Raw genomic sequence first — 144179 nt, 5'->3', positions numbered from 1 at the left:
TGTTTTAGTGTGCTCCAATTAACAGCCCCCATTACCCCAAAAAGGAATGGAGTCATTAGCACTTATGGTTTTTAAATGGCACCCAGAATTATGTTGCACGAAGCACACTTTCACATCATTCTGGGTTCATTTGTGTGAAAACAAGGTCCAATCAGGCTGAAACGTTACAGGAAGTTAGAATCTATTGAGTTGTAAGTGATCTGAACGTTTCATGATGATAGCACTTTCCTAAGGGGGTCAAACCATGTCCCAAAGGTCACCGGATCTGGTGTCAATTTAAAGAAGTAGTCCAGTTACACATTTGTGGGCTTATAACGTGGCTTCTGAATGTCCTAGAGAGATCAGGTTTGTTTTAGTATACTCCAATCAACAGCCCCTACAACCACAAAAAGGAATGGAGTCATTAGCACTTATGGTTTTTAAATGGCACCCAGAATTATGTTGCACGAAGCACAATTTCACATGATTCTGGGTCCATTTGTGTGAAAACAAGGTCCAATCAGGCTGAAACGTTACAGGAAGGTAGAATCTATTGAGTTGTAAGTGATCTAAAACATTTCATGATGATAGCACTTTCCTAAGGGGTCAAACCATGTCCCAAAGGTCACCGGATCTGGTGTCAATTTAAAGAAGTAGTCCAGTTACACATTTGTGGGCTTATAACTTGGCTTCTGAATGTCCTAGAGAGATCAGGTTTATTTTAGTGTACTCCAATCAACAGCCCCTACAACCACAAAAAGGAATGGAGTCATTAGCACTTATGGTTTTTAAATGGCACCCAGAATTATGTTGCACGAAGCACACTTTCACATCATTCTGGGTTCATTTGTGTGAAAACAAGGTCCAATCAGGCTGAAACGTTACAGGAAGTTAGAATCTATTGAGTTGTAAGTGATCTGAACGTTTCATGATGATAGCACTTTCCTAAGGGGGTCAAACCATGTCCCAAAGGTCACCGGATCTGGTGTCAATTTAAAGAAGTAGTCCAGTTACACATTTGTGGGCTTATAACGTGGCTTCTGAATGTCCTAGAAAGATCAGATTTGTTTTAGTATACTCCAATCAACAGCCCCTATAACCACAAAAAGGAATGGAGTCATTAGCACTTATGGTTTTTAAATGGCAGCCAGATTTATGTTGCACGAAGCACAATTTCACATGATTCTGGGTCCATTTGTGTGAAAACAAGGTCCAATCAGGCTGAAACGTTACAGGAAGGTATAATCTATTGAGTTGTAAGTGATCTAAAACATTTCATGATGATAGCACTTTCCTAAGGGGGTCAAACCATGTCCCAAAGGTCACCGGATCTGGTGTCAATTTAAAGAAGTAGTCCAGTTACACATTTGTGGGCTTATAACTTGGCTTCTGAATGTCCTAGAGAGATCAGGTTTATTTTAGTGTACTCCAATCTACAGCCCCTACAACCACAGAAAGGAATGGAGTCATTAGCACTTATGGTTTGTAAATGGCACCCAGAATTATGTTGCACGAAGCACAATTTCACATCATTCTGGGTTCATTTGTGTGAAAACAAGGTCCAATCAGGCTGAAACGTTACAGGAAGGTAGAATCTATTGAGATGTAAGTGATCTGAACGTTTAATGATGATAGCACTTTCCTAAGGGGGTCAAACCATGTCCCAAAGGTCACCGGATCTGGTGTCAATTTAAAGAAGTAGTCCAGTTACACATTTGTGGGCTTATAACTTGGCTTCTGAATGTCCTAGAGCGATCAGGTTTGTTTTAGTGTACTCCAATCAACAGCCCCTACAACCACAAAAAGGAATGGAGTCATTAGCACTTATGGCTTTTAAATGGCACCCAGAATTATGTTGCACGAAGCACTATTTCACATCATTCTGGGTCCATTTGTGTGAAAACAAGGTCCAATCAGGCTGAAACGTTACAGGAAGGTAGAATCTATTGAGTTGTAAGTTATCTGAATGTTTCATGATGATAGCACTTTCCTAAGGGGGTCAAACCATGTCCCAAAGGTCACCGGATCTGGTGTCAATTTAAAGAAGTTGTCCAGTTACACATTTGTGGGCTTATAACTTGGCTTCTGAATGTCCTAGAGCGATCAGGTTTGTTTTAGTGTACTCCAATCAACAGCCCCTACAACCACAAAAAGGAATGGAGTCATTAGCACTTATGGCTTTTAAATGGCACCCAGAATTATGTTGCACGAAGCACAATTTCACATCATTCTGGGTTCATTTGTGTGAAAACAAGGTCCAATCCGGCTGAAACGTTACATGAAGGTAGAATCTATTGAGTTGTAAGTGATCTGAAGGTTTCATGATGATAGCACTTTCCTAAGGGGGTCAAACCATGTCCCAAAGGTCACCGGATCTGGTGTCAATTTAAAGAAGTAGTCCAGTTACACATTTGTGGGCTTATAACTTGGCTTCTGAATGTCCTAGAGAGATCAGGTTTATTTTAGTGTACTCCAATCAACAGCCCCTACAACCACAAAAAGGAATGGAGTCATTAGCACTTATGGTTTGTAAATGGCACCCATAATTATGTTGCACGAAGCACTATTTCACATCATTCTGGGTCCATTTGTGTGAAAACAAGGTCCAATCAGGCTGAAACGTTACAAGAAGGTAGAATCTATTGAGTTGTAAGTGATCTGAACATTTCATGATGATAGCACTTTCCTAAGGGGGTCAAACCATGTCCCAAAGGTCACCGGATCTGGTGTCAATTTAAAGTAGTCCAGTTACACCTTTGTGGGCTTATAACTTGGCTTCTGAAAGTCCAAGAGAGGTTAGGTTTGTTTTAGTGTACTCCAATCTACAGCCCCTACAACCACTAAAAGGAATGGAGTCATTAGCACTTATGGTTTGTAAATGGCACCCAGAATTATGTTGCACGAAGCACAATTTCACATCATTCTGGGTTCATTTGTGTGAAAACAAGGTCCAATCAGGCTGAAACGTTACAGGAAGGTAGAATCTATTGAGTTGTAAGTGATCTGAACGTTTAATGATGATAGCACTTTCCTAAGGGGGTCAAACCATGTCCCAAAGGTTACCGGATCTAGTGTCAATTTAAAGAAGTAGTCCAGTTACACATTTGTGGGCTTATAACTTGGCTTCTGAATGTCCTAGAGAGATCAGGTTTATTGTAGTGTACTCCAATCTACAGCCCCTACAACCACAAAAAGGAATTGAGTCATTAGCACTTATGGTATGTAAATAGCACCCAGAATTATGTTGCACGAAGCACTATTTCACATCATTCTGGGTCCATTTGTGTGAAAACAAGGTCCAATCAGGCTGAAACGTTACAGGAAGGTAGAATCTATTGAGTTGTAAGTGATCTGAATGTTTCATGATGATAGCACTTTCCTAAGGGGGTCAAACCATGTCCCAAAGGTCACCGGATCTGGTGTCAATTTAAAGAAGTTGTCCAGTTACACATTTGTGGGCTTATAACTTGGCTTCTGAATGTCCTAGAGCGATCAGGTTTGTTTTAGTGTACTCAAATCAACAGCCCCTACAACCACAAAAAGGAATGGAGTCATTAGCACTTATGGCTTTTAAATGGCACCCAGAATTATGTTGCACGAAGCACAATTTCACATCAATCTGGGTCCATTTGTGTGAAAACAAGGTCCAATCAGGCTGAACCGCTATAAGAAGGTAGAATCTATTGAGTTGTAAGTGATCTGAACGTTTCAAGATGATCGCACATTCCTATACGGGGTAAAACCATGTCCCAAAGGTCACCGGGCCTGGTGTCACTTTAAAGAAGTAGTCCAGTTACATCTTTGTGGGCTTATAACTTGGCTTCTGAATGTCCTAGAGAGGTTAGGTTTGTTTTAGTGTGCTCCAATTAACAGCCCCCATTACCCCAAAAAGGAATCGAGTCATTAGCACTTATGGTTTTTAAATGGCACCCAGAATTATGTTGCACGAAGCACACTTTCACATCATTCTGGGTTCATTTGTGTGAAAACAAGGTCCAATCAGGCTGAAACGTTACAGGAAGTTAGAATCTATTGAGTTGTAAGTGATCTGAACGTTTCATGATGATAGCACTTTCCTAAGGGGGTCAAACCATGTCCCAAAGGTCACCGGATCTGGTGTCAATTTAAAGAAGTAGTCCAGTTACACATTTGTGGGCTTATAACGTGGCTTCTGAATGTCCTAGAGAGATCAGGTTTGTTTTAGTATACTCCAATCAACAGCCCCTACAACCACAAAAAGGAATGGAGTCATTAGCACTTATGGTTTTTAAATGGCACCCAGAATTATGTTGCACGAAGCACAATTTCACATGATTCTGGGTCCATTTGTGTGAAAACAAGGTCCAATCAGGCTGAAACGTTACAGGAAGGTAGAATCTATTGAGTTGTAAGTGATCTAAAACATTTCATGATGATAGCACTTTCCTAAGGGGGTCAAACCATGTCCCAAAGGTCACCGGATCTGGTGTCAATTTAAAGAAGTAGTCCAGTTACACATTTGTGGGCTTATAACTTGGCTTCTGAATGTCCTAGAGAGATCAGGTTTATTTTAGTGTACTCCAATCAACAGCCCCTACAACCACAAAAAGGAATGGAGTCATTAGCACTTATGGTTTTTAAATGGCACCCAGAATTATGTTGCACGAAGCACACTTTCACATCATTCTGGGTTCATTTGTGTGAAAACAAGGTCCAATCAGGCTGAAACGTTACAGGAAGTTAGAATCTATTGAGTTGTAAGTGATCTGAACGTTTCATGATGATAGCACTTTCCTAAGGGGGTCAAACCATGTCCCAAAGGTCACCGGATCTGGTGTCAATTTAAAGAAGTAGTCCAGTTACACATTTGTGGGCTTATAACGTGGCTTCTGAATGTCCTAGAGAGATCAGATTTGTTTTAGTATACTCCAATCAACAGCCCCTATAACCACAAAAAGGAATGGAGTCATTAGCACTTATGGTTTTTAAATGGCACCCAGATTTATGTTGCACGAAGCACAATTTCACATGATTCTGGGTCCATTTGTGTGAAAACAAGGTCCAATCAGGCTGAAACGTTACAGGAAGGTATAATCTATTGAGTTGTAAGTGATCTAAAACATTTCATGATGATAGCACTTTCCTAAGGGGGTCAAACCATGTCCCAAAGGTCACCGGATCTGGTGTCAATTTAAAGAAGTAGTCCAGTTACACATTTGTGGGCTTATAACTTGGCTTCTGAATGTCCTAGAGAGATCAGGTTTATTTTAGTGTACTCCAATCAACAGCCCCTACAACCACAAAAAGGAATGGAGTCATTAGCCCTCATGGTTTGTAAATGGCACCCAGAATTATGTTGCATGAAGAACTATTTCACATCATTCTGGGTCCATTTGTGTGAAAGCAAGGTCCAATCAGGCTGAAACGTTACAAGAAGGTAGAATCTATTGAGTTGTAAGTGATCTGAACATTTCATGATGATAGCACTTTCCTAAGGGGGTCAAACCATGTCCCAAAGGTCACCGGATCTGGTGTCAATTTAAAGAAGTAGTCCAGTTACACCTTTGTGGGCTTATAACTTGGCTTCTGAATGTCCAAGAGAGGTTAGGTTTGTTTTAGTGTACTCCAATCTACAGCCCCTACAACCACAAAAAGGAATGGAGTCATTAGCACTTATGGTTTGTAAATGGCACCCAGAATTATGTTGCACGAAGCACAATTTCACATCATTCTGGGTTCATTTGTGTGAAAACAAGGTCCAATCAGGCTGAAACGTTACAGGAAGGTAGAATCTATTGAGATGTAAGTGATCTGAACGTTTAATGATGATAGCACTTTCCTAAGGGGGTCAAACCATGTCCCAAAGGTCACCGGATCTGGTGTCAATTTAAAGAAGTAGTCCAGTTACACATTTGTGGGCTTATAACTTGGCTTCTGAATGTCCTAGAGAGATCAGGTTTATTGTAGTGTACTCCAATCTACAGCCCCTACAACCACAAAAAGGAATGGAGTCATTAGCACTTATGGTATGTAAATGGCACCCAGAATTATGTTGCACGAAGCACTATTTCACATCATTCTGGGTCCATTTGTGTGAAAACAAGGTCCAATCAGGCTGAAACGTTACAGGAAGGTAGAATCTATTGAGTTGTAAGTTATCTGAATGTTTCATGATGATAGCACTTTCCTAAGGGGGTCAAACCATGTCCCAAAGGTCACCGGATCTGGTGTCAATTTAAAGAAGTAGTCCAGTTACACATTTGTGGGCTTATAACTTGGCTTCTGAATGTCCTAGAGCGATCAGGTTTGTTTTAGTGTACTCCAATCAACAGCCCCTACAACCACAAAAAGGAATGGAGTCATTAGCACTTATGGCTTTTAAATGGCACCCAGAATTATGTTGCACGAAGCACAATTTCACATCATTCTGGGTTCATTTGTGTGAAAACAAGGTCCAATCCGGCTGAAACGTTACATGAAGGTAGAATCTATTGAGTTGTAAGTGATCTGAAGGTTTCATGATGATAGCACTTTCCTAAGGGGGTCAAACCATGTCCCAAAGGTCACTGGATCTGGTGTCAATTTAAAGAAGTAGTCCAGTTACACATTTGTGGGCTTATAACTTGGCTTCTGAATGTCCTAGAGAGATCAGGTTTATTTTAGTGTACTCCAATCAACAGCCCCTACAACCACAAAAAGGAATGGAGTCATTAGCACTTATGGTTTGTAAATGGCACCCATAATTATGTTGCACGAAGCACTATTTCACATCATTCTGGGTCCATTTGTGTGAAAACAAGGTCCAATCAGGCTGAAACGTTACAAGAAGGTAGAATCTATTGAGTTGTAAGTGATCTGAACATTTCATGATGATAGCACTTTCCTAAGGGGGTCAAACCATGTCCCAAAGGTCACCGGATCTGGTGTCAATTTAAAGAAGTAGTCCAGTTACACCTTTGTGGGCTTATAACTTGGCTTCTGAAAGTCCAAGAGAGGTTAGGTTTGTTTTAGTGTACTCCAATCTACAGCCCCTACAACCACTAAAAGGAATGGAGTCATTAGCACTTATGGTTTGTAAATGGCACCCAGAATTATGTTGCACGAAGCACAATATCACATCATTCTGGGTTCATTTGTGTGAAAACAAGGTCCAATCAGGCTGAAACGTTACAGGAAGGTAGAATCTATTGAGTTGTAAGTGATCTGAACGTTTAATGATGATAGCACTTTCCTAAGGGGGTCAAACCATGTCCCAAAGGTTACCGGATCTAGTGTCAATTTAAAGAAGTAGTCCAGTTACACATTTGTGGGCTTATAACTTGGCTTCTGAATGTCCTAGAGAGATCAGGTTTATTGTAGTGTACTCCAATCTACAGCCCCTACAACCACAAAAAGGAATTGAGTCATTAGCACTTATGGTATGTAAATAGCACCCAGAATTATGTTGCACGAAGCACTATTTCACATCATTCTGGGTCCATTTGTGTGAAAACAAGGTCCAATCAGGCTGAAACGTTACAGGAAGGTAGAATCTATTGAGTTGTAAGTGATCTGAATGTTTCATGATGATAGCACTTTCCTAAGGGGGTCAAACCATGTCCCAAAGGTCACCGGATCTGGTGTCAATTTAAAGAAGTTGTCCAGTTACACATTTGTGGGCTTATAACTTGGCTTCTGAATGTCCTAGAGCGATCAGGTTTGTTTTAGTGTACTCAAATCAACAGCCCCTACAACCACAAAAAGGAATGGAGTCATTAGCACTTATGGCTTTTAAATGGCACCCAGAATTATGTTGCACGAAGCACAATTTCACATCATTCTGGGTTCATTTGTGTGAAAACAAGGTCCAATCAGGCTGAAACGTTACATGAAGGTAGAATCTATTGAGTTGTAAGTGATCTGAAGGTTTCATGATGATAGCACTTTCCTAAGGGGGTCAAACCATGTCTCAAAGGTCACCGGATCTGGTGTCAATTTAAAGAAGTAGTCCAGTTACACATTTGTGGGCTTATAACTTGGCTTCTGAATGTCCTAGAGCGATCAGGTTTGTTTTAGTGTACTCCAATCAACAGCCCCTAGAACCACAAAAAGGAATGGAGACATTAGCACTTATGGTTTTTAAATGGCACCCAGAATTATGTTGCACGAATCACAATTTCACATCCTTCTGGGTTCATTTGTGTGAAAACAAGGTCCAATCAGGCTGAAACGTTACAGGAAGGTAGAATCTATTGAGTTGTAAGTGATCTGAACGTTTCATGATGATAGCACTTTCCTAAGGGGGTCAAACCATGTCCCAAAGATCACCGGATCTGGTGTCTAAAGAAGTAGTCCAGTTACAAATTTGTGGGCTTATAACTTGGCTTCTGAATGTCCTAGAGAGATCAGGTTTGTTTTAGTGTACTCCAATCAAAAGCCCCTACAACCACAAAAAGGAATGGAGTCATTAGCACTTATGGTTTGTAAATGGCACCCAGAATTACGTTGCACGAAGCACAATTTCACATCATTCTGGGTTCATTTGTATGAAAACAAGGTCGAATCAGGCTGAAATGTTACAGGAAGGTAGAATCTATTGAGTTGTAAGTGATCTGTACGTTTCATGATGATAGCACTTTCCTAAGGGGGTCAAACCATGTCCCAAAGGTCACCGGATCTGGTGTCAATTTAAAGAAGTAGTCCAGTTACACATTTGTGGGCTTATAACTTGGCTTCTGAATGTCCTAGAGCGATCAGGTTTGTTTTAGTGTACTCCAATCAACAGCCCCTACAACCACAAAAAGGAATGGAGTCATTAGCACTTATGGTTTTTAAATGGCACCCAGAATTATGTTGCACGAAGCACAATTTCACATCATTCTGGGTTCATTTGTGTGAAAACAAGGTCCAATCAGGCTGAAACGTTACAGGAAGGTAGAATCTATTGATTTGTAAGTGATCTGATTGTTTCATGATGATAGCACTTTCCTAAGGGGGTCAAACCATGTCCCAAAGGTCACCGGATCTGGTGTCAATTTAAAGAAGTAGTCCAGTTACACATTTGTGGGCTTATAACTTGGCTTCTGAATGTCCTAGAGAGATCAGGTTTGTTTTAGTGTACTCCAATCAACAGCCCCTACAACCACAAAAAGGAATGGAGTCATTAGCACTTATGGTTTGTAAATGGCACCTAGAATTATGTTGCACGAAGCACAATTTCACATCATTCTGGGTCCATTTGTGTGAAAACAAGGTCCAATCAGGCTGAAACATTACAGGAAGGTAGAATCTATTAAGTTGTAAGTGATCTGAACGTTTCATGATGATAGCACTTCCCTAAGGGGGTCAAACCATGTCCCAAAGGTCACCGGATCTGGTGTCTAAAGAAGTAGTCCAGTTACACATTTGTGGGCTTATAACTTGGCTTCTGAATGTCCTAGAGAGATCAGGTTTGTTTTAGTATACTCCAATCAACAGCCCCTACAACCACAAAAAGGAATGGAGTCATTAGCACTTATGGTTTTTAAATAGCACCCAGATTTATGTTGCACGAAGCACAATTTCACATCATTCTGGGTTCATTTGTGTGAAAACAAGGTCCAATCAGGCTGAAACGTTACAGGAAGGTAGAATCTATTGAGTTGTAAGTGATCTGAACGTTTCATGATGATAGCACTTTCCTAAGGGGGTCAAACCATGTCCCAAATGTCACCGGATCTGGTGTCAATTTAAAGTAGTAGTCCAGTTACACATTTGTGGGCTTATAACTTGGCTTCTGAATGTCCTAGAGAGGTCAGGTTTGTTTTAATGTACTCCAATCAACAGCCCCTACAACCACAAAAAGGAATGGAGTCATTAGCACTTATGGTTTGTAAATGGCACCCAGAATTATGTTGCACGAAGCAAAATTTCACATCATTCTGGGTTCATTTGTGTGAAAACAAGGTCCAATCAGGCAGAAACGTTACAGGAAGGTAGAATCTATTGAGTTGTAAGTGATCTGAACGTTTCATGATGATAGCACTTTCTCATAGGGGGCAAAACCATGTCCCAAAGGTCACCGGGCCTGGTGTCACTTTAAAGGAGTCCAGTTACATCTTTGTAGGCTTATAAATTGGCTTCTGAATGTCCTAGAGAGATCAGGTTTGTTTTAATGTACTCCAATCAACAGCCCCTACAACCACAAAAAGGAATGGAGTCATTAGCACTTATGGTTTGTAAATGGCACCCAGAATTATGTTGCACGAAGCACAATTTCACATCATTCTGGGTTCATTTGTGTGAAAACAAGGTCCAATCAGGCTGAAACGTTACAGGAAGGTAGAATCTATTGAGTTGTAAGTGATCTGAACGTTTCATGATGATAGCACTTTCCTAAGGGGGTCAAACCATGTCGCAAAGGTCACCGGATCTGGTGTCACTTTAAAGAATTAGTCCAGTTACACATTTGTGGGCTTATAACTTGGCTTCTGAATGTCCTAGAGAGATCAGGTTTGTTTTAGTGTACTCCAATCAACAGCCCCTACAACCACAAAAAGGAATGGAGTCATTGGCACTTATTGTTTGTAAATGGCACCCAGAATTATGTTGCACGAAGCACAATTTCACATCATTCTGGGTCCATTTGTGTGAAAACAAGGTCCAATCAGGCTGAAACGTTACAAGAAGGTAGAATCTATTGAGTTGTAAGTGATCTGAACGTTTCATGATGATAGCACTTTCCTAAGGGGGTCAAACCATGTCCCAAAGATCACCGGATCTGGTGTCTAAAGAAGTAGTCCAGTTACAAATTTGTGGGCTTATAACTTGGCTTCTGAATGTCCTAGAGAGATCAGGTTTGTTTTAGTGTACTCCAATCAAAAGCCCCTACAACCACAAAAAGGAATGGAGTCATTAGCACTTATGGTTTGTAAATGGCACCCAGAATTACGTTGCACGAAGCACAATTTCACATCATTCTGGGTTCATTTGTATGAAAACAAGGTCGAATCAGGCTGAAATGTTACAGGAAGGTAGAATCTATTGAGTTGTAAGTGATCTGTACGTTTCATGATGATAGCACTTTCCTAAGGGGGTCAAACCATGTCCCAAAGGTCACCGGATCTGGTGTCAATTTAAAGAAGTAGTCCAGTTACACATTTGTGGGCTTATAACTTGGCTTCTGAATGTCCTAGAGCGATCAGGTTTGTTTTAGTGTACTCCAATCAACAGCCCCTACAACCACAAAAAGGAATGGAGTCATTAGCACTTATGGTTTTTAAATGGCACCCAGAATTATGTTGCACGAAGCACAATTTCACATCATTCTGGGTTCATTTGTGTGAAAACAAGGTCCAATCAGGCTGAAACGTTACAGGAAGGTAGAATCTATTGATTTGTAAGTGATCTGATTGTTTCATGATGATAGCACTTTCCTAAGGGGGTCAAACCATGTCCCAAAGGTCACCGGATCTGGTGTCAATTTAAAGAAGTAGTCCAGTTACACATTTGTGGGCTTATAACTTGGCTTCTGAATGTCCTAGAGAGATCAGGTTTGTTTTAGTGTACTCCAATCAACAGCCCCTACAACCACAAAAAGGAATGGAGTCATTAGCACTTATGGTTTGTAAATGGCACCTAGAATTATGTTGCACGAAGCACAATTTCACATCATTCTGGGTCCATTTGTGTGAAAACAAGGTCCAATCAGGCTGAAACATTACAGGAAGGTAGAATCTATTAAGTTGTAAGTGATCTGAACGTTTCATGATGATAGCACTTCCCTAAGGGGGTCAAACCATGTCCCAAAGGTCACCGGATCTGGTGTCTAAAGAAGTAGTCCAGTTACACATTTGTGGGCTTATAACTTGGCTTCTGAATGTCCTAGAGAGATCAGGTTTGTTTTAGTATACTCCAATCAACAGCCCCTACAACCACAAAAAGGAATGGAGTCATTAGCACTTATGGTTTTTAAATAGCACCCAGAATTATGTTGCACGAAGCACAATTTCACATCATTCTGGGTTCATTTGTGTGAAAACAAGGTCCAATCAGGCTGAAACGTTACAGGAAGGTAGAATCTATTGAGTTGTAAGTGATCTGAACGTTTCATGATGATAGCACTTTCCTAAGGGGGTCAAACCATGTCCCAAATGTCACCGGATCTGGTGTCAATTTAAAGTAGTAGTCCAGTTACACATTTGTGGGCTTATAACTTGGCTTCTGAATGTCCTAGAGAGGTCAGGTTTGTTTTAATGTACTCCAATCAACAGCCCCTACAACCACAAAAAGGAATGGAGTCATTAGCACTTATGGTTTGTAAATGGCACCCAGAATTATGTTGCACGAAGCAAAATTTCACATCATTCTGGGTTCATTTGTGTGAAAACAAGGTCCAATCAGGCAGAAACGTTACAGGAAGGTAGAATCTATTGAGTTGTAAGTGATCTGAACGTTTCATGATGATAGCACTTTCTCATAGGGGGCAAAACCATGTCCCAAAGGTCACCGGGCCTGGTGTCACTTTAAAGAAGGAGTCCAGTTACATCTTTGTAGGCTTATAAATTGGCTTCTGAATGTCCTAGAGAGATCAGGTTTGTTTTAATGTACTCCAATCAACAGCCCCTACAACCACAAAAAGGAATGGAGTCATTAGCACTTATGGTTTGTAAATGGCACCCAGAATTATGTTGCACGAAGCACAATTTCACATCATTCTGGGTTCATTTGTGTGAAAACAAGGTCCAATCAGGCTGAAACGTTACAGGAAGGTAGAATCTATTGAGTTGTAAGTGATCTGAACGTTTCATGATGATAGCACTTTCCTAAGGGGGTCAAACCATGTCGCAAAGGTCACCGGATCTGGTGTCACTTTAAAGAATTAGTCCAGTTACACATTTGTGGGCTTATAACTTGGCTTCTGAATGTCCTAGAGAGATCAGGTTTGTTTTAGTGTACTCCAATCAACAGCCCCTACAACCACAAAAAGGAATGGAGTCATTGGCACTTATTGTTTGTAAATGGCACCCAGAATTATGTTGCACGAAGCACAATTTCACATCATTCTGGGTCCATTTGTGTGAAAACAAGGTCCAATCAGGCTGAAACGTTACAAGAAGGTAGAATCTATTGAGTTGTAAGTGATCTGAACGTTTCATGATGATAGCACTTTCCTAAGGGGGTCAAACCATGTCCCAAAGGTCACCGGATCTGGTGTCAATTTAAAGAAGTAGTCCAGTTACACATTTGTGGGCTTATAACTTGGCTTCTGAATGTCCTAGAGAGATCAGGTTTGTTTTAGTGTACTCCAATCAACAGCCCCTACAACCACAAAAAGGAATGGAGTCATTAGCACTTATGGTTTGTAAATGGCACCCAGAATTATGTTGCACAAAGCACAATTTCACTTCATTCTGGGTCCATTTGTGTGAAAACAAGGTCCAATCAGGCTGAAACGTTACAAGAAGGTAGAATCTATTGAGTTGTAAGTGATCTGAACGTTTCATGATGATCGCACATTCCCATAGGGGGTCAAACCATGTCCCAAAGGTCACCGGGCCTGGTGTCACTTAAAGAAGTAGTCCAGTTACACATTTGTGGGCTTATAACTTGGCTTCTGAATATCCTAGAGAGGTCAGGTTTGTTTTAGAGTACTCCAGTTAACAGCCCCCATTACCCCAAAGAGGAATGGAGTCATTAGCACTTATGGTTTTTAAATGGCACCCAGAATTATGTTGCACGAAGCACACTTTCACATCATTCTGGGTTCATTTGTGTGAAAACAAGGTCTAATCAGGCTGAAACGTTACAGGAAGTTAGAATCTATTGAGTTGTAAGTGATCTGAACGTTTCATGATGATAGCACTTTCCTAAGGGGGTCAAACCATGTCCCAAAGGTCAACCGGATCTGGTGTCAATTTAAAGAAGAAGTCCAGTTACACATTTGTGGGCTTATAACGTGGCTTCTGAATGTCCTAGAGAGAGCAGGTTTGTTTTAGTAAACTCCAATCAACAGCCCCTACAACCACAAAAAGGAATGGAGTCATTAGCACTTATGGTTTTTAAATGGCACCCAGAATTATGTTGCACGAAGCACAATTTCACATGATTCTGGGTCCATTTGTGTGAAAACAAGGTCCAATCAGGCTGAAACGTTACAGGAAAGTAGAATCTATTGAGTTGTAAGTGATCTGAACGTTTCATGATAATAGCACTTTCCTAAGGGGGTCAAACCATGTCCCAAAGGTCACCGGATCTGGTGTCAATTTAAAGAAGTAGTCCAGTTACACATTTGTGGGCTTATAACTTGGCTTCTGAATGTCCTAGAGAGATCAGGTTTAGTTTAGTGTACTCCAATCAACAGCCCCTACAACCACAAAAAGGAATGGAGTCATTAGCACTTATGGTTTGTAAATGGCACCCAGAATTATGTTGCACGAAGCACTATTTCACATCATTATGGGTCCATTTGTGTGAAAACAAGGTCCAATCAGGCTGAAACGTTACAGGAAGGTAGAATCTATTGAGTTGTAAGTGATCTGAACGTTTCATGATGATAGCACTTTCCTAAGGGGGTCAAACCATGTCCCAAAGGTCACCGGATCTGGTGTCAATTTAAAGAAGTAGTCCAGTTACACATGTGTGGGCTTATAACTTGGCTTCTAAATGTCCTAGAGAGATCAAGTTTATTTTAGTGTACTCCAATCAACAGCCCCTACAACCACAAAAAGGAATGGAGTCATTAGCACTTATGGTTTGTAAATGGCACCCAGAATTATGTTGCACGAAGCACTATTTCACATCATTCTGGGTCCATTTGTGTGAAAACAAGGTCCAATCAGGCTGAAACGTTACAGGAAGGTAGAATCTATTGAGGTGTAAGTGATCTGAACGTTTAATGATGATAGCACTTTCCTAAGGGGGTCAAACCATGTCCCAAAGGTCACCGGATCTGGTGTCAATTTAAAGAAGTAGTCCAGTTACACATTTGTGGGCTTATAACTTGGCTTCTGAATGTCCTAGAGCAATCAGGTTTGTTTTAGTGTACTCCAATCAAAAGCCCCTACAACCACAAAAAGGAATGAAGTCATTAGCACTTATGGCTTTTAAATGGCACCCAGAATTATGTTGCACGAAGCACAATTTCACATCATTCTGGGTTCATTTGTGTGAAAACAAGGTCCAATCAGGCTGCAACGTTACAGGAAGGTAGAATCTATTGAGTTGTAAGTGATCTGAACGTTTCATGATGATAGCACTTTCCTAAGGGGGTCAAACCATGTCCCAAAGGTCACCGGATCTGGTGTCAATTTAAAGAAGTAGTCCAGTTACACATTTGTGGGCTTATAACTTGGCTTCTGAATTTCCTAGAGAGATCAGGTTTATTGTAGTGTACTCCAATCAACAGCCCCTACAACCACTAAAAGGAATGGAGTCATTAGCACTTATGGTTTGTAAAGGCACCCAGAATTATGTTGCATGAAGCACTATTTCACATCATTCTGGGTCCATTTGTGTGAAAACAAGGTCCAATCAGGCTGAAACGTTACAGGAAGGTAGAATCTATTGAGTTGTAAGTGATCTGAACGTTTAATGATGATAGCACTTTCCTAAGGGGGTCAAACCATGTCCCAAAGGTCACCGGATCTGGTGTCAATTTAAAGAAGTAGTCCAGTTACACATTTGTGGGCTTATAACTTGGCTTCTGAATGTCCTAGAGCGATCAGGTTTGTTTTAGTGTACTCCAATCAAAAGCCCCTACAACCACAAAAAGGAATGAAGTCATTAGCACTTATGGCTTTTAAATGGCACCCAGAATTATGTTGCACGAAGCACAATTTCACATCATTCTGGGTTCATTTGTGTGAAAACAAGGTCCAATCAGGCTGAAACGTTACAGGAAGGTAGAATCTATTGAGTTGTAAGTGATCTGAACGTTTCATGATGATAGCACTTTCCTAAGGGGGTCAAACCATGTCCCAAAGGTCACCGGATCTGGTGTCAATTTAAAGAAGTAGTCCAGTTACACATTTGTGGGCTTATAACTTGGCTTCTGAATTTCCTAGAGAGATCAGGTTTATTGTAGTGTACTCCAATAAACAGCCCCTACAGCCACAAAAAGGAATGGAGTCATTAGCACTTATGGTTTGTAAATGGCACCCAGAATTATGTTGCACGAAGCACAATTTCACATCATTCTGGGTCCATTTGTGTGAAAACAAGGTCCAATCAGGCTGAAACGTTACAGGAAGGTAGAATCTATTGAGTTGTAAGTGATCTGAACGTTTAATGATGATAGCACTTTCCTAAGGGGGTCAAACCATGTCCCAAAGGTCACCGGATCTGGTGTCAATTTAAAGAAGTAGTCCAGTTACACATTTGTGGGCTTATAACTTGGCTTCTGAATGTCCTAGAGCGATCAGGTTTGTTTTAGTGTACTCCAATCAACAGCCCCTACAACCACAAAAAGGAATGGAGTCATTAGCACTTATGGCTTTTAAATGGCACCCAGAATTATGTTGCACGAAGCACAATTTCACATCATTCTGGGTTCATTTGTGTGAAAACAAGGTCCAATCAGGCTGAAACGTTACATGAAGGAAGAATCTATTGAGTTGTAAGTGATCTGAAGGTTTCATGATGATAGCACTTTCCTAAGGGGGTCAAACCATGTCTCAAAGGTCACCGGATCTGGTGTCAATTTAAAGAAGTAGTCCAGTTACACATTTGTGGGCTTATAACTTGGCTTCTGAATGTCCTAGAGCGATCAGGTTTGTTTTAGTGTACTCCAATCAACAGCCCCTAGAACCACAAAAAGGAATGGAGAAATTAGCACTTATGGTTTTTAAATGGCACCCAGAATTATGTTGCACAAAGCACAATTTCACTTCATTCTGGGTCCATTTGTGTGAAAACAAGGTCCAATCAGGCTGAAACGTTACAAGAAGGTAGAATCTATTGAGTTGTAAGTGATCTGAATGTTTCATGATGATCGCACATTCCTATATGGGGTCAAACCATGTCCCAAAGGTCACCGGGCCTGGTGTCACTTAAAGAAGTAGTCAAGTTACACATTTGTGGGCTTATAACTTGGCTTCTGAATATCCTAGAGAGGTCAGCTTTGTTTTAGAGTACTCCAGTTAACAGCCCCCATTACCCCAAAGAGGAATGGAGTCATTAGCACTTATGGTTTTTAAATGGCACCCAGAATTATGTTGCACGAAGCACACTTTCACATCATTCTGGGTTCATTTGTGTGAAAACAAGGTCTAATCAGGCTGAAACGTTACAGGAAGTTAGAAGCTATTGAGTTGTAAGTGATCTGAACGTTTCATGATGATAGCACTTTCCTAAGGGGGTCAAACCATGTCCCAAAGGTCACCAGATCTGGTGTTAATTTAAAGAAGAAGTCCAGTTACACATTTGTGGGCTTATAACGTGGCTTCTGAATGTCCTAGAGAGATCAGGTTTGTTTTAGTATACTCCAATCAACAGCCCCTACAACCACAAAAAGGAATGGAGTCATTAGCACTTATGGTTTTTAAATGGCACCCAGAATTATGTTGCACGAAGCACAATTTCACATGATTCTGGGTCCATTTGTGTGAAAACAAGGTCCAATCAGGCTGAAACGTTAGAGGAAAGTAGAATCTATTGAGTTGTAAGTGATCTGAACGTTTCATGATGATAGCACTTTCCTAAGGGGGTCAAACCATGTCCCAAAGGTCGCCGGATCTGGTGTCAATTTAAAGAAGTAGTCCAGTTACACATTTGTGGGCTTATAACTTGGCTTCTGAATGTCCTAGAGAGATCAGGTTTAGTTTAGTGTACTCCAATCAACAGCCCCTACAACCACAAAAAGGAATGGAGTCATTAGCACTTATGGTTTGTAAATGGCACCCAGAATTATGTTGCACGAAGCACTATTTCACATCATTCTGGGTCCATTTGTGTGAAAACAAGGTCCAATCAGGCTGAAACGTTACAGGAAGGTAGAATCTATTGAGTTGTAAGTGATCTGAACGTTTCATGATGATAGCACTTTCCTAAGGGGGTCAAACCATGTCCCAAAGGTCACCGGATCTGGTGTCAATTTAAAGAAGTAGTCCAGTTACACATATGTGGGCTTATAACTTGGCTTCTGAATGTCCTAGAGAGATCAAGTTTATTTTAGTGTACTCCAATCAACAGCCCCTACAACCACAAAAAGGAATGGAGTCATTAGCACTTATGGTTTGTAAATGGCACCCAGAATTATGTTGCACGAAGCACTATTTCACATCATTCTGGGTCCATTTGTGTGAAAACAAGGTCCAATCAGGCTGAAACGTTACAAGAAGGTAGAATCTATTGAGTTGTAAGTGATCTGAAATTTCATGATGATAGCACTTTCCTAAGGGGGTCAAACCATGTCCCAAAGGTCACCGGATCTGGTGTCAATTTAAAGAAGTAGTCCAGTTACACCTTTGTGGGCTTATAACTTGGCTTCTGAATGTCCTGGAGAGGTTAGGTTTGTTTTAGTGTACTCCAATCTACAGCCCCTACAACCACAAAAAGGAATGGAGTCATTAGCACTTATGGTTTGTAAATGGCACCCAGAATTATGTTGCACGAAGCACAATTTCACATTTTTCTGGGTTCATTTGTGTGAAAACAAGGTCCAATCAGGCTGAAACGTTACAGGAAGGTAGAATCTATTGAGTTGTAAGTGATCTGAACGTTTAATGATGATAGCACTTTCCTAAGGGGGTCAAACCATGTCCCAAAGGTCACCGGATCTGGTGTCAATTTAAAGAAGTAGTCCAGTTACACATTTGTGGGCCTATAACTTGGCTTCTGAATGTCCTAGAGAGATTAGGTTTATTGTAGTGTACTCCAATCAACAGCCCCTACAACCACAAAAAGGAATGGAGTCATTAGCACTTATGGTTTGTAAATGGCACCCAGAATTATGTTGCACGAAGCACTATTTCACATCATTATGGGTCCATTTGTGTGAAAACAAGGTCCAATCAGGCTGAAACGTTACAGGAAGGTAGAATCTATTGAGTTGTAAGTGATCTGAACGTTTAATGATGATAGCACTTTCCTAAGGGGGTCAAACCATGTCCCAAAGGTCACCGGATCTGGTGTCAATTTAAAGAAGTAGTCCAGTTACACATTTGTGGGCTTATAACTTGGCTTCTGAATGTCCTAGAGCGATCAGGTTTGTTTTAGTGTACTCCAATCAAAAGCCCCTACAACCACAAAAAGGAATGAAGTCATTAGCACTTATGGCTTTTAAATGGCACCCAGAATTATGTTGCACGAAGCACAATTTCACATCATTCTGGGTTCATTTGTGTGAAAACAAGGTCCAATCAGGCTGAAACGTTACAGGAAGGTAGAATCTATTGAGTTGTAAGTGATCTGAACGTTTCATGATGATAGCACTTTCCTAAGGGGGTCAAACCATGTCCCAAAGGTCACCGGATCTGGTGTCAATTTAAAGAAGTAGTCCAGTTACACATTTGTGGGCTTATAACTTGGCTTCTGAATGTCCTAGAGAGATCAGGTTTATTGTAGTGTACTCCAATCAACAGCCCCTACAACCACAAAAAGGAATGGAGTCATTAGCACTTATGGTTTGTAAATGGCACCCAGAATTATGTTGCACGAAGCACTATTTCACATCATTCTGGGTCCATTTGTGTGAAAACAAGGTCCAATCAGGCTGAAACGTTACAGGAAGGTAGAATCTATTGAGTTGTAAGTGATCTGAACGTTTAATGATGATAGCACTTTCCTAAGGGGGTCAAACCATGTCCCAAAGGTCACCGGATCTGGTGTCAATTTAAAGAAGTAGTCAAGTTACACATTTGTGGGCTTATAACTTGGCTTCTGAATGTCCTAGAGCGATCAGGTTTGTTTTAGTGTACTCCAATCAACAGCCCCTACAACAACAAAAAGGAATGGAGTCATTAGCACTTATGGCTTTTAAATGGCACCCAGAATTATGTTGCACGAAGCACAATTTCACATCATTCTGGATTCATTTGTGTGAAAACAAGGTCCAATCAGGCTGAAACGTTACAGGAAGGTAGAATCTATTGAGTTGTAAGTGATCTGAACGTTTCATGATGATAGCACTTTCCTAAGGGGGTCAAACCATGTCCCAAAGGTCACCGGATCTGGTGTCTAAAGAAGTAGTCCAGTTACACATTTGTGGGCGTATAACTTGGCTTTTGAATGTCCTAGAGAGATCAGGTTTGTTTTAGTATGCTCCAATCAACAGCCCCTACAACCACAAAAAGGAATGGAGTCATTAGCACTTATGGTTTTTAAATGGCACCCAGAATTATGTTGCACGAAGAACAATTTCACATCATTCTGGGTTCATTTGTGTGAAAACAAGGTCCAATCAGGCTGAAACAATACAGGAAGGTAGAATCTATTGAGTTGTAAGTGATCTGAACGTTTCATGATGATCACAGTTTCCTAAGGGGGTCAAACCATGTCCCAAAGGTCACCGGATCTGGTGTCAATTTAAAGAAGTAGTCCAGTTACACATTTGTGGGCTTATAACTTGGCTTCTGAATGTCCTAGAGAGATCAGGTTTATTGTAGTGTACTCCAATCAACAGCCCCTACAACCACAAAAAGGAATGGAGTCATTAGCACTTATGGTTTGTAAATGGCACCCAGAATTATGTTGCACGAAGCACTATTTCACATCATTCTGGGTCCATTTGTGTGAAAACAAGGTCCAATCAGGCTGAAACGTTACAGGAAGGTAGAATCTATTGAGTTGTAAGTGATCTGAACGTTTAATGATGATAGCACTTTCCTAAGGGGGTCAAACCATGTCCCAAAGGTCACCGGATCTGGTGTCAATTTAAAGAAGTAGTCCAGTTACACATTTGTGGGCTTATAACTTGGCTTCTGAATGTCCTAGAGCGATCAGGTTTGTTTTAGTGTACTCCAATCAACAGCCCCTACAACCACAAAAAGGAATGGAGTCATTAGCACTTATGGCTTTTAAATGGCACCCAGAATTATGTTGCACGAAGCACAATTTCACATCATTCTGGGTTCATTTGTGTGAAAACAAGGTCCAATCAGGCTGAAACGTTACAGGAAGGTAGAATCTATTGAGTTGTAAGTGATCTGAACGTTTCATGATGATAGCACTTTCCTAAGGGGGTCACACCATGTCCCAAAGGTCACCGGATCTGGTGTCAATTTAAAGAAGTAGTCCAGTTACACATGTGCGGGCTTATAACTTGGCTTCTGAATGTCGTAGAGAGATCAGGTTTGTTTTAGTGTACTCCAATCAACAGCCCCTACAACCACAAAAAGGAATGGAGTCATTAGCACTTATGGTTTTTAAATGGCACCCAGAATTATGTTGCACGAAGCACAATTTCACATCATTCTGGGTTCATTTATGTGAAAACAAGGTCCAATCAGGCTGAAACGTTACAGGAAGGTAGAATCTATTGAGTTGTAAGTGATCTGAAGGTTTCATGATGATAGCACTTTCCTAAGGGGGTCAAACCATGTCTCAAAGGTCACCGGATCTGGTGTCAATTTAAAGAAGTAGTCCAGTTACACATTTGTGGGCTTATAACTTGGCTTCTGAATGTCCTAGAGCGATCAGGTTTGTTTTAGTGTACTCCAATCAACAGCCCCTAGAACCACAAAAAGGAATGGAGAAATTAGCACTTATGGTTTTTAAATGGCACCCAGAATTATGTTGCACGAAGCACAATTTCACATCATTCTGGGTCCATTTGTGTGAAAACAAGGTCCAATCAGGCTGAAACGCTACAAGAAGGTAGAATCTATGGAGTTGTAAGTATCTGAACGTTTCAAGATGATCACACATTCCTATAGGGGGTAAAACCATCTCCCAAAGGTCACCGGGCCTGGTGTCACTTTAAAGAAGTAGTCCAGTTACACCTTTGTGGGCTTATAACTTGGCTTCTGAATGTCCTATAGAGGTTAGGTTTGTTTTAGTGTACTCCAATCAACAGCCCCTACAACCACAAAAAGGAATGGAGTCATTAGCACTTATGGTTTGTAAATGGCACCCAGAATTATGTTGCACGAAGCACAATTTCACATCATTCTGGGTCCATTTGTGTGAAAACAAGGTCCAATCAGGCTGAAACGTTACAGGAAGGTAGAATCTATTGAGTTGTAAGTGATCTGAACGTTTCATGATGATAGCACTTTCCTAAGGGGGTCAAACCATGTCCCAAAGGTCACCGGATCTGGTGTCAATTTAAAGAAGTAGTCCAGTTACACATTTGTGGGCTTATAACTTGGCTTCTGAATGTCCTAGAGAGATCAGGTTTGTTTTAATGTACTCCAATCAACAGCCCCTACAACCACAAAAAGGAATGGAGTCATTAGCACTTATAGTTTGTAAGTGGCACCCAGAATTATGTTGCACGAAGCACAATTTCACATCATTCTGGGTCAATTTGTGTGAAAACAAGGTCCAATCCGGCTGAAACGCTACAAGAAGGTAGAATCTATTGAGTTGTAAGTGATCTGAACGTTTCATGATGATAGCACTTTCCTAAGGGGGTCAAACCATGTCCCAAAGGTCGCCGGATCTGGTGTCAATTTAAAGAAGTAGTCCAGTTACACATTTGTGGGCTTATAACTTGGCTTCTGAATGTCCTAGAGAGATCAGGTTTAGTTTAGTGTACTCCAATCAACAGCCCCTACAACCACAAAAAGGAATGGAGTCATTAGCACTTATGGTTTGTAAATGGCACCCAGAATTATGTTGCACGAAGCACTATTTCACATCATTCTGGGTCCATTTGTGTGAAAACAAGGTCCAATCAGGCTGAAACGTTACAGGAAGGTAGAATCTATTGAGTTGTAAGTGATCTGAACGTTTCATGATGATAGCACTTTCCTAAGGGGGTCAAACCATGTCCCAAAGGTCACCGGATCTGGTGTCAATTTAAAGAAGTAGTCCAGTTACACATATGTGGGCTTATAACTTGGCTTCTGAATGTCCTAGAGAGATCAAGTTTATTTTAGTGTACTCCAATCAACAGCCCCTACAACCACAAAAAGGAATGGAGTCATTAGCACTTATGGTTTGTAAATGGCACCCAGAATTATGTTGCACGAAGCACTATTTCACATCATTCTGGGTCCATTTGTGTGAAAACAAGGTCCAATCAGGCTGAAACGTTACAAGAAGGTAGAATCTATTGAGTTGTAAGTGATCTGAAATTTCATGATGATAGCACTTTCCTAAGGGGGTCAAACCATGTCCCAAAGGTCACCGGATCTGGTGTCAATTTAAAGAAGTAGTCCAGTTACACCTTTGTGGGCTTATAACTTGGCTTCTGAATGTCCTAGAGAGGTTAGGTTTGTTTTAGTGTACTCCAATCTACAGCCCCTACAACCACAAAAAGGAATGGAGTCATTAGCACTTATGGTTTGTAAATGGCACCCAGAATTATGTTGCACGAAGCACAATTTCACATCATTCTGGGTTCATTTGTGTGAAAACAAGGTCCAATCAGGCTGAAACGTTACAGGAAGGTAGAATCTATTGAGTTGTAAGTGATCTGAACGTTTAATGATGATAGCACTTTCCTAAGGGGGTCAAACCATGTCCCAAAGGTCACCGGATCTGGTGTCAATTTAAAGAAGTAGTCCAGTTACACATTTGTGGGCCTATAACTTGGCTTCTGAATGTCCTAGAGAGATCAGGTTTATTGTAGTGTACTCCAATCAACAGCCCCTACAACCACAAAAAGGAATGGAGTCATTAGCACTTATGGTTTGTAAATGGCACCCAGAATTATGTTGCACGAAGCACTATTTCACATCATTATGGGTCCATTTGTGTGAAAACAAGGTCCAATCAGGCTGAAACGTTACAGGAAGGTAGAATCTATTGAGTTGTAAGTGATCTGAACGTTTAATGATGATAGCACTTTCCTAAGGGGGTCAAACCATGTCCCAAAGGTCACCGGATCTGGTGTCAATTTAAAGAAGTAGTCCAGTTACACATTTGTGGGCTTATAACTTGGCTTCTGAATGTCCTAGAGCGATCAGGTTTGTTTTAGTGTACTCCAATCAAAAGCCCCTACAACCACAAAAAGGAATGAAGTCATTAGCACTTATGGCTTTTAAATGGCACCCAGAATTATGTTGCACGAAGCACAATTTCACATCATTCTGGGTTCATTTGTGTGAAAACAAGGTCCAATCAGGCTGAAACGTTACAGGAAGGTAGAATCTATTGAGTTGTAAGTGATCTGAACGTTTCATGATGATAGCACTTTCCTAAGGGGGTCAAACCATGTCCCAAAGGTCACCGGATCTGGTGTCAATTTAAAGAAGTAGTCCAGTTACACCTTTGTGGGCTTATAACTTGGCTTCTGAATGTCCTAGAGAGGTTAGGTTTGTTTTAGTGTACTCCAATCTACAGCCCCTACAACCACAAAAAGGAATGGAGTCATTAGCACTTATGGTTTGTAAATGGCACCCAGAATTATGTTGCACGAAGCACAATTTCACATCATTCTGGGTTCATTTGTGTGAAAACAAGGTCCAATCAGGCTGAAACGTTACAGGAAGGTAGAATCTATTGAGTTGTAAGTGATCTGAACGTTTAATGATGATAGCACTTTCCTAAGGGGGTCAAACCATGTCCCAAAGGTCACCGGATCTGGTGTCAATTTAAAGAAGTAGTCCAGTTACACATTTGTGGGCCTATAACTTGGCTTCTGAATGTCCTAGAGAGATCAGGTTTATTGTAGTGTACTCCAATCAACAGCCCCTACAACCACAAAAAGGAATGGAGTCATTAGCACTTATGGTTTGTAAATGGCACCCAGAATTATGTTGCACGAAGCACTATTTCACATCATTATGGGTCCATTTGTGTGAAAACAAGGTCCAATCAGGCTGAAACGTTACAGGAAGGTAGAATCTATTGAGTTGTAAGTGATCTGAACGTTTAATGATGATAGCACTTTCCTAAGGGGGTCAAACCATGTCCCAAAGGTCACCGGATCTGGTGTCAATTTAAAGAAGTAGTCCAGTTACACATTTGTGGGCTTATAACTTGGCTTCTGAATGTCCTAGAGCGATCAGGTTTGTTTTAGTGTACTCCAATCAAAAGCCCCTACAACCACAAAAAGGAATGAAGTCATTAGCACTTATGGCTTTTAAATGGCACCCAGAATTATGTTGCACGAAGCACAATTTCACATCATTCTGGGTTCATTTGTGTGAAAACAAGGTCCAATCAGGCTGAAACGTTACAGGAAGGTAGAATCTATTGAGTTGTAAGTGATCTGAACGTTTCATGATGATAGCACTTTCCTAAGGGGGTCAAACCATGTCCCAAAGGTCACCGGATCTGGTGTCAATTTAAAGAAGTAGTCCAGTTACACATTTGTGGGCTTATAACTTGGCTTCTGAATGTCCTAGAGAGATCAGGTTTATTGTAGTGTACTCCAATCAACAGCCCCTACAACCACAAAAAGGAATGGAGTCATTAGCACTTATGGTTTGTAAATGGCACCCAGAATTATGTTGCACGAAGCACTATTTCACATCATTCTGGGTCCATTTGTGTGAAAACAAGGTCCAATCAGGCTGAAACGTTACAGGAAGGTAGAATCTATTGAGTTGTAAGTGATCTGAACGTTTAATGATGATAGCACTTTCCTAAGGGGGTCAAACCATGTCCCAAAGGTCACCGGATCTGGTGTCAATTTAAAGAAGTAGTCCAGTTACACATTTGTGGGCTTATAACTTGGCTTCTGAATGTCCTAGAGCGATCAGGTTTGTTTTAGTGTACTCCAATCAACAGCCCCTACAACAACAAAAAGGAATGGAGTCATTAGCACTTATGGCTTTTAAATGGCACCCAGAATTATGTTGCACGAAGCACAATTTCACATCATTCTGGATTCATTTGTGTGAAAACAAGGTCCAATCAGGCTGAAACGTTACAGGAAGGTAGAATCTATTGAGTTGTAAGTGATCTGAACGTTTCATGATGATAGCACTTTCCTAAGGGGGTCAAACCATGTCCCAAAGGTCACCGGATCTGGTGTCTAAAGAAGTAGTCCAGTTACACATTTGTGGGCGTATAACTTGGCTTTTGAATGTCCTAGAGAGATCAGGTTTGTTTTAGTATGCTCCAATCAACAGCCCCTACAACCACAAAAAGGAATGGAGTCATTAGCACTTATGGTTTTTAAATGGCACCCAGAATTATGTTGCACGAAGAACAATTTCACATCATTCTGGGTTCATTTGTGTGAAAACAAGGTCCAGTCAGGCTGAAACAATACAGGAAGGTAGAATCTATTGAGTTGTAAGTGATCTGAACGTTTCATGATGATCACAGTTTCCTAAGGGGGTCAAACCATGTCCCAAAGGTCACCGGATCTGGTGTCAATTTAAAGAAGTAGTCCAGTTACACATTTGTGGGCTTATAACTTGGCTTCTGAATGTCCTAGAGAGATCAGGTTTATTGTAGTGTACTCCAATCAACAGCCCCTACAACCACAAAAAGGAATGGAGTCATTAGCACTTATGGTTTGTAAATGGCACCCAGAATTATGTTGCACGAAGCACTATTTCACATCATTCTGGGTCCATTTGTGTGAAAACAAGGTCCAATCAGGCTGAAACGTTACAGGAAGGTAGAATCTATTGAGTTGTAAGTGATCTGAACGTTTAATGATGATAGCACTTTCCTAAGGGGGTCAAACCATGTCCCAAAGGTCACCGGATCTGGTGTCAATTTAAAGAAGTAGTCCAGTTACACATTTGTGGGCTTATAACTTGGCTTCTGAATGTCCTAGAGCGATCAGGTTTGTTTTAGTGTACTCCAATCAACAGCCCCTACAACCACAAAAAGGAATGGAGTCATTAGCACTTATGGCTTTTAAATGGCACCCAGAATTATGTTGCACGAAGCACAATTTCACATCATTCTGGGTTCATTTGTGTGAAAACAAGGTCCAATCAGGCTGAAACGTTACAGGAAGGTAGAATCTATTGAGTTGTAAGTGATCTGAACGTTTCATGATGATAGCACTTTCCTAAGGGGGTCAAACCATGTCCCAAAGGTCACCGGATCTGGTGTCTAAAGAAGTAGTCCAGTTACACATTTGTGGGCGTATAACTTGGCTTTTGAATGTCCTAGAGAGATCAGGTTTGTTTTAGTATGCTCCAATCAACAGCCCCTACAACCACAAAAAGAAATGGAGTCATTAGCACTTATGGTTTTTAAATGGCACCCAGAATTATGTTGCACGAAGAACAATTTCACATCATTCTGGGTTCATTTGTGTGAAAACAAGGTCCAATCAGGCTGAAACAATACAGGAAGGTAGAATATATTGAGTTGTAAGTGATCTGAATGTTTCATGATGATCACAGTTTCCTAAGGGGGTCAAACCATGTCCCAAAGGTCACCGGATCTGGTGTCACTTTAAAGAAGTAGTCCAGTTACACATTTGTGGGCTTATAACTTGGCTTCTGAATGTCCTAGAGACGTCAGGGTTGTTTTAGTGTACTCCAGTCAACAGCCCCTACAACCACAAAAAGGAATGGAGTCATTAGCACTTATGGTTTGTAAATGGCACCCAGAATTATGTTGCACGAAGCACAATTTCACATCATTCTGGGTCCATTTGTGTGAAAACAAGGTCCAATAAGGCTGAAACGTTACAGGACGGTAGAATCTATTGAGTTGTAAGTGATCTGAACGTTTCATGATGATAGCACTTTCCTAAGGGGGTCACACCATGTCCCAAAGGTCACCGGATCTGGTGTCAATTTAAAGAAGTAGTCCAGTTACACATGTGCGGGCTTATAACTTGGCTTCTGAATGTCGTAGAGAGATCAGGTTTGTTTTAGTGTACTCCAATCAACAGCCCCTACAACCACAAAAAGGAATGGAGTCATTAGCACTTATGGTTTTTAAATGGCACCCAGAATTATGTTGCACGAAGCACAATTTCACATCATTCTGGGTTCATTTGTGTGAAAACAAGGTCCAATCAGGCTGAAACGTTACAGGAAGCTAGAATCTATTGAGTTGTAAGTGATCTGAACGTTTCATGATGATAGCACTTTCCTAAGGGGGTCAAACCATGTCCCAAAGATCACCGGATCTGGTGTCAATTTAAAGAAGTAGTCCAGTTATACATTTGTGGGCTTATAACTTGGCTTCTGAATGTCCTAGAGCGATCAGGTTTGTTTTAGTGTACTCCAATCAACAGCCCCTACAACCACAAAAAGGAATGGAGTCATTAGCACTTATGGCTTTTAAATGGCACCCAGAATTATGTTGCACGAAGCACAATTTCACATCATTCTGGGTTCATTTGTGTGAAAACAAGGTCCAATCAGGCTGAAACGTTACAGGAAGGTAGAATGTATTGAGTTGTAAGTGATCTGAACGTTTCATGATGATAGCACTTTCCTAAGGGGGTCAAACCATGTCCCAAAGGTCACCGGATCTGGTGTCTAAAGAAGTAGTCCAGTTACACATTTGTGGGCGTATAACTTGGCTTTTGAATGTCCTAGAGAGATCAGGTTTGTTTTAGTATGCTCCAATCAACAGCCCCTACAACCACAAAAAGGAATGGAGTCATTAGCACTTATGGTTTTTAAATGGCACCCAGAATTATGTTGCACGAAGAACAATTTCACATCATTCTGGGTTCATTTGTGTGAAAACAAGGTCCAATCAGGCTGAAACAATACAGGAAGGTAGAATCTATTGAGTTGTAAGTGATCTGAACGTTTCATGATGATCACAGTTTCCTAAGGGGGTCAAACCATGTCCCAAAGGTCACCGGATCTGGTGTCACTTTAAAGAAGTAGTCCAGTTACACATTTGTGGGCTTATAACTTGGCTTCTGAATGTCCTAGAGAGGTCAGGGTATTTTTAGTGTACTCCAGTCAACAGCCCCTACAACCACAAAAAGGAATGGAGTCATTAGCACTTATGGTTTGTAAATGGCACCCAGAATTATGTTGCACGAAGCACAATTTCACATCATTCTGGGTCCATTTGTGTGAAAACAAGGTCCAATAAGGCTGAAACGTTACAGGACGGTAGAATCTATTGAGTTGTAAGTGATCTGAACGTTTCATGATGATAGCACTTTCCTAAGGGGGTCACACCATGTCCCAAAGGTCACCGGATCTGGTGTCAATTTAAAGAAGTAGTCCAGTTACACATGTGTGGGCTTATAACTTGGCTTCTGAATGTCGTAGAGAGATCAGGTTTGTTTTAGTGTACTCCAATCAACAGCCCCTACAACTACAAAAAGGAATGGAGTCATTAGCACTTATGGTTTTTAAATGGCACCCAGAATTATGTTGCACGAAGCACAATTTCACATCATTCTGGGTTCATTTGTGTGAAAACAAGGTCCAATCAGTCTGAAACGTTACAGGAAGCTAGAATCTATTGAGTTGTAAGTGATCTGAACGTTTCATGATGATAGCACTTTCCTAAGGGGGTCAAACCATGTCCCAAAGATCACCGGATCTGGTGTCAATTTAAAGAAGTAGTCCAGTTACACATTTGTGGGCTTATAACTTGGCTTCTGAATGTCCTAGAGAGATCAGGTTTGTTTTAGTGTACTCCAATCAACAGCCCCTACAACCACAAAAAGGAATGGAGTCATTAGCACTTATGGTTTGTAAATGGCACCCAGAATTATGTTGCACGAAGCACAATTTCACATCATTCTGGGTCCATTTGTGTGAAAACAAGGTCCAATCAGGCTGAAACGCTACAAGAAGGTAGAATCTATTGAGTTGTAAGTGATCTGAACGTTTCAAGATGATCGCACATTCCTATAGGGGGTAAAACCATGTCCCAAAGGTCACCGGGCCTGGTGTCACTTTAAAGAAGTAGTCCAGTTACACATTTGTGGGCTTATAACTTGGCTTCTGAATGTCCTAGAGAGGTTAGGTTTGTTTTAGTGTACTCCAATCAACAGCCCCTACAACCACAAAAAGGAATGGAGTCATTAGCACTTATGGTTTGTAAATGGCACCCAGAATTATGTTGCACGAAGCACAATTTCACATCATTCTGGGTTCAATTGTGTGAAAACAAGGTCCAATCAGGCTGAAACGTTACAGGAAGTTAGAATCTATTGAGTTGTAAGTGATCTGAACGTTTCATGATGATAGCACTTTCCTAAGGGGGTCAAACCATGTCCCAAAGGTCACCGGATCTGGTGTCAATTTAAAGTAGTCCAGTTACACATTTGTGGGCTTATAACGTGGCTTCTGAATGTCCTAGAGAGATCAGGTTTGTTTTAGTATACTCCAATCAACAGCCCCTACAACCACAAAAAGGAATGGAGTCATTAGCACTTATGGTTTTTAAATGGCACCCAGAATTATGTTGCACGAAGCACAATTTCACATGATTCTGGGTCCATTTGTGTGAAAACAAGGTCCAATCAGGCTGAAACGTTACAGGAAGGTAGAATCTATTGAGTTGTAAGTGATCTAAAACATTTCATGATGATAGCACTTTCCTAAGGGGGTCAAACCATGTCCCAAAGGTCACCGGATCTGGTGTCAATTTAAAGAAGTAGTCCAGTTACACATTTGTGGGCTTATAACTTGGCTTCTGAATGTCCTAGAGAGATCAGGTTTATTTTAGTGTACTCCAATCAACAGCCCCTACAACCACAAAAAGGAATGGAGTCATTAGCACTTATGGTTTGTAAATGGCACCCAGAATTATGTTGCACGAAGCACAATTTCACATCATTCTGGGTCCATTTGTGTGAAAACAAGGTCCAATCAGGCTGAAACGCTACAAGAAGGTAGAATCTATTGAGTTGTAAGTGATCTGAACGTTTCAAGATGATCGCACATTCCTATAGGGGGTAAAACCATGTCCCAAAGGTCACCAGGCCTGGTGTCACTTTAAAGAAGTAGTCCAGTTACACATTTGTGGGCTTATAACTTGGCTTCTGAATGTCCTAGAGAGGTTAGGTTTGTTTTAGTGTACTCCAATCAACAGCCCCTACAACCACAAAAAGGAATGGAGTCATTAGCACTTATGGTTTGTAAATGGCACCCAGAATTATGTTGCACGAAGCACAATTTCACATCATTCTGGGTTCATTTGTGTGAAAACAAGGTCCAATCAGGCTGAAACGTTACAGGAAGTTAGAATCTATTGAGTTGTAAGTGATCTGAACGTTTCATGATGATAGCACTTTCCTAAGGGGGTCAAACCATGTCCCAAAGGTCACCGGATCTGGTGTCAATTTAAAGAAGTAGTCCAGTTACACATTTGTGGGCTTATAACGTGGCTTCTGAATGTCCTAGAGAGATCAGGTTTGTTTTAGTATACTCCAATCAGCAGCCCCTACAACCACAAAAAGGAATGGAGTCATTAGCACTTATGGTTTTTAAATGGCACCCAGAATTATGTTGCACGAAGCACAATTTCACATGATTCTGGGTCCATTTGTGTGAAAACAAGGTCCAATCAGGCTGAAAAGTTACAGGAAGGTAGAATCTATTGAGTTGTAAGTGATCTAAAACATTTCATGATGATAGCACTTTCCTAAGGGGGTCAAACCATGTCCCAAAGGTCACCGGATCTGGTGTCAATTTAAAGAAGTAGTCCAGTTACACATTTGTGGGCTTATAACTTGGCTTCTGAATGTCCTAGAGAGATCAGGTTTATTTTAGTGTACTCCAATCAACAGTCCCTACAACCACAAAAAGGAATGGAGTCATTAGCACTTATGGTTTGTAAATGGCACCCAGAATTATGTTGCACAAAGCACTATTTCACATCATTCTGGGTCCATTTGTGTGAAAACAATGTCCAATCAGGCTGAAACGTTACAAGAAGGTAGAATCTATTGAGTTGTATGTGATCTGAACATTTCATGATGATAGCACTTTCCTAAGGGGGTCAAACCATGTCCCAAAGGTCACCGGATCTGGTGTCAATTTAAAGAAGTAGTCCAGTTACACCTTTGTGGGCTTATAACTTGGCTTCTGAATGTCCTAGAGAGGTTAGGTTTGTTTTAGTGTACTACAATCTACAGCCCCTACAACCACAAAAAGGAATGGAGTCATTAGCACTTATGGTTTGTAAATGGCACCCAGAATTATGTTGAACGAAGCACAATTTCACATCATTCTGGGTTCATTTGTGTGAAAACAAGGTCCAATCAGGCTGAAACGTTACAGGAAGGTAGAATCTATTGAGTTGTAAGTGATCTGAACGTTTAATGATGATAGCAGTTTCCTAAGGGGGTCAAACCATGTCCCAAAGGTCACCGGATCTGGTGTCAATTTAAAGAAGTAGTCCAGTTACACATTTGTGGGCTTATAACTTGGCTTCTGAATGTCCTAGAGAGATCAGGTTTATTGTAGTGTACTCCAATCTACCGCCCCTACAACCACAAAAAGGAATGGAGTCATTAGCAGTTATGGTATGTAAATGGCACCCAGAATTATGTTGCACGAAGCACTATTTCACATCATTCTGGGTCCATTTGTGTGAAAACAAGGTCCAATCAGGCTGAAACGTTACAGGAAGGTAGAATCTATTGAGTTGTAAGTGATCTGAATGTTTCATGATGATAGCACTTTCCTAAGGGGGTCAAACCATGTCCCAAATTGTCACCGGATCTGGTGTCAATTTAAAGAAGTTGTCCAGTTACACATTTGTGGGCTTATAACTTGGCTTCTGAATGTCCTAGAGCGATCAGGTTTGTTTTAGTGTACTCCAATCAACAGCCCCTACAACCACAAAAAGGAATGGAGTCATTAGCACTTATGGCTTTTAAATGGCACCCAGAATTATGTTGCACAAAGCACAATTTCACATCATTCTGGGTTCATTTGTGTGAAAACAAGGTCCAATCAGGCTGAAACGTTACATGAAGGTAGAATCTATTGAGTTGTAAGTGATCTGAAGGTTTCATGATGATAGCACTTTCCTAAGGGGGTCAAACCATGTCTCAAAGGTCACCGGATCTGGTGTCAATTTAAAGAAGTAGTCCAGTTACACATTTGTGGGCTTATAACTTGGCTTCTGAATGTCCTAGAGCGATCAGGTTTGTTTTAGTGTACTCCAATCAACAGCCCCTAGAACCACAAAAAGGAATGGAGACATTAGCACTTATGGTTTTTAAATGGCACCCAGAATTATGTTGCACGAATCACAATTTCACATCATTCTGGGTTCATTTGTGTGAAAACAAGGTCCAATCAGGCTGAAACGTTACAGGAAGGTAGAATCTATTGAGTTGTAAGTGATCTGAACGTTTCATGATGATAGCACTTTCCTAAGGGGGTCAAACCATGTCCCAAAGATCACCGGATCTGGTGTCTAAAGAAGTAGTCCAGTTACAAATTTGTGGGCTTATAACTTGGCTTCTGAATGTCCTAGAGAGATCAGGTTTGTTTTAGTATACTCCAATCAACAGCCCCTACAACCACAAAAAGGAATGGAGTCATTAGACTTATGGTTTTTAAAAGGCACCCAGAATTATGTTGCACGAAGCACAATTTCACATCATTCTGGGTTCATTTGTGTGAAAACAAGGTCCAATCAGGCTGAAACGTTACAGGAAGGTAGAATCTATTGAGTTGTAAGTGATCTGAACGTTTCATGATAATAGCACTTTCCTAAGGGGGTCAAACCATGTCCCAAATGTCACCGGATCTGGTGTCAATTTAAAGTAGTAGTCCAGTTACACATTTGTGGGCTTATAACTTGGCTTCTGAATGTCCTAGAGAGGTCAGGTTTGTTTTAATGTACTCCAATCAACAGCCCCTACAACCACAAAAAGGAATGGAGTCATTAGCACTTATGGTTTGTAAATTGCACCCAGAATTATGTTGCACGAAGCAAAATTTCACATCATTCTGGGTTCATTTGTGTGAAAACAAGGTCCAATCAGGCTGAAACGTTACAGGAAGGTAGAATCTATTGAGTTGTAAGTGATCTGAACGTTTCATGATGATAGCACTTTCCTAAGGGGGTCAAACCATGTCCCAAAGATCACCGGATCTGGTGTCTAAAGAAGTAGTCCAGTTACAAATTTGTGGGCTTATAACTTGGCTTCTGAATGTCCTAGAGAGATCAGGTTTGTTTTAGTATACTCCAATCAACAGCCCCTACAACCACAAAAAGGAATGGAGTCATTAGACTTATGGTTTTTAAAAGGCACCCAGAATTATGTTGCACGAAGCACAATTTCACATCATTCTGGGTTCATTTGTGTGAAAACAAGGTCCAATCAGGCTGAAACGTTACAGGAAGGTAGAATCTATTGCGTTGTAAGTGATCTGAACGTTTCATGATGATAGCACTTTCCTAAGGGGGTCAAACCATGTCCCAAAGGTCACCGGATCTGGTGTCAATTTAAAGAAGTAGTCCAGTTACACATTTGTGGGCTTAAACCTTGGCTTCTGAATGTCCTAGAGAGATCAGGTTTGTTTTAGTATACTCCAATCAACAGCCCCTACAACCACAAAAAGGAATGGAGTCATTAGCACTTATGGTTTTTAAATAGCACCCAGAATTATGTTGCACGAAGCACAATTTCACATCATTCTGGGTTCATTTGTGTGAAAACAAGGTCCAATCAGGCTGAAACGTTACAGGAAGGTAGAATCTATTGAGTTGTAAGTGATCTGAACGTTTCATGATAATAGCACTTTCCTAAGGGGGTCAAACCATGTCCCAAATGTCACCGGATCTGGTGTCAATTTAAAGTAGTAGTCCAGTTACACATTTGTGGGCTTATAACTTGGCTTCTGAATGTCCTAGAGAGGTCAGGTTTGTTTTAATGTACTCCAATCAACAGCCCCTACAACCACAAAAAGGAATGGAGTCATTAGCACTTATGGTTTGTAAATTGCACCCAGAATTATGTTGCACGAAGCAAAATTTCACATCATTCTGGGTTCATTTGTGTGAAAACAAGGTCCAATCAGGCAGAAACGTTACAGGAAGGTAGAATCTATTGAGTTGTAAGTGATCTGAACGTTTCATGATGATAGCACTTTCCTATAGGGGGCAAAACCATGTCCCAAAGGTCACCGGGCCTGGTGTCACTTTAAAGAAGTAGTCCAGTTACATCTTTGTACGCTTATAAATTGGCTTCTGAATGTCCTAGAGAGATCAGGTTTGTTTTAATGTACTCCAATCAACAGCCCCTACAACCACAAAAAGGAATGGAGTCATTAGCACTTATGGTTTGTAAATGGCACCCAGAATTATGTTGCACGAAGCACAATTTCACATCTTTCTGGGTTCATTTGTGTGAAAACAAGGTCCAATCAGGCTGAAACGTTACAAGAAGGTAGAATCTATTGAGTTGTAAGTGATCTGAACGTTTCATGATGATAGCACTTTCCTAAGGGGGTCAAACCATGTCCCAAAGGTCACCGGATCTGGTGTCAATTTAAAATAGTAGTCCAGTTACACATTTGTGGGCTTATAACTTGGCTTCTGAATGTCCTAGAGAGATCAGGTTTGTTTTAGTGTACTCCAATCAACAGCCCCTACAACCACAAAAAGGAATGGAGTCATTAGCACTTATGGTTTGTAAATGGCACCCAGAATTATGTTGCACAAAGCACAATTTCACTTCATTCTGGGTCCGTTTGTGTGAAAACAAGGTCCAATCAGGCTGAAACGTTACAAGAAGGTAGAATCTATTGAGTTGTAAGTGATCTGAACGTTTCATGATGATCGCACATTCCTATAGGGGGTCAAACCATGTCCCAAAGGTCACCGGGCCTGGTGTCACTTTAAAGAAGTAGTCCAGTTACACATTTGTGGGCTTATAACTTGGCTTCTGAATATCCTAGAGAGGTCAGGTTTGTTTTAGAGTACTCCAGTTAACAGCCCCCATTACCCCAAAGAGGAATGGAGTCATTAGCACTTATGGTTTTTAAATTGCACCCAGAATTATGTTGCACGAAGCACACTTTCACATCATTCTGGGTTCATTTGTGTGAAAACAAGGTCCAATCAGGCTGAAACGTTACAGGAAGTTAGAATCTATTGAGTTGTAAGTGATCTGAACGTTTCATGATGATAGCACTTTCCTAAGGGGGTCAAACCATGTCCCAAAGGTCACCGAATCTATTGTCAATTTAAAGAAGTAGTCCAGTTACACATTTGTGGGCTTATAACGTGGATTCTGAATGTCCTAGAGAGATCAGGCTTGTTTTAGTATACTCCAATCAACAGCCCCTACAACCACAAAAAGGAATGGAGTCATTAGCACTTATGGTTTTTAAATGGCACCCAGAATTATGTTGCACGAAGCACAATTTCACATGATTCTGGGTCCATTTGTGTGAAAACAAGGTCCAATCAGGCTGAAACGTTACAGGAACGTAGAATCTATTGAGTTGTAAGTGATCTGAACGTTTCATGATGATAGCACTTTCCTAAGGGGGTCAAACCATGTCCCAAAGGTCACCGGATCTGGTGTCAATTTAAAGAAGTAGTCCAGTTACACATTTGTGGGCTTATAACTTGGCTTCTGAATGTCCTAGAGAGATCAGGTTTATTTTAGTGTACTCCAATCAACAGCCCCTACAACTACAAAAAGGAATGGAGTCATTAGCACTTATGGTTTGTAAATGGCACCCAGAATTATGTTGCACGAAGCACTATTTCACATCATTCTGGGTCCATTTGTGTGAAAACAAGGTCCAATCAGGCTGAAACATTACAGGAAGGTAGAATCTATTGAGTTGTAAGTGATCTGAACGTTTCATGATGATAGCACTTTCCTAAGGGGGTCAAACCATGTCCCAAAGGTCACCGGATCTGGTGTATATTTAAAGAAGTAGTCCAGTTACACATGTGTGGGCTTATAACTTGGCTTCTGAATGTCCTAGAGAGATCAAGTTTATTTTAGTGTACTCCAATCAACAGCCCCTACAACCACAAAAAGGAATGGAGTCATTAACACTTATGGTTTGTAAATGGCACCCAGAATTATGTTGCACGAAGCACTATTTCACATCATTCTGGGTCCATTTGTGTGAAAACAAGGTCCAATCAGGCTGAAACGTTACAAGAAGGTAGAATCTATTGAGTTGTAAGTGATCTGAACATTTCATGATGATAGCACTTTCCTAAGGGGGTCAAACCATGTCCCAAAGGTCACCGGATCTGGTGTCAATTTAAAGAAGTAGTCCAGTTACACCTTTGTGGGCTTATAACTTGGCTTCTGAATGTCCTAGAGAGGTTAGGTTTGTTTTAGTGTACTCCAATCTACAGCCCCTACAACCACAAAAAGGAATGGAGTAATTAGCACTTATGGTTTGTAAATGGCACCCAGAATTATGTTGCACGAAGCACAATTTCACATCATTCTGGGTTCATTTGTGTGAAAACAAGGTCCAATCAGGCTGAAACGTTACAGGAAGGTAGAATCTATTGAGTTGTAAGTGATCTGAACGTTTAATGATGATAGCACTTTCCTAAGGGGGTCAAACCATGTCCCAAAGGTCACCAGATCTGGTGTCAATTTAAAGAAGTAGTCCAGTTACACATTTGTGGGCTTATAACTTGGCTTCTGAATGTCCTAGAGAGATCAGGTTTATTGTAGTGTACTCCAATCAACAGCCCCTACAACCACAAAAAGGAATGGAGTCATTAGCACTTATGGTTTGTAAATGGCACCCAGAATTATGTTGCACGAAGCACTATTTCACATCATTCTGGGTCCATTTGTGTGAAAACAAGGTCCAATCAGGCTGAAACGTTACAGGAAGGTAGAATCTATTGAGTTGTAAGTGATCTGAACGTTTAATGATGATAGCACTTTCCTAAGGGGGTCAAACCATGTCCCAAAGGTCACCGGATCTGGTGTCAATTTAAAAAAGTAGTCCAGTTACACATTTGTGGGCTTATAACTTGGCTTCTGAATGTCCTAGAGAGATCAGGTTTATTGTAGTGTACTCCAATCAACAGCCCCTACAACCACAAAAAGGAATGGAGTCATTAGCACTTATGGTTTGTAAATGGCACCCAGAATTATGTTGCACGAAGCACAATTTCACATCATTCTGGGTCCATTTGTGTGAAAACAAGGTCCAATCAGGCTGAAACGCTACAAGAAGGTAGAATCTATTGAGTTGTAAGTGATCTGAACGTTTCAAGATGATCGCACATTCCTATAGGGGGTAAAACCATGTCCCAAAGGTCACCAGGCCTGGTGTCACTTTAAAGAAGTAGTCCAGTTACACATTTGTGGGCTTATAACTTGGCTTCTGAATGTCCTAGAGAGGTTAGGTTTGTTTTAGTGTACTCCAATCAACAGCCCCTACAACCACAAAAAGGAATGGAGTCATTAGCACTTATGGTTTGTAAATGGCACCCAGAATTATGTGACACGAAGCACAATTTCACATCATTCTGGGTTCATTTGTGTGAAAACAAGGTCCAATCAGGCTGAAACGTTACAGGAAGTTAGAATCTATTGAGTTGTAAGTGATCTGAACGTTTCATGATGATAGCACTTTCCTAAGGGGGTCAAACCATGTCCCAAAGGTCACCGGATCTGGTGTCAATTTAAAGAAGTAGTCCAGTTACACATTTGTGGGCTTATAACGTGGCTTCTGAATGTCCTAGAGAGATCAGGTTTGTTTTAGTATACTCCAATCAGCAGCCCCTACAACCACAAAAAGGAATGGAGTCATTAGCACTTATGGTTTTTAAATGGCACCCAGAATTATGTTGCACGAAGCACAATTTCACATGATTCTGGGTCCATTTGTGTGAAAACAAGGTCCAATCAGGCTAAAACGTTACAGGAAGGTAGAATCTATTGAGTTGTAAGTGATCTAAAACATTTCATGATGATAGCACTTTCCTAAGGGGGTCAAACCATGTCCCAAAGGTCACCGGATCTGGTGTCAATTTAAAGAAGTAGTCCAGTTACACATTTGTGGGCTTATAACTTGGCTTCTGAATGTCCTAGAGAGATCAGGTTTATTTTAGTGTACTCCAATCAACAGTCCCTACAACCACAAAAAGGAATGGAGTCATTAGCACTTATGGTTTGTAAATGGCACCCAGAATTATGTTGCACAAAGCACTATTTCACATCATTCTGGGTCCATTTGTGTGAAAACAATGTCCAATCAGGCTGAAACGTTACAAGAAGGTAGAATCTATTGAGTTGTATGTGATCTGAACATTTCATGATGATAGCACTTTCCTAAGGGGGTCAAACCATGTCCCAAAGGTCACCGGATCTGGTGTCAATTTAAAGAAGTAGTCCAGTTACACCTTTGTGGGCTTATAACTTGGCTTCTGAATGTCCTAGAGAGGTTAGGTTTGTTTTAGTGTACTACAATCTACAGCCCCTACAACCACAAAAAGGAATGGAGTCATTAGCACTTATGGTTTGTAAATGGCACCCAGAATTATGTTGAACGAAGCACAATTTCACATCATTCTGGGTTCATTTGTGTGAAAACAAGGTCCAATCAGGCTGAAACGTTACAGGAAGGTAGAATCTATTGAGTTGTAAGTGATCTGAACGTTTAATGATGATAGCAGTTTCCTAAGGGGGTCAAACCATGTCCCAAAGGTCACCGGATCTGGTGTCAATTTAAAGAAGTAGTCCAGTTACACATTTGTGGGCTTATAACTTGGCTTCTGAATGTCCTAGAGAGATCAGGTTTATTGTAGTGTACTCCAATCTACCGCCCCTACAACCACAAAAAGGAATGGAGTCATTAGCAGTTATGGTATGTAAATGGCACCCAGAATTATGTTGCACGAAGCACTATTTCACATCATTCTGGGTCCATTTGTGTGAAAACAAGGTCCAATCAGGCTGAAACGTTACAGGAAGGTAGAATCTATTGAGTTGTAAGTGATCTGAATGTTTCATGATGATAGCACTTTCCTAAGGGGGTCAAACCATGTCCCAAATTGTCACCGGATCTGGTGTCAATTTAAAGAAGTTGTCCAGTTACACATTTGTGGGCTTATAACTTGGCTTCTGAATGTCCTAGAGCGATCAGGTTTGTTTTAGTGTACTCCAATCAACAGCCCCTACAACCACAAAAAGGAATGGAGTCATTAGCACTTATGGCTTTTAAATGGCACCCAGAATTATGTTGCACAAAGCACAATTTCACATCATTCTGGGTTCATTTGTGTGAAAACAAGGTCCAATCAGGCTGAAACGTTACATGAAGGTAGAATCTATTGAGTTGTAAGTGATCTGAATGTTTCATGATGATAGCACTTTCCTAAGGGGGTCAAACCATGTCTCAAAGGTCACCGGATCTGGTGTCAATTTAAAGAAGTAGTCCAGTTACACATTTGTGGGCTTATAACTTGGCTTCTGAATGTCCTAGAGCGATCAGGTTTGTTTTAGTTCACTCCAATCAACAGCCCCTAGAACCACAAAAAGGAATGGAGACATTAGCACTTATGGTTTTTAAATGGCACCCAGAATTATGTTGCACGAATCACAATTTCACATCATTCTGGGTTCATTTGTGTGAAAACAAGGTCCAATCAGGCTGAAACGTTACAGGAAGGTAGAATCTATTGAGTTGTAAGTGATCTGAACGTTTCATGATGATAGCACTTTCCTAAGGGGGTCAAACCATGTCCCAAAGATCACCGGATCTGGTGTCTAAAGAAGTAGTCCAGTTACAAATTTGTGGGCTTATAACTTGGCTTCTGAATGTCCTAGAGAGATCAGGTTTGTTTTAGTATACTCCAATCAACAGCCCCTACAACCACAAAAAGGAATGGAGTCATTAGACTTATGGTTTTTAAATGGCACCCAGAATTATGTTGCACGAAGCACAATTTCACATCATTCTGGGTTCATTTGTGTGAAAACAAGGTCCAATCAGGCTGAAACGTTACAGGAAGGTAGAATCTATTGCGTTGTAAGTGATCTGAACGTTTCATGATGATAGCACTTTCCTAAGGGGGTCAAACCATGTCCCAAAGGTCACCGGATCTGGTGTCAATTTAAAGAAGTAGTCCAGTTACACATTTGTGGGCTTAAACCTTGGCTTCTGAATGTCCTAGAGAGATCAGGTTTGTTTTAGTATACTCCAATCAACAGCCCCTACAACCACAAAAAGGAATGGAGTCATTAGCACTTATGGTTTTTAAATAGCACCCAGAATTATGTTGCACGAAGCACAATTTCACATCATTCTGGGTTCATTTGTGTGAAAACAAGGTCCAATCAGGCTGAAACGTTACAGGAAGGTAGAATCTATTGAGTTGTAAGTGATCTGAACGTTTCATGATAATAGCACTTTCCTAAGGGGGTCAAACCATGTCCCAAATGTCACCGGATCTGGTGTCAATTTAAAGTAGTAGTCCAGTTACACATTTGTGGGCTTATAACTTGGCTTCTGAATGTCCTAGAGAGGTCAGGTTTGTTTTAATGTACTCCAATCAACAGCCCCTACAACCACAAAAAGGAATGGAGTCATTAGCACTTATGGTTTGTAAATTGCACCCAGAATTATGTTGCACGAAGCAAAATTTCACATCATTCTGGGTTCATTTGTGTGAAAACAAGGTCCAATCAGGCAGAAACGTTACAGGAAGGTAGAATCTATTGAGTTGTAAGTGATCTGAACGTTTCATGATGATAGCACTTTCCTATAGGGGGCAAAACCATGTCCCAAAGGTCACCGGGCCTGGTGTCACTTTAAAGAAGTAGTCCAGTTACATCTTTGTACGCTTATAAATTGGCTTCTGAATGTCCTAGAGAGATCAGGTTTGTTTTAGTGTACTCCAATCAACAGCCCCTACAACCACAAAAAGGAATGGAGTCATTAGCACTTATGGTTTGTAAATGGCACCCAGAATTATGTTGCACAAAGCACAATTTCACTTCATTCTGGGTCCGTTTGTGTGAAAACAAGGTCCAATCAGGCTGAAACGTTACAAGAAGGTAGAATCTATTGAGTTGTAAGTGATCTGAACGTTTCATGATGATCGCACATTCCTATAGGGGGTCAAACCATGTCCCAAAGGTCACCGGGCCTGGTGTCACTTTAAAGAAGTAGTCCAGTTACACATTTGTGGGCTTATAACTTGGCTTCTGAATATCCTAGAGAGGTCAGGTTTGTTTTAGAGTACTCCAGTTAACAGCCCCCATTACCCCAAAGAGGAATGGAGTCATTAGCACTTATGGTTTTTAAATGGCACCCAGAATTATGTTGCACGAAGCACACTTTCACATCATTCTGGGTTCATTTGTGTGAAAACAAGGTCCAATCAGGCTGAAACGTTACAGGAAGTTAGAATCTATTGAGTTGTAAGTGATCTGAACGTTTCATGATGATAGCATTTTCCTAAGGGGGTCAAACCATGTCCCAAAGGTCACCGGATCTATTGTCAATTTAAAGAAGTAGTCCAGTTACACATTTGTGGGCTTATAACGTGGCTTCTGAATGTCCTAGAGAGATCAGGCTTGTTTTAGTATACTCCAATCAACAGCCCCTACAACCACAAAAAGGAATGGAGTCATTAGCACTTATGGTTTTTAAATGGCACCCAGAATTATGTTGCACGAAGCACAATTTCACATGATTCTGGGTCCATTTGTGTGAAAACAAGGTCCAATCAGGCTGAAACGTTACAGGAACGTAGAATCTATTGAGTTGTAAGTGATCTGAACGTTTCATGATGATAGCACTTTCCTAAGGGGGTCAAACCATGTCCCAAAGGTCACCGGATCTGGTGTCAATTTAAAGAAGTAGTCCAGTTACACATTTGTGGGCTTATAACTTGGCTTCTGAATGTCCTAGAGAGATCAGGTTTATTTTAGTGTACTCCAATCAACAGCCCCTACAACTACAAAAAGGAATGGAGTCATTAGCACTTATGGTTTGTAAATGGCACCCAGAATTATGTTGCACGAAGCACTATTTCACATCATTCTGGGTCCATTTGTGTGAAAACAAGGTCCAATCAGGCTGAAACATTACAGGAAGGTAGAATCTATTGAGTTGTAAGTGATCTGAACGTTTCATGATGATAGCACTTTCCTAAGGGGGTCAAACCATGTCCCAAAGGTCACCGGATCTGGTGTATATTTAAAGAAGTAGTCCAGTTACACATGTGTGGGCTTATAACTTGGCTTCTGAATGTCCTAGAGAGATCAAGTTTATTTTAGTGTACTCCAATCAACAGCCCCTACAACCACAAAAAGGAATGGAGTCATTAACACTTATGGTTTGTAAATGGCACCCAGAATTATGTTGCACGAAGCACTATTTCACATCATTCTGGGTCCATTTGTGTGAAAACAAGGTCCAATCAGGCTGAAACGTTACAAGAAGGTAGAATCTATTGAGTTGTAAGTGATCTGAACATTTCATGATGATAGCACTTTCCTAAGGGGGTCAAACCATGTCCCAAAGGTCACCGGATCTGGTGTCAATTTAAAGAAGTAGTCCAGTTACACCTTTGTGGGCTTATAACTTGGCTTCTGAATGTCCTAGAGAGGTTAGGTTTGTTTTAGTGTACTCCAATCTACAGCCCCTACAACCACAAAAAGGAATGGAGTCATTAGCACTTATGGTTTGTAAATGGCACCCAGAATTATGTTGCACGAAGCACAATTTCACATCATTCTGGGTTCATTTGTGTGAAAACAAGGTCCAATCAGGCTGAAACGTTACAGGAAGGTAGAATCTATTGAGTTGTAAGTGATCTGAACGTTTAATGATGATAGCACTTTCCTAAGGGGGTCAAACCATGTCCCAAAGGTCACCAGATCTGGTGTAAGTAGTCCAGTTACACATTTGTGGGCTTATAACTTGGCTTCTGAATGTCCTAGAGAGATCAGGTTTATTGTAGTGTACTCCAATCAACAGCCCCTACAACCACAAAAAGGAATGGAGTCATTAGCACTTATGGTTTGTAAATGGCACCCAGAATTATGTTGCACGAAGCACTATTTCACATCATTCTGGGTCCATTTGTGTGAAAACAAGGTCCAATCAGGCTGAAACGTTACAGGAAGGTAGAATCTATTGAGTTGTAAGTGATCTGAACGTTTAATGATGATAGCACTTTCCTAAGGGGGTCAAACCATGTCCCAAAGGTCACCGGATCTGGTGTCAATTTAAAGAAGTAGTCCAGTTACACATTTGTGGGCTTATAACTTGGCTTCTGAATGTCCTAGAGAGATCAGGTTTATTGTAGTGTACTCCAATCAACAGCCCCTACAACCACAAAAAGGAATGGAGTCATTAGCACTTATGGTTTGTAAATGGCACCCAGAATTATGTTGCACGAAGCACTATTTCACATCATTCTGGGTCCATTTGTGTGAAAACAAGGTCCAATCAGGCTGAAACATTACAGGAAGGTAGAATCTATTGAGTTGTAAGTGATCTGAACGTTTAATGATGATAGCACTTTCCTAAGGGGGTCAAACCATGTCCCAAAGGTCACCGGATCTGGTGTCAATTTAAAGAAGTAGTCCAGTTACACATTTGTGGGCTTATAACTTGGCTTCTGAATGTCCTAGAGCGATCAGGTTTGTTTTAGTGTACTCCAATCAACAGCCCCTACAACCACAAAAAGGAATGGAGTCATTAGCACTTATAGCTTTTAAATGGCACCCAGAATTATGTTGCACGAAGCACAATTTCAAATCATTCTGGGTTCATTTGTGTGAAAACAAGGTCCAATCAGGCTGAAACGTTACATGAAGGTAGAATCTATTGAGTTGTAAGTGATCTGAACGTTTCATGATGATAGCACTTTCCTAAGGGGGTCAAACCATGTCTCAAAGGTCACCGGATCTGGTGTCAATTTAAAGAAGTAGTCCAGTTACACATTTGTGGGCTTATAACTTGGCTTCTGAATGTCCTAGAGCGATCAGGTTTGCTTTAGTGTACTCCAATCAACAGCCCCTACAACCACAAACAGGAATGGAGACATTAGCACTTATGGTTTTTAAATGGCACCCAGAATTATGTTGCACGAAGCACAATTTCACATCATTATGGGTTCATTTGTGTGAAAACAAGGTCCAATCAGGCTGAAACAATACAGGAAGGTAGAATCTATTGAGTTGTAAGTGATCTGAACGTTTCATGATGATCGCAGTTTCCTAAGGGGGTCAAACCATGTCCCAAAGGTCACCGGATCTGGTGTCACTTTAAAGAAGTAGTCCAGTTACACATTTGTGGGCTTATAACTTGGCTTCTGAATGTCCTAGAGAGGTCAGGGTTGTTTTAGTGTACTCCAGTCAACAGCCCCTACAACCACAAAAAGGAATGGAGTCATTAGCACTTATGGTTTGTAAATGGCACCCAGAATTATGTTGCACGAAGCACAATTTCACATCATTCTGGGTCCATTTGTGTGAAAACAAGTTCCGATAAGACTGAAACGTTACAGGACGGTAGAATCTATTGAGTTGTAAGTGATCTGAACGTTTCATGATGATAGCACTTTCCTAAGGGGGTCACACCATGTCCCAAAGGTCACCGGATCTGGTGTCAATTTAAAGAAGTAGTCCAGTTACACATGTGTGGGCTTATAACTTGGCTTCCTAATGTCCTAGAGAGATCAGGTTTGTTTTAGTGTACTCCAATCAACAGCCCCTACAACCACAAAAAGGAATGGAGTCATTAGCACTTATGGTTTTTAAATGGCACCCAGAATTACGTTGCACAAAGCACAATTTCACATCATTCTGGGTTCATTTGTGTGAAAACAAGGTCCAATCAGGATGAATCGTTACAGGAAGCTAGAATCTATTGAGTTGTAAGTGATCTGAACGTTTCATGATGATAGCACTTTCCTAAGGGGGTCAAACCATGTCCCAAAGATCACCGGATCTGGTGTCAATTTAAAGAAGTAGTCCAGTTACACATTTGTGGGCTTATAACTTGGCTTCTGAATGTCCTAGAGAGATCAGGTTTGTTTTAGTGTACTCCAATCAACAGCCCCTACAACCACAAAAAGGAATGGAGTCATTAGCACTTATGGTTTGTAAATGGCACCCAGAATTATGTTGCACGAAGCACAATTTCACATCATTCTGGGTCCATTTGTGTGAAAACAAGGTCCAGTCAGGCTGAAACGCTACAAGAAGGTAGAATCTATTGAGTTGTAAGTGATCTGAACGTTTCAAGATGATCGCACATTCCTATAGGGGGTAAAACCATGTCCCAAAGGTCACCGGGCCTGGTGTCACTTTAAAGAAGTAGTCCAGTTACACATTTGTGGGCTTATAACTTGGCTTCTGAATGTCCTAGAGAGGTTAGGTTTGTTTTAGTGTACTCCAATCAACAGCCCCTACAACCACAAAAAGGAATGGAGTCATTAGCACTTATGGTTTGTAAATGGCACCCAGAATTATGTTGCACGAAGCACAATTTCACATCATTCTGGGTCCATTCGTGTGAAAACAAGGTCCAATCCGGCTGAAATGTTACAGGAAGGTAGAATCTATTGAGTTGTAAGTGATCTGAACGTTTCATGATGATAGCACTTTCCTAAGGGGGTCAAACCATGTCCCAAAGGTCACCGGATCTGGTGTCAATTTAAAGAAGTAGTCCAGTTACACATTTGTGGGCTTATCACTTGGCTTCTGAATATTCTAGAGAGATCAGGTTTATTTTAGTGTACTCCAATCAACAGCCCCTACAACCACAAAAAGGAATGGAGTCATTAGCACTTATGGTTTTTAAATGGCACCCAGAATTATGTTGCACGAAGCACAATTTCACATCATTCTGGGTCCATTTGTGTGAAAACAAGGTCCAATCAGGCTGAAACGTTAGAGGAAGGTAGAATCTATTGAGTTGTAAGTGATCTGAACGTTTCATGATGATAGCACTTTCCTAAGGGGGTCAAACCATGTCCCAAATGTCACCTGATCTGGTGTCACTTTAAAGAAGTAGTCCAGTTACACCTTTGTGGGCTTATAACTTGGCTTCTGAATGTCCTAGAGAGGTTAGGTTTGTTTTAGTGTACTCCAATCAACAGCCCCTACAACCACAAAAAGGAATGGAGTCATTAGCACTTATGGTTTTTAAATGGCACCCAGAATTATGTTGCACGAAGCACAATTTCACATCATTCTGGGTTCATTTGTGTGAAAACAAGGTCCAATCAGGCTGAAACGTTACAGGAAGGTAGAATCTATTGAGTTGTAAGTGATCTGAACATTTCATGATGATAGCACTTTCCTAAGGGGGTCAAACCATGTCCCAAATGTCACCTGATCTGGTGTCACTTTAAAGAAGTAGTCCAGTTACACATTTGTGGGCTTATAACTTGGCTTCTGAATGTCCTAGAGAGGTTAGGTTTGTTTTAGTGTACTCCAATCTACAGCCCCTACAACCACAAAAAGGAATGGAGTCATTAGCACTTATGGTTTGTAAATGGCACCCAGAATTATGTTGCACAAAGAACAATTTCACATCATTCTGGGTTCATTTGTGTGAAAACAAGGTCCAATCAGGCTGAAACGTTACAGGAAGGTAGAATCTATTGAGTTGTAAGTGATCTGAACGTTTAATGATGATAGCACTTTCCTAAGGGGGTCAAACCATGTCCCAAAGGTCACCGGATCTGGTGTCAATTTAAAGAAGTAGTCCAGTTACACATTTGTGGGCTTATAACTTGGCTTCTGAATGTCCTAGAGAGATCAGGTTTATTGTAGTGTACTCCAATCAACAGCCCCTACAACCACAAAAAGGAATGGAGTCATTAGCACTTATGGTTTGTAAATGGCACCCAGAATTATGTTGCACGAAGCACTATTTCACATCATTCTGGGTCCATTTGTGTGAAAACAAGGTCCAGTCAGGCTGAAACGTTACAGGAAGGTATAATCTATTGAGTTGTAAGTGATCTGAACGTTTAATGATGATAGCACTTTCCTAAGGGGGTCAAACCATGTCCCAAAGGTCACCGGATCTGGTGTCAATTTAAAGAAGTTGTCCAGTTACACATTTGTGGGCTTATAACTTGGCTTCTGAATGTCCTTGAGCGATCAGGTTTGTTTTAGTGTACTCCAATCAACAGCCCCTACAACCACAAAAAGGAATGAAGTCATTAGCAATTATGGCTTTTAAATGGCACCCAGAATTATGTTGCACGAAGCACAATTTCACATCATTCTGGGTTCATTTGTGTGAAAACAAGGTCCAATCAGGCTGAAACGTTACAAGAAGGTAGAATCTATTGAGTTGTGAGTGATCTGAAGGTTTCATGATGATAGCACTTCCCTAAGGGGGTCAAACCATGTCTCAAAGGTCACCGGATCTGGTGTCAATTTAAAGAAGTAGTCCAGTTACACCTTTGTGGGCTTATAACTTGGCTTCTGAATGTCATAGAGAGGTTAGGTTTGTTTTAGTGTACTCCAATCAACAGCCCCTACAACCACAAAAAGGAATGGAGTCATTAGCACTCATGGTTTTTAAATGGCACCCAGAATTATGTTGCACGAAGCACAATTTCACATCATTCTGGGTTCATTTGTGTGAAAACAAGGTCCAATCAGGCTGAAACGTTACAGGAAGGTAGAATCTATTGAGTTGTAAGTGATCTGAACGTTTCATGATGATAGCACTTTCCTAAGGGGGTCAAACCATGTCCCAAAGGTCACCGGATCTGGTGTCAATTTAAAGAAGTAGTCCAGTTACACATTTGTGGGCTTATAACTTGGCTTCTGAATGTCCTAGAGAGATCAGGTTTATTGTAGTGTACTCCAATCAACAGCCCCTACAACCACAAAAAGGAATGGAGTCATTAGCACTTATGGTTTGTAAATGGCACCCAGAATTATGTTGCACGAAGCACTATTTCACATCATTCTGGGTCCATTTGTGTGAAAACAAGGTCCAGTCAGGCTGAAACGTTACAGGAAGGTATAATCTATTGAGTTGTAAGTGATCTGAACGTTTAATGATGATAGCACTTTCCTAAGGGGGTCAAACCATGTCCCAAAGGTCACCGGATCTGGTGTCAATTTAAAGAAGTTGTCCAGTTACACATTTGTGGGCTTATAACTTGGCTTCTGAATGTCCTTGAGCGATCAGGTTTGTTTTAGTGTACTCCAATCAACAGCCCCTACAACCACAAAAAGGAATGAAGTCATTAGCAATTATGGCTTTTAAATGGCACCCAGAATTATGTTGCACGAAGCACAATTTCACATCATTCTGGGTTCATTTGTGTGAAAACAAGGTCCAATCAGGCTGAAACGTTACAAGAAGGTAGAATCTATTGAGTTGTGAGTGATCTGAAGGTTTCATGATGATAGCACTTCCCTAAGGGGGTCAAACCATGTCTCAAAGGTCACCGGATCTGGTGTCAATTTAAAGAAGTAGTCCAGTTACACCTTTGTGGGCTTATAACTTGGCTTCTGAATGTCATAGAGAGGTTAGGTTTGTTTTAGTGTACTCCAATCAACAGCCCCTACAACCACAAAAAGGAATGGAGTCATTAGCACTTATGGTTTTTAAATGGCACCCAGAATTATGTTGCACGAAGCACAATTTCACATCATTCTGGGTTCATTTGTGTGAAAACAAGGTCCAATCAGGCTGAAACGTTACAGGAAGGTAGAATCTATTGAGTTGTAAGTGATCTGAACGTTTCATGATGATAGCACTTTCCTAAGGGGGTCAAACCATGTCCCAAAGGTCACCGGATCTGGTGTCACTTTAAAGAAGTAGTCCAGTTACACATTTGTGGGCTTATAACTTGGCTTCTGAATGTCCTAGAGAGGTCAGGTTTGATTTAGTGTACTCCAATCAACAGCCCCTACAACCACAAAAAGGAATGGAGTCATTAGCACTTATGGTTTGTAAATGGCACCCAGAATTATGTTGCACGAAGCACAATTTCACATCATTCTGGGTCCATTTGTGTGAAAACAAGGTCCAATCAGGCTGAAACAATACAGGAAGGTAGAATCTATTAAGTTGTAAGTGATCTGAACGTTTCATGATGATAGCACTTCCCTAAGGGGGTCAAACCATGTCCCAAAGGTCACCGGATCTGGTGTCTAAAGAAGTAGTCCAGTTACAAATTTGTGGGCTTATAACTTGGCTTCTGAATGTCCTAGAGAGATCAGGTTTGTTTTAGTATACTCCAATCAACAGCCCCTACAACCACAAAAAGTAATGGAGTCATTAGCACTTATGGTTTGTAAATGGCACCCAGAATTATGTTGCACGAAGCACAATTTCACATCATTCTGGGTCCATTTGTGTGAAAACAAGGTCCAATCAGGCTGAAACGCTACAAGAAGGTAGAATCTATTGAGTTGTAAGTGATCTGAACGTTTCAAGATGATCGCACATTCCTATAGGGGTAAAACCATGTCCCAAAGGTCACCGGATCTGGTGTCAATTTAAAGAAGTAGTCCAGTTACATATTTGTGGGCTTATCACTTGGCTTCTGAATGTTCTAGAGAGATCAGGTTTATTTTAGTGTACTCCAATCAACAGCCCCTACAACCACAAAAAGGAATGGAGTCATTAGCACTTATGGTTTTTAAATGGCACCCAGAATTATGTTGCACGAAGCACAATTTCACATCATTCTGGGTCCATTTGTGTGAAAACAAGGTCCAATCAGGCTGAAACGTTAGAGGAAGGTAGAATCTATTGAGTTGTAAGTGATCTGAATGTTTCATGATGATAGCACTTTCCTAAGGGGGTCAAACCATGTCCCAAAGGTCACCGGATCTGGTGTCACTTTAAAGAAGTAGTCCAGTTACACCTTTGTGGGCTTATAACTTGGCTTCTGAACGTCCTAGAGAGGTTAGGTTTGTTTTAGTGTACTCCAATCAACAGCCCCTACAACCACAAAAAGGAATGGAGTCATTAGCACTTATGGTTTGTAAATGGCACCCAGAATTATGTTGCACGAAGCACACTTTCACATCATTCTGGGTCCATTTGTGTGAAAACAAGGTCCAATAGGGCTGAAACGTTACAGGAAGGTAGAATCTATTGAGTTGTAAGTGATCTGAACGTTTCATGATGATAGCAATTTCCTAAGGGGGTCAGACCATGTCCCAAAGGTCACCGGATCTGGTGTCAATTTAAAGAAGTAGTCCAGTTACACATGTGTGGGCTTATAACTTGGCTTCTGAATGTCCTAGAGAGATCAGGTTTGTTTTAGTGTACTCCAATCAACAGCCCCTACAACCACAAAAAGGAATGGAGTCATTAGCACTTATGGTTTTTAAATGGCACCCAGAATTATGTTGCACGAAGAACAATTTCACATCATTCTGGGTTCATTTGTGTAAAAACAAGGTCCAATCAGGCTGAAACGTTACAAGAAGCTAGAATCTATTGAGTTGTAAGTGATCTGAACGTTTCATGATGATAGCACTTTCCTAAGGGGGTCAAACCATGTCCCAAAGGTCACCGGATCTGGTGTCACTTTAAAGAAGTAGTCCAGTTACACCTTTGTGGGCTTATAACTTGGCTTCTGAATGTCCTAGAGAGGTTAGGTTTGTTTTAGTGTACTCCAATCAACAGCCCCTACAACCACAAAAAGGAATGGAGTCATTAGCACTTATGGTTTTTAAATGGCACCCAGAATTATGTAGCAAGAAGCACAATTTCACATCATTCTGGGTTCATTTGTGTGAAAACAAGGTCCAATCAGGCTGAAACGTTACAGGAAGGTAGAATCTATTGAGTTGTAAGTGATCTGAACGTTTCATGATGATAGCACTTTCCTAAGGGGGTCAAACCATGTCCCAAAGGTCACCAGATCTGGTGTCACTTTAAAGAAGTAGTCCAGTTACACATTTGTGGGTTTATAACTTGGCTTCTGAATGTCCTAGAGAGGTCAGGTTTGATTTAGTGTACTCCAATCAACAGCCCCTACAACCACAAAAAGGAATGGAGTCATTAGCACTTATGGTTTGTAAATGGCACCCAGAATTATGTTGCACGAAGCACAATTTCACATCATTCTGGGTCCATTTGTGTGAAAACAAGGTCCAATCAGGCTGAAACAATACAGGAAGGTAGAATCTATTAAGTTGTAAGTGATCTGAACGTTTCATGATGATAGCACTTCCCTAAGGGGGTCAAACCATGTCCCAAAGGTCACCGGATCTGGTGTCTAAAGAAGTAGTCCAGTTACAAATTTGTGGGCTTATAACTTGGCTTCTGAATGTCCTAGAGAGATCAGGTTTGTTTTAGTATACTCCAATCAACAGCCCCTACAACCACAAAAAGGAATGGAGTCTTTAGACTTATGGTTTTTAAATGGCACCCAGAATTATGTTGCACGAAGCACAATTTCACATCATTCTGGGTTCATTTGTGTGAAAACAAGGTCCAATCAGGCTGAAACGTTACAGGAAGGTAGAATCTATTGCGTTGTAAGTGATCTGAACGTTTCATGATGATAGCACTTTCCTAAGGGGGTCAAACCATGTACCAAAGGTCACCGGATCTGGTGTCAATTTAAAGAAGTAGTCCAGTTACACATTTGTGGGCTTAAACCTTGGCTTCTGAATGTCCTAGAGCGATCAGGTTTGTTTTAGTGTACTCCAATCAACAGCCCCTACAACCACAAAAAGGAATGGAGTCATTAGCACTTATGGTTTTTAAATGGCACCCAGAATTATGTTGCACGAAGCACAATTTCACATCATTCTGGGTTCATTTGTGTGAAAACAAGGTCCAATCAGGCTGAAACGTTACAGGAAGCTAGAATCTATTGAGTTGTAAGTGATCTGAACGTTTTATGATGATAGCACTTTCCTAAGGTGGTCAAACCATGTCCCAAAGATCACCGGATCTGGTGTCAATTTAAAGAAGTAGTCCAGTTACACATTTGTGGGCTTATAACTTGGCTTCTGAATGTCCTAGAGAGATCAGGTTTGTTTTAGTGTACTCCAATCAACAGCCCCTACAACCACAAAAAGTAATGGAGTCATTAGCACTTATGGTTTGTAAATGGCACCCAGAATTATGTTGCACGAAGCACACTTTCACATCATTCTGGGTCCATTTGTGTGAAAACAAGGTCCAATCAGGCTGAAACGCTTCAAGAAGGTAGAATCTATTGAGTTGTAAGTGATCTGAACGTTTCAAGATGATCGCACATTCCTATAGGGGGTAAAACCATGTCCCAAAGGTCACCGGGCCTGGTGTCACTTTAAAGAAGTAGTCCAGTTACACATTTGCGGGCTTATAACTTGGCTTCTGAATGTCCTAGAGAGGTTAGGTTTGTTTTAGTGTACTCCAATCAACAGCCCCTACAACCACAAAAAGGAATGGAGTCATTAGCACTTATGGTTTTTAAATGGCACCCAGAATTATGTTGCACGAAGCACAATTTCACATCATTCTGGGTCCATTTGTGTGAAAACAAGGTCCAATCAGGCTGAAACGTTAGAGGAAGGTAGAATCTATTGAGTTGTAAGTGATCTGAACGTTTCATGATGATAGCACTTTCCTATGGGGGTCAAACCATGTCCCAAAGGTCACCGGATCTGGTGTCACTTTAAAGAAGTAGTCCAGTTACACCTTTGTGGGCTTATAACTTGGCTTCTGAATGTCCTAGAGAGGTTAGGTTTGTTTTAGTGTACTCCAATCAACAGCCCCTACAACCACAAAAAGGAATGGAGTCATTAGCACTTATGGTTTTTAAATGGCACCCAGAATTATGTTGCACGAAGCACAATTTCACATCATTCTGGGTTCATTTGTGTGAAACCAAGGTCCAATCAGGCTGAAACGTTACAGGACGGTAGAATCTATTGAGTTGTAAGGGATCTGAACGTTTCATGATGATAGCACTTTCCTAAGGGGGTCAAACCATGTCCCAAAGGTCACCGGATCTGGTGTCACTTTAAAGAAGTATTCCAGTTACACATTTGTGGGCTTATAACTTGGCTTCTGAATGTCCTAGAGAGGTCAGGTTTGTTTTAGTGTACTCCAATCAACAGCCCCTACAACCACAAAAAGGAATGGAGTCATTAGCACTTATGGTTTGTAAATGGCACCCAGAATTATGTTGCACGAAGCACTATTTCACATCATTCTGGGTCCATTTGTGTGAAAACAAGGTCCAATCAGGCTGAAACGTTACAAGAAGGTAGAATCTATTGAGTTGTAAGTGATCTGAACATTTCATGATTATAGCACTTTCCTAAGGGGGTCAAACCATGTCCCAAAGGTCACCGGATCTGGTGTCAATTTAAAGAAGTAGTCCAGTTACACCTTTGTGGGCTTATAACTTGGCTTCTGAATGTCCTAGAGAGGTTAGGTTTGTTTTAGTGTACTCCAATCTACAGGCCCTACAACCACAAAAAGGAATGGAGTCATTAGCACTTATGGTTTGTAAATGGCACCCAGAATTATGTTGCACGAAGCACAATTTCACATCATTCTGGGTTCATTTGTGTGAAAACAAGGTCCAATCAGGCTGAAACGTTACAGGAAGGTAGAATCTATTGAGTTGTAAGTGATCTGAACGTTTAATGATGATAGCACTTTCCTAAGGGGGGTCAAACCATGTCCCAAAGGTCACCGGATCTGGTGTCAATTTAAAGAAGTAGTCCAGTTACACATTTGTGGGCTTATAACTTGGCTTCTGAATGTCCTAGAGAGATCAGGTTTATTGTAGTGTACTCCAATCAACAGCCCCTACAACCACAAAAAGGAATGGAGTCATTAGCACTTATGGTTTGTAAATGGCACCCAGAATTATGTTGCACGAAGCACTATTTCACATCATTCTGGGTCCATTTGTGTGAAAACAAGGTCCAGTCAGGCTGAAACGTTACAGCAAGGTAGAATCTATTGAGTTGTAAGTGATCCGAACGTTTAATGATGATAGCACTTTCCTAAGGGGGTCAAACCATGTCCCAAAGTTCACCGGATCTGGTGTCAATTTAAAGAAGTTGTCCAGTTAAACATTTGTGGGCTTATAACTTGGCTTCTGAATGTCCTAGAGCGATCAGGTTTGTTTTAGTGTACTCCAATCAACAGCCCCTACAACCACAAAAAGGAATGGAGTCATTAGCACTTATGGCTTTTAAATGGCACCCAGAATTATGTTGCACGAAGCACAATTTCACATCATTCTGGGTTCATTTGTGTGAAAACAAGGTCCAATCAGGCTGAAACGTTACATGAAGGTAGAATCTATTGAGTTGTAAGTGATCTTAAGGTTTCATGATGATAGCACTTTCCTAAGGGGGTCAAACCATGTCTCAAAGGTCAACGGATCTGGTGTCAATTTAAAGAAGTAGTCCAGTTACACATTTGTGGGCTTATAACTTGGCTTCTGAATGTCCTAGAGAGGTCAGGGTTGTTTTAGTGTACTCCAATCAACAGCCCCTAGAACCACAAAAAGGAATGGAGACATTAGCACTTATGGTTTTTAAATGGCCCCCAGAATTATGTTGCACGAAGCACAATTTCACATCATTCTGGGTTCATTTGTGTGAAAACAAGGTCCAATCAGGCTGAAACGTTACAGGAAGGTAGAATCTATTGCGTTGTAAGTGATCTGAACGTTTCATGATGATAGCACTTTCCTAAGGGGGTCAAACAATGTCCCAAAGGTCACCGGATCTGGTGTCAATTTAAAGAAGTAGTCCAGTTACACATTTGTGGGCTTATAACTTGGCTTCTGAATGTCCTAGAGCGATCAGGTTTGCTTTAGTGTACTCCAATCAACAGCCCCTACAACCACAAACAGGAATGGAGACATTAGCACTTATGGTTTTTAAATGGCACCCAGAATTATGTTGCACGAAGCACAATTTCACATCATTCTGGGTTCATTTGTGTGAAAACAAGGTCCAATCAGGCTGAAACAATACAGGAAGGTAGAATCTATTGAGTTGTAAGTGATCTGAACGTTTCATGATGATCACACTTTCCTAAGGGGGTCAAACAATGTCCCAAAGGTCACCGGATATGGTGTCACTTTAAAGAAGTAGTCCAGTTACACATTTGTGGGCTTATAACTTGGCTTCTGAATGTCCTAGAGAGGTCAGGGTTGTTTTAGTGTACTCCAATCAACAGCCCCTACAACCACAAAAAGGAATGGAGTCATTAGCACTTATGGTTTGTAAATGGCACCCAGAATTATGTTGCACGAAGCACAATTTCACATCATTCTGGGTCCATTTGTGTGAAAACAAGGTCCAATCAGGCTGAAACGTTACAGGAAGGTAGAATCTATTGAGTTGTAAGTGATCTGAACGTTTCATGATGATAGCACTTTCCTAAGGGGGTCACACCATGTCCCAAAGGTCACCGGATCTGGTGTCAATTTAAAGAAGTAGTCCAGTTACACATGTGTGGGCTTATAACTTGGCTTCTGAATGTCCTAGAGCGATCAGGTTTGCTTTAGTGTACTCCAATCAAAAGCCCCTACAACCACAAAGAGGAATGGAGACATTAGCACTTATGGTTTTTAAATGGCACCCAGAATTATGTTGCACGAAGCACAATTTCACATCATTCTGGGTTCATTTGTGTGAAAACAAGGTCCAATCAGGCTGAAACAATACAGGAAGGTAGAATCTATTGAGTTGTAAGTGATCTGAACGTTTCATGATGATAGCACTTTCCTAAGGGGGTCAAACCATGTCCCAAAGGTCACCAGATCTGGTGTCACTTTAAAGAAGTAGTCCAGTTACACATTTGTGGGCTTATAACTTGGCTTCTGAATGTCCTAGAGAGGTCAGGTTTGATTTAGTGTACTCCAATCAACAGCCCCTACAACCACAAAAAGGAATGGAGTCATTAGCACTTATGGTTTGTAAATGGCACCCAGAATTATGTTGCACGAAGCACAATTTCACATCATTCTGGGTCCATTTGTGTGAAAACAAGGTCCAATCAGGCTGAAACAATACAGGAAGGTAGAATCTATTAAGTTGTAAGTGATCTGAACGTTTCATGATGATAGCACTTCCCTAAGGGGGTCAAACCATGTCCCAAAGGTCACCGGATCTGGTGTCTAAAGAAGTAGTCCAGTTACAAATTTGTGGGCTTATAACTTGGCTTCTGAATGTCCTAGAGAGATCAGGTTTGTTTTAGTATATTCCAATCAACAGCCCCTACAACCACAAAAAGGAATGGAGTCTTTAGACTTATGGTTTTTAAATGGCACCCAGAATTATGTTGCACGAAGCACAATTTCACATCATTCTGGGTTCATTTGTGTGAAAACAAGGTCCAATCAGGCTGAAACGTTACAGGAAGGTAGAATCTATTGCGTTGTAAGTGATCTGAACGTTTCATGATGATAGCACTTTCCTAAGGGGGTCAAACCATGTACCAAAGGTCACCGGATCTGGTGTCAATTTAAAGAAGTAGTCCAGTTACACATTTGTGGGCTTAAACCTTGGCTTCTGAATGTCCTAGAGCGATCAGGTTTGTTTTAGTGTACTCCAATCAACAGCCCCTACAACCACAAAAAGGAATGGAGTCATTAGCACTTATGGTTTTTAAATGGCACCCAGAATTATGTTGCACGAAGCACAATTTCACATCATTCTGGGTTCATTTGTGTGAAAACAAGGTCCAATCAGGCTGAAACGTTACAGGAAGCTAGAATCTATTGAGTTGTAAGTGATCTGAACGTTTTATGATGATAGCACTTTCCTAAGGTGGTCAAACCATGTCCCAAAGATCACCGGATCTGGTGTCAATTTAAAGAAGTAGTCCAGTTACACATTTGTGGGCTTATAACTTGGCTTCTGAATGTCCTAGAGAGATCAGGTTTGTTTTAGTGTACTCCAATCAACAGCCCCTACAACCACAAAAAGTAATGGAGTCATTAGCACTTATGGTTTGTAAATGGCACCCAGAATTATGTTGCACGAAGCACACTTTCACATCATTCTGGGTCCATTTGTGTGAAAACAAGGTCCAATCAGGCTGAAACGCTACAAGAAGGTAGAATCTATTGAGTTGTAAGTGATCTGAACGTTTCAAGATGATCGCACATTCCTATAGGGGGTAAAACCATGTCCCAAAGGTCACCGGGCCTGGTGTCACTTTAAAGAAGTAGTCCAGTTACACATTTGCGGGCTTATAACTTGGCTTCTGAATGTCCTAGAGAGGTTAGGTTTGTTTTAGTGTACTCCAATCAACAGCCCCTACAACCACAAAAAGGAATGGAGTCATTAGCACTTATGGTTTTTAAATGGCACCCAGAATTATGTTGCACGAAGCACAATTTCACATCATTCTGGGTCCATTTGTGTGAAAACAAGGTCCAATCAGGCTGAAACGTTAGAGGAAGGTAGAATCTATTGAGTTGTAAGTGATCTGAACGTTTCATGATGATAGCACTTTCCTAAGGGGGTCAAACCATGTTCCAAAGGTCACCGGATCTGGTGTCACTTTAAAGAAGTAGTCCAGTTACACCTTTGTGGGCTTATAACTTGGCTTCTGAATGTCCTAGAGAGGTTAGGTTTGTTTTAGTGTACTCCAATCAACAGCCCCTACAACCACAAAAAGGAATGGAGTCATTAGCACTTATGGTTTTTAAATGGCACCCAGAATTATGTTGCACGAAGCACAATTTCACATCATTCTGGGTTCATTTGTGTGAAACCAAGGTCCAATCAGGCTGAAACGTTACAGGAAGGTAGAATCTATTGAGTTGTAAGGGATCTGAACGTTTCATGATGATAGCACTTTCCTAAGGGGGTCAAACAATGTCCCAAAGGTCACCGGATATGGTGTCACTTTAAAGAAGTATTCCAGTTACACATTTGTGGGCTTATAACTTGGCTTCTGAATGTCCTAGAGAGGTCAGGTTTGTTTTAGTGTACTCCAATCAACAGCCCCTACAACCACAAAAAGGAATGGAGTCATTAGCACTTATGGTTTGTAAATGGCACCCAGAATTATGTTGCACGAAGCACTATTTCACATCATTCTGGGTCCATTTGTGTGAAAACAAGGTCCAATCAGGCTGAAACGTTACAAGAAGGTAGAATCTATTGAGTTGTAAGTGATCTGAACATTTCATGATTATAGCACTTTCCTAAGGGGGTCAAACCATGTCCCAAAGGTCACCGGATCTGGTGTCAATTTAAAGAAGTAGTCCAGTTACACCTTTGTGGGCTTATAACTTGGCTTCTGAATGTCCTAGAGCGATCAGGTTTGCTTTAGTGTACTCCAATCTACAGGCCCTACAACCACAAAAAGGAATGGAGTCATTAGCACTTATGGTTTGTAAATGGCATCCAGAATTATGTTGCACGAAGCACAATTTCACATCATTCTGGGTTCATTTGTGTGAAAACAAGGTCCAATCAGGCTGAAACAATACAGGAAGGTAGAATCTATTGAGTTGTAAGTGATCTTAACGTTTCATGATGATCGCACTTTCCTAAGGGGGGTCAAACCATGTCCCAAAGGTCACCGGATCTGGTGTCACTTTAAAGAAGTAGTCCAGTTACACATTTGTGGGCTTATAACTTGGCTTCTGAATGTCCTAGAGAGATCAGGTTTATTGTAGTGTACTCCAATCAACAGCCCCTACAACCACAAAAAGGAATGGAGTCATTAGCACTTATGGTTTGTAAATGGCACCCAGAATTATGTTGCACGAAGCACAATTTCACATCATTCTGGGTCCATTTGTGTGAAAACAAGGTCCAATCAGGCTGAAACGTTACAGGAAGGTAGAATCTATTGAGTTGTAAGTGATCTGAACGTTTCATGATGATAGCACTTTCCTAAGGGGGTCAAACCATGTCCCAAAGGTCACCGGATCTGGTGTCACTTTAAAGAAGTAGTCCAGTTACACATGTGTGGGCTTATAACTTGGCTTCTGAATGTCCTAGAGAGATCAGGTTTGTTTTAGTGTACTCCAATCAACAGCCCCTACAACCACAAAAAGGAATGGAGTCATTAGCACTTATGGTTTTTAAATGGCACCCATAATTATGTTGCACGAAGCACAATTTCACATCATTCTGGGTTCATTTGTGTGAAAACAAGGTCCAATCAGGCTGAAACGTTACAAGAAGCTAGAATCTATTGAGTTGTAAGTGATCTGAACGTTTCATGATGATAGCACTTTCCTAAGGGGGTCAAACCATGTCCCAAAGGTCACCGGATCTGGTGTCACTTTAAAGAAGTAGTCCAGTTACACCTTTGTGGGCTTATAACTTGGCTTCTGAATGTCCTAGAGAGGTTAGGTTTGTTTTAGTGTACTCCAATCAACAGCCCCTACAACCACAAAAAGGAATGGAGTCATTAGCACTTATGGTTTTTAAATGGCACCCAGAATTATGTTGCACGAAGCACAATTTCACATCATTCTGGGTTCATTTGTGTGAAAACAAGGTCCAATCAGGCTGAAACGTTACAGGAAGGTAGAAGCTATTGAGTTGTAAGTGATCTGAACGTTTCATGATGATAGCACTTTCCTAAGGGGGTCAAACCATGTCCCAAAGGTCACCGGATCTGGTGTCACTTTAAAGAAGTAGTCCAGTTACACATTTGTGGGCTTATAACTTGGCTTCTGAATGTCCTAGAGAGGTCAGGTTTGTTTTAGTGTACTCCAATCAACAGCCCCTACAACCACAAAAAGGAATGGAGTCATTAGCACTTATGGTTTGTAAATGGCACCCAGAATTATGTTGCACGATGCACAATTTCACATCATTCTGGGTCCATTTGTGTGAAAACAAGGTCCAATCAGGCTGAAACAATACAGGAAGGTAGAATCTATTAAGTTGTAAGTGATCTGAACGTTTCATGATGATAGCACTTCCCTAAGGGGGTCAAACCATGTCCCAAAGGTCACCGGATCTGGTGTCTAAAGAAGTAGTCCAGTTACAAATTTGTGGGCTTATAACTTGGCTTCTGAATGTCCTAGAGAGATCAGGTTTGTTTTAGTATACTCCAATCAACAGCCCCTACAAACACAAAAAGGAATGGAGTCATTAGACTTATGGTTTTTAAATGGCACCCAGAATTATGTTGCACGAAGCACAATTTCACATCATTCTGGGTTCATTTGTGTGAAAACAAGGTCCAATCAGGCTGAAACGTTACAGGAAGGTAGAATCTATTGCGTTGTAAGTGATCTGAACGTTTCATTATGATAGCACTTTCCTAAGGGGGTCAAACCATGTACCAAAGGTCACCGGATCTGGTGTCAATTTAAAGAAGTAGTCCAGTTTCACATTTGTGGGCTTAAACCTTGGCTTCTGAATGTCCTAGAGCGATCAGGTTTGTTTTAGTGTACTCCAATCAACAGCCCCTACAACCACAAAAAGGAATTGAGACATTAGCACTTATGGTTTTTAAATGGCACCCAGAATTATGTTGCACGAAGCACAATTTCACATCATTCTGAGTTCATTTGTGTAAAAACAAGGTCCAGTCAGACTGAAACAATACAGGAAGGTAGAATCTATTGAGTTGTAAGTGATATGAACGTTTCAAGATGATCACACATGCCTATAGGGGGTCAAACCATGTCCCGAATGTCACCGGGCCTGGTGTCACTTTAAAGAAGTAGTCCAGTTACACCTTTGTGGGCTTATAACTTGGCTTCTGAATGTCCTAGAGAGATCAGGTTTGTTTTAGTGTACTCCAATCAACAGCCCCTACAACCACAAAAAGGAATGGAGTCATTAGCACTTATGGTTTGTAAGTGGCACCCAGAATTATGTTGCACGAAGCACAATTTCACATGATTCTGGGTCAATTTGTGTGAAAACAAGGTCCAATCCGGCTGAAACGCTACAAGAAGGTAGAATCTATTGAGTTGTAAGTGATCTGAACGTTTCAAGATGATCGCACATTCCTATAGGGGGTCAAACCATGTCCCAAAGGTCACCGGGCCAAGTGTCACTTTAAAGAAGTAGTCCAGTTACACCTTTGTGGGCTTATAACTTGGCTTCTGAATGTCCTAGAGAGATCAGGTTTGTTTTAGTATACTCCAATCAACAGCCCCTACAACCACAAAAAGGAATGGAGTCATTAGCACTTATGGTTTGTAAATGGCACCCAGAATTATGTTGCACGAAGCACAATTTCACATCATTCTGGGTCCATTTGTGTGAAAACAAGGTCCAATCAGGCTGATACGTTACAAGAAGGTAGAATCTATTGAGTTGTAAGTGATCTGAACGTTTCATGATGATAGCACTTTCCTAAGGGGATCAAACCATGTCCCAAAGGTCACCGGGCCTGGTGTCACTTTAAAGAAGTAGTCCAGTTACACCTTTGTGGGCTTATCACTTGGCTTCTGAATGTCCTAGAGAGGTCAGGTTTGTTTTAGTGTACTCCAATCAACAGCCCCTACAACCACAAAAAGGAATGGAGTCATTAGCACTTATGGTTTGTAAATGGCACCCAGAATTATGTTGCACGAAGCACAATTTCACATCATTCTGGGTTCATTTGTGTGAAAACAAGGTCCAATCAGGCTGAAACGTTACAGGAAGGTAGAATCTATTGAGTTGTAAGTGATCTGAACGTTTCATGATGATAGCACTTTCCTAAGGGGGTCAAACCATGTCCCAAAGGTCACCGGGCCTTGTGTCACTTTAAAGAAGTAGTCCAGTTACACCTTTGTGGGCTTATAACTTGGCTTCTGAATGTCCTAGAGAGGTTAGGTTTGTTTTAGTGTACTCCAATCAACAGCCCCTACAACCACAAAAAGGAATGGAGTCATTAGCACTTATGGTTTGTAAATGGCACCCAGAATTATGTAGCACGAAGCACTATTTCACATCATTCTGGGTCCATTTGTGTGAAAACAAGGTCCAATCAGCCTGAAACGTTACAGGAAGGTAGAATCTATTGAGTTGTAAGTGATCTGAACGTTTCATGATGATAGCACTTTCCTAAGGGGGTCAAACCATGTCCCAAAGGTCACCAGATCTGGTGTCAATTTAAAGAAGTAGTCCAGTTACACATTTGTGGGCTTATAACTTGGCTTCTGAATGTCCTAGAGAGATCAGGTTTGTTTTAATGTACTCCAATCAACAGCCCCTACAACCACAAAAAGGAATGTGGTCATTAGCACTTATGGTTTGTAAGTGGCACCCAGAATTATGTTGCACGAAGCACAATTTCACATCATTCTGGGTCAATTTGTGTGAAAACAAGGTCCAATCCGGCTGAAACGCTACAAGAAGGTAGAATCTATTGAGTTGTAAGTGATCTGAACGTTTCAAGATGATCGCACATTCCTATAGGGGGTCAAACCATGTCCCAAAGGTCACCGGGCCAAGTGTCACTTTAAAGAAGTAGTCCAGTTACACCTTTGTGGGCTTATAACTTGGCTTCTGAATGTCCTAGAGAGGTTAGGTTTGTTTTAGTGTACTCCAATCAACAGCCCCTACAACAACAAAAAGGAATGGAGTCATTAGCACTTATGGTTTGTAAATGGCACCCAGAATTATTTTGCACGAAGCACAATTTCACATCATTCTGGGTTCATTTGTGTGAAAACAAGGTCCAATCAGGCTGAAACGTTACTGGAAGCTAGAATCTATTGAGTTGTAAGTGATCTGAACGTTTCATGATGATAGCGCTTTCCTAAGGGGGTCAAACCATGTCCCAAAGGTCACCGGATCTGGTGTCAATTTAAAGAAGTAGTCCAGTTACACATTTGTGGGCTTATAACTTGGCTTCTGAATGTCCTAGAGAGATCAGGTTTGTTTTAGTATACTCTAATCAACAGCCCCTAGAGCCACAAAAAGGAATGGAGTCATTAGCACTTATGGTTTGTAAATGGCACCCAGAATTATGTTGCACGAAGCACAATTTCACATCATTCTGGGTGCATTTGTGTGAAAACAAGGTCCAATCAGGCTGATATGTTACAAGAAGGTAGAATCTATTGAGTTGTAAGTGATCTGAACGTTTCATGATGATAGCACTTTCCTAAGGGGGTCAAACCATGTCCCAAAGGTCACCGGATCTGGTGTCAATTTAAATAAGTAGTCCAGTTACACATTTGTGGGCTTATAACTTGGCTTCTGAATGTCCTAGAGAGATCAGGTTTGTTTTAATGTACTCCAATCAACAGCCCCTACAACCACAAAAAGGAATGGAGTCATTAGCATTTATGGTTTGTAAATGGCACCCAGAATTATGTTGCACGAAGCACAATTTCACATCATTCTGGGTTCATTTGTGTGAAAACAAGGTCCAATCAGGCTGAAACGTTACAGGAAGGTAGAATCTATTTAGTTGTAAGTGATCTGAACGTTTCATGATGATAGCGCTTTCCTAAGGGGATCAAACCATGTCCCAACGGTCACCGGATCTGGTGTCAATTTAAAGAAGTAGTCCAGTTACACATTTGTGGGCTTATAACTTGGCTTCTGAATGTCCTAGAGAGATCAGGTTTGTTTTAGTGTACTCCAATCAACAGCCCCTACAACCACAAAAGGAATGGAGTCATTAGCCTTATGGTTTGTAAATGGCACCCAGAATTATGTTGCACGAAGCACAATTTCACATCATTCTGGGTCCATTTGTGTGAAAACAAGGTCCAATCAGGCTGAAACATTACAAGAAGGTAGAATCTATTGAGTTGTAAGTGATCTGAACGTTTCATGATGATCTCACATTCCCATAGGGGGTCAAACCATGTCCCAAAGGTCACCGGGCCTGGTGTCACTTTAAAGAAGTAGTCCAGTTACACCTTTGTGGGCTTATAACTTGGCTTCTGAATGTCCTAGAGAGGTCAGGTTTGTTTTAGTGTACTCCAATCAACAGCCACTACAACCACAAAAAGGAATGGAGTCATTAGCACTTATGGTTTGTAAATGGCACCCAGAATTATGTTGCACGAAGCACAATTTCACATCATTCTGGGTCCATTTGTGTGAAAACAAGGTCCAATCAGGCTGAAACGTTACAGGAAGGTAGAATCTATTGAGTTGTAAGTGATCTGAACGTTTCATGATGATAGCACTTTCCTAAGGGGGTCAAACCATGTCCCAAAGGTCACCGGATCTGGTGTCAATTTAAAGAAGTAGTCCAGTTACACCTTTGTGGGCTTATAACTTGGCTTCTGAATGTCCTAGAGAGGTTAGGTTTGTTTTAGTGTACTCCAATCAACAGCCCCTACAACCACAAAAAGGAATGGAGTCATTAGCATTTATGGTTTGTAAATGGCACCCAGAATTATGTTGCACGAAGCACAATTTCACATCATTCTGGGTTCATTTGTGTGAAAACAAGGTCCAATCAGGCTGAAACGTTACAGGAAGGTAGAATCTATTTAGTTGTAAGTGATCTGAACGTTTCATGATGATAGCGCTTTCCTAAGGGGATCAAACCATGTCCCAACGGTCACCGGATCTGGTGTCAATTTAAAGAAGTAGTCCAGTTACACATTTGTGGGCTTATAACTTGGCTTCTGAATGTCCTAGAGAGATCAGGTTTGTTTTAGTGTACTCCAATCAACAGCCCCTACAACCACAAAAGGAATGGAGTCATTAGCCTTATGGTTTGTAAATGGCACCCAGAATTATGTTGCACGAAGCACAATTTCACATCATTCTGGGTCCATTTGTGTGAAAACAAGGTCCAATCAGGCTGAAACATTACAAGAAGGTAGAATCTATTGAGTTGTAAGTGATCTGAACGTTTCATGATGATCTCACATTCCCATAGGGGGTCAAACCATGTCCCAAAGGTCACCGGGCCTGGTGTCACTTTAAAGAAGTAGTCCAGTTACACCTTTGTGGGCTTATAACTTGGCTTCTGAATGTCCTAGAGAGGTCAGGTTTGTTTTAGTGTACTCCAATCAACAGCCACTACAACCACAAAAAGGAATGGAGTCATTAGCACTTATGGTTTGTAAATGGCACCCAGAATTATGTTGCACGAAGCACAATTTCACATCATTCTGGGTCCATTTGTGTGAAAACAAGGTCCAATCAGGCTGAAACGTTACAGGAAGGTAGAATCTATTGAGTTGTAAGTGATCTGAACGTTTCATGATGATAGCACTTTCCTAAGGGGGTCAAACCATGTCCCAAAGGTCACCGGATCTGGTGTCAATTTAAAGAAGTAGTCCAGTTACACCTTTGTGGGCTTATAACTTGGCTTCTGAATGTCCTAGAGAGGTTAGGTTTGTTTTAGTGTACTCCAATCAACAGCCCCTACAACCACAAAAAGGAATGGAGTCATTAGCACTTATGGTTTTTAAATGGCACCCAGAATTATGTTGCACGAAGCACAATTTCACATCATTCTGGGTTCATTTGTGTGAAAACAAGGTCCAATCAGGCTGAAACGTTACAGGAAGGTAGAATCTATTGAGTTGTAAGGGATCTGAACATTTCATGATGATAGCACTTTCCTAAGGGGGTCAAACCATGTCCCAAAGGTCACCGGATCTGGTGTCACTTTAAAGAAGTAGTCCAGTTACACATTTGTGGGCTTATAACTTGGCTTCTGAATTTCATAGAGAGGTTAGGTTTGTTTTAGTTTACTCCAATCTACAGCCCCTACAACCACAAAAAGGAATGGAGTCATTAGCACTTATGGTTTGTAAATGGCACCCAGAATTATGTTGCACAAAGCACAATTTCACATCATTCTGGGTTCATTTGTGTGAAAACAAGGTCCAATCAGGCTGAAACGTTACAGGAAGGTAGAATCTATTGAGTTGTAAGTGATCTGAACGTTTAATGATGATAGCACTTTCCTAAGGGGGTCAAACCATGTCCCAAAGGTCACCGGATCTGGTGTCAATTTAAAGAAGTAGTCCAGTTACACATTTGTGGGCTTATAACTTGGCTTCTGAATGTCCTAGAGAGATCAGGTTTATTGTAGTGTACTCCAATCAACAGCCCCTACAACCACAAAAAGGAATGGAGTCATTAGCACTTATGGTTTGTAAATGGCACCCAGAATTATGTTGCACGAAGCACTATTTCACATCATTCTGGGTCCATTTGTGTGAAAACAAGGTCCAGTCAGGCTGAAACGTTACAGGAAGGTAGAATCTACTGAGTTGTAAGTGATCTGAACGTTTCATGATGATAGCACTTTCCTAAGGGGGTCAAACCATGTCCCAAAGATCACCGGATCTGGTGTCAATTTAAAGAAGTAGTCCAGTTACACATTTGTGGGCGTATAACTTGGCTTCTGAATGTCCTAGAGAGATCAGGTTTATTTTAGTGTACTCCAATCAACAGTCCCTACAACTACAAAAAGGAATGGAGTCATTAGCACTTATGGTTTTTAAATGGCACCCAGAATTATGTTGCACGAAGCACAATTTCACATGATTCTGGGTTCATTTGTGTGAAAACAAGGTCCAATCAGGCTGAAACGTTACAGGAAGGTAGAATCTATTGAGTTGTAACTGATCTGAACGTTTCATGATGATAGCACTTTCCTAAGGGGGTCAAACCATGTCCCAAAGGTCACTGGATCTGGTGTCAATTTAAAGAAGTAGTCCAGTTACACATTTGTGGGCTTATAACTTGGCTTATGAATGTCCTAGAGAGATCAGGTTTGTTTTAATGTACTCCAATCAACAGCCCCTACAACCACAAAAAGGAATGGAGTCATTAGCACTTATGGTTTGTAAGTGGCACCCAGAATTATGTTGCACGAAGCACAATTTCACATCATTCTGGGTCAATTTGTGTGAAAACAAGGTCCAATCCGGCTGAAACGCTACAAGAAGGTAGAATCTATTGAGTTGTAAGTGATCTGAACGTTTCAAGATGATCGCACATTCCTATAGGGGGTGAAACCATGTCCCAAAGGTCACCGGGCCAAGTGTCACTTTAAAGAAGTAGTCCAGTTACACCTTTGTGGGCTTATAACTTGGCTTCTGAAAGTCCTAGAGAGATCAGGTTTGTTTTAGTGTACTCCAATCAACAGCCCCTACAACCACAAAAAGGAATGGAGTCATTAGCACTTATGGTTTGTAAATGGCACCCAGAATTATGTCGCACGAAGCACAATTTCACATCATTCTGGGTCCATTTGTGTGAAAACAAGGTCCAATCAGGCTGATACGTTACAAGAAGGTTGAATCTATTGAGTTGTAAGTGATCTGAACGTTTCATGATGATAGCACTTTCCTAAGGGGGTCAAACCATGTCCCAAAGGTCAACGGATCTGGTGTCAATTTAAAGAAGTAGTCCAGTTACACATTTGTGGGCTTATAACTTGGCTTCTGAATGTCCTAGAGCGATCAGGTTTGCTTTAGTGTACTCCAATCAACAGCCCCTACAACCACAAAAAGGAATGGAGACATTAGCACTTATGGTTTTTAAATGGCACCCAGAATTATGTTGCACGAAGCACAATTTCACATCATTCTGGGTTCATTTGGGTGAAAACAAGGTCCAATCAGGCTGAAACGTTACAGGAAGGTAGAATCTATTTAGTTGTAAGTGATCTGAACGTTTCATGATGATAGCGCTTTCCTAAGGGGATCAAACCATGTCCCAAAGGTCACCGGATCTGGTGTCAATTTAAAGAAGTAGTCCAGTTACACATTTGTGGGCTTATAACTTGGCTTCTGAATGTCCTAGAGAGATCAGGTTTGTTTTAGTGTACTCCAATCAACAGCCCCTACAACCACAAAAGGAATGGAGTCATTAGCACTTATGGTTTGTAAATGGCACCCAGAATTATGTTGCACGAAGCACAATTTCACATCATTCTGGGTCCATTTGTGTGAAAAACAAGGTCCAATCAGGCTGAAACGTTACAAGAAGGTAGAATCTATTGAGTTGTAAGTGATCTGAACGTTTCATGATGATCTCACATTCCCATAGGGGGTCAAACCATGTCCCAAAGGTCACCGGGCCTGGTGTCACTTTAAAGAAGTAGTCCAGTTACACCTTTGTGGGCTTATAACTTGGCTTCTGAATGTCCTAGAGAGGTCAGGTTTGTTTTAGTGTACTCCAATCAACAGCCCCTACAACCACAAAAAGGAATGGAGTCATTAGCACTTATGGTTTGTAAATGGCACCCAGAATTATGTTGCACGAAGCACAATTTCACATCATTCTGAGTCCATTTGTGTGAAAACAAGGTCCAATCAGGCTGAAACGTTACAGGAAGGTAGAATCTATTGAGTTGTAAGTGATCTGAACGTTTCATGATGATAGCACTTTCCTAAGGGGGTCAAACCATGTCCCAAAGGTCACCGGATCTGGTGTCAATTTAAAGAAGTAGTCCAGTTACACATTTGTGGACTTATAACTTGGCTTCTGAATGTCCTAGAGAGATCAGGTTTGTTTTAATGTACTCCAATCAACAGCCCCTACAACCACAAAAAGGAATGGAGTCATTAGCATTTATGGTTTGTAAATGGCACCCAGAATTATGTTGCACGAAGCACAATTTCACATCATTCTGGGTTCATTTGTGTGAAAACAAGGTCCAATCAGGCTGAAACGTTACAGGAAGGGAGAATCTATTGAGTTGTAAGTGATCTGAACGTTTCATGATGATAGAACTTTCCTAAGGGGGTCAAACCATGTCCCAAAGGTCACCGGATCTGGTGTCAATTTAAAGAAGTAGTCCAGTTACACATTTGTGGGCTTATAACTTCGCTTCTGAATGTCCTAGAGCGACCAGGTTTGCTTTAGTGTACTCCAATCAACAGCCCCTACAACCACAAAAAGGAATGGAGACATTAGCACTTATGGTTTTTAAATGGCACCCAGAATTATGTTGCACGAAGCACAATTTCACATCATTCTGGGTTCATTTGTGTGAAAACAAGGTCCAATCAGGCTGAAACGTTACAGGAAGGTAGAATCTATTGAGTTGTAAGTGATCTGAACGTTTCATGATGATCGCACTTTCCTAAGGGGGTCAAACCATGTCCCAAAGGTCACCAGATCTGGTGTCACTTTAAAGAAGTAGTCCAGTTACACATTTGTGGGCTTATAACTTGGCTTCTGAATGTGCTAGAGAGGTCAGGTTGGTTTTAGTGTACTCCAATCAACAGCCCCTACAACCACAAAAAGGAATGGAGTCATTAGCACTTATGGTTTTTAAATGGCACCCAGAATTATGTTGCACGAAGCACAATTTCACATCATTCTGGGTCCATTTGTGTGAAAACAAGGTCCAATCAGGCTGAAACGTTACAGGAAGGTAGAATCTACTGAGTTGTAAGTGATCTGAACGTTTCATGATGATAGCACTTTCCTAAGGGGGTCAAACCATGTCGCAAAGGTCACCGGATCTGGTGTCAATTTAAAGAAGTAGTCCAGTTACACATTTGTGGGCTTATAACTTGGCTTCTGAATGTCCTAGAGATATCAGGTTTGTTTTAATGTACTCCAATCAACAGCCCCTAAGACCACAAAAAGGAATGGAGTCATTAGAACTTATGGTATGTAAATGGCACCCAGAATTATGTTGCACGAAGCACAATTTCACATCATTCTGGGTTCATTTGTGTGAAAACAAGGTCCAATCAGGCTGAAACGTTACAGGAAGGTAGAATGTATCGAGTTGCAAGTGATCTGAACGTTTCATGATGATAGCACTTTCCTAAGGGGGTCAAACCATGTCCCAAAGGTCACCGGATCTAGTGTCAATTTAAAGAAGTAGTCCAGTTACACATTTGTGGGCTTATAACTTGGCTTCTGAATGTCCTAGAGCGATCAGGTTTGTTTTAATGTACTCCAATCAAGAGCCCCTACAAACACAAAAAGGAATGGAGTCATTAGCACTTATGGTTTGTAAATGGCACCCAGAATTATGTTGCACGATGCACAATTTCAAATCATTCTGGGTCCATTTGTGTGAAAACAAGGTCCAATCAGGCTGAAACGCTACAAGAAGGTAGAATCTATTGAGTTGTAAGTGATCTGAATGTTTCAAGATGATAGCACTTTCCTATAGGGGGTAAAACCATTTCCCAAAGGTCACCGGGCCTGGTGTCACTTTAAAGAAGTAGTCCAGTTACACCTTTGTGGGCTTATAACTTGGCTTCTGAATGTCCTACAGAGATCAGGTTTGTTTTAATGTACTCCAATCAACAGCCCCTACAACCACAAAAAGGAATGGAGATATTAGCACTTATGGTTTGTAAATGGCACCCAGAATTATGTTGCACGAAGCACAATTTCACATCATTCTGGGTTCATTTGTGTGAAAACAAGGTCCAATCAGGCTGAAACGTTACAGGAAGGTAGAATCTACTGAGTTGTAAGTGATCTGAACGTTTCATGATGATAGCACTTTCCTAATGGGGTCAAACCATGTCCCAAAGGTCACCGGAAATGGTGTCAATTTAAAGAAGTAGTCCAGTTACACATTTGTGGGCTTATAACTTGGCTTCTGAATGTCCTAGAGAGATCAGGTTTGTTTTAGCGTACTCCAATTAACAGCCCCCATTACCCCAAAAAAGGAATGGAGTCATTAGCACTCATGGTTTTTAAATGGCACCCAGAATTATGTTGCACGAAGCACAATTTCACATCATTCTGGGTTCATTTGTGTAAAAACAAGGTCCAATCAGGCTGAAACGTTACAGGAAGGTAGAATCTATTGAGTTGCAAGTGATCTGAACGTTTCATGATGATAGCACTTTCCTAAGGGGGTCACACCATGTCCCAAAGGTCACCGGATCTGGTGTCAATTTAAAGAAGTAGTCCAGTTACACAATTATGGGCTTATAACTTGGCTTCTGAATGTCCTAGAGAGGTCAGGTTTGTTTTAGTGTACTCCAATCAACAGCCCCTACAACCACAAAAAGGAATTGAGTCATTAGCACTTATGGTTTGTAAATGGCACCCAGAATTATGTTGCACGAAGCACAATTTCACATCATTCTGGGTCCATTTGTGTGAAAACAAGGTCCAATCAGGCTGAAACGCTACAAGAAGGTAGAATCTATTGAGTTGTAAGTGATCTGAACGTTTCAAGATGATCGCACATTCCTATAGGGGGTAAAACCATGTCCCAAAGGTCACCGGATCTGGTGTCAATTTAAAGAAGTAGTCCAGTTACACATTTGTGGGCTTATAACTTGGCTTCTGAATGTCCTAGAGAGATCAGGTTTGTTTTAATGTACTCCAATCAAGAGCCCCTACAAACACAAAAAGGAATGGAGTCATTAGCACTTATGGTTTGTAAATGGCACCCAGAATTATGTTGCACGAAGCACAATTTCACATCATTCTGGGTTCATTTGTGTGAAAACAAGGTCCAATCAGGCTGAAACGTTACAGGAAGGTAGAATCTACTGAGTTGTAAGTGATCTGAACGTTTCATGATGATAGCACTTTCCTAATGGGGTCAAACCATGTCCCAAAGGTCACTGGAAATGGTGTCAATTTAAAGAAGTAGTCCAGTTACACATTTCTGGGCTTATAACTTGGCTTCTGAATGTCCTAGAGAGATCAGGTTTGTTTTAGCGTACTCCAATTAACAGCCCCCATTACCCCAAAAAAGGAATGGAGTCATTAGCACTTATGGTTTTTAAATGGCACCCAGAATTATGTTGCACGAAGCACAATTTCACATCATTCTGGGTTCATTTGTGTAAAAACAAGGTCCAATCAGGCTGAAACGTTACAGGAAGGTAGAATCTATTGAGTTGCAAGTGATCTGAACGTTTCATGATGATAGCACTTTCCTAAGGGGGTCAAACCATGTCCCAAAAGTCACCGGATCTGGTGTCAATTTAAAGAAGTACTCCAGTTACACATTTGTGGGCTTATAACTTGGCTTCTGAATGTCCTAGAGAGATCAGGTTTGTTTTAGTGTACTCCAATCAACAGCCCCTACAACCACAAAAAGGAATGGAGTCATTAGCACTTATGGTTTGTAAATGGCACCCAGAATTATGTTGCACGAAGCACAATTTCACATCATTCTGGGTCCATTTGTGTGAAAACAAGGTCCAATCAGGCTGAAACGCTACAAGAAGGTAGAATCTATTGAGTTGTAAGTGATCTGAACGTTTCAAGATGATCGCACATTCCTATAGGGGGTAAAACCATGTCCCAAAGGTCACCGGATCTGGTGTCAATTTAAAGAAGTAGTCCAGTTACACATTTGTGGGCTTATAACTTGGCTTCTGAATGTCCTAGAGAGATCAGGTTTGTTTTAGTGTACTCCACTCAACAGCCCCTACAACCACAAAAAGGAATGGAGTCATTAGCACTTAAGGTTTGTAAATGGCACCCAGAATTATGTTGCACGAAGCACAATTTCACATCATTCTGGGTCCATTTGTGTGAAAACAAGGTCCAATCAGGCTGAAACGCTACAAGAAGGTAGAATCTCTTGAGTTGTAAGTGATCTGAACGTTTCAAGATGATCGCTCATTCCTATAGGGGGTAAAACCATGTCCCAAAGGTCACCGGGCCTGGTGTCACTTTAAAGAAGTAGTCCAGTTACACCTTTGTGGGCTTATAACTTGGCTTCTGAATGTCCTAGAGAGGTTAGGTTTGTTTTAGTGTTCTCCAATCAACAGCCCCTACAACCACAAAAAGGAATGGAGTCATTAGCACTTATGGTTTGTAAACGGCACCCAGAATTATGTTGCACGAAGCACAATTTCACATCATTCTTGGTCCATTTGTGTGAAAACAAGGTCCAATCAGGCTGAAACGTTACAGGAAGGTAGAATCTATTGAGTTGTAAGTGATCTGAACGTTTCATGATGATAGCACTTTCCTAAGGGGGTCAAACCATGTCTCAAAGTTCACCGGATCTGGTGTCAATTTAAAGAAGTAGTCCAGTTACACCTTTGTGGGCTTATAACTTGGCTTCTGAAAGTCCTAGAGAGATCAGGTTTGTTTTAGTGTACTCCAATCAACAGCCCCTACAACCACAAAAAGGAATGGAGATATTAGCACTTATGGTTTGTAAATGGCACCCAGAATTATGTTGCACGAAGCACAATTTCACATCATTCTGGGTTCATTTGTGTGAAAACAAGGTCCAATCAGGCTGAAACGTTACAGGAAGGTAGAATCTACTGAGTTGTAAGTGATCTGAACGTTTCATGATGATAGCACTTTCCTAATGGGGTCAAACCATGTCCCAAAGGTCACCGGAAATGGTGTCAATTTAAAGAAGTAGTCCAGTTACACATTTGTGGGCTTATAACTTGGCTTCTGAATGTCCTAGAGAGATCAGGTTTGTTTTAGCATACTCCAATTAACAGCCCCCATTACCCCAAAAAAGGAATGGAGTCATTAGCACTCATGGTTTTTAAATGGCACCCAGAATTATGTTGCACGAAGCACAATTTCACATCATTCTGGGTTCATTTGTGTAAAAACAAGGTCCAATCAGGCTGAAACGTTACAGGAAGGTAGAATCTATTGAGTTGCAAGTGATCTGAACGTTTCATGATGATAGCACTTTCCTAAGGGGGTCACACCATGTCCCAAAGGTCACCGGATCTGGTGTCAATTTAAAGAAGTAGTCCAGTTACACAATTATGGGCTTATAACTTGGCTTCTGAATGTCCTAGAGAGGTCAGGTTTGTTTTAGTGTACTCCAATCAACAGCCCCTACAACCACAAAAAGGAATTGAGTCATTAGCACTTATGGTTTGTAAATGGCACCCAGAATTATGTTGCACGAAGCACAATTTCACATCATTCTGGGTCCATTTGTGTGAAAACAAGGTCCAATCAGGCTGAAACGCTACAAGAAGGTAGAATCTATTGAGTTGTAAGTGATCTGAACGTTTCAAGATGATCGCACATTCCTATAGGGGGTAAAACCATGTCCCAAAGGTCACCGGATCTGGTGTCAATTTAAAGAAGTAGTCCAGTTACACATTTGTGGGCTTATAACTTGGCTTCTGAATGTCCTAGAGAGATCAGGTTTGTTTTAATGTACTCCAATCAAGAGCCCCTACAAACACAAAAAGGAATGGAGTCATTAGCACTTATGGTTTGTAAATGGCACCCAGAATTATGTTGCACGAAGCACAATTTCACATCATTCTGGGTTCATTTGTGTGAAAACAAGGTCCAATCAGGCTGAAACGTTACAGGAAGGTAGAATCTACTGAGTTGTAAGTGATCTGAACGTTTCATGATGATAGCACTTTCCTAATGGGGTCAAACCATGTCCCAAAGGTCACTGGAAATGGTGTCAATTTAAAGAAGTAGTCCAGTTACACATTTGTGGGCTTATAACTTGGCTTCTGAATGTCCTAGAGAGATCAGGTTTGTTTTAGCGTACTCCAATTAACAGCCCCCATTACCCCAAAAAAGGAATGGAGTCATTAGCACTTATGGTTTTTAAATGGCACCCAGAATTATGTTGCACGAAGCACAATTTCACATCATTCTGGGTTCATTTGTGTAAAAACAAGGTCCAATCAGGCTGAAACGTTACAGGAAGGTAGAATCTATTGAGTTGCAAGTGATCTGAACGTTTCATGATGATAGCACTTTCCTAAGGGGGTCAAACCATGTCCCAAAAGTCACCGGATCTGGTGTCAATTTAAAGAAGTACTCCAGTTACACATTTGTGGGCTTATAACTTGGCTTCTGAATGTCCTAGAGAGATCAAGTTTGTTTTAGTGTACTCCAATCAACAGCCCCTACAACCACAAAAAGGAATGGAGTCATTAGCACTTATGGTTTGTAAATGGCACCCAGAATTATGTTGCACGAAGCACAATTTCACATCATTCTGGGTCCATTTGTGTGAAAACAAGGTCCAATCAGGCTGAAACGCTACAAGAAGGTAGAATCTATTGAGTTGTAAGTGATCTGAACGTTTCAAGATGATCGCACATTCCTATAGGGGGTAAAACCATGTCCCAAAGGTCACCGGATCTGGTGTCAATTTAAAGAAGTAGTCCAGTTACACATTTGTGGGCTTATAACTTGGCTTCTGAATGTCCTAGAGAGATCAGGTTTGTTTTAGTGTACTCCACTCAACAGCCCCTACAACCACAAAAAGGAATGGAGTCATTAGCACTTAAGGTTTGTAAATGGCACCCAGAATTATGTTGCACGAAGCACAATTTCACATCATTCTGGGTCCATTTGTGTGAAAACAAGGTCCAATCAGGCTGAAACGCTACAAGAAGGTAGAATCTCTTGAGTTGTAAGTGATCTGAACGTTTCAAGATGATCGCTCATTCCTATAGGGGGTAAAACCATGTCCCAAAGGTCACCGGGCCTGGTGTCACTTTAAAGAAGTAGTCCAGTTACACCTTTGTGGGCTTATAACTTGGCTTCTGAATGTCCTAGAGAGGTTAGGTTTGTTTTAGTGTTCTCCAATCAACAGCCCCTACAACCACAAAAAGGAATGGAGTCATTAGCACTTATGGTTTGTAAACGGCACCCAGAATTATGTTGCACGAAGCACAATTTCACATCATTCTTGGTCCATTTGTGTGAAAACAAGGTCCAATCAGGCTGAAACGTTACAGGAAGGTAGAATCTATTGAGTTGTAAGTGATCTGAACGTTTCATGATGATAGCACTTTCCTAAGGGGGTCAAACCATGTCCCAAAGTTCACCGGATCTGGTGTCAATTTAAAGAAGTAGTCCAGTTACACCTTTGTGGGCTTATAACTTGGCTTCTGAAAGTCCTAGAGAGATCAGGTTTGTTTTAGTGTACTCCAATCAACAGCCCCTACAACCACAAAAAGGAATGGAGTCATTAGCACTTATGGTTTGTAAATGGCACCCAGAATTATGTCGCACGAAGCACAATTTCACATCATTCTGGGTCCATTTGTGTGAAAACAAGGTCCAATCAGGCTGATACGTTACAAGAAGGTTGAATCTATTGAGTTGTAAGTGATCTGAACGTTTCATGATGATAGCACTTTCCTAAGGGGGTCAAACCATGTCCCAAAGGTCAACGGATCTGGTGTCAATTTAAAGAAGTAGTCCAGTTACACATTTGTGGGCTTATAACTTGGCTTCTGAATGTCCTAGAGCGATCAGGTTTGCTTTAGCGTACTCCAATCAACAGCCCCTACAACCACAAAAAGGAATGGAGACATTAGCACTTATGGTTTTTAAATGGCACCCAGAATTATGTTGCACGAAGCACAATTTCACATCATTCTGGGTTCATTTGGGTGAAAACAAGGTCCAATCAGGCTGAAACGTTACAGGAAGGTAGAATCTATTTAGTTGTAAGTGATCTGAACGTTTCATGATGATAGCGCTTTCCTAAGGGGATCAAACCATGTCCCAAAGGTCACCGGATCTGGTGTCAATTTAAAGAAGTAGTCCAGTTACACATTTGTGGGCTTATAACTTGGCTTCTGAATGTCCTAGAGAGATCAGGTTTGTTTTAGTGTACTCCAATCAACAGCCCCTACAACCACAAAAGGAATGGAGTCATTAGCACTTATGGTTTGTAAATGGCACCCAGAATTATGTTGCACGAAGCACAATTTCACATCATTCTGGGTCCATTTGTGTGAAAAACAAGGTCCAATCAGGCTGAAACGTTACAAGAAGGTAGAATCTATTGAGTTGTAAGTGATCTGAACGTTTCATGATGATCTCACATTCCCATAGGGGGTCAAACCATGTCCCAAAGGTCACCGGGCCTGGTGTCACTTTAAAGAAGTAGTCCAGTTACACCTTTGTGGGCTTATAACTTGGCTTCTGAATGTCCTAGAGAGGTCAGGTTTGTTTTAGTGTACTCCAATCAACAGCCCCTACAACCACAAAAAGGAATGGAGTCATTAGCACTTATGGTTTGTAAATGGCACCCAGAATTATGTTGCACGAAGCACAATTTCACATCATTCTGAGTCCATTTGTGTGAAAACAAGGTCCAATCAGGCTGAAACGTTACAGGAAGGTAGAATCTATTGAGTTGTAAGTGATCTGAACGTTTCATGATGATAGCACTTTCCTAAGGGGGTCAAACCATGTCCCAAAGGTCACCGGATCTGGTGTCAATTTAAAGAAGTAGTCCAGTTACACATTTGTGGACTTATAACTTGGCTTCTGAATGTCCTAGAGAGATCAGGTTTGTTTTAATGTACTCCAATCAACAGCCCCTACAACCACAAAAAGGAATGGAGTCATTAGCATTTATGGTTTGTAAATGGCACCCAGAATTATGTTGCACGAAGCACAATTTCACATCATTCTGGGTTCATTTGTGTGAAAACAAGGTCCAATCAGGCTGAAACGTTACAGGAAGGGAGAATCTATTGAGTTGTAAGTGATCTGAACGTTTCATGATGATAGAACTTTCCTAAGGGGGTCAAACCATGTCCCAAAGGTCACCGGATCTGGTGTCAATTTAAAGAAGTAGTCCAGTTACACATTTGTGGGCTTATAACTTGGCTTCTGAATGTCCTAGAGCGACCAGGTTTGCTTTAGTGTACTCCAATCAACAGCCCCTACAACCACAAAAAGGAATGGAGTCATTAGCACTTATGGTTTTTAAATGGCACCCAGAATTATGTTGCACGAAGCACAATTTCACATCATTCTGGGTTCATTTGTGTGAAAACAAGGTCCAATCAGGCTGAAACGTTACAGGAAGGTAGAATCTATTGAGTTGTAAGTGATCTGAACGTTTCATGATGATCGCACTTTCCTAAGGGGGTCAAACCATGTCCCAAAGGTCACCAGATCTGGTGTCACTTTAAAGAAGTAGTCCAGTTACACATTTGTGGGCTTATAACTTGGCTTCTGAATGTCCTAGAGAGGTCAGGTTGGTTTTAGTGTACTCCAATCAACAGCCCCTACAACCACAAAAAGGAATGGAGTCATTAGCACTTATGGTTTTTAAATGGCACCCAGAATTATGTTGCACGAAGCACAATTTCACATCATTCTGGGTCCATTTGTGTTAAAACAAGGTCCAATCAGGCTGAAACGTTACAGGAAGGTAGAATCTACTGAGTTGTAAGTGATCTGAACGTTTCATGATGATAGCACTTTCCTAAGGGGGTCAAACCATGTCGCAAAGGTCACCGGATCTGGTGTCAATTTAAAGAAGTAGTCCAGTTACACATTTGTGGGCTTATAACTTGGCTTCTGAATGTCCTAGAGATATCAGGTTTGTTTTAATGTACTCCAATCAACAGCCCCTACAACCACAAAAAGGAATGGAGTCATTAGAACTTATGGTATGTAAATGGCACCCAGAATTATGTTGCACGAAGCACAATTTCACATCATTCTGGGTTCATTTGTGTGAAAACAAGGTCCAATCAGGCTGAAACGTTACAGGAAGGTAGAATGTATCGAGTTGTAAGTGATCTGAACGTTTCATGATGATAGCACTTTCCTAAGGGGGTCAAACCATGTCCCAAAGGTCACCGGATCTAGTGTCAATTTAAAGAAGTAGTCCAGTTACACATTTGTGGGCTTATAACTTGGCTTCTGAATGTCCTAGAGAGATCAGGTTTGTTTTAATGTACTCCAATCAAGAGCCCCTACAAACACAAAAAGGAATGGAGTCATTAGCACTTATGGTTTGTAAATGGCACCCAGAATTATGTTGCACGATGCACAATTTCAAATCATTCTGGGTCCATTTGTGTGAAAACAAGGTCCAATCAGGCTGAAACGCTACAAGAAGGTAGAATCTATTGAGTTGTAAGTGATCTGAATGTTTCAAGATGATCGCACATTCCTATAGGGGGTAAAACCATTTCCCAAAGGTCACCGGGCCTGGTGTCACTTTAAAGAAGTAGTCCAGTTACACCTTTGTGGGCTTATAACTTGGCTTCTGAATGTCCTACAGAGATCAGGTTTGTTTTAATGTACTCCAATCAACAGCCCCTACAACCACAAAAAGGAATGGAGATATTAGCACTTATGGTTTGTAAATGGCACCCAGAATTATGTTGCACGAAGCACAATTTCACATCATTCTGGGTTCATTTGTGTGAAAACAAGGTCCAATCAGGCTGAAACGTTACAGGAAGGTAGAATCTACTGAGTTGTAAGTGATCTGAACGTTTCATGATGATAGCACTTTCCTAATGGGGTCAAACCATGTCCCAAAGGTCACCGGAAATGGTGTCAATTTAAAGAAGTAGTCCAGTTACACATTTGTGGGCTTATAACTTGGCTTCTGAATGTCCTAGAGAGATCAGGTTTGTTTTAGCGTACTCCAATTAACAGCCCCCATTACCCCAAAAAAGGAATGGAGTCATTAGCACTCATGGTTTTTAAATGGCACCCAGAATTATGTTGCACGAAGCACAATTTCACATCATTCTGGGTTCATTTGTGTAAAAACAAGGTCCAATCAGGCTGAAACGTTACAGGAAGGTAGAATCTATTGAGTTGCAAGTGATCTGAACGTTTCATGATGATAGCACTTTCCTAAGGGGGTCACACCATGTCCCAAAGGTCACCGGATCTGGTGTCAATTTAAAGAAGTAGTCCAGTTACACAATTATGGGCTTATAACTTGGCTTCTGAATGTCCTAGAGAGGTCAGGTTTGTTTTAGTGTACTCCAATCAACAGCCCCTACAACCACAAAAAGGAATTGAGTCATTAGCACTTATGGTTTGTAAATGGCACCCAGAATTATGTTGCACGAAGCACAATTTCACATCATTCTGGGTCCATTTGTGTGAAAACAAGGTCCAATCAGGCTGAAACGCTACAAGAAGGTAGAATCTATTGAGTTGTAAGTGATCTGAACGTTTCAAGATGATCGCACATTCCTATAGGGGGTAAAACCATGTCCCAAAGGTCACCGGATCTGGTGTCAATTTAAAGAAGTAGTCCAGTTACACATTTGTGGGCTTATAACTTGGCTTCTGAATGTCCTAGAGAGATCAGGTTTGTTTTAATGTACTCCAATCAAGAGCCCCTACAAACACAAAAAGGAATGGAGTCATTAGCACTTATGGTTTGTAAATGGCACCCAGAATTATGTTGCACGAAGCACAATTTCACATCATTCTGGGTTCATTTGTGTGAAAACAAGGTCCAATCAGGCTGAAACGTTACAGGAAGGTAGAATCTACTGAGTTGTAAGTGATCTGAACGTTTCATGATGATAGCACTTTCCTAATGGGGTCAAACCATGTCCCAAAGGTCACTGGAAATGGTGTCAATTTAAAGAAGTAGTCCAGTTACACATTTGTGGGCTTATAACTTGGCTTCTGAATGTCCTAGAGAGATCAGGTTTGTTTTAGCGTACTCCAATTAACAGCCCCCATTACCCCAAAAAAGGAATGGAGTCATTAGCACTTATGGTTTTTAAATGGCACCCAGAATTATGTTGCACGAAGCACAATTTCACATCATTCTGGGTTCATTTGTGTAAAAACAAGGTCCAATCAGGCTGAAACGTTACAGGAAGGTAGAATCTATTGAGTTGCAAGTGATCTGAACGTTTCATGATGATAGCACTTTCCTAAGGGGGTCAAACCATGTCCCAAAAGTCACCGGATCTGGTGTCAATTTAAAGAAGTACTCCAGTTACACATTTGTGGGCTTATAACTTGGCTTCTGAATGTCCTAGAGAGATCAGGTTTGTTTTAGTGTACTCCAATCAACAGCCCCTACAACCACAAAAAGGAATGGAGTCATTAGCACTTATGGTTTGTAAATGGCACCCAGAATTATGTTGCACGAAGCACAATTTCACATCATTCTGGGTCCATTTGTGTGAAAACAAGGTCCAATCAGGCTGAAACGCTACAAGAAGGTAGAATCTATTGAGTTGTAAGTGATCTGAACGTTTCAAGATGATCGCACATTCCTATAGGGGGTAAAACCATGTCCCAAAGGTCACCGGATCTGGTGTCAATTTAAAGAAGTAGTCCAGTTACACATTTGTGGGCTTATAACTTGGCTTCTGAATGTCCTAGAGAGATCAGGTTTGTTTTAGTGTACTCCACTCAACAGCCCCTACAACCACAAAAAGGAATGGAGTCATTAGCACTTAAGGTTTGTAAATGGCACCCAGAATTATGTTGCACGAAGCACAATTTCACATCATTCTGGGTCCATTTGTGTGAAAACAAGGTCCAATCAGGCTGAAACGCTACAAGAAGGTAGAATCTCTTGAGTTGTAAGTGATCTGAACGTTTCAAGATGATCGCTCATTCCTATAGGGGGTAAAACCATGTCCCAAAGGTCACCGGGCCTGGTGTCACTTTAAAGAAGTAGTCCAGTTACACCTTTGTGGGCTTATAACTTGGCTTCTGAATGTCCTAGAGAGGTTAGGTTTGTTTTAGTGTTCTCCAATCAACAGCCCCTACAACCACAAAAAGGAATGGAGTCATTAGCACTTATGGTTTGTAAACGGCACCCAGAATTATGTTGCACGAAGCACAATTTCACATCATTCTTGGTCCATTTGTGTGAAAACAAGGTCCAATCAGGCTGAAACGTTACAGGAAGGTAGAATCTATTGAGTTGTAAGTGATCTGAACGTTTCATGATGATAGCACTTTCCTAAGGGGGTCAAACCATGTCCCAAAGTTCACCGGATCTGGTGTCAATTTAAAGAAGTAGTCCAGTTACACCTTTGTGGGCTTATAACTTGGCTTCTGAATGTCCTAGAGAGATCAGGTTTGTTTTAATGTACTCCAATCAACAGCCCCTACAACCACAAAAAGGAATGGAGTCATTAGCATTTATGGTTTGTAAATGGCACCCAGAATTATGTTGCACGAAGCACAATTTCACATCATTCTGGGTTCATTTGTGTGAAAACAAGGTCCAATCAGGCTGAAACGTTACAGGAAGGTAGAATCTATTTAGTTGTAAGTGATCTGAACGTTTCATGATGATAGCACTTTCCTAAGGGGGTCAAACTATGTCGCAAAGGTCACCGGATCTGGTGTCAATTTAAAGAAGTAGTCCAGTTACACATTTGTGGGCTTATAACTTGGCTTCTGAATGTCCTAGAGATATCAGGTTTGTTTTAATGTACTCCAATCAACAGCCCCTACAACCACAAAAAGGAATGGAGTAATTAGCACTTATGGTATGTAAATGGCACCCAGAATTATGTTGCACGAAGCACAATTTCACATCATTCTGGGTTCATTTGTGTGAAAACAAGGTCCAATCAGGCTGAAACGTTACAGGAAGGTAGAATGTATTGAGTTGTAAGTGATCTGAACGTTTCATGATGATAGCACTTTCCTAAGGGGGTCAAACCATGTCCCAAAGGTCACCGGATCTGGTGTCAATTTAAAGAAGTAGTCCAGTTACACATTTGTGGGCTTATAACTTGGCTTCTGAATGTCCTAGAGAGATCAGGTTTGTTTTAATGTACTCCAATCAAGAGCCCCTACAAACACAAAAAGGAATGGAGTCATTAGCACTTATGGTTTGTAAATGGCACCCAGAATTATGTTGCACGATGCACAATTTCACATCATTCTGGCTCCATTTGTGTGAAAACAAGGTCCAATCAGGCTGAAACGCTACAAGAAGGTAGAATCTATTGAGTTGTAAGTGATCTGAATGTTTCAAGATGATCGCACATTCCTATAGGGGGTAAAACCATTTCCCAAAGGTCACCGGGCCTGGTGTCACTTTAAAGAAGTAGTAGAGTTACACCTTTGTGGGCTTATAACTTGGCTTCTGAATGTCCTAGATTGATCAGGTTTGTTTTAATGTACTCCAATCAACAGCCCCTACAACCACAAAAAGGAATGGAGATATTAGCACTTATGGTTTGTAAATGGCACCCAGAATTATGTTGCACGAAGCACAATTTCACATCATTCTGGGTTCATTTGTGTGAAAACAAGGTCCAATCAGGCTGAAACGTTACAGGAAGGTAGAATCTATTGAGTTGTAAGTGATCTGAACGTTTCATGATGATAGTACTTTCCTAATGGGGTCAACCCATGTCCCAAAGGTCACCGGAACTGGTGTCAATTTAAAGAAGTAGTCCAGTTACACATTTGTGGGCTTATAACTTGGCTTCTGAATGTCCTAGAGCGATCAGGTTTGTTTTAGCGTACTCCAATTAACAGCCCCCATTACCCCAAAAAAGGAATGGAGTCATTAGCACTTATGGTTTTTAAATGGCACCCAGAATTATGTTGCACGAAGCACAATTTCACATCATTCTGGGTTCATTTGTGTAAAAACAAGGTCCAATCAGGCTGAAACGTTACAGGAAGGTAGAATCTATTGAGTTGCAAGTGATCTGAACGTTTCATGATGATAGCACTTTCCTAAGGGGGTCAAACCATGTCCCAAAAGTCACCGGATCTGGTGTCAATTTAAAGAAGTAGTCCAGTTACACATTTGTGGGCTTATAACTTGGCTTCTGAATGTCCTAGAGAGATCAGGTTTGTTTTAGTGTACTCCAATCAACAGCCCCTACAACCACAAAAAGGAATGGAGTCATTAGCACTTATGGTTTGTAAATGGCACCCAGAATTATGTTGCACGAAGCACAATTTCACATCATTCTGGGTTCATTTGTGTGAAAACAAGGTCCAATCAGGCTGAAACGCTACAAGAAGGTAGAATCTATTGAGTTGTAAGTGATCTGAACGTTTCAAGATGATCGCACATTCCTATAGGGGGTAAAACCATGTCCCAAAGGTCACCGGATCTGGTGTCAATTTAAAGAAGTAGTCCAGTTACACATTTATGGGCTTATAACTTGGCTTCTGAATGTCCTAGAGAGATCAGGTTTGTTTTAGTGTACTCCAATCAACAGCCCCTACAACCACAAAAAGGAATGGAGTCATTAGCACTTAAGGTTTGTAAATGGCACCCAGAATTATGTTGCACGAAGTACAATTTCACATCATTCTGGGTCCATTTGTGTGAAAACAAGGTCCAATCAGGCTGAAACGCTACAAGAAGGTAGAATCTCTTGAGTTGTAAGTGATCTGAACGTTTCATGATGATAGCACTTTCCTAAGGGGGTCAAACCATGTCCCAAAGGTCACCGGGCCTGGTGTCACTTTAAAGAAGTAGTTCAGTTACACCTTTGTGGGCTTATAACTTGGCTTCTGAATGTCCTAGAGAGGTTAGGTTTGTTTTAGTGTTCTCCAATCAACAGCCCCTACAACCACAAAAAGGAATGGAGTCATTAGCACTTATGGTTTGTAAATGGCACCCAGAATTATGTTGCACGAAGCACAATTTCACATCATTCTTGGTCCATTTGTGTGAAAACAAGGTCCAATCAGGCTGAAACGTTACAGGAAGGTAGAATCTATTGAGTTGTAAGTGATCTGAACGTTTCATGATGATAGCACTTTCCTAAGGGGGTCAAACCATGTCCCAAAGTTCACCGGATCTGGTGTCAATTTAAAGAAGTAGTCCAGTTACACCTTTGTGGGCTTATAACTTGGCTTCTGAATGTCCTAGAGAGATCAGGTTTGTTTTAATGTACTCCAATCAACAGCCCCTACAACCACAAAAAGGAATGGAGTCATTAGCATTTATGGTTTGTAAATGGCACCCAGAATTATGTTGCACGAAGCACAATTTCACATCATTCTGGGTTCATTTGTGTGAAAACAAGGTCCAATCAGGCTGAAACGTTACAGGAAGGTAGAATATATTTAGTTGTAAGTGATCTGAACGTTTCATGATGATAGCACTTTCCTAAGGGGGTCAAACCATGTCCCAAAGGTCACCGGATCTGGTGTCAATTTAAAGAAGTAGTCCAGTTACACATTTGTGGGCTTATAACTTGGCTTCTGAATGTCCTAGAGAGATCAGGTTTGTTTTAATGTACTCCAATCAAGAGCCCCTACAAACACATAAAGGAATGGAGTCATTAGAACTTATGGTTTGTAAATGGCACCCAGAATTATGTTGCACGATGCACAATTTCACATCATTCTGGCTCCATTTGTGTGAAAACAAGGTCCAATCAGGCTGAAACGCTACAAGAAGGTAGAATCTATTGAGTTGTAAGTGATCTGAACGTTTCAAGATGATCGCACATTCCTATAGGGGGTAAAACCATTTCCCAAAGGTCACCGGGCCTGGTGTCACTTTAAAGAAGTAGTAGAGTTACACCTTTGTGGGCTTATAACTTGGCTTCTGATGGTCCTAGATAGATCAGGTTTGTTTTAATGTACTCCAATCAACAGCCCCTAGAACCACAAAAAGGAATGGAGATATTAGCACTTATGGTTTGTAAATGGCACCCAGAATTATGTTGCACGAAGCACAATTTCACATCATTCTGGGTTCATTTGTGTGAAAACAAGGTCCAATCAGGCTGAAACGATACAGGAAGGTAGAATCTACTGAGTTGTAAGTGATCTGAACGTTTCATGATGATAGTACTTTCCTAATGGGGTCAAACCATGTCCCAAAGGTCACCGGAACTGGTGTCAATTTAAAGAAGTAGTCCAGTTACACATTTGTGGGCTTATAACTTGGCTTCTGAATGTCCTAGAGAGATCAGGTTTGTTTTAGCGTACTCCAATTAACAGCCCCCATTATCCCAAAAAAGGAATGGAGTCATTAGCACTTATGGTTTTTAAATGGCACCCAGAATTATGTTGCACGAAGCACAATTTCACATCATTCTGGGTTCATTTGTGTGAAAACAAGGTCCAATCAGGCTGAAACGTTACAGGAAGGTAGAATCTATTGAGTTGCAAGTGATCTGAACGTTTCATGATGATAGCACTTTCCTAAGGGGGTCAAACCATGTCCCAAAAGTCACCGGATCTGGTGTCAATTTAAAGAAGTAGTCCAGTTACACATTTGTGGGCTTATAACTTGGCTTCTGAATGTCCTAGAGAGATCAGGTTTGTTTTAGTGTACTCCAATCAACAGCCCCTACAACCACAAAAAGGAATGGAGTCATTAGCACTTATGGTTTGTAAATGGCACCCAGAATTATGTTGCACGAAGCACAATTTCACATCATTCTGGGTCCATTTGTGTGAAAACAAGGTCCAATCAGGCTGAAACGCTACAAGAAGGTAGAATCTATTGAGTTGTAAGTGATCTGAACGTTTCAAGATGATCGCACATTCCTATAGGGGGTAAAACCATGTCCCAAAGGTCACCGGGCCTGGTGTCACTTTAAAGTAGTAGTCCAGTTACACATTTGTGGGCTTATAACTTGGCTTCTGAATGTCCTAGAGAGGTTAGTTTGTTTTAGTGTACTCCAATCAACAGCCCCTAATACCACAAAAAGGAATGGAGTCATTAGCACTTATGGTTTGTAAATGGCACCCAGAATTATGTTGCACGAAGCACAATTTCACATCATTCTGGGTTCATTTGTGTGAAAACAAGGTCCAATCAGGCTGAAACGTTACAGGAAGGTAGAATCTATTGAGTTGTAAGTGATCTGAACGTTTCATGATGATAGCACTTTCCTAAGGGGGTCAAACCATGTCCCAAAGGTCACCGGATCTGGTGTCAATTTAAAGAAGTAGTCCAGTTACATATTTGTGGGCTTATAACTTGGCTTCTGAATGTCCTAGAGAGATCAGGTTTGTTTTAGTGTACTCCAATCAACAGCCCCTACAACCACAAAAAGGAATGGAGTCATTAGCACTTAAGGTTTGTAAATGGCACCCAGAATTATGTTGCACGAAGCACAATTTCACATCATTCTGGGTCCATTTGTGTGAAAACAAGGTCCAATCAGGCTGAAACGCTACAAGAAGGTAGAATCTCTTGCGTTGTAAGTGATCTGAACGTTTCAAGATGATCGCTCATTCCTATAGGGGGTAAAACCATGTCCCAAAGGTCACCGGGCCTGGTGTCACTTTAAAGAAGTAGTCCAGTTACACCTTTGTGGGCTTATAACTTGGCTTCTGAATGTCCTAGAGAGGTTAGGTTTGTTTTAGTGTTCTCCAATCAACAGCCCCTACAACCACAAAAAGGAATGGAGTCATTAGCACTTATGGTTTGTAAATGGCACCCAGAATTATGGTGCACAAAGCACAATTTCACATCATTCTGGGTCCATTTGTGTGAAAACAAGGTCCAATCAGGCTGAAACGTTACAGGAAGGTAGAATCTATTGAGTTGTAAGTGATCTGAACGTTTCATGATGATAGCACTTTCCTAAGGGGGTCAAACCATGTCCCAAAGGTCACCGGATCTGGTGTCAATTTAAAGAAGTAGTCCAATTACACATTTGTGGGCTTATAACTTGGCTTCTGAATGTACTAGAGAGATCAGGTTTTTTTTATGTACTCCAATCAACAGCCCCTACAACCACAAAAAGGAATGGAGTCATTAGCATTTATGGTTTGTAAATGGCACCCAGAATTATGTTGCACGAAGCACAATTTCACATCATTCTGGGTTCATTTGTGTGAAAACAAGGTCCAATCAGGCTGAAACGTTACAGGAAGGTAGAATCTATTTAGTTGTAAGTGATCTGAACGTTTCATGATGATAGCACTTTCCTAAGGGGGTCAAACCATGTCGCAAAGGTCACCGGATCTGGTGTCAATTTAAAGAAGTAGTCCAGTTACACATTTGTAGGCTTATAACTTGGCTTCTGAATGTCCTAGAGATATCAGGTTTGTTTTAATGTACTCCAATCAACAGCCCATACAACCACAAAAAGGAATGGAGTCATTAGCACTTATGGTATCTAAATGGCACCCAGAATTATGTTGCACGAAGCACAATTTCACATTATTCTGGGTTCATTTGTGTGAAAACAAGGTCCAATCAGGCTGAAACGTTACAGGAAGGTAGAATGTATTGAGTTGTAAGTGATCTGAACGTTTCATGATGATAGCACTTTTCTAAGGGGGTCAAACCATGTCCCAAAGGTCACCGGATCTGGTGTCAATTTAAGTAAGTAGTCCAGTTACACCTTTGTGGGCTTATAACTTGGCTTCTGAATGTCCTAGAGAGATCAGGTTTGTTTTAATGTACTCCAATCAAGAGCCCCTACAAACTCAAAAAGGAATGAAGTCATTAGCACTTATGGTTTGTAAATGGCACCCAGAATTATGTTGCACGAAGTACAATTTCACATCATTCTGGGTTCATTTGTGTGAAAACAAGGTCCAATCAGGCTGAAACGTTACAGGAAGGTAGAATCTACTGAGTTGTAAGTGATCTGAACGTTTCATGATGATAGCACTTTCCTAAAGGGGTCAAACCATGTCCCAAAGGTCACCGGAACTGGTGTCAATTTAAAGAAGTAGTCCAGTTACACATTTGTGGGCTTATAAATTGGCTTCTGAATGTCCTAGAGAGATCAGGTTTGTTTTAGCGTACTCCAATTAACAGCCCCCATTACCCCAAAAAAGGAATGGAGTCATTAGCACTTATGGTTTTTAAATGGCACCCAGAATTATGTTGCACGAAGCACAATTTCACATCATTCTGGGTTCATTTGTGTGAAAACAAGGTCCAATCAGGCTGAAACGTTACAGGAAGGTAGAATCTATTGAGTTGCAAGTGATCTGAACGTTTCATGATGATAGCACTTTCCTAAGGGGGTCAAACCATGTCCCAAAAGTCACTGGATCTGGTGTCAATTTAAAGAAGTAGTCCAGTTACACATTTGTGGGCTTATAACTTGGCTTCTGAATGTCCTAGAGAGATCAGGTTTGTTTTAGTGTACTCCAATCAACAGCCCCTACAACCACAAAAAGGAATGGAGTCATTAGCACTTATGGTTTGTAAATGGCACCCAGAATTATGTTGCACGAAGCACAATTTCACATCATTCTGGGTCCATTTGTGTGAAAACAAGGTCCAATCAGGCTGAAACGCTACAAGAAGGTAGAATCTATTGAGTTGTAAGTGATCTGAACGTTTCAAGATGATCACACATTCCTATAGGGGGTAAAACCATGTCCCAAAGGTCACCGGATCTGGTGTCAATTTAAAGAAGTAGTCCAGTTACACATTTGTGGGCTTATAACTTGGCTTCTGAATGTCCTAGAGAGATCAGGTTTGTTTTAATGTACTCCAATCAACAGCCCCTACAACCACAAAAAGGAATGGAGTCATTAGCATTTATGGTTTGTAAATGGCACCCAGAATTATGTTGCACGAAGCACAATTTCACATCATTCTGGGTTCATTTGTGTGAAAACAAGGTCCAATCAGGCTGAAACGTTACAGGAAGGTAGAATCTATTTAGTTGTAAGTGATCTGAACGTTTCATGATGATAGCACTTTCCTAAGGGGGTCAAACCTTGTCGCAAAGGTCACCGGATCTGGTGTCAATTTAAAGAAGTAGTCCAGTTACACATTTGTGGGCTTATAACTTGGCTTCTGAATGTCCTAGAGATATCAGGTTTGTTTTAATGTACTCCAATCAACAGCCCCTACAACCACAAAAAGGAATGGAGTCATTAGCACTTATGGTATGTAAATGGCACCCAGAATTATGTTGCACGAAGCACAATTTCACATCATTCTGGGTTCATTTGTGTGAAAACAAGGTCCAATCAGGCTGAAACGATACAGGAAGGTAGAATGTATTGAGTTGTAAGTGATCTGAACGTTTCATGATGATAGCACTTTCCTAAGGGGGTCAAACCATGTCCCAAAGGTCACCGGATCTGGTGTCAATTTAAAGAAGTAGTCCAGTTACACATTTGTGGGCTTATAACTTGGCTTCTGAATGTCCTAGAGAGATCAGGTTTGTTTTAGTGTACTCCAATCAACAGCCCCTACAACCACAAAAAGGAATGGAGTCATTAGCACTTATGGTTTGTAAAAGACACCCAGAATTATGTTGCACGAAGCACAATTTCACATCATTCTGTGTCCATTTGTATGAAAACAAGGTCCAATCAGGCTGAAACGCTACAAGAAGGTAGAATCTATTGAGTTGTAAGTGATCTGAACGTTTCAAGATGATCGCACATTCCTATAGGGGGTAAAACCATGTCCCAAAGATCACCGGGCCTGGTGTCACTTTAAAGTAGTAGTCCAGTTACACATTTGTGGGCTTATAACTTTGCTTCTGAATGTCTTAGAGAGGTTAGTTTGTTTTAGTGTACTCCAATCAACAGCCCCTAAAACCACAAAAAGGAATGGAGTCATTAGCACTTATGGTTTGTAAATGGCACCCAGAATTATGTTGCACGAAGCACAATTTCACATCATTCTGGGTTCATTTGTGTGAAAACAAGGTCCAATCAGGCTGAAACGTTACAGGAAGGTATAATCTATTGAGTTGTAAGTGATCTGAACGTTTCATGATGATAGCACTTTCCTAAGGGGGTCAAACCATGTCCCAAAGGTCACCGGATCTGGTGTCAATTTAAAGAAGTAGTCCAATTACACATTTGTGGGCTTATAACTTGGCTTCTGAATGTCCTAGAGAGATCAGGTTTTTTTATGTACTCCAATCAACAGCCCCTACAACCACAAAAAGGAATGGAGTCATTAGCATTTATGGTTTGTAAATGGCACCCAGAATTATGTTGCACGAAGCACAATTTCACATCATTCTGGGTTCATTTGTGTGAAAACAAGGTCCAATCAGGCTGAAACGTTACAGGAAGGTAGAATCTATTTAGTTGTAAGTGATCTGAACGTTTCATGATGATAGCACTTTCCTAAGGGGGTCAAACCATGTCGCAAAGGTCACCGGATCTGGTGTCAATTTAAAGAAGTAGTCCAGTTACACATTTGTGGGCTTATAACTTGGCTTCTGAATGTCCTAGAGATATCAGGTTTGTTTTAATGTACTCCAATCAACAGCCCATACAACCACAAAAAGGAATGGAGTCATTAGCACTTATGGTATCTAAATGGCACCCAGAATTATGTTGCACGAAGCACAATTTCACATTATTCTGGGTTCATTTGTGTGAAAACAAGGTCCAATCAGGCTGAAACGTTACAGGAAGGTAGAATGTATTGAGTTGTAAGTGATCTGAACGTTTCATGATGATAGCACTTTTCTAAGGGGGTCAAACCATGTCCCAAAGGTCACCGGATCTGGTGTCAATTTAAGTAAGTAGTCCAGTTACACCTTTGTGGGCTTATAACTTGGCTTCTGAATGTCCTAGAGAGATCAGGTTTGTTTTAATGTACTCCAATCAAGAGCCCCTACAAACTCAAAAAGGAATGAAGTCATTAGCACTTATGGTTTGTAAATGGCACCCAGAATTATGTTGCACGAAGTACAATTTCACATCATTCTGGGTTCATTTGTGTGAAAACAAGGTCCAATCAGGCTGAAACGTTACAGGAAGGTAGAATCTACTGAGTTGTAAGTGATCTGAACGTTTCATGATGATAGCACTTTCCTAAAGGGGTCAAACCATGTCCCAAAGGTCACCGGAACTGGTGTCAATTTAAAGAAGTAGTCCAGTTACACATTTGTGGGCTTATAAATTGGCTTCTGAATGTCCTAGAGAGATCAGGTTTGTTTTAGCGTACTCCAATTAACAGCCCCCATTACCCCAAAAAAGGAATGGAGTCATTAGCACTTATGGTTTTTAAATGGCACCCAGAATTATGTTGCACGAAGCACAATTTCACATCATTCTGGGTTCATTTGTGTGAAAACAAGGTCCAATCAGGCTGAAACGTTACAGGAAGGTAGAATCTATTGAGTTGCAAGTGATCTGAACGTTTCATGATGATAGCACTTTCCTAAGGGGGTCAAACCATGTCCCAAAAGTCACTGGATCTGGTGTCAATTTAAAGAAGTAGTCCAGTTACACATTTGTGGGCTTATAACTTGGCTTCTGAATGTCCTAGAGAGATCAGGTTTGTTTTAGTGTACTCCAATCAACAGCCCCTACAACCACAAAAAGGAATGGAGTCATTAGCACTTATGGTTTGTAAATGGCACCCAGAATTATGTTGCACGAAGCACAATTTCACATCATTCTGGGTCCATTTGTGTGAAAACAAGGTCCAATCAGGCTGAAACGCTACAAGAAGGTAGAATCTATTGAGTTGTAAGTGATCTGAACGTTTCAAGATGATCACACATTCCTATAGGGGGTAAAACCATGTCCCAAAGGTCACCGGATCTGGTGTCAATTTAAAGAAGTAGTCCAGTTACACATTTGTGGGCTTATAACTTGGCTTCTGAATGTCCTAGAGAGATCAGGTTTGTTTTAATGTACTCCAATCAACAGCCCCTACAACCACAAAAAGGAATGGAGTCATTAGCATTTATGGTTTGTAAATGGCACCCAGAATTATGTTGCACGAAGCACAATTTCACATCATTCTGGGTTCATTTGTGTGAAAACAAGGTCCAATCAGGCTGAAACGTTACAGGAAGGTAGAATCTATTTAGTTGTAAGTGATCTGAACGTTTCATGATGATAGCACTTTCCTAAGGGGGTCAAACCTTGTCGCAAAGGTCACCGGATCTGGTGTCAATTTAAAGAAGTAGTCCAGTTACACATTTGTGGGCTTATAACTTGGCTTCTGAATGTCCTAGAGATATCAGGTTTGTTTTAATGTACTCCAATCAACAGCCCCTACAACAACAAAAAGGAATGGAGTCATTAGCACTTATGGTATGTAAATGGCACCCAGAATTATGTTGCACGAAGCACAATTTCACATCATTCTGGGTTCATTTGTGTGAAAACAAGGTCCAATCAGGCTGAAACGTTACAGGAAGGTAGAATGTATTGAGTTGTAAGTGATCTGAACGTTTCATGATGATAGCACTTTCCTAAGGGGGTCAAACCATGTCCCAAAGGTCACCGGATCTGGTGTCAATTTAAAGAAGTAGTCCAGTTACACATTTGTGGGCTTATAACTTGGCTTCTGAATGTCCTAGAGAGATCAGGTTTGTTTTAGTGTACTCCAATCAACAGCCCCTACAACCACAAAAAGGAATGGAGTCATTAGCACTTATGGTTTGTAAAAGACACCCAGAATTATGTTGCACGAAGCACAATTTCACATCATTCTGTGTCCATTTGTATGAAAACAAGGTCCAATCAGGCTGAAACGCTACAAGAAGGTAGAATCTATTGAGTTGTAAGTGATCTGAACGTTTCAAGATGATCGCACATTCCTATAGGGGGTAAAACCATGTCCCAAAGATCACCGGGCCTGGTGTCACTTTAAAGTAGTAGTCCAGTTACACATTTGTGGGCTTATAACTTTGCTTCTGAATGTCTTAGAGAGGTTAGTTTGTTTTAGTGTACTCCAATCAACAGCCCCTAAAACCACAAAAAGGAATGGAGTCATTAGCACTTATGGTTTGTAAATGGCACCCAGAATTATGTTGCACGAAGCACAATTTCACATCATTCTGGGTTCATTTGTGTGAAAACAAGGTCCAATCAGGCTGAAACGTTACAGGAAGGTAGAATCTATTGAGTTGTAAGTGATCTGAACGTTTCATGATGATAGCACTTTCCTAAGGGGGTCAAACCATGTCCCAAAGGTCACCGGATCTGGTGTCAATTTAAAGAAGTAGTCCAGTTACATATTTGTGGGCTTATAACTTGGCTTCTGAATGTCCTAGAGAGATCAGGTTTGTTTTAGTGTACTCCAATCAACAGCCCCTACAACCACAAAAAGGAATGGAGTCATTAGCACTTAAGGTTTGTAAATGGCACCCAGAATTATGTTGCACGAAGCACAATTTCACATCATTCTGGGTCCATTTGTGTGAAAACAAGGTCCAATCAGGCTGAAACGCTACAAGAAGGTAGAATCTCTTGCGTTGTAAGTGATCTGAACGTTTCAAGATGATCGCTCATTCCTATAGGGGGTAAAACCATGTCCCAAAGGTCACCGGGCCTGGTGTCACTTTAAAGAAGTAGTCCAGTTACACCTTTGTGGGCTTATAACTTGGCTTCTGAATGTCCTAGAGAGGTTAGGTTTGTTTTAGTGTTCTCCAATCAACAGCCCCTACAACCACAAAAAGGAATGGAGTCATTAGCACTTATGGTTTGTAAATGGCACCCAGAATTATGTTGCACAAAGCACAATTTCACATCATTCTGGGTCCATTTGTGTGAAAACAAGGTCCAATCAGGCTGAAACGTTACAGGAAGGTAGAATCTATTGAGTTGTAAGTGATCTGAACGTTTCATGATGATAGCACTTTCCTAAGGGGGTCAAACCATGTCCCAAAGGTCACCGGATCTGGTGTCAATTTAAAGAAGTAGTCCAGTTACACATTTGTGGGCTTATAACTTGGCTTCTGAATGTCCTAGAGAGATCAGTTTTTTTAAATGTACTCCAATCAACAGCCCCTACAACCACAAAAAGGAATGGAGTCATTAGCATTTATGGTTTGTAAATGGCACCCAGAATTATGTTGCACAAAGCACAATTTCACATCATTCTGGGTTCATTTGTGTGAAAACAAGGTCCAATCAGGCTGAAACGTTACAGGAAGGTAGAATCTATTGAGTTGTAAGTGATCTGAACGTTTCATGATGATAGCACTTTCCTAAGGGTGTCAAACCATGTCGCAAAGGTCACCGGATCTGGTGTCAATTTAAAGAAGTAGTCCAGTTACACATTTGTGGGCTTATAACTTGGCTTCTGAATGTCCTAGAGATATCAGGTTTGTTTTAATGTACTCCAATCAACAGCCCATACAACCACAAAAAGGAATGGAGTCATTAGCACTTATGGTATGTAAATGGCACCCAGAATTATGTTGCACGATGCACAATTTCACATCATTCTGGGTTCATTTGTGTGAAAACAAGGTCCAATCAGGCTGAAACGTTACAGGAAGGTAGAAAGTATTGAGTTGTAAGTGATCTGAACGTTTCATGATGATAGCACTTTCCTAAGGGGGTCAAACCATGTCCCAAAGGTCACCGGATCTGGTGTCAATTTAAGGAAGTAGTCCAGTTACACCTTTGTGGGCTTATAACTTGGCTTCTGAATGTCCTAGAGAGATCAGGTTTGTTTTAATGTACTCCAATCAAGAGCCCCTACAAACACAAAAAGGAATGGAGTCATTAGCACTTATGGTTTGTAAATAACACCCAGAATTATGTTGCACGATGCACAATTTCACATCATTCTGGGTTCATTTGTGTGAAAACAAGGTCCAATCAGGCTGAAACGCTACAAGAAGGTAGAATCTATTGAGTTGTAAGTGATCTGAACGTTTCAAGATGATCGCACATTCCTATAGGGGGTAAAACCATTTCCCAAAGGTCACCGGGCCTGGTGTCACTTTAAAGAAGTAGTCCAGTTACACCTTTGTGGGCTTATAACTTGGCTTCTGAATGCCCTAGAGATATCAGGTTTGTTTTAATGTACTCCAATCAACAGCCCCTACAACCACAAAAAGGAATGGAGATATTAGCACTTATGGTTTGTAAATGGCACCCAGAATTATGTTGCACGAAGCACAATTTCACATCATTCTGGGTTCATTTGTGTGAAAACAAGGTCCAATCAGGCTGAACGTTACAGGAAGGTAGAATCTACTGAGTTGTAAGTGATCTGAACGTTTCATGATGATAGCACTTTCCTAATGGGGTCAAACCATGTCCCAAAGGTCACCGGAACTGGTGTCAATTTAAAGAAGTAGTCCAGTTACACATTTGTGGGCTTATAAATTGGCTTCTGAATGTCCTAGAGAGATCAGGTTTGTTTTAGCGTACTCCAATTAACAGCCCCCATTACCCCAAAAAAGGAATGGAGTCATTAGCACTTATGGTTTTTAAATGGCACCCAGAATTATGTTGCACGAAGCACAATTTCACATCATTCTGGGTTCATTTGTGTGAAAACAAGGTCCAATCAGGCTGAAACGTTACAGGAAGGTAGAATCAATTGAGTTGCAAGTGATCTGAACGTTTCATGATGATAGCACTTTCCTAAGGGGGTCAAACCATGTCCCAAAAGTCACTGGATCTGGTGTCAATTTAAAGAAGTAGTCCAGTTACACATTTGTGGGCTTATAACTTGGCTTCTGAATGTCCTAGAGAGATCAGGTTTGTTTTAGTGTACTCCAATCAAAAGCCCCTACAACCACAAAAAGGAATGGAGTCATTAGCACTTATGGTTTGTAAATGGCACCCAGAATTATGTTGCACGAAGCACAATTTCACATCATTCTGGGTCCATCTGTGTGAAAACAAGGTCCAATCAGGCTGAAACGCTACAAGAAGGTAGAATCTATTGAGTTGTAAGTGATCTGAATGTTTCAAGATGATCACACATTCCTATAGGGGGTAAAACCATTTCCCAAAGGTCACCGGGCCTGGTGTCACTTTAAAGAAGTAGTCCAGTTACACCTTTGTGGGCTTATAACTTGGCTTCTGAATGTCTTAGATAGATCAGGTTTGTTTTAATGTACTCCAATCAACAGCCCCTACAACCACAAAAAGGAATGGAGATATTAGCACTTATGGTTTGTAAATGGCACCCAGGATTATGTTGCACGAAGCACAATTTCACATCATTCTGGGTTCATTTGTGTGAAAACAAGGTCCAATCAGGCTGAAACGTTACAGGAAGGTAGAATCTACTGAGTTGTAAGTGATCTGAACGTTTCATGATGATAGCACTTTCCTAATGGGGTCAAACCATGTCCCAAAGGTCACCGGAACTGGTGTCAATTTAAAGAAGTAGTCCAGTTACACATTTGTGGGCTTATAACTTGGCTTCTGAATGTCCTAGAGAGATCAGGTTTGTTTTAGCGTACTCCAATTAACAGCCCCCATTACCCCAAAAAAGGAATGGAGTCATTAGCACTTATGGTTTTTAAATGGCACCCAGAATTATGTTGCACGAAGCACAATTTCACTTCATTCTGGGTTCATTTGTGTGAAAACAAGGTCCAATCAGGCTGAAACGTTACAGGAAGGTAGAATCTATTGAGTTGCAAGTGATCTGAACGTTTCATGATGATAGCACTTTCCTAAGGGGGTCAAACCATGTCCCAAAAGTCAACGGATCTGGTGTCAATTTAAAGAAGTAGTCCAGTTACACATTTGTGGGCTTATAACTTGGCTTCTGAATGTCCTAGAGAGATCAGGTTTGTTTTAGTGTACTCCAATCAACATCCCCTACAACCACAAAAAGGACTGGAGTCATTAGCACTTATGGTTTGTAAATGGCACCCAGAATTATGTTGCAGGAAGCACAATTTCACATCATTCTGGGTCCATTTGTGTGAAAACAAGGTCCAATCAGGCTGAAACGCTACAAGAAGGTGGAATCTATTGAGTTGTAAGTGATCTGAACGTTTCAAGATGATCGCACATTCCTATAGGGGGTAAAACCATGTCCCAAAGGTCACCGGGCCTGGTGTCACTTTAAAGTAGTAGTCCAGTTACACCTTTGTGGGCTTATAACTTGGCTTCTGAATGTCCTAGAGAGGTTAGTTGGTTTTAGTGTACTCCAATTAACAGCCCCTAAAACCACAAAAAGGAATGGAGTCATTAGCACTTATGGTTTGTAAATGGCACCCAGAATTGTGTTGCACGAAGCACAATTTCACATCATTCTGGGTTCATTTGTGTGAAAACAAGGTCCAATCAGGCTGAAACGTTACAGGAAGGTAGAATCTATTGAGTTGTAAGTGATCTGAACGTTTCATGATGATAGCACTTTCCTAAGGGGGTCAAACCATGTCGCAAAGGTCACCGGATCTGGTGTCAATTTAAAGAAGTAGTCCAGTTACACATTTGTGGCCATATAACTTGGCTTCTGAATGTCCTAGAGATATCAGGTTTGTTTTAATGTACTCCAATCAACAGCCCCTACAACCACAAAAAGGAATGGAGTCATTAGCACTTATGGTATGTAAATGGCACCCAGAATTATGTTGCACGAAGCACAATTTCACATCATTCTGGGTTCATTTGTGTGAAAACAAGGTCCAATCAGGCTGAAACGTTACAGGAAGGTAGAATGTATTGAGTTGTAAGTGATCTGAACGTTTCATGATGATAGCACTTTCCTAAGGGGATCAAACCATGTCCCAAAGGTCACCGGATCTGGTGTCAATTTAAGGAAGTAGTCCAGTTACACCTTTGTGGGCTTATAACTTGGCTTCTGAATGTCCTAGAGAGATCAGGTTTGTTTTAATGTACTCCAATCAAGAGCCCCTACAAACACAAAAAGGAATGGAGTCATTAGCACTTATGGTTTGTAAATAACACCCAGAATTATGTTGCACGATGCACAATTTCACATCATTCTGGGTTCATTTGTGTGAAAACAAGGTCCAATCAGGCTGAAACGCTACAAGAAGGTAGAATCTATTGAGTTGTAAGTGATCTGAACGTTTCAAGATGATCGCACATTCCTATAGGGGGTAAAACCATTTCCCAAAGGTCACCGGGCCTGGTGTCACTTTAAAGAAGTAGTCCAGTTACACCTTTGTGGGCTTATAACTTGGCTTCTGAATGCCCTAGAGAGATCAGGTTTGTTTTAATGTACTCCAATCAACAGCCCCTACAACCACAAAAAGGAATGGAGATATTAGCACTTATGGTTTGTAAATGGCACCCAGAATTATGTTGCACGAAGCACAATTTCACATCATTCTGGGTTCATTTGTGTGAAAACAAGGTCCAATCAGGCTGAACGTTACAGGAAGGTAGAATCTACTGAGTTGTAAGTGATCTGAACGTTTCATGATGATAGCACTTTCCTAATGGGGTCAAACCATGTCCCAAAGGTCACCGGAACTGGTGTCAATTTAAAGAAGTAGTCCAGTTACACATTTGTGGGCTTATAAATTGGCTTCTGAATGTCCTAGAGAGATCAGGTTTGTTTTAGCGTACTCCAATTAACAGCCCCCATTACCCCAAAAAAGGAATGGAGTCATTAGCACTTATGGTTTTTAAATGGCACCCAGAATTATGTTGCACGAAGCACAATTTCACATCATTCTGGGTTCATTTGTGTGAAAACAAGGTCCAATCAGGCTGAAACGTTACAGGAAGGTAGAATCAATTGAGTTGCAAGTGATCTGAACGTTTCATGATGATAGCACTTTCCTAAGGGGGTCAAACCATGTCCCAAAAGTCACTGGATCTGGTGTCAATTTAAAGAAGTAGTCCAGTTACACATTTGTGGGCTTATAACTTGGCTTCTGAATGTCCTAGAGAGATCAGGTTTGTTTTAGTGTACTCCAATCAACAGCCCCTACAACCACAAAAAGGAATGGAGTCATTAGCACTTATGGTTTGTAAATGGCACCCAGAATTATGTTGCACGAAGCACAATTTCACATCATTCTGGGTCCATCTGTGTGAAAACAAGGTCCAATCAGGCTGAAACGCTACAAGAAGGTAGAATCTATTGAGTTGTAAGTGATCTGAATGTTTCAAGATGATCACACATTCCTATAGGGGGTAAAACCATTTCCCAAAGGTCACCGGGCCTGGTGTCACTTTAAAGAAGTAGTCCAGTTACACCTTTGTGGGCTTATAACTTGGCTTCTGAATGTCTTAGATAGATCAGGTTTGTTTTAATGTACTCCAGTCAACAGCCCCTACAACCACAAAAAGGAATGGAGATATTAGCACTTATGGTTTGTAAATGGCACCCAGGATTATGTTGCACGAAGCACAATTTCACATCATTCTGGGTTCATTTGTGTGAAAACAAGGTCCAATCAGGCTGAAACGTTACAGGAAGGTAGAATCTACTGAGTTGTAAGTGATCTGAACGTTTCATGATGATAGCACTTTCCTAATGGGGTCAAACCATGTCCCAAAGGTCACCGGAACTGGTGTCAATTTAAAGAAGTAGTCCAGTTACACATTTGTGGGCTTATAACTTGGCTTCTGAATGTCCTAGAGAGATCAGGTTTGTTTTAGCGTACTCCAATTAACAGCCCCCATTACCCCAAAAAAGGAATGGAGTCATTAGCACTTATGGTTTTTAAATGGCACCCAGAATTATGTTGCACGAAGCACAATTTCACTTCATTCTGGGTTCATTTGTGTGAAAACAAGGTCCAATCAGGCTGAAACGTTACAGGAAGGTAGAATCTATTGAGTTGCAAGTGATCTGAACGTTTCATGATGATAGCACTTTCCTAAGGGGGTCAAACCATGTCCCAAAAGTCAACGGATCTGGTGTCAATTTAAAGAAGTAGTCCAGTTACACATTTGTGGGCTTATAACTTGGCTTCTGAATGTCCTAGAGAGATCAGGTTTGTTTTAGTGTACTCCAATCAACATCCCCTACAACCACAAAAAGGACTGGAGTCATTAGCACTTATGGTTTGTAAATGGCACCCAGAATTATGTTGCAGGAAGCACAATTTCACATCATTCTGGGTCCATTTGTGTGAAAACAAGGTCCAATCAGGCTGAAACGCTACAAGAAGGTGGAATCTATTGAGTTGTAAGTGATCTGAACGTTTCAAGATGATCGCACATTCCTATAGGGGGTAAAACCATGTCCCAAAGGTCACCGGGCCTGGTGTCACTTTAAAGTAGTAGTCCAGTTACACCTTTGTGGGCTTATAACTTGGCTTCTGAATGTCCTAGAGAGGTTAGTTGGTTTTAGTGTACTCCAATTAACAGCCCCTAAAACCAAAAAAAGGAATGGAGTCATTAGCACTTATGGTTTGTAAATGGCACCCAGAATTGTGTTGCACGAAGCACAATTTCACATCATTCTGGGTTCATTTGTGTGAAAACAAGGTCCAATCAGGCTGAAACGTTACAGGAAGGTAGAATCTATTGAGTTGTAAGTTATCTGAACGTTTCATGATGATAGCACTTTCCTAAGGGGGTCAAACCATGTCCCAAAGGTCACCGGATCTGGTGTCAATTTAAAGAAGTAGTCCAGTTACACATTTGTGGGCTTATAACTTGGCTTCTGAATGTCCTAGAGAGATCAGGTTTTTTTATGTACTCCAATCAACAGCCCCTACAACCACAAATAGGAATGGAGTCATTAGCATTTATGGTTTGTAAATAGCACCCAGAAATATGTTGCACGAAGCACAATTTCACATCATTCTGGGTTCATTTGTGTGAAAACAAGGTCCAATCAGGCTGAAACGTTACAGGAAGGTAGAATCTATTTAGTTGTAAGTGATCTGAACGTTTCATGATGATAGCACTTTCCTAAGGGGGTCAAACCATGTCGCAAAGGTCACCGGATCTGGTGTCAATTTAAAGAAGTAGTCCAGTTACACATTTGTGGCCATATAACTTGGCTTCTGAATGTCCTAGAGATATCAGGTTTGTTTTAATGTACTCCAATCAACAGCCCCTACAACCACAAAAAGGAATGGAGTCATTAGCACTTATGGTATGTAAATGGCACCCAGAATTATGTTGCACGAAGCACAATTTCACATCATTCTGGGTTCATTTGTGTGAAAACAAGGTCCAATCAGGCTGAAACGTTACAGGAAGGTAGAATGTATTGAGTTGTAAGTGATCTGAACGTTTCATGATGATAGCACTTTCCTAAGGGGGTCAAACCATGTCCCAAAGGTCACCGGATCTGGTGTCAATTTAAGGAAGTAGTCCAGTTACACCTTTGTGGGCTTATAACTTGGCTTCTGAATGTCCTAGAGAGATCAGGTTTGTTTTAATGTACTCCAATCAAGAGCCCCTACAAACACAAAAAGGAATGGAGTCATTAGCACTTATGGTTTGTAAATGGCACCCAGAATTATGTTGCACGATGCACAATTTCACATCATTCTGGGTCCATTTGTGTGAAAACAAGGTCCAATCAGGCTGAAACGCTACAAGAAGGTATAATCTATTGAGTTGTAAGTGATCTGAACGTTTCAAGATGATCGCACATTCCTACAGGGGGTAAAACCATTTCCCAAAGGTCACCGGGCCTGGTGTCACTTTAAAGAAGTAGTCCAGTTACACCTTAGTGAGCTTATAACTTGGCTTCTGAATGTCCTAGAGAGATCAGGTTTGTTTTAATGTACTCCAATCAACAGCCCCTACAACCACAAAAAGGAATGGAGATATTAGCACTTATGGTTTGTAAATGGCACCCAGAATTATGTTGCACGAAGCACAATTTCACATCATTCTGGGTTCATTTGTGTGAAAACAAGGTCCAATCAGGCTGAAACGTTACAGGAAGGTAAAATCTATTGAGTTGTAAGTGATCTGAACGTTTCATGATGATAGCACTTTCCTAAGGGGGTCAAACCATGTCCCAAAGGTCACCGGATCTGGTGTCAATTTAAAGAAGTAGTCCAGTTACACATTTGTGGGCTTATAACTTGGCTTCTGAATGTCCTAGAGATATCAGGTTTGTTTTATTGTACTCCAATCAACAGCCCATACAACCACAAAAAGGAATGGAGATATTAGCACTTATGGTTTGTAAATGGCACCCAGAATTATGTTGCACGAAGCACAATTTCACATCATTCTGGGTCCATTTGTGTGAAAACAAGGTCCAATCAGGCTGAAACGCTACAAGAAGGTGGAATCTATTGAGTTGTAAGTGATCTGAACGTTTCAAGATGATCGCACATTCCTATAGGGGGTAAAACCATGTCCCAAAGGTCACCGGGCCTGGTGTCACTTTAAAGTAGTAGTCCAGTTACACCTTTGTGGGCTTATAACTTGGCTTCTGAATGTCCTAGAGAGGTTAGTTGGTTTTAGTGTACTCCAATTAACAGCCCCTAAAACCAAAAAAAGGAATGGAGTCATTAGCACTTATGGTTTGTAAATGGCACCCAGAATTGTGTTGCACGAAGCACAATTTCACATCATTCTGGGTTCATTTGTGTGAAAACAAGGTCCAATCAGGCTGAAACGTTACAGGAAGGTAGAATCTATTGAGTTGTAAGTTATCTGAACGTTTCATGATGATAGCACTTTCCTAAGGGGGTCAAACCATGTCCCAAAGGTCACCGGATCTGGTGTCAATTTAAAGAAGTAGTCCAGTTACACATTTGTGGGCTTATAACTTGGCTTCTGAATGTCCTAGAGAGATCAGGTTTTTTTATGTACTCCAATCAACAGCCCCTACAACCACAAATAGGAATGGAGTCATTAGCATTTATGGTTTGTAAATAGCACCCAGAAATATGTTGCACGAAGCACAATTTCACATCATTCTGGGTTCATTTGTGTGAAAACAAGGTCCAATCAGGCTGAAACGTTACAGGAAGGTAGAATCTATTTAGTTGTAAGTGATCTGAACGTTTCATGATGATAGCACTTTCCTAAGGGGGTCAAACCATGTCGCAAAGGTCACCGGATCTGGTGTCAATTTAAAGAAGTAGTCCAGTTACACATTTGTGGCCATATAACTTGGCTTCTGAATGTCCTAGAGATATCAGGTTTGTTTTAATGTACTCCAATCAACAGCCCCTACAACCACAAAAAGGAATGGAGTCATTAGCACTTATGGTATGTAAATGGCACCCAGAATTATGTTGCACGAAGCACAATTTCACATCATTCTGGGTTCATTTGTGTGAAAACAAGGTCCAATCAGGCTGAAACGTTACAGGAAGGTAGAATGTATTGAGTTGTAAGTGATCTGAACGTTTCATGATGATAGCACTTTCCTAAGGGGGTCAAACCATGTCCCAAAGGTCACCGGATCTGGTGTCAATTTAAGGAAGTAGTCCAGTTACACCTTTGTGGGCTTATAACTTGGCTTCTGAATGTCCTAGAGAGATCAGGTTTGTTTTAATGTACTCCAATCAAGAGCCCCTACAAACACAAAAAGGAATGGAGTCATTAGCACTTATGGTTTGTAAATGGCACCCAGAATTATGTTGCACGATGCACAATTTCACATCATTCTGGGTCCATTTGTGTGAAAACAAGGTCCAATCAGGCTGAAACGCTACAAGAAGGTATAATCTATTGAGTTGTAAGTGATCTGAACGTTTCAAGATGATCGCACATTCCTACAGGGGGTAAAACCATTTCCCAAAGGTCACCGGGCCTGGTGTCACTTTAAAGAAGTAGTCCAGTTACACCTTAGTGAGCTTATAACTTGGCTTCTGAATGTCCTAGAGAGATCAGGTTTGTTTTAATGTACTCCAATCAACAGCCCCTACAACCACAAAAAGGAATGGAGATATTAGCACTTATGGTTTGTAAATGGCACCCAGAATTATGTTGCACGAAGCACAATTTCACATCATTCTGGGTTCATTTGTGTGAAAACAAGGTCCAATCAGGCTGAAACGTTACAGGAAGGTAAAATCTATTGAGTTGTAAGTGATCTGAACGTTTCATGATGATAGCACTTTCCTAAGGGGGTCAAACCATGTCCCAAAGGTCACCGGATCTGGTGTCAATTTAAAGAAGTAGTCCAGTTACACATTTGTGGGCTTATAACTTGGCTTCTGAATGTCCTAGAGATATCAGGTTTGTTTTATTGTACTCCAATCAACAGCCCATACAACCACAAAAAGGAATGGAGATATTAGCACTTATGGTTTGTAAATGGCACCCAGGATTATGTTGCACGAAGCACAATTTCACATCATTCTGGGTTCATTTGTGTGAAAACAAGGTCCAATCAGGCTGAAACGTTACAGGAAGGTAGAATCTACTGAGTTGTAAGTGATCTGAACGTTTCATGATGATAGCACTTTCCTAATGGGGTCAAACCATGTCCCAAAGGTCACCGGATCTGGTGTCAATTTAAAGAAGTAGTCCAGTTACACATTTGTGGGCTTATAACTTGGCTTCTGAATGTCCTAGAGAGATCAGGTTTATTTTAGTGTACTCCAATCAACAGCCCCTACAACCACAAAAAGGAATGGAGTCATTAGCACTTATGGTTTTTAAATGGCACCCAGAATTATGTTGCACGAAGCACAATTTCACATCATTCTGGGTCCATTTGTGTGAAAACAAGGTCCAATCAGGCTGAAACGTTACAGGAAGGTAGAATCTATTAAGTTGTAAGTGATCTGAACGTTTCATGATAATAGCACTTTCCTAAGGGGGTCAAACCATGTCCCAAAGGTCACCGGATCTGGTGTCACTTTAAAGAAGTAGTCCAGTTACACCTTTGTGGGCTTATAACTTGGCTTCTGAATGTCCTAGAGAGATCAGGTTTGTTTTAATGTACTCCAATCAACAGCCCCTACAACCACAAAAAGGAATGGAGTCATTAGCACTTATAGTTTGTAAGTGGCACCCAGAATTATGTTGCACGGAGCACAATTTCACATCATTCTGGGTCAATTTGTGTGAAAACAAGGTCCAATCCGGCTGAAACGCTACAAGAAGGTAGAATCTATTGCGTTGTAAGTGATCTGAACGTTTCAAGATGATCGCACATTCCTATAGGGGGTCAAACCATGTCCCAAAGGTCACCGGGCCAAGTGTCACTTTAAAGAAGTAGTCCAGTTACACCTTTGTGGGCTTATAACTTGGCTACTGAATGTCCTAGAGAGATCAGGTTTGTTTTAGTATACTCCAATCAACAGCCCCTACAACCACAAAAAGGAATGAAGACATTAGCACTTATGGTTTTTAAATGGCACCCAGAATTATGTTGCACGAAGCACAATTTCACATCATTCTGGGTTCATTTGTGTGAAAACAAGGTCCAATCAGGTTGAAACGTTACAGGAAGGTAGAATCTATTGAGTTGTAAGTGATCTGAACGTTTCATGATGATAGCACTTTCCTAAGGGGGTCAAACCATGTCCCAAAGGTCACCGGATCTGGTGTCTAAAGAAGTAGTCCAGTTACACATTTGTGGGCTTATAACTTGGCTTCTGAATGTCCTACAGGGATCAGGTTTGTTTTAGTATACTCCAATCAACAGCCCCTACAACCACAAAAAGGAATGGAGTCATTAGCACTTATGGTTTTTAAATGGCACCCAGAATTATGTTGCACGAAGCACAATTTCACATCATTCTGGGTTCATTTGTGTGAAAACAAGGTCCAATCAGGCTGAAACGTTACAGGAAGGTAGAATCTATTGAGTTGTAAGTGATCTGAACGTTTCATGATGATCGCACTTTCCTAAGGGGGTCAAACCATGTCCCAAAGGTCACCGGATCTGGTGTCACTTTAAAGAAGTAGTCCAGTTACACATTTGTGGGCTTATAACTTGGCTTCTGAATGTCCTAGAGAGGTCAGGGTTGTTTTAGTGTACTCCAATCAACAGCCCCTACAACCACAAAAAGGAATGGAGTCATTAGCACTTATGGTTTTTAAATGGCACCCAGAATTATGTTGCACGAAGCACAATTTCACATCATTCTGGGTCAATTTGTGTGAAAACAAGGTCCAATCCGGCTGAAACGCTACAAGAAGGTAGAATCTATTGCGTTGTAAGTGATCTGAACGTTTCAAGATGATCGCACATTCCTATAGGGGGTCAAACCATGTCCCAAAGGTCACCGGGCCAAGTGTCACTTTAAAGAAGTAGTCCAGTTACACCTTTGTGGGCTTATAACTTGGCTACTGAATGTCCTAGAGAGATCAGGTTTGTTTTAGTATACTCCAATCAACAGCCCCTACAACCACAAAAAGGAATGAAGACATTAGCACTTATGGTTTTTAAATGGCACCCAGAATTATGTTGCACGAAGCACAATTTCACATCATTCTGGGTTCATTTGTGTGAAAACAAGGTCCAATCAGGTTGAAACGTTACAGGAAGGTAGAATCTACTGAGTTGTAAGTGATCTGAACGTTTCATGATGATAGCACTTTCCTAATGGGGTCAAACCATGTCCCAAAGGTCACCGGAACTGGTGTCAATTTAAAGAAGTAGTCCAGTTACACATTTGTGGGCTTATAACTTGGCTTCTGAATGTCCTAGAGAGATCAGGTTTGTTTTAGCGTACTCCAATTAACAGCCCCCATTACCCCAAAAAAGGAATGGAGTCATTAGCACTTATGGTTTTTAAATGGCACCCAGAATTATGTTGCACGAAGCACAATTTCACTTCATTCTGGGTTCATTTGTGTGAAAACAAGGTCCAATCAGGCTGAAACGTTACAGGAAGGTAGAATCTATTGAGTTGCAAGTGATCTGAACGTTTCATGATGATAGCACTTTCCTAAGGGGGTCAAACCATGTCCCAAAAGTCAACGGATCTGGTGTCAATTTAAAGAAGTAGTCCAGTTACACATTTGTGGGCTTATAACTTGGCTTCTGAATGTCCTAGAGAGATCAGGTTTGTTTTAGTGTACTCCAATCAACATCCCCTACAACCACAAAAAGGACTGGAGTCATTAGCACTTATGGTTTGTAAATGGCACCCAGAATTATGTTGCAAGGAAGCACAATTTCACATCATTCTGGGTCCATTTGTGTGAAAACAAGGTCCAATCAGGCTGAAACGCTACAAGAAGGTGGAATCTATTGAGTTGTAAGTGATCTGAACGTTTCAAGATGATCGCACATTCCTATAGGGGGTAAAACCATGTCCCGAAGGTCACCGGGCCTGGTGTCACTTTAAAGTAGTAGTCCAGTTACACCTTTGTGGGCTTATAACTTGGCTTCTGAATGTCCTAGAGAGGTTAGTTGGTTTTAGTGTACTCCAATTAACAGCCCCTAAAACCACAAAAAGGAATGGAGTCATTAGCACTTATGGTTTGTAAATGGCACCCAGAATTGTGTTGCACGAAGCACAATTTCACATCATTCTGGGTTCATTTGTGTGAAAACAAGGTCCAATCAGGCTGAAACGTTACAGGAAGGTAGAATCTATTGAGTTGTAAGTGATCTGAACGTTTCATGATGATAGCACTTTCCTAAGGGGGTCAAACCATGTCCCAAAGGTCACCGGATCTGGTGTCAATTTAAAGAAGTAGTCCAGTTACACATTTGTGGGCTTATAACTTGGCTTCTGAATGTCCTAGAGAGATCAGGTTTTTTTATGTACTCCAATCAACAGCCCCTACAACCACAAATAGGAATGGAGTCATTAGCATTTATGGTTTGTAAATAGCACCCAGAAATATGTTGCACGAAGCACAATTTCACATCATTCTGGGTTCATTTGTGTGAAAACAAGGTCCAATCAGGCTGAAACGTTACAGGAAGGTAGAATCTATTTAGTTGTAAGTGATCTGAAGGTTTCATGATGATAGCACTTTCCTAAGGGGGTCAAACCATGTCGCAAAGGTCACCGGATCTGGTGTCAATTTAAAGAAGTAGTCCAGTTACACATTTGTGGCCATATAACTTGGCTTCTGAATGTCCTAGAGATATCAGGTTTGTTTTAATGTACTCCAATCAACAGCCCCTACAACCACAAAAAGGAATGGAGTCATTAGCACTTATGGTATGTAAATGGCACCCAGAATTATGTTGCACGAAGCACAATTTCACATCATTCTGGGTTCATTTGTGTGAAAACAAGGTCCAATCAGGCTGAAACGTTACAGGAAGGTAGAATGTATTGAGTTGTAAGTGATCTGAACGTTTCATGATGATAGCACTTTCCTAAGGGGGTCAAACCATGTCCCAAAGGTCACCGGATCTGGTGTCAATTTAAGGAAGTAGTCCAGTTACACCTTTGTGGGCTTATAACTTGGCTTCTGAATGTCCTAGAGAGATCAGGTTTGTTTTAATGTACTCCAATCAAGAGCCCCTACAAACACAAAAAGGAATGAAGTCATTAGCACTTATGGTTTGTAAATGGCACCCAGAATTATGTTGCACGATGCACAATTTCACATCATTCTGGGTCCATTTGTGTGAAAACAAGGTCCAATCAGGCTGAAACGCTACAAGAAGGTATAATCTATTGAGTTGTAAGTGATCTGAACGTTTCAAGATGATCGCACATTCCTACAGGGGGTAAAACCATTTCCCAAAGGTCACCGGGCCTGGTGTCACTTTAAAGAAGTAGTCCAGTTACACCTTAGTGAGCTTATAACTTGGCTTCTGAATGTCCTAGAGAGATCAGGTTTGTTTTAATGTACTCCAATCAACAGCCCCTACAACCACAAAAAGGAATGGAGATATTAGCACTTATGGTTTGTAAATGGCACCCAGAATTATGTTGCACGAAGCACAATTTCACATCATTCTGGGTTCATTTGTGTGAAAACAAGGTCCAATCAGGCTGAAACGTTACAGGAAGGTAAAATCTATTGAGTTGTAAGTGATCTGAACGTTTCATGATGATAGCACTTTCCTAAGGGGGTCAAACCATGTCCCAAAGGTCACCGGATCTGGTGTCAATTTAAAGAAGTAGTCCAGTTACACATTTGTGGGCTTATAACTTGGCTTCTGAATGTCCTAGAGATATCAGGTTTGTTTTATTGTACTCCAATCAACAGCCCATACAACCACAAAAAGGAATGGAGATATTAGCACTTATGGTTTGTAAATGGCACCCAGGATTATGTTGCACGAAGCACAATTTCACATCATTCTGGGTTCATTTGTGTGAAAACAAGGTCCAATCAGGCTGAAACGTTACAGGAAGGTAGAATCTACTGAGTTGTAAGTGATCTGAACGTTTCATGATGATAGCACTTTCCTAATGGGGTCAAACCATGTCCCAAAGGTCACCGGATCTGGTGTCAATTTAAAGAAGTAGTCCAGTTACACATTTGTGGGCTTATAACTTGGCTTCTGAATGTCCTAGAGAGATCAGGTTTATTTTAGTGTACTCCAATCAACAGCCCCTACAACCACAAAAAGGAATGGAGTCATTAGCACTTATGGTTTTTAAATGGCACCCAGAATTATGTTGCACGAAGCACAATTTCACATCATTCTGGGTCCATTTGTGTGAAAACAAGGTCCAATCAGGCTGAAACGTTACAGGAAGGTAGAATCTATTAAGTTGTAAGTGATCTGAACGTTTCATGATAATAGCACTTTCCTAAGGGGGTCAAACCATGTCCCAAAGGTCACCGGATCTGGTGTCACTTTAAAGAAGTAGTCCAGTTACACCTTTGTGGGCTTATAACATGGCTTCTGAATGTCCTAGAGAGATCAGGTTTGTTTTAATGTACTCCAATCAACAGCCCCTACAACCACAAAAAGGAATGGAGTCATTAGCACTTATAGTTTGTAAGTGGCACCCAGAATTATGTTGCACGGAGCACAATTTCACATCATTCTGGGTCAATTTGTGTGAAAACAAGGTCCAATCCGGCTGAAACGCTACAAGAAGGTAGAATCTATTGCGTTGTAAGTGATCTGAACGTTTCAAGATGATCGCACATTCCTATAGGGGGTCAAACCATGTCCCAAAGGTCACCGGGCCAAGTGTCACTTTAAAGAAGTAGTCCAGTTACACCTTTGTGGGCTTATAACTTGGCTACTGAATGTCCTAGAGAGATCAGGTTTGTTTTAGTATACTCCAATCAACAGCCCCTACAACCACAAAAAGGAATGAAGACATTAGCACTTATGGTTTTTAAATGGCACCCAGAATTATGTTGCACGAAGCACAATTTCACATCATTCTGGGTTCATTTGTGTGAAAACAAGGTCCAATCAGGTTGAAACGTTACAGGAAGGTAGAATCTATTGAGTTGTAAGTGATCCGAACGTTTCATGATGATCGCACTTTCCTAAGGGGGTCAAACCATGTCCCAAAGGTCACCGGATCTGGTGTCACTTTAAAGAAGTAGTCCAGTTACACATTTGTGGGCTTATAACTTGGCTTCTGAATGTCCTAGAGAGGTCAGGGTTGTTTTAGTGTACTCCAATCAACAGCCCCTACAACCACAAAAAGGAATGGAGTCATTAGCACTTATGGTTTTTAAATGGCACCCAGAATTATGTTGCACGAAGCACAATTTCACATCATTCTGGGTCAATTTGTGTGAAAACAAGGTCCAATCCGGCTGAAACGCTACAAGAAGGTAGAATCTATTGCGTTGTAAGTGATCTGAACGTTTCAAGATGATCGCACATTCCTATAGGGGGTCAAACCATGTCCCAAAGGTCACCGGGCCAAGTGTCACTTTAAAGAAGTAGTCCAGTTACACCTTTGTGGGCTTATAACTTGGCTACTGAATGTCCTAGAGAGATCAGGTTTGTTTTAGTATACTCCAATCAACAGCCCCTACAACCACAAAAAGGAATGAAGACATTAGCACTTATGGTTTTTAAATGGCACCCAGAATTATGTTGCACGAAGCACAATTTCACATCATTCTGGGTTCATTTGTGTGAAAACAAGGTCCAATCAGGTTGAAACGTTACAGGAAGGTAGAATCTATTGAGTTGTAAGTGATCTGAACGTTTCATGATGATAGCACTTTCCTAAGGGGGTCAAACCATGTCCCAAAGGTCACCGGATCTGGTGTCTAAAGAAGTAGTCCAGTTACACATTTGTGGGCTTATAACTTGGCTTCTGAATGTCCTACAGGGATCAGGTTTGTTTTAGTATACTCCAATCAACAGCCCCTACAACCACAAAAAGGAATGGAGTCATTAGCACTTATGGTTTTTAAATGGCACCCAGAATTATGTTGCACGAAGCACAATTTCACATCATTCTGGGTTCATTTGTGTGAAAACAAGGTCCAATCAGGCTGAAACGTTACAGGAAGGTAGAATCTATTGAGTTGTAAGTGATCTGAACGTTTCATGATGATCGCACTTTCCTAAGGGGGTCAAACCATGTCCCAAAGGTCACCGGATCTGGTGTCACTTTAAAGAAGTAGTCCAGTTACACATTTGTGGGCTTATAACTTGGCTTCTGAATGTCCTAGAGAGGTCAGGGTTGTTTTAGTGTACTCCAATCAACAGCCCCTACAACCACAAAAAGGAATGGAGTCATTAGCACTTATGGTTTGTAAATGGCACCCAGAATTATGTTGCACGAAGCACAATTTCACATCATTCTGGGTCCATTTGTGTGAAAACAAGGTCCAATCAGGCTGAAACGTTACAGGAAGGTAGAATCTATTGAGTTGTAAGTGATCTGAACGTTTCATGATGATAGCATTTTCCTAAGGGGGTCACACCATGTCCCAAAGGTCACCGGATCTGGTGTCAATTTAAAGAAGTAGTCCAGTTACACATTTGTGGGCTTATAACTTGGCTTCTGAATGTCCTAGAGAGTTCAGGTTTGTTTTAGTGTACTCCAATCAACAGCCCCTACAACCACAAAAAGGAATGGAGTCATTAGCACTTATGGTTTGTAAATGGCACCCAGAATTATGTTGCACGAAGCACAATTTCACATCATTCTGGGTCCATTTGTGTGAAAACAAGGTCCAATCAGGCTGAAACGCTACAAGAAGGTAGAATCTATTGAGTTGTAAGTGATCTGAACGTTTCAAGATGATCGCACATTCCTATAGGGGGTAAAATCATGTCCCAAAGGTCACCGGGCCTGGTGTCACTTTAGAGAAGTAGTCCAGTTACACCTTTGTGGGCTTATAACTTGACTTCTGAATGTCCTAGAGAGGTTAGGTTTGTTTTAGTGTACTCCAATCAACAGCCCCTACAACCACAAAAAGGAATGGAGTCATTAGCACTTATGGTTTGTAAATGGCACCCAGAATTATGTTGCACGAAGCACAATTTCACATCATTCTGGGTCCATTTGTGTGAAAACAAGGTCCAATCAGGCTGAAACGTTACAGGAAGGTAGAATCTATTGAGTTGTAAGTGATCTGAACGTTTCATGATGATAGCACTTTCCTAAGGGGGTCAAACCATGTCCCAAAGGTCACCGGATCTGGTGTCAATTTAAAGAAGTAGTCCAGTTACACCTTTGTGGGCTTATAACTTGACTTCTGAATGTCCTAGAGAGGTTAGGTTTGTTTTAGTGTACTCCAATCAACAGCCCCTACAACCCCAAAAAGGAATGGAGTCATTAGCACTTATGGTTTTTAAATGGCACCCAGAATTATGTTGCACGAAGCACAATTTCACATCATTCTGGGTCCATTTGTGTGAAAACAAGGTCCAATCAGGCTGAAACATTACAGGAAGGTAGAATCTATTGAGTTGTAAGTGATCTGAACGTTTCATGATAATAGCACTTTCCTAAGGGGGTCAAACCATGTCCCAAAGGTCACCGGATCTGGTGTCACTTTAAAGAAGTAGTCCAGTTACACCTTTGTGGGCTTATAACTTGGCTTCTGAATGTCCTAGAGAGGTTAGGTTTGTTTTAGTGTACTCCAATCAACAGCCCCTACAACCACAAAAAGGAATGGAGTCATTAGCACTTATGGTTTTTAAATGGCACCCAGAATTATGTTGCACGAAGCACAATTTCACATCATTCTGGGTTCATTTGTGTGAAAACAAGGTCCAATCAGGCTGAAACGTTACAGGAAGGTAGAATCTATTGAGTTGTAAGTGATCTGAACGTTTCATGATGATAGCACTTTCCTAAGGGGGTCAAACCATGTCCCAAAGGTCACCGGATCTGGTGTCACTTTAAAGAAGTAGTCCAGTTACACATTTGTGGGCTTATAACTTGGCTTCTGAATGTCCTAGAGCGATCAGGTTTGTTTTAGTGTACTCCAATCAACAGCCCCTACAACCACAAAAAGGAATGGAGACATTAGCACTTATGGTTTTTAAATGGCACCCAGAATTATGTTGCACGAAGCACAATTTCACATCATTCTGGGTTCATTTGTGTAAAAACAAGGTCCAATCAGGCTGAAACAATACAGGAAGGTAGAATCTATTGAGTTGTAAGTGATCTGAACGTTTCAAGATGATCGCACATTCCTATAGGGGGTCAAACCATGTCCCAAATGTCACAGGGCCTGGTGTCACTTTAAAGAATTAGTCCAGTTACACCTTTGTGGGCTTATAACTTGGCTTCTGAATGTCCTAGAGAGGTTAGGTTTGTTTTAGTGTACTCCAATCAAAAGCCCCTACAACCACAAAAAGGAATGGAGTCATTAGCACTTATGGTTTGTAAATGGTACCCAGAATTACGTTGCACGAAGCACAATTTCACATCATTCTGGGTTCATTTGTATGAAAACAAGGTCCAATAAGGCTGAAATGTTACAGGAAGGTAGAATCTATTGAGTTGTAAGTGATCTGAACGTTTCATGATGATAGCACTTTCCTAAGGGGGTCAAACCATGTCCCAAAGGTCACCGGATCTGGTGTCAATTTAAAGAAGTAGTCCAGTTACACATTTGTGGGCTTATAACTTGGCTTTTGAATGTCCTAGAGAGATCAGGTTTGTTTTAATGTACTCCAATCAACAGCCCCTACAACCACAAAAAGGAATGGAGTCATTAGCACTTATGGTTTGTAAGTGGCACCCAGAATTATGTTGCACGAAGCACAATTTCATATCATTCTGGGTCAATTTGTGTGAAAACAAGGTCCAATCCGGCTGAAACGCTACAAGAAGGTAGAATCTATTGAGTTGTAAGTGATCTGAACGTTTCAAGATGATCGCACATTCCTATAGGGGGTCAAACCATGTCCCAAAGGTCACCGGGCCAAGTGTCACTTTAAAGAAGTAGTCCAGTTACACCTTTGTGGGCTTATAACTTGGCTTCTGAATGTCCTAGAGAGGTCAGGTTTGTTTTAGTGTACTCCAATCAACAGTCCCTACAACTACAAAAAGGAATGGAGTCATTAGCACTTATGGTTTTTAAATGGCACCCAGAATTATGTTGCACGAAGCACAATTTCACATCATTCTGGGTTCATTTGTGTGAAAACAAGGTCCAATCAGGCTGAAACGTTACAGGAAGGTAGAATCTATTGAGTTGTAAGTGATCTGAACGTTTCATGATGATAGCACTTTCCTAAGGGGGTCAAACCATGTCCCAAAGGTCACTGGATCTGGTGTCAATTTAAAGAAGTAGTCCAGTTACACATTTGTGGGCTTATAACTTGGCTTATGAATGTCCTAGAGAGATCAGGTTTGTTTTAATGTACTCCAATAAACAGCCCCTACAACCACAAAAAGGAATGGAGTCATTAGCACTTATGGTTTGTAAGTGGCACCCAGAATTATGTTGCACGAAGCACAATTTCACATCATTCTGGGTCAATTTGTGTGAAAACAAGGTCCAATCCGGCTGAAACGCTACAAGAAGGTAGAATCTTTTGAGTTGTAAGAGATCTGAACGTTTCAAGATGATCGCACATTCCTATAGGGGGTCAAACCATGTCCCAAAGGTCACCGGGCCAAGTGTCACTTTAAAGAAGTAGTCCAGTTACACCTTTGTGGGCTTATAACTTGGCTTCTGAATGTCCTAGAGAGTTCAGGTTTGTTTTAGTGTACTCCAATCAACAGCCCCTACAACCACAAAAAGGAATGGAGTCATTAGCACTTATGGTTTGTAAATGGCACCCAGAATTATGTTGCACGAAGCACAATTTCACATCATTCTGGGTCCATTTGTGTGAAAACAAGGTCCAATCAGGCTGATACGTTACAAGAAGGTAGAATCTATTGAGTTGTAAGTGATCTGAACGTTTCATGATGATAGCACTTTCCTAAGGGGGTCAAACCATGTCCCAAAGGTCACCGGATCTGGTGTCAATTTAAAGAAGTAGTCCAGTTACACATTTGTGGGCTTATAACTTGGCTTCTGAATGTCCTAGAGAGATCAGGTTTGTTTTAATGTACTCCAATCAACAGCCCCTACAACCACAAAAAGGAATGGAGTCATTAGCATTTATGGTTTGTAAATGGCACCCAGAATTATGTTGCACGAAGCACAATTTCACATCATTCTGGGTTCATTTGTGTGAAAACAAGGTCCAATCAGGCTGAAACGTTACATGAAGGTAGAATCTATTGAGTTGTAAGTGATCTGAAGGTTTCATGATGATAGCACTTTCCTAAGGGGGTCAAACCATGTCTCAAAGGTCACCGGATCTGGTGTCAATTTAAAGAAGTAGTCCAGTTACACATTTGTGGGCTTATAACTTGGCTTCTGAATGTCCTAGAGCGATCAGGTTTGTTTTAGTGTACTCCAATCAACAGCCCCTAGAACCACAAAAAGGAATGGAGACATTAGCACTTATGGTTTTTAAATGGCACCCAGAATTATGTTGCACGAAGCACAATTTCACATCATTCTGGGTTCATTTGTGTGAAAACAAGGTCCAATCAGGCTGAAACGTTACAGGAAGGTAGAATCTATTGAGTTGTAAGTGATCTGAACGTTTCATGATGATAGCACTTTCCTAAGGGGGTCAAACCATGTCCCAAAGGTCACTGGATCTGGTGTCAATTTAAAGAAGTAGTCCAGTTACACATTTGTGGGCTTATAACTTGGCTTATGAATGTCCTAGAGAGATCAGGTTTGTTTTAATGTACTCCAATCAACAGCCCCTACAACCACAAAAAGGAATGGAGTCATTAGCACTTATGGTTTGTAAGTGGCACCCAGAATTATGTTGCACGAAGCACAATTTCACATCATTCTGGGTCAATTTGTGTGAAAACAAGGTCCAATCCGGCTGAAACGCTACAAGAAGGTAGAATCTTTTGAGTTGTAAGAGATCTGAACGTTTCAAGATGATCGCACATTCCTATAGGGGGTCAAACCATGTCCCAAAGGTCACCGGGCCAAGTGTCACTTTAAAGAAGTAGTCCAGTTACACCTTTGTGGGCTTATAACTTGGCTTCTGAATGTCCTAGAGAGTTCAGGTTTGTTTTAGTGTACTCCAATCAACAGCCCCTACAACCACAAAAAGGAATGGAGTCATTAGCACTTATGGTTTGTAAATGGCACCCAGAATTATGTTGCACGAAGCACAATTTCACATCATTCTGGGTCCATTTGTGTGAAAACAAGGTCCAATCAGGCTGATACGTTACAAGAAGGTAGAATCTATTGAGTTGTAAGTGATCTGAACGTTTCATGATGATAGCACTTTCCTAAGGGGGTCAAACCATGTCCCAAAGGTCACCGGATCTGGTGTCAATTTAAAGAAGTAGTCCAGTTACACATTTGTGGGCTTATAACTTGGCTTCTGAATGTCCTAGAGAGATCAGGTTTGTTTTAATGTACTCCAATCAACAGCCCCTACAACCACAAAAAGGAATGGAGTCATTAGCATTTATGGTTTGTAAATGGCACCCAGAATTATGTTGCACGAAGCACAATTTCACATCATTCTGGGTTCATTTGTGTGAAAACAAGGTCCAATCAGGCTGAAACGTTACATGAAGGTAGAATCTATTGAGTTGTAAGTGATCTGAAGGTTTCATGATGATAGCACTTTCCTAAGGGGGTCAAACCATGTCTCAAAGGTCACCGGATCTGGTGTCAATTTAAAGAAGTAGTCCAGTTACACATTTGTGGGCTTATAACTTGGCTTCTGAATGTCCTAGAGCGATCAGGTTTGTTTTAGTGTACTCCAATCAACAGCCCCTAGAACCACAAAAAGGAATGGAGACATTAGCACTTATGGTTTTTAAATGGCACCCAGAATTATGTTGCACGAAGCACAATTTCACATCATTCTGGGTTCATTTGTGTGAAAACAAGGTCCAATCAGGCTGAAACGTTACAGGAAGTTAGAATCTATTGAGTTGTAAGTGATCTGAACGTTTCATGATGATAGCACTTTCCTAAGGGGGTCAAACCATGTCCCAAAGGTCACCGGATCTGGTGTCTAAAGAAGTAGTCCAGTTACACATTTGTGGGCTTATAACTTGGCTTCTGAATGTCCTACAGAGATCAGGTTTGTTTTAGTATACTCCAATCAACAGCCCCTACAACCACAAAAAGGAATGGAGTCATTAGCACTTATGGTTTTTAAATGGCACCCAGAATTATGTTGCACGAAGCACAATTTCACATCATTCTGGGTTCATTTGTGTGAAAACAAGGTCCAATCAGGCTGAAACGTTACAGGAAGGTAGAATCTATTGAGTTGTAAGTGATTTCAACATTTCATGATGATAGCACTTTCCTAAGGGGGTCAAACAATGTCCCAAAGGTCACCGGATCTGGTGTCAATTTAAAGAAGTAGTCCAGTTACACATTTGTGGGCTTATAACTTGGCTTCTGAATGTCCTAGAGCGATCAGGTTTGCTTTAGTGTACTCCAATCAACAGCCCCTACAACCACAAACATGAATGTAGACATTAGCACTTATGGTTTTTAAATGGCACCCAGAATTATGTTGCACGAAGCACAATTTCACATCATTCTGGGTCAATTTGTGTGAAAACAAGGTCCAATCCGGCTGAAACGCTACAAGAAGGTAGAATCTTTTGAGTTGTAAGTGATATGAACGTTTCAAGATGATCGCACATTCCTATAGGGGGTCAAACCATGTCCCAAAGGTCACCGGGCCAAGTGTCACTTTAAAGAAGTAGTCCAGTTACACCTTTGTGGGCTTATAACTTGGCTTCTGAATGTCCTAGAGAGATCAGGTTTGTTTTAGTATACTCCAATCAACAGCCCCTACAACCACAAAAAGGAATGGAGTCATTAGCACTTATGGTTTTTAAATCGCACCCAGAATTATGTTGCACGAAGCACAATTTCACATCATTCTGGGTCCATTTGTGTGAAAACAAGGTCCAATCATGCTGATACGTTACAAGAAGGTAGAATCTATTGAGTTGTAAGTGATCTGAACGTTGCATGATGATAGCACTTTCCTAAGGGGGTCAAACCATGTCCCAAAGGTCACCGGATCTGGTGTCAATTTAAAGAAGTAGTCCAGTTACACATTTGTGGGCTTATAACTTGGCTTCTGAATGTCCTAGAGAGATCAGGTTTGTTTTAATGTACTCCAATCAACAGCCCCTACAACCACAAAAAGGAATGGAGTCATTAGCATTTATGGTTTGTAAATGGCACCCAGAATTATGTTGCACCAAGCACAATTTCACCTCATTCTGGGTTCATTTGTGTGAAAACAAGGTCCAATCAGGCTGAAACGTTACATGAAGGTAGAATCTATTGAGTTGTAAGTGATCTGAAGGTTTCATGATGATAGCACTTTCCTAAGGGGGTCAAACCATGTCTCAAAGGTCACCGGATCTGGTGTCAATTTAAAGAAGTAGTCCAGTTACACATTTGTGGGCTTATAACTTGGCTTCTGAATGTCCTAGAGCGATCAGGTTTGTTTTAGTGTACTCCAATCAACAGCCCCTAGAACCACAAAAAGGAATGGAGACATTAGCACTTATGGTTTTAAAATGGCACCCAGAATTATGTTGCACGAAGCACAATTTCACATCATTCTGGGTTCATTTGTGTGAAAACAAGGTCCAATCAGGCTGAATCGTTACAGGAAGGTAAAATCTATTGAGTTGTCAGTGATCTGAACGTTTCATGATGATAGCACTTTCCTAAGGGGGTCAAACCATGTCCCAAAGGTCACCGGATCTGGTGTCTAAAGAAGTAGTCCAGTTACACATTTGTGGGCTTATAACTTGGCTTCTGAATGTCCTACAGAGATCAGGTTTGTTTTAGTATACTCCAATCAACAGCCCCTACAACCACAAAAAGGAATGGAGTCATTAGCACTTATGGTTTTTAAATGGCACCCAGAATTATGTTGCACGAAGCACAATTTCACATTATTCTGGGTTCATTTGTGTGAAAACAAGGTCCAATCAGGCTGAAACGTTACAGGAAGGTAGAATCTATTGAGTTGTAAGTGATTTGAACATTTCATGATGATAGCACTTTCCTAAGGGGGTCAAACAATGTCCCAAAGGTCACCGGATCTGGTGTCAATTTAAAGAAGTAGTCCAGTTACACATTTGTGGGCTTATAACTTGGCTTCTGAATGTCCTAGAGCGATCAGGTTTGCTTTAGTGTACTCCAATCAACAGCCCCTACAACCACAAACAGGAATGTAGACATTAGCACTTATGGTTTTTAAATGGCACCCAGAATTATGTTGCACGAAGCACAATTTCACATCATTCTGGGTTCATTTGTGTGAAAACAAGGTCCAATCAGGCTGAAACAATACAGGAAGGTAGAATCTATTGAGTTGTAAGTGATCTGAACGTTTCAAGATGATCGCACATTCCTATATGGGGTAAAACCATGTCCCAAAGGTCACCGGGCCTGGTGTCACTTTAAATAAGTAGTCCAGTTACACCTTTGTGGGCTTATAACTTGGCTTCTGAATAACCAAGAGAGTTCAGGTTTGTTTTAGAGTACTCCAATTAACAGCCCCCATTACCACAAAAAGGAATGGAGTCATTAGCACTTATGGTTTGTAAATGGCACCCAGAATTATGTTGCACGAAGCAAAATTTCACATCTTTCTGGGTTCATTTGTGTGAAAACAAGGTCCAATCAGGCTGAAACGTTACAGGAAGGTAGACTCTATTGAGTTGTAAGTGATCTGAACGTTTCATGATGATAGCACTTTCCTAAGGGGGTCAAACCATGTCCCAAAGGTCACCGGATCTGGTGTCACTTTAAAGAAGTAGTCCAGTTACACATTTGTGGGCTTATAACTTGGCTTCTGAATGTCCTAGAGAGGTCAGGTTTGTTTTAGTGTACTCCAATCAACAGCCCCTACAACCACAAAAAGGAATGGAGTCATTAGCGCTTATGGTTTGTAAATGGCACCCAGAATTATGTTGCACGAAGCACAATTTCACATCATTCTGGGTCCATTTGTGTGAAAACAAGGTCCAATCAGGCTGAAACATTACAGGAAGGTAGAATCTATTAAGTTGTAAGTGATCTGAACGTTTCATGATGATAGCTTTTCCCAAAGGGGGTCAAACCATGTCCCAAAGGTCACCGGATCTTGTGTCTAAAGAAGTAGTCCAGTTACAAATTTGTGGGCTTATAACTTGGCTTCTGAATGTCCTAGAGAGATCAGGTTTGTTTTAGTATACTCCAATCAACAGCCCCTACAACCACAAAAAGGAATGGAGTCATTAGCACTTATGGTTTGTAAATGGCACCCAGAATTATGTTGCACGAAGCACTATTTCACATCATTCTGGGTCCATTTGTGTGAAAACAAGGTCCAATCAGGCTGAAACGTTACAAAAAGGTAGAATCTATTGAGTTGTAAGTGATCTGAACATTTCATGATGATAGCACTTTCCTAAGGGGGTCAAACCATGTCCCAAAGGTCACCGGATCTGGTGTCAATTTAAAGAAGTAGTCCAGTTACACATTTGTGGGCTTAAACCTTGGCTTCGGAATGTCCTAGAGCGATCAGGTTTGTTTTAGTGTACTCCAATCAACAGCCCCTACAACCACAAAAAGGAATGGAGACATTAGCACTTATGGTTTTTAAATGGCACCCAGAATTATGTTGCACGAAGCACAATTTCACATCATTCTGGGTTCATTTGTGTAAAAACAAGGTCCAATCAGGCTGAAACAATACAGGAAGGTAGATTCTATTGAGTTGTAAGTGATCTGAACGTTTCAAGATGATCGCACATTCCTATAGGGGGTCAAACCATGTCCCAAATGTCACCGGGCCTGGTGTCACTTTAAAGAAGTAGTCCAGTTACACCTTTATGGGCTTATAACTTGGCTTCTGAATGTCCTAGAGAGGTTAGGTTTGTTTTAGTGTACTCCAATCAAAAGCCCCTACAACCACAAAAAGGAATGGAGTCATTAGCACTTATGGTTTGTAAATGGCACCCAGAATTACGTTGCACGAAGCACAATTTCACATCATTCTGGGTTCATTTGTATGAAAACAAGGTCCAATCAGGCTGAAATGTTACAGGAAGGTAGAATCTATTGAGTTGTAAGTGATCTGAACGTTTCATGATGATAGCACTTTCCTAAGGGGGTCAAACCATGTCCCAAAGGTCACCGGATCTGGTGTCAATTTAAAGAAGTAGTCCAGTTACACATTTGTGGGCTTATAACTTGGCTTCTGAATGTCCTAGAGCGATCAGGTTTGCTTTAGTGTACTCCAATCAACAGCCCCAACAACCACAAACAGGAATGGAGTCATTAGCATTTATGGTTTGTAAATGGGACCCAGAATTATGTTGCACGAAGCACAATTTCACATCATTCTGGGTCCATTTGTGTGAAAACAAGGTCCAATCAGGCTGAAACGTTACAGGAAGGTAGAATCTATTGAGTTGTAAGTGATCTGAACGTTTCATGATGATAGCACTTTCCTAAGGGGGTCAAACCATGTCCCAAATGTCACCGGATCTGGTGTCACTTTAAAGAAGTAGTCCAGTTACACATTTGTGGGCTTATAACTTGGCTTCTGAATGTCCTAGAGAGGTCAGGTTTGTTTTAGTGTACTCCAATCAACAGCCCCTACAACCACAAAAAGGAATGGAGTCATTAGCGCTTATGGTTTGTAAATGGCACACAGAATTATGTTGCACGAAGCACAATTTCACATCATTCTGGGTCCATTTGTGTGAAAACAAGGTCCAATCAGGCTGAAACATTACAGGAAGGTAGAATCTATTAAGTTGTAAGTGATCTGAACGTTTAATGATGATAGCTTTTCCCTAAGGGGGTCAAACCATGTCCCAAAGGTCACCGGATCTGGTGTCTAAAGAAGTAGTCCAGTTACAAATTTGTGGGCTTATAACTTGGCTTCTGAATGTCCTAGAGAGATCAGGTTTGTTTTAGTGTACTCCAATCAACAGCCCCTACAACCACAAAAAGGAATGGAGTCATTAGCACTTATGGTTTTTAAATGGCACCCAGAATTATGTTGCACGAAGCACAATTTCACATCATTTTGGGTTCATTTGTGTGAAAACAAGGTCCAATCAGGCTGAAACGTTACAGGAAGGTAGAATCTATTAAGTTGTAAGTGATCTGAACATTTCATGATGATAGCACTTTCCTAAGGGGGTCAAACCATGTCCCAAATGTCACCGGATCTGGTGTCAATTTAAAGTAGTAGTCCAGTTACACCTTTGTGGGCTTATAACTTGGCTTTTGAATGTCCTAGAGAGGTCAGGTTTGTTTTAATGTACTCCAATCAACAGCCCCTACAACCACAAAAAGGAATGGAGTCATTAGCACTTATGGTTTGTAAATGGCACCCAGAATTATGTTGCACGAAGCAAAATTTCACATCATTCTGGGTTCATTTGTGTGAAAACAAGGTCCAATCAGGCTGAAACGTTACAGGAAGGTAGAATCTATTGAGTTGTAAGTGATCTGAACGTTTCATGATGATAGCACTTTCCTAAGGGGGTCAAACCATGTCACAAAGGTCACCGGATCTGGTGTCACTTTAAAGAAGTAGTCCAGTTACACATTTGTGGGCTTATAACTTGGCTTCTGAATGTCCTAGAGAGGTCAGGTTTGTTTTAGTGTACTCCAATCAACAGCCCCTACAACCACAAAAAGGAATGGAGTCATTAGCGCTTATGGTTTGTAAATGGCACCCAGAATTATGTTGCACGAAGCACAATTTCACATCATTCTGGGTCCATTTGTGTGAAAACAAGGTCCAATAAGGCTGAAACATTACAGGAAGGTAGAATCTATTAAGTTGTAAGTGATCTGAACGTTTAATGATGATAGCTTTTCCCTAAGGGGGTCAAACCATGTCCCAAAGGTCACCGGATCTGGTGTCTAAAGAAGTAGTCCAGTTACAAATTTGTGGGCTTATAACTTGGCTTCTGAATGTCCTAGAGAGATCAGGTTTGTTTTAGTATACTCCAATCAACAGCCCCTACAACCACAAAAAGGAATGGAGTCATTAGCACTTATGGTTTTTAAATGGCACCCAGAATTATGTTGCACGAAGCACAATTTCACATCATTCTGGGTTCATTTGTGTGAAAACAAGGTCCAATCAGGCTGAAACGTTACAGGAAGGTAGAATCTATTGAGTTGTAAGTGATCTGAACATTTCATGATGATAGCACTTTCCTAAGGGGGTCAAACCATGTCCCAAATGTCACCGGATCTGGTGTCAATTTAAAGTAGTAGTCCAGTTACACATTTGTGGGCTTATAACTTGGCTTTTGAATGTCCTAGAGAGGTCAGGTTTGTTTTAATGTACTCCAATCAACAGCGCCTACAACCACAAAAAGGAATGGAGTCATTAGCACTTATGGTTTGTAAATGGCACCCAGAATTATGTTGCACGAAGCAAAATTTCACATCATTCTGGGTTCATTTGTGTGAAAACAAGGTCCAACCAGGCTGAAACGTTACAGGAAGGTAGAATCTATTGAGTTGTAAGTGATCTGAACGTTTCATGATGATAGCACTTTCCTAAGGGGGTCAAACCATGTCCCAAAGGTCACCGGATCTGGTGTCACTTTAAAGAAGTAGTCCAGTTACACATTTGTGGTCTTATAACTTGGCTTCTGAATGTCCTAGAGAGGTCAGGGTTGTTTTAGTGTACTCCAATCAACAGCCCCTACAACCACAAAAAGGAATGGAGTCATTAGCGCTTATGGTTTGTAAATGGCACCCAGAATTATGTTGCACGAAGCACAATTTCACATCATTCTGGGTCCATTTGTGTGAAAACAAGGTCCAATCAGGCTGAAACATTACAGGAAGGTAGAATCTATTAAGTTGTAAGTGATCTGAACGTTTAATGATGATAGCTTTTCCCTAAGGGGGTCAAACCATGTCCCAAAGGTCACCGGATCTGGTGTCTAAAGAAGTAGTCCAGTTACAAATGTGTGGGCTTATAACTTGGCTTCTGAATGTCCTAGAGAGATCAGGTTTGTTTTAGTATACTCCAATCAACAGCCCCTACAACCACAAAAAGGAATGGAGTAATTAGACTTATGGTTTTTAAATGGCACCCAGAATTATGTTGCACGAAGCACAATTTCACATCATTCTGGGTTCATTTGTGTGAAAACAAGGTCCAATCAGGCTGAAACGTTACAGGAAGGTAGAATCTATTGCGTTGTAAGTGATCTGAACGTTTCATGATGATAGCACTTTCCTAAGGGGGTCAAACCATGTCCCAAAGGTCACCGGATCTGGTGTCAATTTAAAGTAGTAGTCCAGTTACACATTTGTGGGCTTAAACCTTGGCTTCTTAATGTCCTAGAGTGATCAGGTTTGTTTTAGTGTACTCCAATCAACAGCCCCTACAACCACAAAAAGGAATTGAGACATTAGCACTTATGGTTTTTAAATGGCACCCAGAATTATGTTGCACGAAGCACAATTTCACATCATTCTGGGTTCATTTGTGTAAAAACAAGGTCCAATCAGGCTGAAACAATACAGGAAGGTAGAATCTATTGAGTTGTAAGTGATCTGAACGTTTCAAGATGATCGCACATTCCTATAGGGGGTCAAACCATGTCCCAAATGTCACCGGGCCTGGTGTCACTTTAAAGAAATAGTCCAGTTACACCTTTGTGGGCTTATAACTTGGCTTCTGAATGTCCTAGAGAGGTTAGGTTTGTTTTAGTGTACTCCAATCAAAAGCCCCTACAACCACAAAAAGGAATGGAGTCATTAGCACTTATGGTTTGTAAATGGCACCCAGAATTACGTTGCACGAAGCACAATTTCACATCATTCTGGGTTCATTTGTATGAAAACAAGGTCCAATCAGGCTGAAATGTTACAGGAAGGTAGAATCTATTGAGTTGTAAGTGATCTGAACGTTTCATGATGATAGCACTTTCCTAAGGGGGACAAACCATGTCCCAAAGGTCACTGGATCTGGTGTCAATTTAAAGAAGTAGTCCAGTTACACATTTGTGGGCTTATAACTTGGCTTCTTAATGTCCTAGAGCGATCAGGTTTGTTTTAGTGTACTCCAATCAACAGCCCCTACAACCACAAAAAGGAATGGAGTCATTAGCACTTATGGTTTGTAAATGGCACCCAGAATTATGTTGCACAAAGCACAATTTCACATCATTCTGGGTCCATTTGTGTGAAAACAAGGTCCAATCAGGCTGAAACATTACATGAAGGTAGAATCTATTAAGTTGTAAGTGATCTGAACGTTTCATGATGATAGCACTTCCCTAAGGGGGTCAAACCATGTCCCAAAGGTCACCGGATCTGGTGTCTAAAGAAGTAGTGCAGTTACACATTTGTGGGCTTATAACTTGGCTTCTGAATGTCCTAGAGAGATCAGGTTTGTTTTAGTATACTCCAATCAACAGTCCCTACAACCACAAAAATGAATGGAGTCATTAGCACTTATGGTTTTTAAATGGCACCCAGAATTATGTTGCACGAAGCACAATTTCACATCATTCTGGGTTCATTTGTGTGAAAACAAGGTCCAATCAGGCTGAAACGTTACAGGAAGGTATAATCTATTGAGTTGTAAGTGATCTGAACGTTTCATGATGATAGCGCTTTCCTAAGAGGGTCAAACCATGTCCCAAAGGTCACCGGATCTGGTGTCACTTTAAAAGAAGTAGTCCAGTTACACATTTGTGGGCTTACAACTTGGCTTCTGAATGTCCTAGAGAGGTCAGGTTTGTTTTAGTGTACTCCAATCAACAGTCCCTACAACTACAAAAAGGAATGGAGTCATTAGCACTTATGGTTTGTAAGTGGCACCAGAATTATGTTGCACGAAGCACAATTTCACATCATTCTGGGTCAATTTGTGTGAAAACAAGGTCCAATCCGGCTGAAACGCTACAAGAAGGTAGAATCTATTGAGTTGTAAGTGATCTGAACGCTTCAAGATGATCGCACATTCCTATAGGGGGTCAAACCATGTCCCAAAGGTCACCGGGCCAAGTGTCACTTTAAAGAAGTAGTCCAGTTACACCTTTGTGGGCTTATAACTTGGCTTCTGAATGTCCTAGAGAGATCAGGTTTGTTTTAGTATACTCCAATCAACAGCCCCTACAACCACAAAAATGAATGGAGTCATTAGCACTTATGGTTTTTAAATGGCACCCAGAATTATGTTGCACAAAGCACAATTTCACATCATTCTGGGTCCATTTGTTTGAAAACAAGGTCCAATCAGGCTGATACGTTACAAGAAGGTAGAATCTATTGAGTTGTAAGTGATCTGAACGTTTCATGATGATAGCACTTTCCTAAGGGGGTCAAACCATGTCCCAAAGGTCACCGGATCTGGTGTCAATTTAAAGAAGTAGTCTAGTTACACATTTGTGGGCTTATAACTTGGCTTCTGAATGTCCTAGAGAGATCAGGTTTGTTTTAATGTACTCCAATCAACAGCCCCTACAACCACAAGAAGGAATTGAGTCATTAGCATTTATGGTTTGTAAATGGCACCCAGAATTATGTTGCACGAAGCACAATTTCACATCATTCTGGGTTCATTTGTGTGTAAACAAGGTCCAATCAGGCTGAAACGTTACATGAAGGTAGAATCTATTGAGTTGTAAGTGATCTGAAGGTTTCATGATGATAGCACTTTCCTAAGGGGGTCAAACAATGTCTCAAAGGTCACCGGATCTGGTGTCAATTTAAAGAAGTAGTCCAGTTACACATTTGTGGGCTTATAACTTGGCTTCTGAATGTCCTAGAGCGATCAGGTTTGTTTTAGTGTTCTCCAATCAACAGCCCCTAGAACCACAAAAAGGAATGGAGACATTAGCACTTATGGTTTTTAAATGGCACCCAGAATTATGTTGCACGAAGCACAATTTCACATCATTCTGGGTTCATTTGTGTGAAAACAAGGTCCAATCAGGCTGAAACGTTACAGGAAGGTAGAATCTATTGAGTTGTAAGTGATCTGAACGTTTCATGATGATAGTACTTTCCTAAGGGGGTCAAACCATGTCCCAAAGGTCACCGGATCTGGTGTCTAAAGAAGTAGTCCAGTTACACATTTGTGGGTTTATAACTTGGCTTCTGAATGTCCTACAGAGATCAGGTTTGTTTTAGTATACTCCAATCAACAGCCCCTACAACCACAAAAAGGAATGGAGTCATTAGCACATATGGTTTTTAAATGGCACCCAGAATTATGTTGCACGAAGCACAATTTCACATCATTCTGGGTTCATTTGTGTGAAAACAAGGTCCAATCAGGCTGAAACGTTACAGGAAGGTAGAATCTATTGAGTTGTAAGGGATTTGAACGTTTCATGATGATAGCCCTTTCCTAAGGGGGTCAAACAATGTCCCAAAGGTCACCGGATCTGGTGTCAATTTAAAGAAGTAGTCCAGTTACACATTTGTGGGCTTATAACTTGGCTTCTGAATGTCCTAGAGCGATCAGGTTTGCTTTAGTGTACTCCAATCAACAGCCCCTACAACCACAAGAAGGAATTGAGTCATTAGCATTTATGGTTTGTAAATGGCACCCAGAATTATGTTGCACGAAGCACAATTTCACATCATTCTGGGTTCATTTGTGTGTAAACAAGGTCCAATCAGGCTGAAACGTTACATGAAGGTAGAATCTATTGAGTTGTAAGTGATCTGAAGGTTTCATGATGATAGCACTTTCCTAAGGGGGTCAAACAATGTCTCAAAGGTCACCGGATCTGGTGTCAATTTAAAGAAGTAGTCCAGTTACACATTTGTGGGCTTATAACTTGGCTTCTGAATGTCCTAGAGCGATCAGGTTTGTTTTAGTGTTCTCCAATCAACAGCCCCTAGAACCACAAAAAGGAATGGAGACATTAGCACTTATGGTTTTTAAATGGCACCCAGAATTATGTTGCACGAAGCACAATTTCACATCATTCTGGGTTCATTTGTGTGAAAACAAGGTCCAATCAGGCTGAAACGTTACAGGAAGGTAGAATCTATTGAGTTGTAAGTGATCTGAACGTTTCATGATGATAGTACTTTCCTAAGGGGGTCAAACCATGTCCCAAAGGTCACCGGATCTGGTGTCTAAAGAAGTAGTCCAGTTACACATTTGTGGGTTTATAACTTGGCTTCTGAATGTCCTACAGAGATCAGGTTTGTTTTAGTATACTCCAATCAACAGCCCCTACAACCACAAAAAGGAATGGAGTCATTAGCACATATGGTTTTTAAATGGCACCCAGAATTATGTTGCACGAAGCACAATTTCACATCATTCTGGGTTCATTTGTGTGAAAACAAGGTCCAATCAGGCTGAAACGTTACAGGAAGGTAGAATCTATTGAGTTGTAAGGGATTTGAACGTTTCATGATGATAGCCCTTTCCTAAGGGGGTCAAACAATGTCCCAAAGGTCACCGGATCTGGTGTCAATTTAAAGAAGTAGTCCAGTTACACATTTGTGGGCTTATAACTTGGCTTCTGAATGTCCTAGAGCGATCAGGTTTGCTTTAGTGTACTCCAATCAACAGCCCCTACAACCACAAACAGGAATGTAGACATTAGCACTTATGGTTTTTAAATGGCACCCAGAATTATGTTGCACGAAGCACAATTTCACATCATTCTGGGTTCATTTGTGTGAAAACAAGGTCCAATCAGGCTGAAACAATACAGGAAGGTAGAATCTATTGAGTTGTAAGTGATCTGAACGTTTCATGATGATCGCACTTTCCTAAGGGGGTCAAACCATGTCCCAAAGGTCACCGGATCTGGTGTCACTTTAAAGAAGTAGTCCAGTTACACATTTGTGGGCTTATAACTTGGCTTCTGAATGTCCTAGAGAGGTCAGGGTTGTTTTAGTGTACTCCAATAAACAGCCCCTACAACCACAAAAAGGAATGGAGTCATTAGCACTTATGGTTTGTAATTGGCACCCAGAATTATGTTGCACGAAGCACAATTTCACATCATTCTGGGTCCATTTGTGTGAAAACAAGGTCCAATCAGGCTGAAACGTTACATGAAGGTAGAATCTATTGAGTTGTAAGTGATCTGAAGGTTTCATGATGATAGCACTTTCCTAAGGGGGTCAAACAATGTCTCAAAGGTCACCGGATCTGGTGTCAATTTAAAGAAGTAGTCCAGTTACACATTTGTGGGCTTATAACTTGGCTTCTGAATGTCCTAGAGCGATCAGGTTTGTTTTAGTGTTCTCCAATCAACAGCCCCTAGAACCACAAAAAGGAATGGAGACATTAGCACTTATGGTTTTTAAATGGCACCCAGAATTATGTTGCACGAAGCACAATTTCACATCATTCTGGGTTCATTTGTGTGAAAACAAGGTCCAATCAGGCTGAAACGTTACAGGAAGGTAGAATCTATTGAGTTGTAAGTGATCTGAACGTTTCATGATGATAGTACTTTCCTAAGGGGGTCAAACCATGTCCCAAAGGTACCCGGATCTGGTGTCTAAAGAAGTAGTCCAGTTACACATTTGTGGGCTTATAACTTGGCTTCTGAATGTCCTACAGAGATCAGGTTTGTTTTAGTATACTCCAATCAACAGCCCCTACAACCACAAAAAGGAATGGAGTCATTAGCACTTATGGTTTTTAAATGGCACCCAGAATTATGTTGCACGAAGCACAATTTCACATCATTCTGGGTTCATTTGTGTGAAAACAAGGTCCAATCAGGCTGAAACGTTACAGGAAGGTAGAATCTATTGAGTTGTAAGGGATTTGAACGTTTCATGATGATAGCACTTTCCTAAGGGGGTCAAACAATGTCCCAAAGGTCACCGGATCTGGTGTCAATTTAAAGAAGTAGTCCAGTTACACATTTGTGGGCTTATAACTTGGCTTCTGAATGTCCTAGAGCGATCAGGTTTGCTTTAGTGTACTCCAATCAACAGCCCCTACAACCACAAACAGGAATGTAGACATTAGCACTCATGGTTTTTAAATGGCACCCAGAATTATGTTGCACGAAGCACAATTTCACATCATTCTGGGTTCATTTGTGTGAAAACAAGGTCCAATCAGGCTGAAACAATACAGGAAGGTAGAATCTATTGAGTTGTAAGTGATCTGAACGTTTCATGATGATCGCACTTTCCTAAGGGGGTCAAACCATGTCCCAAAGGTCACCGGATCTGGTGTCACTTTAAAGAAGTAGTCCAGTTACACATTTGTGGGCTTATAACTTGGCTTCTGAATGTCCTAGAGAGGTCAGGGTTGTTTTAGTGTACTCCAATCAACAGCCCCTACAACCACAAAAAGGAATGGAGTCATTAGCACTTATGGTTTGTAATTGGGACCCAGAATTATGTTGCACGAAGCACAATTTCACATCATTCTGGGTCCATTTGTGTGAAAACAAGGTCCAATCAGGCTGAAACGTTACAGGAAGGTAGAATCTATTAAGTTGTAAGTGATCTGAACGTTTAATGATGATAGCTTTTCCCTAAGGGGGTCAAACCATGTCCCAAAGGTCACCGGATCTGGTGTCTAAAGAAGTAGTCCAGTTACAAATTTGTGGGCTTATAACTTGGCTTCTGAATGTCCTAGAGAGATCAGGTTTGTTTTAGTATACTCCAATCAACAGCCCCTACAACCACAAAAAGGAATGGAGTCATTAGCACTTATGGTTTTTAAATGGCACCCAGAATTATGTTGCACGAAGCACAATTTCACATCATTCTGGGTTCATTTGTGTTAAAACAAGGTCCAATCAGGCTGAAACGTTACAGGAAGGTAGAATCTATTGAGTTGTAAGTGATCTGAACATTTCATGATGATAGCACTTTCCTAAGGGGGTCAAACCATGTCCCAAATGTCACCGGATCTGGTGTCAATTTAAAGTAGTAGTCCAGTTACACATTTGTGGGCTTATAACTTGGCTTTTGAATGTCCTAGAGAGGTCAGGTTTGTTTTAATGTACTCCAATCAACAGCCCCTACAACCACAAAAAGGAATGGAGTCATTAGCACTTATGGTTTGTAAATGGCACCCAGAATTATGTTGCACGAAGCAAAATTTCACATCATTCTGGGTTCATTTGTGTGAAAACAAGGTCCAACCAGGCTGAAACGTTACAGGAAGGTAGAATCTATTGAGTTGTAAGTGATCTGAACGTTTCATGATGATAGCACTTTCCTAAGGGGGTCAAACCATGTCCCAAAGGTCACCGGATCTGGTGTCACTTTAAAGAAGTAGTCCAGTTACACATTTGTGGTCTTATAACTTGGCTTCTGAATGTCCTAGAGAGGTCAGGTTTGTTTTAGTGTACTCCAATCAACAGCCCCTACAACCACAAAAAGGAATGGAGTCATTAGCGCTTATGGTTTGTAAATGGCACCCAGAATTATGTTGCACGAAGCACAATTTCACATCATTCTGGGTCCATTTGTGTGAAAACAAGGTCCAATCAGGCTGAAACATTACAGGAAGGTAGAATCTATTAAGTTGTAAGTGATCTGAACGTTTAATGATGATAGCTTTTCCCTAAGGGGGTCAAACCATGTCCCAAAGGTCACCGGATCTGGTGTCTAAAGAAGTAGTCCAGTTACAAATGTGTGGGCTTATAACTTGGCTTCTGAATGTCCTAGAGAGATCAGGTTTGTTTTAGTATACTCCAATCAACAGCCCCTACAACCACAAAAAGGAATGGAGTCATTAGACTTATGGTTTTTAAATGGCACCCAGAATTATGTTGCACGAAGCACAATTTCACATCATTCTGGGTTCATTTGTGTGAAAACAAGGTCCAATCAGGCTGAAACGTTACAGGAAGGTAGAATCTATTGCGTTGTAAGTGATCTGAACGTTTCATGATGATAGCACTTTCCTAAGGGGGTCAAACCATGTCCCAAAGGTCACCGGATCTGGTGTCAATTTAAAGTAGTAGTCCAGTTACACATTTGTGGGCTTAAACCTTGGCTTCTTAATGTCCTAGAGTGATCAGGTTTGTTTTAGTGTACTCCAATCAACAGCCCCTACAACCACAAAAAGGAATTGAGACATTAGCACTTATGGTTTTTAAATGGCACCCAGAATTATGTTGCACGAAGCACAATTTCACATCATTCTGGGTTCATTTGTGTAAAAACAAGGTCCAATCAGGCTGAAACAATACAGGAAGGTAGAATCTATTGAGTTGTAAGTGATCTGAACATTTCAAGATGATCGCACATTCCTATAGGGGGTCAAACCATGTCCCAAATGTCACCGGGCCTGGTGTCACTTTAAAGAAGTAGTCCAGTTACACCTTTGTGGGCTTATAACTTGGCTTCTGAATGTCCTAGATAGGTTAGGTTTGTTTTAGTGTACTCCAATCAAAAGCCCCTACAACCACAAAAAGGATTGGAGTCATTAGCACTTATGGTTTGTAAATGGCACCCAGAATTACGTTGCACGAAGCACAATTTCACATCATTCTGGGTTCATTTGTATGAAAACAAGGTCCAATCAGGCTGAAATGTTACAGGAAGGTAGAATCTATTGAGTTGTAAGTGATCTGAACGTTTCATGATGATAGCACTTTCCTAAGGGGGACAAACCATGTCCCAAAGGTCACTGGATCTGGTGTCAATTTAAAGTAGTCCAGTTACACATTTGTGGGCTTATAACTTGGCTTCTTAATGTCCTAGAGCGATCAGGTTTGTTTTAGTGTACTCCAATCAACAGCCCCTACAACCACAAAAAGGAATGGAGTCATTAGCACTTATGGTTTGTAAATGGCACCCAGAATTACGTTGCACGAAGCACAATTTCACATCATTCTGGGTTCATTTGTATGAAAACAAGGTCCAATCAGGCTGAAATGTTACAGGAAGGTAGAATCTATTGAGTTGTAAGTGATCTGAACGTTTCATGATGATAGCACTTTCCTAAGGGGGACAAACCATGTCCCAAAGGTCACTGGATCTGGTGTCAATTTAAAGTAGTCCAGTTACACATTTGTGGGCTTATAACTTGGCTTCTTAATGTCCTAGAGCGATCAGGTTTGTTTTAGTGTACTCCAATCAACAGCCCCTACAACCACAAAAAGGAATGGAGTCATTAGCACTTATGGTTTGTAAATGGCACCCAGAATTATGTTGCACAAAGCACAATTTCACATCATTCTGGGTCCATTTGTGTGAAAACAAGGTCCAATCAGGCTGAAACATTACATGAAGGTAGAATCTATTAAGTTGTAAGTGATCTGAACGTTTCATGATGATAGCACTTCCCTAAGGGGGTCAAACCATGTCCCAAAGGTCACCGGATCTGGTGTCTAAAGAAGTAGTGCAGTTACACATTTGTGGGCTTATAACTTGGCTTCTGAATGTCCTAGAGAGATCAGGTTTGTTTTAGTATACTCCAATCAACAGTCCCTACAACCACAAAAATGAATGGAGTCATTAGCACTTATGGTTTTTAAATGGCACCCAGAATTATGTTGCACGAAGCACAATTTCACATCATTCTGGGTTCATTTGTGTGAAAACAAGGTCCAATCAGGCTGAAACGTTACAGGAAGGTATAATCTATTGAGTTGTAAGTGATCTGAACGTTTCATGATGATAGCACTTTCCTAAGGGGGTCAAACCATGTCCCAAATGTCACCGGATCTGGTGTCACTTTAAAGAAGTAGTCCAGTTACACATTTGTGGGCTTATAACTTGGCTTCTGAATGTCCTAGAGAGGTCAGGTTTGTTTTAGTGTACTCCAATCAACAGCCCCTACAACCACAAAAAGGAATGGAGTCATTAGCACTTATGGTTTGTAAATGGCACCCAGAATTATGTTGCACGAAGCACAATTTCACATCATTCTGGGTCCATTTGTGTGAAAACAATGTCCAATCAGGCTGAAACATTACAGGAAGGTAGAATCTATTAAGTTGTAAGTGATCTGAACGTTTCATGATGATAGCACTTCCCTAAGGGGGTCAAACCATGTCCCAAAGGTCACCGGATCTGGTGTCTAAAGAAGTAGTCCAGTTACAAATTTGTGGGCTTATAACTTGGCTTCTAAATGTCCTAGAGAGATCAGGTTTGTTTTAGTATACTCCAATCAACAGCCCCTACAACCACAAAAAGGAATGGAGTCATTAGACTTATGGTTTTTAAATGGCACCCAGAATTATGTTGCACGAAGCACAATTTCACATCATTCTGGGTTCATTTGTGTGAAAACAAGGTCCAATCAGGCTGAAACAATACAGGAAGGTAGAATCTATTGAGTTGTAAGTGATCTGAACGTTTCATGATGATAGCGCTTTCCTAAAGGGGTCAAACCATGTCCCAAAGGTCACCGGATCTGGTGTCAATTTAAAGAAGTAGTCCAGTTACACATTTGGGGGCTTATAACTTGGCTTCTGAATGTCCTAGAGAGATCAGGTTTGTTTTAGTATACTCCAATCCACAGCCCCTACAACCACAAAAAGGAATGGAGTCATTAGCACTTATGGTTTTTAAATGGCACCCAGAATTATGTTGCACGAAGCACAATTTCACATCATTCTGGGTTCATTTGTGTGAAAACAAGGTCCAATCAGGCTGAAACGTTACAGGAAGGTAGAATCTATTGAGTTGTAAGTGATCTGAACGTTTCATGATGATAGCACTTTCCTAAGGGGGTCAAACCATGTCCCAAAGGTCACCGGATCTGGTGTCACTTTAAAGAAGTAGTCCAGTTACACATTTGTGGGCTTACAACTTGGCTTCTGAATGTCCTAGAGAGGTCAGGTTTGTTTTAGTGTACTCCAATCAACAGTCCCTACAAATACAAAAAGGAATGGAGTCATTAGCACTTATGGTTTTTAAATGGCACCCAGAATTATGTTGCACGAAGCACAATTTCACATCATTCTGGGTTCATTTGTGTGAAAACAATGTCCAATCAGGCTGAAACGTTACAAGAAGGTAGAATCTATTGAGTTGTAACTGATCTGAACGTTTCATGATGATAGCACTTTCCTAAGGGGGTCAAACCATGTCCCAAAGGTCACTGGATCTGGTGTCAATTTAAAGAAGTAGTCCAGTTACACATTTGTGGGCTTATAACTTGGCTTATGAATGTCCTAGAGAAATCAGGTTTGTTTTAATGTACTCCAATCAAGAACCCTTCAACCACAAAAAGGAATGGAGTCATTAGCACTTATGGTTTGTAAGTGGCACCCAGAATTATGTTGCACGAAGCACAATTTCACATCATTCTGGGTCAATTTGTGTGAAAACAAGGTCCAATCCGGCTGAAACGCTACAAGAAGGTAGAATCTATTGAGTTGTAAGTGATCTGAACGCTTCAAGATGATCGCACATTCCTATAGGGGGTCAAACCATGTCCCAAAGGTCACCGGGCCAAGTGTCACTTTAAAGAAGTTGTCCAGTTACACCTTTGTGGGCTTATAACTTGGCTTCTGAATGTCCTAGAGAGATCAGGTTTGTTTTAGTATACTCCAATCAACAGCCCCTGCAACCACAAAAATGAATGGAGTCATTAGCACTTATGGTTTTTAAATGGCACCCAGAATTATGTTGCACGAAGCACAATTTCACATCATTCTGGGTCCATTTGTTTGAAAACAAGGTCCAATCAGGCTGATACGTTACAAGAAGGTAGAATCTATTGAGTTGTAAGTGATCTGAACGTTTCATGATGATAGCACTTTCCTAAGGGGGTCAGACCATGTCCCAAAGGTCACCGGATCTGGTGTCAATTTAAAGAAGTAGTCTAGTTACACATTTGTGGGCTTATAACTTGGCTTCTGAATGTCCTAGAGAGATCAGGTTTGTTTTAATGTACTCCAATCAACAGCCCCTACATTCACAAGAAGGAATTGAGTCATTAGCATTTATGGTTTGTAAATGGCACCCAGAATTATGTTGCACGAAGCACAATTTCACATCATTCTGGGTTCATTTGTGTGAAAACAAGGTCCAATCAGGCTGAAACGTTACATGAAGGTAGAATCTATTGAGTTGTAAGTGATCTGAAGGTTTCATGATGATAGCACTTTCCTAAGGGGGTCAAACAATGTCTCAAAGGTCACCGGATCTGGTGTCAATTTAAAGAAGTAGTCCAGTTACACATTTGTGGGCTTATAACTTGGCTTCTGAATGTCCTAGAGCGATCAGGTTTGTTTTAGTGTTCTCCAATCAACAGCCCCTAGAACCACAAAAAGGAATGGAGACATTAGCACTTATGGTTTTTAAATGGCACCCAGAATTATGTTGCACGAAGCACAATTTCACATCATTCTGGGTTCATTTGTGTGAAAACAAGGTCCAATCAGGCTGAAACGTTACAGGAAGGTAGAATTTATTGAGTTGTAAGTGATCTGAACGTTTCATGATGATAGTACTTTCCTAAGGGGGTCAAACCATGTCCCAAAGGTCACCGGATCTGGTGTCTAAAGAAGTAGTCCAGTTACACATTTGTGGGCTTATAACTTGGCTTCTGAATGTCCTACAGAGATCAGGTTTGTTTTAGTATACTCCAATCAACAGCCCCTACAACCACAAAAAGGAATGGAGTCATTAGCACTTATGGTTTTTAAATGGCACCCAGAATTATGTTGCACGAAGCACAATTTCACATCATTCTGGGTTCATTTGTGTGAAAACAAGGTCCAATCAGGCTGAAACGTTACAGGAAGGTAGAATCTATTGAGTTGTAAGGGATTTGAACGTTTCATGATGATAGCACTTTCCTAAGGGGGTCAAACAATGTCCCAAAGGTCACCGGATCTGGTGTCAATTTAAAGAAGTAGTCCAGTTACACATTTGTGGGCTTATAACTTGGCTTCTGAATGTCCTAGAGCGATCAGGTTTGCTTTAGTGTACTCCAATCAACAGCCCCAACAACCACAAACAGGAATGTAGACATTAGCACTTATGGTTTTTAAATGGCACCCAGAATTATGTTGCACGAAGCACAATTTCACATCATTCTGGGTTCATTTGTGTGAAAACAAGGTCCAATCAGGCTGAAACAATACAGGAAGGTAGAATCTATTGAGTTGTAAGTGATCTGAACGTTTCATGATGATCGCACTTTCCTAAGGGGGTCAAACCATGTCCCAAAGGTCACCGGATCTGGTGTCACTTTAAAGAAGTAGTCCAGTTACACATTTGTGGGCTTATAACTTGGCTTCTGAATGTCCTAGAGAGGTCAGGGTTGTTTTAGTGTACTCCAATCAACAGCCCCTACAACCACAAAAAGGAATGGAGTCATTAGCACTTATGGTTTGTAATTGGCACCCAGAATTATGTTGCACGAAGCACAATTTCACATCATTCTGGGTTCATTTGTGTGAAAACAAGGTCCAATCAGGCTGAAACGTTACAAGAAGGTAGAATCTATTGAGTTGTAACTGATCTGAACGTTTCATGATGATAGCACTTTCCTAAGGGGGTCAAACCATGTCCCAAAGGTCACTGGATCTGGTGTCAATTTAAAGAAGTAGTCCAGTTACACATTTGTGGGCTTATAACTTGGCTTATGAATGTCCTAGAGAAATCAGGTTTGTTTTAATGTACTCCAATCAACAGCCCCTACAACCACAAAAAGGAATGGAGTCATTAGCACTTATGGTTTGTAAGTGGCACCCAGAATTATGTTGCACGAAGCACAATTTCACATCATTCTGGGTCAATTTGTGTGAAAACAAGGTCCAATCCGGCTGAAACGCTACAAGAAGGTAGAATCTATTGAGTTGTAAGTGATCTGAACGCTTCAAGATGATCGCTCATTCCTATAGGGGGTCAAACCATGTCCCAAAGGTCACCGGGCCAAGTGTCACTTTAAAGAAGTAGTCCAGTTACACCTTTGTGGGCTTATAACTTGGCTTCTGAATGTCCTAGAGAGATCAGGTTTGTTTTAGTATACTCCAATCAACAGCCCCTACAACCACAAAAATGAATGGAGTCATTAGCACTTATGGTTTTTAAATGGCACCCAGAATTATGTTGCACGAAGCACAATTTCACATCATTCTGGGTCCATTTGTTTGAAAACAAGGTCCAATCAGGCTGATACGTTACAAGAAGGTAGAATCTATTGAGTTGTAAGTGATCTGAACGTTTCATGATGATAGCACTTTCCTAAGGGGGTCAAACCATGTCCCAAAGGTCACCGGATCTGGTGTCAATTTAAAGAAGTAGTCTAGTTACACATTTGTGGGCTTATAACTTGGCTTCTGAATGTCCTAGAGAGATCAGGTTTGTTTTAATGTACTCCAATCAACAGCCCCTACAACCACAAGAAGGAATTGAGTCATTAGCATTTATGGTTTGTAAATGGCACCCAGAATTATGTTGCACGAAGCACAATTTCACATCATTCTGGGTTCATTTGTGTGAAAACAAGGTCCAATCAGGCTGAAACGTTACATGAAGGTAGAATCTATTGAGTTGTAAGTGATCTGAAGGTTTCATGATGATAGCACTTTCCTAAGGGGGTCAAACAATGTCTCAAAGGTCACCGGATCTGGTGTCAATTTAAAGAAGTAGTCCAGTTACACATTTGTGGGCTTATAACTTGGCTTCTGAATGTCCTAGAGCGATCAGGTTTGTTTTAGTGTTCTCCAATCAACAGCCCCTAGAACCACAAAAAGGAATGGAGACATTAGCACTTATGGTTTTTAAATGGCACCCAGAATTATGTTGCACGAAGCACAATTTCACATCATTCTGGGTTCATTTGTGTGAAAACAAGGTCCAATCAGGCTGAAACGTTACAGGAAGGTAGAATCTATTGAGTTGTAAGTGATCTGAACGTTTCATGATGATAGTACTTTCCTAAGGGGGTCAAACCATGTCCCAAAGGTCACTGGATCTGGTGTCTAAAGAAGTAGTCCAGTTACACATTTGTGGGCTTATAACTTGGCTTCTGAATGTCCTACAGAGATCAGGTTTGTTTTAGTATACTCCAATCAACAGCCCCTACAACCACAAAAAGGAATGGAGTCATTAGCACTTATGGTTTTTAAATGGCACCCAGAATTATGTTGCACGAAGCACAATTTCACATCATTCTGGGTTCATTTGTGTGAAAACAAGGTCCAATCAGGCTGAAACGTTACAGGAAGGTAGAATCTATTGAGTTGTAAGGGATTTGAACGTTTCATGATGATAGCACTTTCCTAAGGGGGTCAAACAATGTCCCAAAGGTCACCGGATCTGGTGTCAATTTAAAGAAGTAGTCCAGTTACACATTTGTGGGCTTATAACTTGGCTTCTGAATGTCCTAGAGCGATCAGGTTTGCTTTAGTGTACTCCAATCAACAGCCCCTACAACCACAAACAGGAATGTAGACATTAGCACTTATGGTTTTTAAATGGCACCCAGAATTATGTTGCACGAAGCACAATTTCACATCATTCTGGGTTCATTTGTGTGAAAACAAGGTCCAATCAGGCTGAAACAATACAGGAAGGTAGAATCTATTGAGTTGTAAGTGATCTGAACGTTTCATGATGATCGCACTTTCCTAAGGGGGTCAAACCATGTCCCAAAGGTCACCGGATCTGGTGTCACTTTAAAGAAGTAGTCCAGTTACACATTTGTGGGCTTATAACTTGGCTTCTGAATGTCCTAGAGAGGTCAGGGTTGTTTTAGTGTACTCCAATCAACAGCCCCTACAACCACAAAAAGGAATGGAGTCATTAGCACTTATGGTTTGTAATTGGCACCCAGAATTATGTTGCACGAAGCACAATTTCACATCATTCTGGGTCCATTTGTGTGAAAACAAGGTCCAATCAGGCTGAAACGTTACATGAAGGTAGAATCTATTGAGTTGTAAGTGATCTGAAGGTTTCATGATGATAGCACTTTCCTAAGGGGGTCAAACAATGTCTCAAAGGTCACCGGATCTGGTGTCAATTTAAAGAAGTAGTCCAGTTACACATTTGTGGGCTTATAACTTGGCTTCTGAATGTCCTAGAGCGATCAGGTTTGTTTTAGTGTTCTCCAATCAACAGCCCCTAGAACCACAAAAAGGAATGGAGACATTAGCACTTATGGTTTTTAAATGGCACCCAGAATTATGTTGCACGAAGCACAATTTCACATCATTCTGGGTTCATTTGTGTGAAAACAAGGTCCAATCAGGCTGAAACGTTACAGGAAGGTAGAATCTTTTGAGTTGTAAGTGATCTGAACGTTTCATGATGATAGTACTTTCCTAAGGGGGTCAAACCATGTCCCAAAGGTCACCGGATCTGGTGTCTAAAGAAGTAGTCCAGTTACACATTTGTGGGCTTATAACTTGGCTTCTGAATGTCCTACAGAGATCAGGTTTGTTTTAGTATACTCCAATCAACAGCCCCTACAACCACAAAAAGGAATGGAGTCATTAGCACTTATGGTTTTTAATTGGCACCCAGAATTATGTTGCACGAAGCACAATTTCACATCATTCTGGGTCCATTTGTGTGAAAACAAGGTCCAATCAGGCTGAAACGTTACAGGAAGGTAGAATCTATTGAGTTGAAAGTGATCTGAACGTTTCATGATGATAGCATTTTCCTAAGGGGGTCACACCATGTCCCAAAGGTCACCGGATCTGGTGTCAATTTAAAGAAGTAGTCCAGTTACACAATTATGGGCTTATAACTTGGCTTCTGAATGTCCTAGAGAGATCAGGTTTGTTTTAGTGTACTCCAATCAACAGCCCCTACAACCACAAAAAGGAATGGAGTCATTAGCACTTATGGTTTGTAAATGGCACCCAGAATTTTGTTGCACGAAGCACAATTTCACATCATTCTGGGTCCATTTGTGTGAAAACAAGGTCCAATCAGGCTGAAACGCTACAAGAAGGTAGAATCTATTGAGTTGTAAGTGATCTGAACGTTTCAAGATGATCGCACATTCCTACATGGGGTAAAACCATGTCCCAAAGGTCACCGGGCCTGGTGTCACTTTAAAGAAGTAGTCCAGTTACACCTTTGTGGGCTTATAACTTGGCTTCTGAATGTCCTAGAGAGGTTAGGTTTGTTTTAGTGTACTCCAATCAACAGCCCCTACAACCACAAATAGGAATGGAGTCATTAGTACTTATGGTTTTTAAATGGCACCCAGAATTATGTTGCACGAAGCACAATTTCACATCATTCTGGGTTCATTTGTGTGAAAACAAGGTCCAATCAGGCTGAAACGTTACAGGAAGGTAGAATCTATTGAGTTGTAAGTGATCTGAAGGTTTCATGATGATAGCACTTTCCTAAGGGGGTCAAACCATGTCTCAAAGGTCACCGGATCTGGTGTCAATTTAAAGAAGTAGTCCAGTTACACATTTGTGGGCTTATAACTTGGCTTCTGAATGTCCTAGAGCGATCAGGTTTGTTTTAGTGTTCTCCAATCAACAGCCCCTAGAACCACAAAAAGGAATGGAGACATTAGCACTTATGGTTTTTAAATGGCACCCAGAATTATGTTGCACGAAGCACAATTTCACATTATTCTGGGTTCATTTGTGTGAAAACAAGGTCCAATCAGGCTGAAACGTTACAGGAAGGTAGAATCTATTGAGTTGTAAGTGATCTGAACGTTTCATGATGATAGCACTTTCCTAAGGGGGTCAAACCATGTCCCAAAGGTCACCGGATCTGGTGTCTAAAGAAGTAGTCCAGTTACACATTTGTGGGCTTATAACTTGGCTTCTGAATGTCCTACAGAGATCAGGTTTGTTTTAGTATACTCCAATCAACAGCCCCTACAACCACAAAAAGGAATGGAGTCATTAGCACTTATGGTTTTTAAATGGCACCCAGAATTATGTTGCACGAAGCACAATTTCACATCATTCTGGGTTCATTTGTGTGAAAACAAGGTCCAATCAGGCTGAAACGTTACAGGAAGGTAGAATCTATTGAGTTGTAAGTGATTTGAACGTTTCATGATGATAGCACTTTCCTAAGGGGGTCAAACAATGTCCCAAAGGTCACCGGATCTGGTGTCAATTTAAAGAAGTAGTCCAGTTACACATTTGTGGGGTAATAACTTGGCTTCTGAATGTCCTAGAGCGATCAGGTTTGCTTTAGTGTACTCCAATCAACAGCCCCTACAACCACAAACAGGAATGTAGACATTAGCACTTATGGTTTTTAAATGGCACCCAGAATTATGTTGCACGAAGCACAATTTCACATAATTCTGGGTTCATTTGTGTGAAAACAAGGTCCAATCAGGCTGAAACAATACACGAAGGTAGAATCTATTGAGTTGTAAGTGATCTGAACGTTTCATGATGATCGCACTTTCCTAAGGGGGTCAAACCATGTCCCAAAGGTCACCGGATCTGGTGTCAATTTAAAGAAGTAGTCCAGTTACACATTTGTGGGCTTATAACTTGGCTTCTGAATGTCCTAGAGCGATCAGGTTTGCTTTAGTGTACTCCAATCAACAGCCCCTACAACCACAAACAGGAATGTAGACATTAGCACTTATGGTTTTTAAATGGCACCCAGAATTATGTTGCACGAAGCACAATTTCACATCATTCTGGGTTCATTTGTGTGAAAACAAGGTCCAATCAGGCTGAAACAATACAGGAAGGTAGAATCTATTGAGTTGTAAGTGATCTGAAACCTGATCTCTCTAGGACATTCAGAAGCCAAGTGATAAGCCCACAAATGTGTAACTGGACTACTTCTTTAAAGTGACACCAGGCCTGGTGACCTTTGGGACATGGTTTTACCCCCTATAGGAATGTGCGATCATCATGAAATGTTCAGATCACTTACAACTCAATAGATTCTACCTTCTTGTAACGTTTCAGACTGATTGGACCTTGTTTTCACACAAATGGACCCAGAACGATGTGAAATTGTGCTTCGTGCAACAAAATTCTGGGTGCCATTTACAAACCATAAGTGCTAATGACGCCATTCCTTTTTGTGGTTGTAGGGGCTGTTTATTGGAGTACACTAAAACAAACCT

Source organism: Nothobranchius furzeri, chromosome 6, assembly GCF_043380555.1.
Source record: "Nothobranchius furzeri strain GRZ-AD chromosome 6, NfurGRZ-RIMD1, whole genome shotgun sequence".
Lineage (NCBI taxonomy): Eukaryota > Metazoa > Chordata > Actinopteri > Cyprinodontiformes > Nothobranchiidae > Nothobranchius > Nothobranchius furzeri.
The sequence above is the reverse complement of the archived record's forward strand: the minus strand, read 5'-3'. Positions refer to the sequence as shown.